Below are 123577 nucleotides of genomic sequence, written 5' to 3'. Positions count from 1 at the left end.
CTCTCGAGACAAATGAGAGAAAAAGAAATATTTTTAGAATATTCCCTTTTTCTCATCCCCATCCCACAAATCAAACGGAGCCTAATGGTTGAACCTTAGCAATCACAACGGTGGACCCTAAGCCACCAACTACTGTTAGGACTGTTTGAGAAATGCGCACAAAGAACTAGTACAAAGGAATTCGAATACAATGGTTGCATCCAAACAAAACAGTTGTAAGTCCTTAAAGTCCTAGCAACAAGAGTTCGGATCTTCTGCTCACACAAACTCTGTCCATGTCTACCCACATAACATCACAGCCACACATGGAGAACATTTCATCCTTCTACATAATAATATGCAGGGGAGATACAACTATCTCTAACCCAAAAGAGAGCTGAGGCCTCTCTGGTTCGTCCATTGGGAGATTGAATAGTAAAAGATGCATTGAAAATGAGGGTAAAATGACATTATAAAAAATACCAGCCATATCAAATGTCCTTAAGCATTTTGTTTGACAGTTGGGATCTGTTTGGCATAATGCTGTAAGCATGTTAAATAAGCACCTGTCCTTTGAAATACCCTCACTCCATCCTTGAAAAAGTGTTAATCCGGAATCAAATCCCGCAACCAGAGCACATTGGGAAAAAGGGATTTTGAAAAGTTATTACTGAAAAAAGAAAAAGATTAATTAAAACCCAATTTTGACATTTGTCAAAATTGTATCTACTACCAAGTCGGAAAATCGAATCCTGCCTGCACCCGAGTTGGAGATGGAGATGGGCTACCCCCAATTACAAGGAGCCGGAAGGGTGTGGACCTTCTATTTATGCTGTCTTTGTTTGACCGGTGTGGTTAAAACTCTCTCATCTACTCATCATCTCTTATAACGAGAAACGGCTAAGCAAAGGGCCAAAGACCAGGTCCAGGTCCAACGTCCAAAGTCTGTTCACACTAGTAACCAATGTTGTAATGGGACAAAAACTGGAATGCTCCATGGGTCCCGGTTTTGCCCATTATCCGGCAGTTATTAAAATAATATTAATTAATATTTAATATATTTATTTTTAATTTTTCTTCAAAAGGTTAATATTTACGTTCAAATATTAACATTATAAAATTTTAATGTTAAAATTAATTTAAATTATTAATATAAAATAATATTTATAAAATGTTAATATTATAAAAAATATAATCGAACAAACTAGAAAGCCCCTCCAATAGAAGTGATGTTTGAGAAGAGAGAATGAAAGTAGGGAATGACCCCATGAGCAGAGAGGAGCGATAGAAGTGATGTTCACTGGACCATCATCACCGTCACCGATTGGACAAGATGCCAAGTCTGGAACAACCCCCACATGAGGTTGAGTTATCCTAGCTCGAAAAGAGGAAAAGTGACGATCACTACCGCCGCCATCACCATCAACAACGGCGGTTGAAGCCAGAAACAGAGTTGCCGCCATCACCATCTCTTACTATACTTTTCTGTTTTTCCCCTTACTCCCACTACAACTAGACCAGAAAATAGAGTTATTCTCCCCTTGTACAAGAAGCTTCATCCAGGTCCTATTTAGCATTGATTCTTCAACTCAATCGAAGCACCCCTTATGCAAGATTCTTCATTCCGTTATGCTTGGGCTAAGCCCAATTCGACTATATACATATTGGCACATATATATATATAGATATGTATTCATATATATACATATATATTTTTATACATATTTACATACAATACAAGAAATACGAATTTTAGTGGCAGCTTTGGGGTGGCAAAAAAGGCAATTACTGTTAGAAATATTGGCTTTTAGCGGCAATCAATAAAAATTGCGGCAAAAGGTTTTTCACTTTTCCTTCCCCGCGCCTCTTCCTCTTCAGTTTTGTCTTTTTCCCACCCTCTCTGTATCCTCTAGGGCTGTTCATAAAAAGGCCCAACTCAACCAAACCGATCAATCCGGACCGATCCAACCCGAGTCGGTTGGATTTTCATCAGCACTGATCAGTTTCGAGTTATACAAATTCATAAACCAATGGTTCGGGTCGGTTTCGCTTTTCTTGTGTGAAAACTGAAACTAACCCGAACCGAACCGACTTAGTTCCTACTTAACTAAGTTGCCTCTATCCTAATTCCTAATTACAACCTAACCTAGTCTTCTAGTTCCTACTTAACTAAGTTGTCTATTTGTCTCTATCCTAGTTTCTACTTTCTATAGTCTTTTACACCAAATAGGCAATTACAATTAGAAATAAGTGTTCATTATTTACTTAAATTAGAACTTAGAAAGTTTCTTGATATATACAAATTTCAGCCTTCTTTCTATGAATCAGTTTGACTTTCTATTTTCTTGATAATTTATGTATTCTATTCTAATTCTAACTTGGTCCGCCCCCCTGCACCACACATGCACATGGGCCATGAGGGGCATGGATGAACTTAGTGCCGAAACTGACCCAAACCAATCCAACCAGACTCAAACCAACCAGGTCGGTTTTGCTTAGACTGGGTCGGTTTTGGTTTCCATCTCAGGTAACCCAACCAGGTCGGGTTGGTTGGAAAAGCCCCAATAAACCGACCCAACACAACCCGTGAACAGCCCTAATCTCCTCTCCTAGTCGACTCTCTCTCAGTCGTCTCTCTCTCTCTCTCTCTCTCTCTCTCTCTCTCTTTCTCTCTCTCTCAGTCACACATTGGGATTTGATTCAGATAAATCTCTCCCCCTCCCTTTTCCATTCTCTTCTCGCTCTCTTTTAGTCTTTCTCTTTCTTTCTCTCCCCTAAGGTTCAGAATCACAGGTCTGACCATGATTCTCTCTCCCTCTCTCTCTCTCTCTCTCCCCCCTCATGACCCAACAAGTCTAAACCATGGTTCAAAACCACCAGCCCGGGTTTCCTACTAACTCAATTCTACAATCCTCTCTATTAACCCAATAAAGCAATGCCACCTATACGTAAACGTGCTTTAGAATCCTAACTTGTGCAAATAATTAACAGTTGTTATTGCCCTTTCGTTAGACATCTTTTCCTAAAAAAATTCTTTTTCTTGTGAACGATTTCTTTGTAGTTCCTCTCACCCTCTCTTTTTTGGTGTTATTGGAATTTGTTATATTCACTAGAATGGATGACCTCAAGCATAAATTTCACTACACAACCATTGAACTAGAATCAACCAAGATGAATGAACAGGAGGTGATGAGAAAAATTGAGGAGTATGTAAAGCAGTTGCTTGATCTCCTGTAGCTTGCAATAAAGAGATGAAGCACAAGATCAGTTGCAGAAACTACTTAACAATGCCTTGCCATTAGGTCCAACTGAAATCTGCACTGTTTTCCCATGTGTTAGCCTAAGAGTCCTCGTTTGCAACCAAAGATGGCAAATTCAGGTGTTACTAAGTCTGATAGTTTCTCTAAAACATTCAATCACCACTCCCATGGTTCCTCCCCTGTTGATTCCTTCAATGATGCAATTTCATCATTTGAGTTCACAAACATGAACATTGCTGATTCAAGTAACACAGGCGTGCAACATCATCCCTTTGTCCAAGGATGTAACAGGTTAAGCCCCATGGATATGGTATCTGCTAGAAATAGTGTTATTGTGTCTAAAGGTTCAACAGAGGTGGATCGGGCTTCTCTGGTAATTGATAATCAGGTTAAGGGAAAGCAGCTTCCCCAAAAGGGGAGACTCTTGCATGCTGTAATAGAAGCAGGACTACTGCTTCAAACACTTATCGTGGCAGGTCCTCTTCCTCAGTGACGAAATCCTCCCCCTCTTCAGCCCTTAAATATCTCGCTTGTTTCCATTAAAGGGTGTGATCCTGAAACAATTAATCGGGCTCCAGATGCCATCCCAAATTACAATGTTCAAACTTCTTTCAGTTCTTCATCGGTGAATATAACAAATTCCGACAACACCAGAAAGGAAAGGGTGAGAGGAACTACAAAGAAATCATGCACAAGTAAAAGAGTATTTTAGGAAAAGATGTCTGACGGGAGAGCAATAACAACTGTTAACTATTTGCACAAGTTAGGATTCTAAAGCATGTTTAGGTATAAGTGACATTGTTTTATTGGGTTAGTAGAGAGGATTGTAGAATTGAGTTTGTAGGAAATCCGGACTGCAAAACCACATGACAGAACTCCTCTCTCTCTCTCCCAAATACTAGAGAAAGATCCCATTTAGTTCTCTAGTGGCAATTGATTGGTCAAGTCAGGTTTGTTGATTTTGTGTGAAAGATCAACCTAAACCGGACCCAATTATTAAATGCAAGGAAGAAAAGATCCAAATAGATTGCCCAGGCTATTCAGTTATCATCTATACAACAGCTTAGTGTTTGAAAGTTCTCTCTCTCTCTCTCATAAGATTCAGGGCCATGGTTCATGGTTTAGACCACTCCTCAACCACTCTCTCCATCCCTCACTAACCTGATTAGGTAAAACAAATTATAAACCATGGTTCTGAACCCTAAATAAACTATCTAGTTTGCTTAATTGAACCATCTTGAGAGACAAGTTACGAATTCCCATCTCACCATCTAGACCCACTCTCCTGCAACAATGTTTATTTAGCAAAATTAGTTAATGTGTTTAGACATATGAGCATACACACGCAATAAGAGTAATCAAAGACCACTCAACTTGGGAATAATAGACATCAACAATTGTATTTGGCAGTTGAGGTGTTGGAAGCTGCAACAAAGGTCTAACATGATGTTGACCTCTATGGGATAATGATCTACCCCTCTGGTATCATGCCCCACCTCTACATGTTGATGATCTACCCCCACCCACCGCTGTTTTGTTAGCTAATTGATAAATTAACCCATTTGACCCGTAAAAACCATCACTTAACCAGACCCAAAAAGGCCACTGGTTCCTGGTTTTTATGATCCAACCATTCAGTTTGAGTCAAGAAGTCTTACAACACTGCCCAGTAATTTTAAAATTTTTTATCTAACTTCACCCACCAATGGATCATTTTCTCGATTTTGTTTGGATCAATTACTTCTATATACCCTCACAATTTAAATGTACTTTAAACTTATTGGTGTGACCTGTCAAACTAGGAGAATATCCCTTAATTCCAGGGACAATTCTTATTTGTAGATAGTGATCCCTTAAGCCAAGTGATAATTCTTATCATAGTAGTTTGTGTATAACTAGGAAATGCGGAACAAGGCCTATATATATAAATTCATTCCTAGTAAAGAAAAAACAACAAGAAAAAGGAAGAATAAGATATTTCCTTCTACTCGAGTTATCATGGTATCAGAGCATATCGGTTCGTGACAAACTCACATTCCTGGCCATTGCGAATCTTGGTCGCACGGAGGCTGTTGGCCGCAACCAATCTTCGGTTGAAAACGCAGGTATCGTTGTTCTCTTCTTTGGTCAAAGGAGGTGCTCTACAGAATCTTGGTCGCCGGTGGTTGCTCTGCCAAATCTTGTGGTTTCTTCTTTACCTAGAACTGATGACTCCACCGTGATTGCCGGTGGTTGGCCACTGCTACTGCCACTGCAAGTCCTTGCTGAATGCAAACCGCCTGGTATGAAGTTCACAAATTCCTGCCTCTTCGCAATCTACCCTACAAGTCGGTCTCCGTTCTTTGTGTATGCAACGACTGAAGGTGTTGTTCTCTGACCCTCAGCATTAGTAGCAATTGTCAGCTTCCCACCTTCCATCGCCGCCACTACTGAGTTCGTCGTCCCAAGGAAAGCTGACTGTGGAATCCCCAAAGACGCATCGCTGCCATTAAATCCTTGACCGCTGCAACTCTCCCCCTCTGACTCCTCCTGATAGCGGCTTTGATCTGTTCGTAAGTTGCCTTCTTCTCGAGTCTTATGGTGAGATCCACCACGAAGACATCCACAGTTGGGACACGGAAAGCCATACCGGTCAACAGTTTCAGTTGGTAGAGGCCATGTGGAGGATCAAGTCAATTACATGGGAGTTGTAACCCCATTCGCTGTCATACCAAGAAACGAACTTAACAAAGTTATCATTCAGGGCAATTCCAGCCTTGGCAACGAAGATGCTTGACCTACTATCACCCGTGAAGTCGGTGGAAACCATGTCATCTTCCGTGTAACCCAAGATTCCCTTCAGCCTCTCCTTAGACTCTTCCCTCTTCTGCTCTGAGACGTCGTTAGCAAGGACACCTTTTCGCAGATACAACCATGCCCGATTTAGAAACCTCAGATTCGTCTAGGGAACAACGATCCAACCCTACCCCCACCGAATTGACTACCAGAATGGCTGAAATCCTGCACAGACCGACCTCGACTACAGAGACTCCCGCCGCTCAGATTGGCATCAAGTTGGATGGCACCAACTATGCTCTTTGGTCCCCAGTTGTTGAGATGTATATCTCTAGCAAAGACAAATTGGGATATATTAATGGCGAACTTCCCCAGCCTCCTCAGACTGACCCAACCTTTTGAAGATGGCATACGGACAACACTATTGTCAAGGGCTGGTTAATTAACTCCATGGGCGTATCCTTGATCGGTAACTTTATTCGATTCCCTACGACAAAGATGGTGTGGGATTCTATTGCTACTACTTACTTTGATGGCAGTGATACCTCACAAGTATACGATCTCCAATGCCATGTGACCTACTTGCGCCAATCTGGAGGGTCTCTTGAAAAGTATTATAATGATCTCTAAGGTTTGTGGCATGAAATTGATTTTTGCCATCCAAATCCAATGGAGTGTGTTATGGATATTCAACGTTACAATAATCTTCTTCAAGAAGAGAGAGTGTATATTTTTCTTGGATGGCCTTGATGACAGACTAGACAAGATTCGAGCAGATGTATTCCAAATGCATCCGTTTCCCACTATTGAACAAGCACACGCACATGTTCGTAGGGAAGCTATCTGACAGAGGGTCATGATCACCGGTAACAATATTGAGAGTCCAAGAGCTGTTTTGGCCTCTAAAGGTGTTAAAACTAGATAACCTACTTCATCTTCAACGGGCTCTCTGTCTTTGAGCAACGGAAAATCTGGTATGTCCTCTAAATCTCAAACATCTTTTGGTGGAACTAGGTGTTCTCATTGTGGTAACTCAAAGCATACCTGAGAGAATTGCTTCAAACTACATGGTTACCCTGACTGGTAGCATGAACTCCAAGCTCGGAAACGTCAAGACAAGGCTGAAACTAGTGGTAAGGCTACAACGGTTACAACAAAATCCCAACTTTCATTCACACCACCTGGTGAATTACCACAAGGAGATGTACACCTCTCAGATTCAAGTAACAATCTTCCCCACAACACTGTTGATAGCAATGCATGGATACTTGACTCGGGGACTACCGACCACATGACCTATGATGCTACTGATTTTTCAAAAACTTCACCACCAAGACGGACTACAATTGCTAATGCCAATGGGGCTATATCTCCAGTCACATGAGCAGGCACTGTGACGTTGTCACCTGCAATATCCTTAAAGAACATTATGCTTGTTCCCTCGCTCTCCCATAAATTACTATCTATTAGCCAGATTTTCATTGATCTAAATTGTGTTGTGCTCATCTATCCTACTTTTGTCTTCTTCAGGATATTCTCACCAAGGAGATAATTGGTAGTGGTACTAGGAGGGGGGGAGGGCTCTACTATATGGATGACCTTAGTACGGGTCAAGCACATCATGCACATCATCAAAGTAAACCAAAGAACAACAGATTTGGATCTGGCATCACCGGTTGGGACATCCATCATTCGGTTACATGAAACATTTATTTCCGAATTTATTTACAGATATGCAGCCTCGTGATTTTCAATGTAACACTTGCATCTTAGCTAAGAGTCATAGAATTATCTATCCTTTAAGTATGAACAAAAGTAAAGTTTCATTTGCTTTAATTCACTCTGATGTGTGGGGGCCATCCCCGGTAACTACGGTGTCTGGATTTCGTTGGTTTGTAATCTTTGTTGGTGACTGCACTCGCATGACATTGTTATATCTGCTAAAACATAAAGAGAAAGTGTTGACTGTATTTCAATCTTTCCAGATGATGGTGAAGATTCAGTTCATAGCAAAGATTCAGGTTCTCAGGTCTGATAATGGTGGGGAATACATGAATCAATGGTTCCAAGATTATTTCCGGATTCATGGACTACTTCATGAGACTTCATGTCCACAAACTCCGCAGCAAAATGGCATTGCTGAGAGAAAGAATCGGCACATACTCGAAACTGCTCATGCTTTGTTACTTGGAGCACATGTACCTAACCAACATTGGGTTGGTGCTATTGCTATTGTTGTGCACCTCCTTAACCGAATCCCATCACGAGTCTTACATTTTAAGACACCATTACAAGTTCTTTCATCACATGTCTCTCTGCCATCCGTGTTGATGATTCCACCTCAAGTTTTTGGCTATGTGACATTCGTGCATCTGCATAAAAATTAACGCACAAAACTGGATCCACGAGCAACTCGGTGCTTATTTTTGGGGTATGCGTTACATCAGAAAGGATACCGATGCTATGATCCAACCACCCAACGCACCTATGTTACCATGGATTTTACCTTTCTGGAATCTGAAACATTCTACTCTCCTTCCAAAACCAATTCTTCTCTTCAGGGGGTGAGTCAGAGTGAAAAACAGAATTGGTTTCTACCCGATTGGCTGAATAAGAGTGCTTCAACAGAAATGGTTGTCAATGAAGAACCTTCTACAATTGGCGAGACACCTACAGAGACAGCACCAAAAACATCTACATCGCCATTCCCAGCAGAAGAAATAGAGACCCCAACCTCCACAATACCTGAAGGCCCATCTCCTGAGAATATCCCTGAAGCACATGAGAACATTCTTGAGGTAAACTCTCCTACTACACCTTCAAGCTCTAACGATATGAATACTTATACTGGTTACACTTTACCTTTCAGGCATAATCATGGCAAACCGCCAAATAGATATTCTCCAGATATTGAGGATCGGAGGTCAAAGTATCCAATTGCCAATTATGTATCAACAACGAGACTCTCCAAACCTCTCAAAACATCTGTGCAAGAATTGTCCTCAAATCATATTCCCACCAGTGTTCAAGAAGCTTTGACAAACCTGAAATGGACTTAGGCCATACAGGAAGAAATGGAGGCACTACTGAAGAACAAAACATGGACTCTTGTTACCTTGCTCGAATGGAAAATACCTGTAGGGTGTAAGTGGGTATTTTCCATTAAATACAAGGTGGATGGATCGATGAGAGGTACAAAGCGAGGCTGGTCGCGAAAGGTTATACTCAGATACATAGCATAGATTATCAAGAGACCTTCTCACCAATGGCCAAGTTGAATACGGTTAGAGTTTTATTATCTCTTGCAACAAACCTTGATTGGCCACTGCACCAGTTCGACGTAAAGAACTCCTTCCTCCATGGTGATCTTGAAGATGAGGTATACATGGACTTCCCACTTGGTTATACAGCGAATTCCAAGACCAAAGTTGTGTGTATGCTACAGTGAGCACTATATGGACTGAAACAATCACCGTGGGCATGGTTTGGGCGGTTTAGTTTTGCGATGAAGAAATATGGCTTTCAACAAAGAAATTCAGACCATACACTATTTCTAAAGCACCAACGAGGGAAGGTAACAACCTTAATAATATATGTAGATGACATGATTATCACAGGGAATGATTCAGGAGAAATAGCAACACTTCAAAAACAATTAGCAACTGAGTTTGAAATGAAGAACTTGGGAGGGCTCAAATATTTTCTAGGAATTGAAGTTGCTAGATCAAGGAAATGTATATTTCTGTCTAAATGGAAATACACCTTAGATTTACTATCCGAAGTGGGACAGTTGGAGTGCAAGCTGGCAGACACACCAATTATTCAAACCCATAAACTTGGAGAATACCCAGACCAAGTACCTACTAATAAGGAGAGATTTCAAAGGTTGGTTGGTAAACTTATTTACCTCTCAACGTAGTGAGTCAGTTCATGCATTGCCCATGCGAAGATCACATGAATGTTGTAATGCGAATTCTTCGATACTTGAAGTCCTCTCTTGGAAAAGGACTTATGTTCTCAAAAAATAATCATCTAAAGATTGAGGGCTATACAGATGCAGATTGGGCTGGAAATATCTCGGATAGAAAATCCACCTCGGGGTACTTTACATTTGTCGGTGGGAATCTTGTCACATGAAGGAGTAAAAAACAAAAGGTGGCAGCCTTATCAAGTGCTGAAGCTGAGTTTCGGGGAATGGCTAAAGGGCTATGCGAGCTTCTCTGGCTTAGAAGATTAATGACTGAAATCGGTTTCCCCCCAACCTCTGAGATGGACCTATTCTGTGATAACAAGGTTGCCATAGATATCTCTCAGAATCCCGTCCAACATGATCGAACAAAGCATGTGGAGGTGGACTGGCATTTCATCAAACAAAATATCGAAAATAAAATCATTCGATTTCCTTTTGTTAAGTCTGAAGACCAGCTAGCGGATATACTTACAAAAGTTGTATCTAGTAAAAACTTCTACAGCTCACTTGGCAAGTTGGGCATCCAAGATTTATACGCACCAACATGAGGGAGAGTATTGCTGTGAGCTGTCAAACTAGGAGAATATCCCTTAATTCCAGGAACAATTCTTATATGTAGATAGTGATCCCTTAAGCCAAGGGATAATTCTTATCATAGTAGTTTGTGTATAACTAGGAAAGGCGAAACAAGGCTTGTATATATAAACACATTCCTTGTAAAGAAAAAACAACAAAAAGGTAAAAAACAAAAATAGCCTTAATTGTTTATTAAATTTTCAAACACCGCCCCACCCTCCTGTTCCTTGCACTTAAATCCTTATTCATCCGACTCTCATACTGCACGATCCACCTCTTTGTGACTCTTTCTCTCTTCTCTTCCGACCCAAATTCTTCCTGCTCAGGATTCCAATAATACAGATACTCCACCAGTCTCTGGACGAGAAGCACATCAACCACCGGTCCACCTAGCTAGGAGATGTTTACGCCAAAAATAATATTTTATTAAAAATATTACTTTTATTGATATTAGGGCACAAAAGTTGCCCTTATCTACTATAATCCCTACATATCCACATTCAAACAGTCACTGGAGCAAAGCATGTAAAACCAAGTGCAGGTCAATCCGAGTTGATATGTCGTGTCATTTGTTGTTTCTTTTTCTGTTACATCAACTCATCGGCGAAAGCACACACATAGGGGTGCTCGGCCTTTTTTAAACCGAACCAATAATACTGATTTTTGGAAAGCTGGTAACCAAAATTAAATCGAAATCTATTGGTTAACCATCGATTCGGTTTTATTTTTTATTTTTATAATATATATTATAAAAACATATATAAATATAATAAAAACTATATATATAATATTATATTTTAAATAATAAATAATATATTATATATTATAAATATATATTTATATATATAATTCATATTTATTAATTTATAATATATAAAAAATATTAAATATATAAAATATACATAAATATATATAAAATATATAGAAATATATGTATACCGGTCTATTCGGTTAACCGTCAATTTTCTATATTAGTTAACCAAAATCGAACATGTACCTTCGATTTTTTAAAACACCAAACCGACCGGTTCAATTAACCTATTTTTCGGTTTGGTTTTTCACTTTTTTTTCTTACCCCTACCATACATCACCTTCTTAGGGCTTACCAACTTATATGTTGTTTATTTTTAAGGTAAATTGTAAAGATCCCCCCTGCACTTTGTTTTGCGTCAAAGACCTCCCTGTACTCTGACCGTGAGGCAAAGACCCCCCTTGACCATTAAGTCAGATAACAAAATGTGTTAAATTACCAAAATACCCACTAAACTTCTTCTATTTTCTTTTTTTTTTTTTGCCCTTTTTCGTTTAAAACCTATTTAACCTATTGTTTTCCCTTGCTTCTCTTCTTTTCCCCTCCCTCACCGTCGGACAGAAGAAATCCATTTCTCATCTTCCATTTCTTCTCTTCTTTTTGTCTTCAATCTCATCTCTATAGCCATACTGACCACATGCTTTTTGCATAAAAGAAAGGAGGACAATGAACAGAGCGAGTGCAGCCAGTACTCCAACGATTATTGCCATTGTCTTTCCGATTTGGTCATCGGTGGAGGTATCTGTGGGCAGCCATAAAAAGCAAAAGTAGTAAGTGGAATTTTTCTACAATTAAGCAAGTCTACTTGATGCCTTTCTCTCTCATCCGTTGGTTTGTTGAGGTGCGATGATAAAGCCAAAAGAAAAAAACATCTTCATAGAGAAAAGGAAATGCACACACATACGTATCTTTAAGAAACACTATTTAATTATTTCGATATTTGGATGAAAGTGGAGGAGCTAATTACTGCCTGCCTTGAACTTTATAAAAGAATGTCAGTGGTAACTAATGGAGGAAGATTTAACCCGTGGTCTTACGACACGTGGAAGCAACCAAGAGTGACCTGGCAGAAGCGCTACCTCGGCATGACAGCAGGCCCACAACCCAAGCTCCCCCAAAGGGGAACCTACAACCCGAACTCCGAGACGAAGAGTCCCGAGCTCCCCAAGGAGGAACCCGAGCTCTCCCTTTGAGGCCCTGAGCCTTACAAAAAGCACAAAAGGCTATCCGAATTCAAGACTTCACCTCACACGCCACTTCGACTCCAAGTGTCTTGACTGAACAACTGTACCTAACACCTAGGAGACCCGTAAACGGAGGCGGCGCACCTGACTGATTAGGGGTCCAACACATGACAGCCGCCCCCCAACGGCCACCTGCCACTGCCATCTCAGACATGGCAGGGACGACCCTGACAAGGAACAGTGGAGGTTATGACACCCGAACTGGCAACTGGCAGTGGAGGTTATGATGCCCGAACTGGCAACTGGCAGTGGAGGTTATGACGCCCAAACTGGGCAGTGGAGGTTATGACACCCGAAATGACCCCCGATCTGGCCAAGAAAGTGACCCGATCTGGCAGAGGTAATGATACCCGAACTGACAGGGGTTTGGAAATAAGTATACAAGGTGACTATAAAGGCCCCCATCTCAGAGGGAAGAAGGTATGTGATTCTTGCACTTTCTGGTCTTGGAATTCCTCATTTCCCTTGCTTTCTGAAGAGCACTAACTTGAGCTTCAGAGTGTTCCAACCAGGCTCCTCTCCGAAAGTCTCCATTTTCTTCATTGTTTCAGGCACCTCCAATCTCGTCAGAAGCAAGATAAACGGCAGCTAGGACTGACTGGATTGCGCATCATCATTAACCCTTCAAACATAGTTCTCTAAGCTTTTTCTCTAGAAATGGCTGCTCTTGCTGAACATATATCCTTGGTAGTTGGTAGTTAGACTTAGTAGCTTAAGATTGTTGAATTATTTTAGTTCACTTCGTAGTGGATATGACCTTATTGATCATCAACCGAAGCTTAGCCGCTTCTACGTCTAGTGGTACTAATGTCTCTCTCTGTCTCTGTGAGATTTTTCTGAGATTTCTACTTAACACACTCACAAGCAAGAAAATACAAGGAAAAATGCAAAAAAAGTAATACGAAATTATGAATTGCACCTGAAGGGGAACCATAGTAGCCAGAGGCCCAGTATCGAGCATAGCACTGGGCCAAGTAGACATCGGCTGCTGATGCCGACCCGCATGCATTCTTCAGCTTCCCAACGGTTTCCGAAAGACATGAAGAACAATCGGCAGAACTCAAATCCCCCAAACACTGAGCAAAACCCTCCACAGACCCCAGGCTGCAAACTTGAAAACCATCTGCTCCCTGCAAGTCAGCAAGAACATCGTCCCTGCGCTTAAAGAACTCAACATCATTACTAGAATCGCGACTGCATTTTTTGTATACCAGTGTCATGTCGAGTTTCCCCAGGAAGTTGGCATTGTCGTATCTTAGAAAGCACCCTTCTAACTGTAAACTAGCTGCTATTGAGTAAGGGCACACCAAACTAATCTGGCTAACGGCGTTTTGGACACACCACGAACAGTCACTTGTCTTCAAATCGCCTCTGCATTGGTATAGCCCATAGACCGCTGCATCCGCCGGCATTGAGGTGCCATTTGCCACTGTAAAGCTGTTATAAGCAGACTGAGAGGCTGAGATTGCAATGGAAGACAGTAGGGAGTTGAGGTTGGCTTCAAAGGGTGAGCTGGGTTGGTATTTGTCTGGAGAGCAGCCCCCGTAGATGAAAGTATGAGGATTACCACTTCAGGATCCCATTCCCATATGGGGATTACTGCCGCTCCCATAGATGAAAGGATGAGCAGCCCTTGTAAGGTCGGGGAAGACGAACAGTATTTCTCATCCAAAATAGTCATTAGAAGGGTAGTATGGGGATTAAAAAATATTGCAATGGCCTTTTTGGACGGAAGGCTAATGGAAGAGGGTCTTTGTCTCAGGGTCATAGTATAAGGGGGGTCTTTGTCACAAAACAAAGTATAGGGGGGTCTTTGTAATTTATCCTTATTTTTATTTTCAAGCAAATCGTAAATTTGAAAGTGGAAAATGAATTTAAATCTGGAGAAGACTTGACTTCTCTCTTATTAATTACATAGGGTCCATTTGGTTCATAATTAGAATTGGAATTAGAATCAGAATAGGATTGGTCTATTTGATTTAGACAAGAATTGGAATCAAAATTGGGATATAAGGGAGGGAAGGGAATAACAACTCTCATGGGCATTCTATTTTTGGATTTTGAGAGGGGGAAAGTTAGTTAATGGGATTTTGATTACTATTGACCAAGAAACCCATTTTAGGTGGGTAAATAATTTTCCTAGATTTGAAGAAATTTACCAACATTTGAATAGGACAAAAATGCCACTTTTAATAATGTATTTATTTTTACTAAAATGATCATTGCCTTATTTACATGGAAAATAAAAGAACACAGATAAATTCACTTACCTGATAAATCTTTCTTGAAATACACTTACCGGGTAAATGCCAGGTAATTAACTTACCTAAAAGTGAACAAGGCATCAAATGAAAATGAAGGAATGCCATTCTAATAAAAACGGAAATCAGATTTTAATTCCACCCAACCAAACAGTTGAATTATGATTCTTATTCTCATAAAGCAAAGCAAAGAAAAGAAAAAAAAATGCCAATCCATTTGCTTCCACTGTTTCCCTTGATAGTAGTATACTGGGTTGTTGTTGTTTTCTTCCTGATCAGTGTTTTCTTCCTGGCTGCTTCCACAAAACATCACTTACCGAAGAAGAGTCACCTTTACTGGATGCTTTGTCGTTTCCCAACAACAACGTTCCTTGTACGATGGTAGCATTCTGCAGCTCATCGTCGTTGGACATTAAAATATCATTTAGCCAGTTAGGTTTATTACTGGATGGTTTATTGTTTTCCAATGACGGCGTTCCCTGTATGGTAGCATTCTGCGGCTTATCACTCCGACTTGTTGCGTTCTTCTTGAATACCTTGATATCATCCTTCAGCTTGTTGCAATTGCCCTTGCCCATGAAACACGTACGATTTGTCTGAGGACTGAGGATCTCTTCTACTTTTCTCCGGGTTCGCTGGTGATGGTGAATCCTTATCCCAGGTAAGAATATAATACTGGTGCTCTCCAAAGGTTTGCCGGAATATATCTTCTTCCACTCCTGATATTGGTCTTTATTGGATCATTTTGCATGCCGCTATCAAGCTATGGTTTGCTCCTTGGGAGTAGTGCAACTTTTTTGTTGATCTGTAGGGGCCGATCGCCTTTTTATCTGCTGGTGGCTTCTTAGATCTCTTACAGATGATTCCTTTAATTTGTCAAAACAATGAGAAAACTAACTGATCGATGATCAGAACCAAAAAAAAAAACTAGATTTAATGAACTTACATAAGTAGAGCCCTTCGTTGATTCCTAGCTTTAAGATCGATTGGGCATTTGAGACGAGTTTGTGGTCACCATTTTAAACCATGAGAGGGAGGAGTCTTGGGCTTTTGGCTACACAGTGATCAGTCCCAGTCGGTATAAATTAGTCCGGTGTCATGTCAACTTGCATATAAACTGAATCGAAATGACAATTTAATTTGCACTTCTTTAGAAAGCTTTTCAATTTGGTGGTTGGTGTTCCATCGTGACATCGTCATCAATTGTTTCTTGTTAATCAACACTATATTTTAAAGTTATCTAGACTTCGATAATTTATTAATGGCAATGGCTGGTCCATTGTCTTTTTCTGTTTTTTCATAAACGTCTGTTGACTTCTTCATGCATGCCGTCATAATGCCGCGTTTGGCCACTTTGGAGACCTGGGATTAAATCTTACAGATAATAAAAAATTAAAAAAAAAAACTATAACAATAAAATTAAACTAAATTAAAATTTTGTTGTATTGTAATTAAACTCTCCATCAGGGAATTACTGAATTAGAATTTTCTTGTTTGGCATTTGGGTGTGCAAATGGAATTTATGTAAATGAAGAAGCTCGGTCGCAATGGTACTAATACCATTCATCACCAAATATGGTTTTAAAAAACGCCAAACAAGTAAAAGCACATTTTTTCGTGTGGGCTGTCTGCTTTTTAGAAATTCGGCAGCCCACGTTTTGGTCCTTTCCCATTTTGTTGGATAAAAGTCTAATCATCAAAAGCCGCAACCCCGAAAATACATTGAAAGTCCATTTCAGGCTATTTTTGGGAAACTCCAAATAGAGTTTTTCACCTTTTTTCAACTCCTCTTCATGAGATAAAACATGCCTTAACCAAATAATCTTCAAGCTGTTAAGATCTTAATGTAAAAGCTCGCATCGTCTTTTTTCTGTCAGGTCTACCTGAATATCTTCTAAAAAAGGACTTGCCAAACGTGACCTTAGAAATGAGAAGCCGGAAGTGTGGTCCTTCTGTGCTTGTCTTTGTTTGGCCAGCTACAATTATAACTCTCATCTTTGATAATGAGAAACAACTTAAGAAATTAAGCAAGACTAGGTCCACATCCAGAGTATATCAACACTAGTAACTAAGGGTGAAAATGGGTCGATTCAGTTCGATTCCATGGAAAAACTTGGAACCTACCCTATAAGGGTCAGTTCTAAGTTTTTGGATCCAGAACCTTCCTTGTGAAGGTCAGTTCCAAGGTCTACCCACAGAACCTATTATTTGTTTACTTTTTCCCTTAAAAAATGCATATTCTTTAAAAACTTGAATTTTAATAAAGAATAATTCCTAGTCAGTACCTTGAACTTTAGGGGTTGTGTCAATTCAATCCCCAAACTTCAAAGTGTGTCTATGCCGTACCTCAAACTTTTAGAATGTGTCTTATAGGTCCTTATCATTAATAATCCATCAGTTAATTTGGAAATGTCAAGATTACCCATCAGGTGTCATCTAATTTTCTTTATCTACCACTTCCACATAAAATAATTTAAACTTGAAATCTTGATTCCAATAAACTATGTTGTTGTTCCACCTTGATTCCAAGAAATCTTGTTTTCCAGCTTGTAGAATGATAAATTACCAATAACCAACGATGAATCTGTGGTTAATGAAGTCAATTTCAAACACAAATAAATTCTAAAATAAGCAAAAAGAAACTAAGTTATACCATTGTGATGCAACATTAACAATCAACATAACCTTTCCCTTGTAAATGCTAAGATCAACATCATTTCCCCTTGCATCCTAGTTGATATAGGAAGGTTGTAGCAACTATTCAAGATGAATTTTAGAATATACAGGAAATTTTCATCAGCTACATAAAATTTAAAAAAATAATAAAGAATATACAAGAAACTGTAGCAATGGGGGTTTCAGCCATTGCTGGAATTTGGTCAATTCCCAACACTGCCGTTGATTTGTTCAAATCTGTTCCTGGCACTATCTTCAGTTCCTAAAACTATCATAGCAATGGTGCAGCTCTTCAGTCTCAAGGTTGAAGACAATAAACAATGTCTTCTTGCAAGGATAGTTTTGATGTTTTAAAAGTTTTAAGTGGCACATGTCATCACGTGATATAGAGAACTGATGGGTTGTTATTAGCAGGGACCTATTAGACACATTCTAAATGTTCAGGATACTGTGTAAACATATTCAGGATACTGCATAGACATGTTTTGAAGTTTGAGGACTGACTTGACACAACCCTTAAAGTTCAGGGTAGTGATCAGGAATTTTCCCTTTTAATAAGTATAATATATATAGTAAACTTATGTTATCTTCGTTGATTAAATTGAGTAAGTTAATATGTAGAATATATCATTATATGACTCAAAACTTATAATTAAAATTTAAATTTTGTAAACATTACCTTTTTCCAGATGTGACCAAACCTAACCATTAGGTAGCCCAATACTAACCCAACTCTAGGCCAGCCTGAACCCAGATTATGCATGCCTATGAACAAAATACAATATTCTTATTTGATGGTTTAAATAATTTATGCTAAATAGGTTTAGGACCATTTTATAATTACATTGAACCTAACAAGCCTGCCAGAACCCGACCGAGTGGACTGACCAACCCAAGTCTATTCCATCCTCCAAAGCCCAACTCAAGTGTCAAATTTTAGTTTAGACTGGGCCTCGATTGGGTAAATTGGAGTTGAACTTGGGTTCTCTTCGTATTCAGGCATTAGGCCCTAGTCTTCAAGTTGGGCTTGGATTGACCTTAACTGCCTAGTCTGCCTTTTCTCTATGATTGGATTAATTATTAAGGTACCTAACACAGGAGTGTGAGCCATTGTGAAAATGGTTACCTACCACCAGAGTGAAAACTGCCTGAAGTGAAGCCGCTGAGACATCGATTACAGAAGCATAGTCGTATGTTACAGTTCTAAATGGTTGAAGTGTTTGATTTAACACATTCCATCAATCTTAGGGCTTTGGCGTATTGGTTAAGTACACAACAAACTAACAATGTTCAGGATTATCAATATTGGGATTTGTTTGACAAGTTTAAAGATTAACAATGTTTTGAACATAAAGGGGCAAAATTGGTACTACAAACAAATAATGTGCATGTCATGTTAGCTATAAACAACTCTAAGCGTTTTGGGATTATTTTATGTCATGTGGAGCTAGTTTAGAAGAAGGCATATATAAGTAGTTTTTCAAACTGCAGGGTTATATATAAAGATTGGGCTGTGATGCTAAAAAGACATCATATCTGAAAAATTTGTGACCAATCAACCAGTATCATATTAACCAATTAGATGATATTTATCAAAATTCACAGGTGGGTTATGATTGGTCAAAGCCCTTCGCGTACTTTGTTTTTCCAGCATCATAGATTTTCCCTAATTAATCTTTTTTTTCATTTTCCAAACGAAGTTTATCCAGACAGAGGCACCACGATGGGGATCTGAATTTAAGAATAATGAACTAGGTAATCCTACCCCTATTTTCTTGTTCTCTTCTCCGATCGTTTTTTCTGATATTCAAAAGATCCATTAGGTGTCATACAACCAAACAAGAAAAGGACATTGAGTGTTAAATGGTTCAAGAGTAAAACTACAAAGAAAAAAAATCCCGTTCAGTGAATGGTTATACACTTGCACATGTTCCCGATGGTGTTTACCTGCGCTTTTTCCCCCTCTGCTTCTTCCCTCCTTTGTTCTTTCCAGACCGTTTTCTCTTTTTTCCTTCAGTGAAAACATCTGTCTGATTATCTCTGACTCTAGATGTAGCAGGCCGCAATAGATGCTTCACATCCAATACACCGTTCCTAAAATAGCCCTCACTTGACTTCAGCACCCTGTCCTCTGTCTTGCGCTTCTCTGCAGCTTTATTAGCATTTACATAATTATGTCCAAAGCGTCCAAGAACCATGCCCTGATACATGAACAAATTTCAGCACCACAGTTTTGAAATGATTATTACTTACTAGAGAACAAGAGACAATCTCATGAACCACATCAGTCACCTCTTGAAGCATTTTCTGTTCTCTTTCCTTTTGTTTCTTCATGGTCAATCTTGCTACACTTAGTGGTATTCTGTGTTTCTTTTGAGGCTGTGCCAACGAGAAAACTTAAATAAGACAATGCAATCGCATCGCAGACTTTGGCTATAGGTTTATAATGGCAGGAATGAATGGGAAATTGGAAATACACAAAATTGTCACCTTTCCACCCAACTGCTCAGCTACCCTCCGATTCTCCATTTGTTTCCTCTCTTTCCAGGTCATGTCAGAGGTAACTAAACCAATAAAAAGTTTCAAGTGAATATTTGAAAAAAAAAAAATAGAAAGGCATGCTGCTCTTTTGATAAGAGTAGTGAATGGCATACTGCTGAAGTATGTGCAATGTGACATTAGCATAAATAAATGAAGACGCAAGCATGATGCCCTTTTCCATTTATTTAATTGTAGACTAAATCAATGGTCAATCAAGTAAAGTTATTGAGGCAATGCCTAGGTGACAAGAATTTTCTTAGTTTATCTTTCTGGTGGTGGTGGTAGGGGAGGATCAACATATGCCTTGCCCTGTATTTCAAAATAAGTGTAATAATCATAGGCCTAGTGTAGCTAAACCATATCATATTGTATAAAATTTGGTAAAGGAGTGTAAAAGGGAATCCTAAAATACAAATTTTCAACTTATAAAGCCATAAAATGGGCTTTGCCTCATCTGTTCTTTCTTTTAATACTCTGTAATAAGTCCTCTCTATTTTTCTAACTGGCACCAGAATACGGGTAACCCTTCATTTTTTTTCCCTTTTCTCTGCAATTAAAATACTCCTTGACCCTCCTCTATTCACTTGCATTTAAAATAGAAAAGACTTTGTCCATGCTCGATTCTATCATGTTGGATCACTTTTTAATGTGTCTTGATAGTACCACCAACTAGGGAAACAAGTTAAAAGAAGACATATACATGGTTATCTAATGCTTTTCTTCATTTATATTTTAACACTTGATAAAAATAAAATAACTGCTTGCTGATAAAAAAATAGAATAAAATGACCACTGACAAGCAATAGTAAAATCTTGGGCTGACACGCATGAAAAAGTGGGTTCTAGTTGGATGGCATCTATTTCCATGTTAAAATGTCAGACAGAAAATCTGTATCAAATTAATCCATACAAAGTCCCCAAACAGTCCAAGTTCTAGAAAATTTTGTGCAAATTTCAATGCATCCTATTCGATGCCATAGGAAGACAAAAGTGACGAATTCTGTTTTCCTTTTTCTTTCTTCCTTGCAAAAGTGATGCCATAGGAAGACAGATTTAACCAAGTCAAAGCAGTGGAAGGCAAACTTAGGTATTACTCTTCTTTTGTTAGAAACTTTCTGATGTAATTCATATTTTTAAGGGTGGTGATTTAAGGTTCCCTTAGTGCCCAGAAGCAGTAGCTGCAGTAGGGGTGATCATTTCTAAATTCTAACCCAGCCAACAAATTTCCAGGCCTGGACCTGGGTTTCGTGTTCAGGGTTGGCCTGGGCCTACTGAACTATGGGTGTCATATGTGTGTATTAAGTGTGTTTTTGTGTTTATTAACTTCAGACCCTGTTTTGCTTGTAACAAATCCCTTTGGAATGTAAGACTAGTCATCAGTCCAGGTTCAGCTTGGTATCATGCGTTTCAAAATAAAAAAGGATGGATAGTATTCTTACTGCAGATCACTTGAAGAAAAGGGGATTCTAGATGGCAAGTATTGATTATATGTGAACAGAAAATGAAAACGACATCAAGCACTTCATATCTCTTATAGTGTGGCTGTAGTTAACATTTGAAGAAAAGTATAGAAATATTGAGAGGATGTGTGCTTATATTTCACCAATGATAGTCATCTGGGTGTTAATTCAACAGTAATTTTCAGAAGTCTCAAGAAATTATTTTGGGTCAAATTTCTGGTCTACTTTAAAGATGAGTCTGTTCTTGTTATTAGAAAGTTTTAGTAGGTGTTTTGGTTTCTTGTTTTTGCTTGGGTATGAAAAGCTTTGTACTGTCCATTTATGATGTCATTGTCTCCTTTTTGTTTTTTGATGAAGCCTTATCACCTTCCTCCTTTGAGGGACTCTTGCATTCTATTTTCTTCTTAATAACATTTGCTTTTGTTTTATTATCAAAAAAGGTAAGACCTTGACCTCAAACCATTAGTGCTGATAATCATGGTTGCATCCAATGAGTACTCATTGATATTGATATAAGGTTGCAAGGTGTCACTGTTATGCAATCTTTACCTGTACCAGTTCCCTTGGTTCATCAAGTTCAACTTAATGCTTTTGTCAATAGCAAGGCCTCCTCAACATGACTAATCTGAGGGATAACCAGAAGACATAATTCCTTTTTTTCCTTCATAGAGGTTATCTCCAGCCAAAAGACAACTTCCAATTTCCAAATGCTCCAATAAAATGGATCAAATGCTACTGCTATCAAAAACAGATAAAACAGTACTGGGACTAAAGTTAATGGGTCGCTAATTATTATGGAACAAATAGTTGAAAATAAACTTATAAATGTATCAAACAGAAACATGCAAGAAAGGAACTAGACAGGAACTAAAATAGAGAAGAAATAAATCAGGGACAAGGAAATGAAAGATTAATAAAAAATAAGGGCCATGACATAATATTTTCTATTGATAGGGATATGGTTTTTATGTCCACTTAGGGAGAGAAGACCACCTATCAATTAAATTACATAGGAATCTGAAATATTCATCATAAATGGATGAGATGGGCAAAATCATCTAATTAACAGCACACTCATATACTCTCAAATGACATTGAGCCACCAAACTCATGACACTCTCACCTAATAGAAAGTCACCTGACATCGCAGGGATCACCATGAGAGATTGCTTTTTTTTATCAGTATGAGAGGTTGCTTTTTTTTTATAGATAGTATGAGAGATTGCTTTTTAAGAAGGTGATGATTGCAAACTTGAAACAACTCTGTTCACAAATGAGACTTGCTATCATGCAGATCTAAAATCTAAATCTGTACAAGGATAAATTGCACAAGCATCTTGCAATTTCCCCAGCCGTAATTTGTTCCCTTTTTGGCAAGAAATTTATGACCAGAAAAGAAAAAAAGAGAAATACACAATCTGACACCATCCCCAAAGACATGCACCCAACAACCACTATCAGTAAAACTAAATATGGCTAGCAATGGTTCAGTTCAAGTCTGCCCAACCCGTTCACAGCCCTACTTAAACCTGAACCTTCACAATAAGAAGAGGATAAACCTTTAGGAACATTACCCACTTGAGCAATATGTGCAAGGATAAGTTCACCCTCCTCAAAGGAACATTACCACATACTCTTTCTTTGCCCAATGCCCACTTGAGCAACCTTAATGAGATTATCACTCCTCTTTCCTAAGGGAACCACTTAAGCCGCTGCCATCTCATCAGCAAAAGTGCTTCTCTTTCCCAGGGAATCTCTAGAATGTATAAGAAACTTTATTTCCTTCCTCAAATCTTGATTTGAACATTGATCTTTGAAGAAAATACATAGTCAACCTCATCTATTGACAATATGTCATCCTAGTCTTCTTTTCTCCTTTGATACCTCAGTTAACAACTCAAACTCCCCTCTTCTAGTGTATATATCTTCCAACTAGTGACAGATGCACTCAGGGCCCTCCAAAATAGGGGTGTTCATACCCATATTTATACAGTTATTGCTGTTATATGCCAAGAGTGGGATAGGGTGGGTTATTGCTATCCCAATTAGTCAAGTCATTACACAGCTATACCTATGTATCTTAATATTGTTAGTTAGAAATACAAGGACTTTTTGGTGGCAATACCTAACCTAATTAGAGCAAATGATGGATCCATCGATTCCTTGGTACATTTTGATGAGGGTGAAACCGTACCAGTTCCCTGCTGACAGTGATAGCTCAGATAGCAATGAGATCAGCAGGTCGGATCTGCAAGAAGAAACACGTCAGAGAGCCCGGGGGATGACTTAGGCGAGGAAACTCCAACGGTCAAGTTAGCACCAAGCTGACAAGGTAGAAAGAGAGCTAATGAGCAGGGAATCAGAGCAGAGTAAGTGCGCAAAAAAGTGAATGTACTTTTGAGGGTGAAGGTCACCCTTATATAGACCTCAAGGCCCGGTGTAGCATGCCCAACACGTTGGGAGATGCTAAGGTTTATCCGCCCATTGTTTACAGTGAACGCATGCACAACGTTGTGTTTGCCCTTATCTGGTTCCCCATGAAGCGAAGGGAACCGCTTGCCACTGCCATATGGGCTTCATGTCCGCATGCGTTTCAGAGGCATTAAGTGGTGTAGACAGATAAGGGAGAACGTGCCACATAGGTTGGAGTGATCCTACGGTCAGCGTGATCCCCTAGGTCGTGGGTTGCACAAGTCAGAGGGGTAGGTCGCGCTCATGGAATCCAATGGGCGTACACAATGTTTTAAAAGCGCAAGGCGCAAAAAAAGGCATAGGGGCCGATTGGTGCCCAAGGTGCAAGGCACAAGGCGAGGCACACACCTTTTTGAAGCAAGGCACAAAAATACAAAAAAAAAAGTCAAAATGCAAAAAAATACCAAAAATATTAAACACAATTAATAAAAAAATATAAACTTAAGTTTTAAAATAAATGTTTTAAAAAACCTACTATCTAAAATTAAAATACATAAACATAACATGTAAAGCATATTCAAATGAAAATTTAAAAATAAAATCAAACATATAAAATCAAATATATAATATATATTTTATATTTTTATATATAATTTATTATTTATTATATAAGTTACAATTATACAATAATATATAGTATATAATATATTAATAAAATAAACAATTTTTTCAAATTTATTATACTATTTTATTTAATTATTGTATATATAAGCAATTGTATACATCAAAATTCATTTAAAATTAAAATTTTAAGTCTTTTTCAAATTTTTTTTAAATAAATAACTTTGGCCGATGCACGGCCTAGCCTGACCCATGGGCCAGACCAGCCCGACTCGGGCCGTAGGCCATGCCGGGTCGACCCCCCAAAATATCCCAGGGGAGGGAAGCATGGCCTGTGGGCTGCACACAGGTTGTGCCATGCTGGCCCAGCACTCCCTGCTTTACACCTCTAGGCACACACCTAGGCACACTAAGCATGCGCCTTTTGAAAGGGTTGCGCCTAGGACCTAGGCAAGGCGCATATCCTAAAATGCGCCTCACCTGTGCGCCTAGGCTCATGCAACCTAAACAAGTCCTGACTTGTTTAGGTTGCATGAGCCGATCTGTTGAGGAGCGTCCAAGCAAGGTCATACCAGGTATGATGCCAAGGTGTCCTAAGGTGATTCTTGGCCACCATGTGGCAACTCGTGATTGGAGGGTCATTTTACCCCTCATCACATTTGTTTCTCATTTTCTTGTTCCCACTTCCATCAACTAATGGTACAACACTTAACATTGAATGCATCCATCCTCTTCCATCTATGAAAGGCTAACAAAGAACACCTCAATTCTCATGGTTAGTTCCTAACCCCTAAATTTTTTATAGTCTTTCTTTATTCTTAATATTTGAATTCTGGTTTCTCCCCCTCGTGATTCATCTATGATTCTAAAGGGAAAGCCACTCACCATTCATAGATGGAAGTGAGAAATGTAGAATTTGGCAATTTTGTAAGAATCATGCCTATATCGATTTGTTGAACAATGCTGCTAGAGTTATAATTGGGTTGACAAAAGAAAAAATTCAAGTGGCTGACAAAAGACATGGAAGTAAAAGTAAATTGGGTTAAGAGATGTGCAAACTCCTTTAGTTAGAGTTGAGGCACACGACCCATGCATAAAAAATCCAACCATAATTTTGTTAAATGCTTTGTTGCATTGAAGTGATTGAACATGTATGTTGTCTATGACCATATAAAATGGAACCCACTTCCACAAGAGGCTACAACATCATGTGGACCTCTTATCTTCTCTGTCCACTAAAAAAACCATGTGTAATGCTTGTGCCTTCTGCTTGTTTTTGAAACATAAACATGAGCATATGGATGCAAAAAATGAAAAAATAAAAATAAAAAATAAAAAAAACACCTGATAGGCTGATACTCATCCCAATAGGCCATCATTTAAATTGTAGAATCATAGTTCAACAGTCTAATTTTAAGATCATTAATTACAATCAGATGATGGAACAATAGCACGTTCACCCATCTCACCTTTTCTCTTTCCTTCTAGAATGAAAACCCCCTATTCTTTGATTTACCCCCTCATCCTTTTTTTTTCTTAGAAGAGGTAACTACAAATATATTAATTCACAAAAGAATAAGGGATATACTTGAGGGGATTTATAAGAATGCACAAGTAAGAACAAACACTCAGGCAGCCAATCCCTAATAAAATAGCAAGTTGGAAATCAGCTATGACCATATGGAGAACCCTACTAACCCCATATTTGGCTAAGCTGCCTGCTTTTGGAATTTCAATCTTTTGGTGTCCAACTAATCTGAACAGTTCTTCCAGTGGTTGATTCTCTTATTTCATTCAAGAGATGTGCTAGTCTCCAGGGTCCCCTTCCAACCATTAAGCTCCATCTTATTACATTGGCTGAATTACCTTCAATAGTTAAAGAGGGTAACTAGAAGAAAGAAGGTTGAGAAATCTACCTCTTAGAGCTTCAAAGGAATACTTGTTGCTGTCAAGGGCTATCCCTTTTTCTTTCTTCACATATGCCCCATGTTATTGCATGAATGATGACCTTGTAGACTAACCAACTCCAAGAAGAAATTCCAGAGTTGTCAGCATGATGCAGTCATGAAGATATGGCACTGGTTTAGGTATTTCCCTTTCAGAAGGTTGCAAGGATTTATGCTTCACCAAAAGGGCCTCCAATATGATGGAGATACTCCATGGAACAGTGGAGAACCAAACTCTTTTCTCTACAATAGCACTATCATTTCAGTTCCCTTTAATGGAAAGAAAGAAGGATTTTTCCATGAATAAGCCAGAAGAGAAATCCATCCTATCCCTGACAATTTTAAAAGATGACCTTTAACGCATCTTGTCATCTGTTTCATTGTTGTATTTGGGTAACTTAGATCTCCATTGCCTCTGTGGACATAATCCATGCTTCCAACAAAATGGAGTCCGAGATATTGCCACCTTACTCCATTCCATCATCCAAATAGCAACCACTGTAGCTTTCCCTCATTTGCTCGATCTCTCACAAAAACAACCTTTTTAGTTAATAATCACCATATTCTTCCACTATCAAGAGACCAATCCCTTGAACCACTAGCTTTGAGCCCATCTTTGCATCTCTTTTTTGCCTTTTACTCTACTACTCGGTTTAATCCATGCTATGCTCCTTTTAAGAACCCCATGATTAACTTCATAGTCTGCTAATTGCAACTAGAATAGTAGGAAATCAATTACTAATTTCAGATCCTTACTCCAAAATTCACTTCCCCCTCTTTCTATGCCCATAAGAACATTTGTTTTTCATTATTCTATGCAAAATCTAAATAAAAAAATAATATTTCATGAACAAACAGATAATTCTACTAATTTTAAATTGTGTAAATAAGTAAACAAATAAGAATATACATTTCTCTTCATAAAAGTTAGCAATTTTACTGAGTGCATACACACAAAAAAAGGAATATGGGTTGATTCAGTTATCTAAATCTGGAGAATATAAAACATTTACTGTACAAATGAAAAAGCAAAAAACACAGTAAAGAAACAGGGAATCAAGGAAGAAGGTAGTTTAGTACCCAAGTACTCGACGTCCTTCATTATCTGCCTAAAGTCTGGTCTTTGGTCCGCCGAATCCGTAGCAATTGAGGAGGAGGATCCTCCTTTAAATGTTGATTTCTTCCTCTTATTCATCTCCACCAGGTTCGATTTAACTGCCAAAGAAAACACAATAAATAAAGACAACAAAAATCAGAAGAGCACTAAACAATTAATAATGCGATACTACCAATCTTGAACTTCAAGAGAGAGCAAATCAGGGGGGAAAAACATCAAGAGAGAGAACAAGTGCTTGCAGCTACCTCAACTTCCAGTGTCCTCCAAAAATGAATGAAGGGCAGAAATGCGTCAGAAGTAAAGAGTAAGGAAGCGAGAAGAAAGCACTAAATGGAGGGCAGGAGGATTGACCGAACAAATCTGTTTCGACCTACTGATTATATGTCGAACCCAAGCTGGTATGTCCCACAGGAAAAAAAAAAAAAAAAACTACTTTTAGCGAGTTCACCCGCCCAAGAGAGAGAGAGAGAGAGGAGTGCAGTTAGGGGTGGCAAATGGGTAGGTTGGGTTGGGTTTAATACCAACCCACCCATATTGACACATCAACCCACTATGACCCATTATAAATCTTTAATTCCTTCAATTTTTTTTTTCTACCAAATACCACAAAACCAAGTTGGGCCAACCCGTATACCCAAAAAATCAATTTTAAGAGATTTTTGTTCTCATAACTGTCATGTTGCAAATACAGATTGGGTCAACCCGTATATCCAAAAAGGAATAATTTTAAGAGAAATGCATTGTTCTCATAACTGCCATGTGGCATATATGGGTTGTGTCAGCCAGTATACTCGGAGATCAATTTTAAGATAAACACATTGTTCTCATAACTGCCACATAGCAGATACGGGTCAGATCAAGCCGTATACCCCGGGAAAAAAAAACAATTTTAAGACTAAGAGAAATTCTTTGTTCTCATAACTATGATGTGGAATATATGGGTTGGGTCAACCCGTATACCCAAAATTTGCAAAAGAAAAAAAAACAATAATTTTTCAGAAATGCAGAAAATTTGCACAAAAAATGCAGGGATTTTGCAAAAATACAGAAAATTGCCGAGAATGCAGAAAAAATAAAGAAAAGTTACAAAAAATGCAAAAAAAATACTTAAAATTTGTAGAAAGAAAATTCAGAAATACGGATATTTTGCAGAAAATTACAAAACACCCAGAAATTTGGCAAAAATGAAAGTGCAAAATTTTGCAGAAATTACAGAAAATGTAAAAAATCCAGTAAATTGTAGAAAATCCAGAAATCCAGAAAATTACAGAAATTGAAGAAAATCCAAAAAATTGTAGAAAGTGCAGAAAATCCAAAAATTTGCAAAAATGGAGAAAAACATAGAAATTTTGTAAAAAAATCCAGAAAGGAAAATGCAATATATATATATATATATATATATATATATATATATATATATATATATATATAATGAAAAAAAAAAATCTTATTTTGTTATCTCTACCTGTAGAAGATACATTATTAGCTTTATAAACTTTATTATCCTACATTTCATCTTCTTTTTTGAATTTGGTTTTATATGGAAGCCTTCTATATTTCTAATTGAACCTTTTATGCTGGTAGAGGAGAAGAGCTAGGGTGTCATTTTTGCTAAACTCACATCCATCAGACACTTTTGTGCATTCCAATGTTGAATAGTCATTTGACTACAATTGATTGCTTTTCTTTGTCTAATTCTATAAACAGAAACATTTTCTTAATGATAGGGTGATAAATCATTCACCTATAGATATATTGCAAGACTAGAGGTATGGGAAACTATTCCTTGGAAGAAGCTTCAAGTTGGAGATTATATTTTTCTTTTTATGTTTCATTTTTTAGAATGATAATGGAAACTATTAATTAAAGAATAAGGCCATGAATAATAGAGACACATCTAAGATAAAACAGCTACAAGAGAAGCAAAGTACAATGATAAAGTAAGACTGAAATAATCTGTTCTACCTACCTTAAATTCAAGAGAAGCCCTCTTAATTCTTTGTCTTAGCTGAAGGATCTGCTAGAGTGTTAGCCAATCTAGGGTCTAGGAACCAAAAGATCTGGACTTTCTATGAAATGGCAAAGAATCAAGCATCCAACTAATTATGGTCTAGGAATTATCTTAACCTGACGGTATCCCAAAATGCCCATCAGCTTCAACATTAACAAGCTAGTATTTATATAGCATGAACCATGTTTCTGTATTATGTTAGATTTGAATACAAAGGAGAGCATTGCCACTGTGGTTTCTGAAGTCCCCCTCCCTCCCTCCTTCCCCTCCCTCTTAACAAGCTAATGACCTATTCCCACTATTACCCTCATAGCCATCTACCACAGGTGAATTACTTCCAGGAGAACCAATTGGAGAACCTAGATCAGATTTTGACATTTTTATCCAGTTGTCACACTGGCAAACAAATTCATTCCAAGTCATCTCCTGCTGTCGTAGTTGCTTAGTTAGGCCACCAAACCTGCACCACCGCATTATCCTTTTCACAATTCCTGGCATAGATTGCCACAGAACTAGCTTTTTGGATGATTTTCTAACAGCATTTGCTTTTCTTCTCTGCATGCACTTAGCATGTATACTACAAGTTGCCTTGATGAATTTACATACTGATTTTCTCTCCTTCTCTTATATGTACTCTTACTCCAGGATCATAAAAACAAAAAGATTATAGTGTGTGATGAGAAGATGAAGACCATATTTGGAGGGAGAGAGAATGGAGAGTTTCTTGATACCTCAAGGTTGATTAATCCTCATTTCCAATGTTCAGAGAACCGGACCAGGCATTGACCCGGCAAAGGCAGAGGTTCACGGGTTATAGGTCCGACTGGGTTCGAACTGTGCTGATGTAATAAATATATATATAATAAAAAAAAATCAAAAAAAAATACCGAATATGAAGGAAAATTAATCCAAAATAGAAATAAGTCAATAGCACTTCAAACCTTCAATTCAAAAATTATAATGCATACATGATAAAGTAAAACTGATTTTCAGCTATTGTAGTATTGCATTATCAGTATCACAAATCACAATTCTAAATTCAATTTCAATTTCCAGCTATTTGAAAGGGCTTAGACAATTAGGAAAGCTAACCTGCAAGACTGAACAACTAGTTGGAGACTCCACTTGGTGGAAAGTGAAAGTCTGAAGGAATGATCAAATTCCAAACCTGAAGCAAAAATCAAGTTGTAATTTCATGAGTAATTAAATAATGAAGTTCAATAATTAAAAAAAAAAAAAGCATTAAAATTTTAAAATTTAAGTGTAACTAAACTGTAAACTAGATAATCAGTAATGAACAAAGAAAAAGAAATGTTGCAGGTTCGGAATTTAGAGTTAGAGGTGGTGGTGGAGGAGGTGGAGGAGGAGGAGGAGGAGGAGGAGGAGAGGAACCAGCCCTCAGAGTTGGAGGGAGAGGGGCGCGGGGAACAGAGTCCACCGGCGGGAAGAAGAAGAAGAGAGAGAACCTATCGGCGGCGACGGTAATGGCGTCGGTGGAGCTGGAGGTGGTCAGGTCAGGTGGTATTAGGTTAGGTTTTGCCGTTTTGAACAATGGTTTTGAGGTTTTCGAATTTGGGATTCGATTGGATTTGGACCTAAGGTCCTGTTTGGCCCAATTTAACATTTTTTGTCTTTTTGTATTAAATATGAAAATGAAAAAAAAAAACAGCCGGTTATACAAAGCCAGGACCGGTTTTACGTTTCGCCGGTTGAACCGGCCAGGTGACCGATTATTCCCGTTTTTTTTACATACCAGTTTTGGGGGTATATCCGGACCAGCCAGGGGCTGGGTCACAGTTCACTGGCCGGTCTGGTCCGGTTTATAGAACATTGCTCATTTCCTCTAGTGGAGGTCCACTTTGAAGGGAGAGAAAATTCATAAAATGCTTATTACCAAAAACAAGTGTTTCATCTAGGTTGTGTTTGGCATGGTTTTTAAAACCGAACCGGTGACTGAACCAATCAGGGTTTTGGTTACCGTTCGACTCGAACGGCCAGCCCATTCTGACGAAAAAAATTAACAAATTAAAAAACGGTCAAAACTGTTCGAACGGTTCAAACAATTAACCGGCCGGTTCAACGGTTTGTTGACCAAAATCAACGGTTTTGGGGGAAAAAGCAATTTTGGAGGAAAACGAAACCGATCAGGTCAGGTGATCGGTTCCTGGTTTTTTCGGTCCAACCGTCCAGTCTGATCCGGTTTTGAAAACAATGGTGTTTGATACCATTGCCACTTCTATATGCAACATTTTAGGTTGGTCAATACTTTGAATTATCAATACAGCATTTGGTACCATAGAAGTCTCTTCAGGAAATGTCAAATTTGGTATTTCCACTATAAATGCCAACACCCAATTCAATGCCCATATTTTTTTTAGTGAAAGTGGTTATTTGATGGTGTGACAAAACAATTTTTCAAAAAAAAAGTTGTATTGACCAACCTAAAATACTGCAAGAACTGGCAATTGTACCAAACACAACCTTAATTATTAAGGTAGTTCTCTAGGTACACTATGAACATTAACAGCCATAGTTGCATTCTTAGTAAAGCTTTTTCTCTTGCTTCCTTAGCGAGTAGAAAGATGAATGCAAACTCTATTTAATAAACTACAAAGGTTTAGAATGACAATGTTTTAAACATTGTCAATCTACATAAGCTCATACAAACTAACCATTAAAGGCTTGTTGCTTGCAAATGATAACATTTTAATAAACTACTAAGGTTTAAAAATCAAAGCCAAAGATCATAGAGGATTGATTTAGAATCTGGAAATTTCAAAATAAGTTTAACTAAGAAAGAGTATAGGAGGTGTAAGGCTAGGTGTTGGAGCGGTCTCTTTGAAAGACGAAGAAAGGCCTTCGGTGTGGGGGGAAAGATGAAGGTCTTGAGATTAGGGATCTAGGAGAGTTTTTGGGATACTCAGGAGTATTGGGTAACAAATGCTTAGGATCGGATGAGTTTCAATACGAGGAGGATTCTTATTTATAGAGAGGATCTTGAGATCCTAAAAGGTAGGAGATGGGGATATTTAATTCGCTATCAATTATTGGATGCGCTACCAGGGTATCAACACGTGTCTCATAAGGATATTCTCAAGAATTGGCTTTCATTATCCTTGAAATCCCTCATTACTCATGTGCGCTACTACCTTTTTGTGTGCTATAACTAATCCTATGTGGTGTTGGTGACGTCACCGTTCGACGGTTGGCGCTTCGCCGATTCTACATGGCGGCTTACAAGGTCCTTTGCTGTTGTGGGTCCTCGTGCCTTTGGGCATATGCGGGCCTCGCCGTAGGCTTGGCCTGTGTCCGTTCTGACCCATCGTCATGAGTGGGCTCATAGGTTGTGAGATCATCGTACGCATTAACTGGCGTAGCTTCATCGCACACACAGGTGAGCTTGTGACCCTCGGATGGGTACGAATGTGGTTTCTTTAGGTTCGGGCGCTGACTAGATTCGGTGAAGCACGGGTTTATCACGGTATTGTGGTATCTGCTACCAGTTCATCGCAGGGGTGATGGCATGTTGCGGGTTCATCACAACATGGGGATTGATTGTGAATTGCTCGCATGTGCTTCTATGGTGTTAATCATGATGTTTGGATATCCGCTAAGGGTCTGAGTAAGTGGTACTTACCTACAAAGAGCATTTAGTATCAACAAGTTGTATATACAATGGTGTCAACAAGCATACATTGAAAAAACACCGGAAGGAAGAAAGAAAATTTGTTGATGATGTTGAAACACTGGCGACTAGCAATGTTGAAGCTTGTTTTGGCGATTTGAACAAATTCTAAACGAAGAGTAGAAGAAGAAAGATTTGAATAGACACCACGATGTTGATGATGGTGCTAGTGAGAAGCTTGTTTTGGTGACGTTGAAGCTGGTCGCCAGCGATGTTGCAACAAATGAACCTTGGCAGAGTGAAAATGAATCTATGTCAGAGAGTTTGAGAAGGAGAAAAACATTCTTGGTTACTTTCAAACCCTAAAACAGACATTCAATTCCTCAATTGATGCACCCTTGACCCAACCCACACCCTTCATCCTCACTGGGTACCCATGATCCAACTCCACTCTCACCATTTTCCCCTGACCCCAACCCATATTGACCGACCACCAACAAGGTGGATATTGGTGGGTTGGATGGGTCAAAATTGTTAGTCCTAGGTGCAAGGGATCATAAAAGTATGAAAAACTGAGACTAGTAATTCGAACCAAAAAATCTATTGGTTCCGTTTTGGTTTTCATTATGCAATTTTTTTATTTTTCGGTTTGGTTTTGGTTCACCTATTAAAAAACTGCAATTAAATAGATGGATATATATATATATATATAAATATAAAATATAAATACTTATAATATATTATATTGTAAATATACAATGGAATCAAGCAACTGGTATAACCAGTCAACAAGTAATTAATTGATTCGATTAATCAGTTCCAATTCGGTTTCAAATATATGGGCATGGTTTGGTCATGAGCACTCCAACAGAGAGAGAGAGAGAGGATTATATCAACCACTAACCAGAAACCAACCCAACACAATAATATATATAGTCATCAAACTTGCATTCAACATCAAACTTGCATTCAACCTAAGGTTCAAAATATCTTGTGTGCATCGGTACTTAAAATGGTATGATTTTATGTTTTTTTTTTCAAATTTTGATTTTTGAACCTATTTCTAATAATATTTTTCATTAAATAGAGGGTGTTCCTGAAATAGGCATATCGTCAAGTCATTGATAAGATATGATACATCTGATACAGGGCATCACACATATCGAAAATTTGAACCTTGATTCAACCTGATGCCAACCTGACCACAACGTTTCAATTGCATATTTAAGGAACTACTTCAAAGGCAATTGGAGACATTGGAGGAATTTCAAAGGCATACTCATGCCTCACTCCCACCTTGTGTGTAACGCAAAGAAGGTTGCATAAACTTGTTATCTATGCAAGGTACCTACCGATTAGTTGATAAAGCTTCCAGCTGATTGTAATGGAGACTTGTGATCGAATCTTGCCTTGTTATCTATGCAAGGTGCCTACCGGTTAGTTGATAAAGCTTTCAGTTGATTGTAACGGAGACTTGGGATCGAATCTTGTCTACACCTGGGTTGAGGGGTTTTGGGTTTGGTAGAAATGATCTTCCATCATTTCTTGATAAATAAAATGCAATTATGAGTAAAAAAGCTTCCTTTGAGTCATCTTATTAACCTTCTAGCTACCAATTTTATTTTCCAGTGAGAATGTTTTTGAGCCATATAATTGCTCTTAAGGTTGTGTTTGTATTTGATTTAAAAGAGAAGATAAGAAAAGTAAAAGAAATGAAGGAAAATCTGAACACAACCTAAAATTACATGGTGCATCATAGGCAAGTGCAAGTGGAATAACAACAACAGCAACAATACCAAGGTCCCGAATTGGCATTTTGCACTGCTTTATGTCTAGGCCTTTGGGCCAGGCCCATTTGAAATTTTGATAAAAGTTTTTCCCAAGCTCACCCAAGTTGCACGATTAGGATGGGATGTAGTATGAGTTTTATGCAATGAAAAAAAAACATATTCGTAGGGATGGAAATTTTCCCCATCCCTACCAAGTAGCCAACCTATCCGATCCAATAGGGTTGGAGATGTGGATTAATAGGGATCCCGACCAAGGTCAAGGTCAGGGATGGCCATTAATGGCATCCCTTATTTCCCCGATATATATATATATATATATATATATATAAGATATTATTTATATTTTAAAAATTTCCTTTAAGTAAAATATGTTTTTTAAAAAATATTGTTAATTAAAAATTTTGGGGATTCATGTCTCTATGGGAAACCCGTCTCAATTGGGGATTAGAGATGGAGGACAATTTTTAGCCCCAATATGGATTGGAGTTAGGGACGAGGAATGTGATCCCTGCCTTGAACCCACCACGTTGCCATTCCTAGATATTCATTGATGTGTCAACTAATTACAATAGAGAATATAAATATTGATTCGCATTGTTTGCAATGGTATTTGAGCAAAATGGGATCAACAAAACTTCATTTTCTGATTCCAAATGTGGTATAGTTTTTAAAACATCAGTACACGATCGTCATCAACATGCAATGGTGCAACTTTGTGTGCCTTATTCATATGAATTAATAGCTCAAGAGATGTGCATAGTAGATCGAGACTATAGTTGATAAGTTTAAGATGACTGGACCTCACATGGACTCTTCAATTGGCCATTGGAATCATTCACATTTATAAATGTAAGTATAGAATTGGCCCCTTATTCATATGAAACTTTTGTTTGGCTAAAATACCATAATTTTTGAATTTGGCCCCTCTCTAAATGTAAGTATAGAATTGTAATTTGAACAATTACTTTTACTCTCATTTAAATCCCTCTCATTTTAAGTCTCATTTTTAAGGTATTAATTTCCTTTAATATTTATTAAATCCTATGCTTGACTAAAATACCCCTATTTTTAAATTTGGCCTCTCTTTAATTGTGATGGCATAAGATTTGAACTATTACATTTTCCCTCATTCAACTTCCTCTCATTAAGTCTTGTATTTAGGGTATTATTCTCATTCTTTCATTGAATCATATTCTAATTAATCATATTAAAGAAAATAAGTCTGACAAAAAATAATTATTTTTTGGTGATAAAAATAAGATACAAATTTAAAACCAACCAAAAAATGGAGTTGTTTTCCTATTTGGTGAAGAATCAACAATTCAACATTTCGGGTCAAATATGTCAACCCTTGATATCATAATTAAATAATAATAACAATAATTAAAAAAATGAAAATACATCAAAGTATAAAAAATACAAAAAAATTGTAGAAAACATTTGGGCACATCTATAATGTCATATATTCATCATATTAGACAAAAATAAGTGTGACAAATAAGAATAAATTTTATAAATATAGGAATATAAAAGTATTAAAAAGTTTGGGAACATATTATTTGCCATCATCATAAAAAAAAATTACCATGTGCAAAGCACATGCACATTTATTGGTGGCCAAAAGTACCCATATACACTTGATCCTATGTTATCAAAAGAAGATGTCATCTTTTTGTATACTTAGGGGATGTTCGCCATGCCTTACATTTTAAAAACAGAAACAATCATCGCATCATCAAAACAATTAGGGATGTAATTTGGGTTGGCCTAAGTTAACATTTTACACAGTTTTGGGCTCGGCCTCCAAGCTAGGCCCATTCAAATTTTGACAAAATTCCAATCTGAGTATGCCCAAGTTGCACCCCTAAAAACAATAGGAGTGTTCCACAACATGATTCAAGGGCTGTCAATTAGGGGTGCAACTTAGGCGGGCTTAACCCGAACTCGACTCGGCCCAACTTGATTTTTTTCACAAGTTGGGTTGGATTTTTTGGGCCTTGAGTTGGGCCTGGGCTTGAAAAGTCAGGTTTTTATATTTTTTGGGTTGGGCTCGGGAGCTACCATTCAGTTTTGTGGAGCATGAGGGTTTTAAGAATTTTGTTAGATCTATTCAACCTAGATTTTAGATTGTCTCAAACCACTATAAGCAAGGATTGCATGAATTTATATATAAGTGAGAGAAAAATTGAAAGAAGAAATAACAAGTTCATCACGAGTATGTTTGACCATTGACCTTTAGACTTTTATCCAAAATCTTGGATATATGTGCCTCACTACTCATTATATTGATAAGGATTGGAAGTTGCAGAAAAAATTATTAATTTTCATGTTGTTCCAACTCCACACACCGATGAGGTCATTGCACATGCAATTGAGTTGTATTTGATATCTTGGGGTTTAGAAAAATTTGGAACTATAATAGTAGATGATGCATCTTCAAATGACATTGTAATTCAGACTTTGATAAGGAAATTTGGTAAGAAAAATGACCTCTTGTTAGATGATGAATTCTTTCATGTACGATGCGCGGTCCAAATTTTGAATCTCATTGTGAACAAAGGGTTAGATGAAATTCAAAATTCAATATGTCGTATTCGTGATAGTGTCAAGTATATTAGGAGTTCACCATCACGTTTGCAACAATTCAGAAAATGTGTGAAGGAGGAGAGAATAAAAAGTAAGAAATCAATTTGTTTGGATATTTGTACTCGATGGAACTTCACTTACTTTATGCTTGAAGCTTCTTTAGAGTTCCAAAAGGCATTTGAGTGCCTAGAAGAGTAAGATGTGTTTTTTTTTTTTAATTGGGACCTCCCATGGAAGAAGATTGGAAAAAGGGTATGAGCTTGTGTAGATTCTTAGAGACCTTTTATGATGCTACAAATCATTTGTTAGGGTCTAATTATGTTACAACTAGCTCTTATTTTCATGAAATTATTGGCATTAAACAATGTTTGAAGCAATATGGAAAAAGTGAAGATCTTTTATTGCATGAAATGGCCAAGCAAATGGAAGAAAATTTTGACAAATATTGGGGTGATATTGATAATATTAACATGTTTTTTTTTATCATTGTAGTGATTTTGGATCCTTGTAATAAGTTAGGTTATGTGTGGTTTTTCTATTTGCGAATTTATGAAGATGTTAACAAGGTGAATCAGATTATGGATAAAATTAAATGCACAATGGAAAAACTTTTTCAGCAATATAAAGACATGGATTCATCTTTTGTCTTAGCAATTGAACCTTCACAAGAAGTTTGTAATGGTAGAGTAGAGGGGTCTATTAAATCATCTAAATCTTTTAAGAGAGAATATCATATGAATGAAGAAATAGTTGTGAAATCAAAATTGGACCATTACTTAGAAGATGCACTAGAAGAAGAGAGCTCAAGTTTTGATATTTTGATTTGGTGGAAATTGAATAGCCACAAATATCATGTGCATTCTCAAATGGCAAAAGATACCTTAGCTATTCATGTATCAACCATTGCTTTTGAGTCTGCCTTTAGTGCAGGGGGTAGAGTGATTGACCAATTTCGTAGTTCATTAACACCAAAGATTGTTGAGTCTTTGATCTATACCCAAGATTGGTTAAGAGGTCCATCAAACCCAATTCAAATTGAGGAAAAACTAGAAGTTCTTGAGGAGATAGAGACAGGTACTTCGATTTCTACTTATTTGTTATATTCTCCTTTTGTTTTATTAATATAAACTTATAATCTAAATTTCCTTTTCCTTTTTACTAGCTTTGATAGATGAAATTGGTGCTTCATTCGGTTTGTTCTATTAATGTCTAATGTTACTACATAATGAGTGCTTGAGGTGATTAGAATTTTAAACACATATTGCTATATCCATCTAAATATTATTACTTCTTTACTAAATTTATAAGTTCATTAATTTGTTTTCAGGAACAAGAAGTTGAATGGATTTTGGAAGATCTTGGTCTATTGTTGGAGTTATTTTGAGATATATTAAACCTTGTAGCTAAAGAATTTTTAATGATCTTAGACTCTTTTATTGTTTTGTGGACTACTTAAAGGATTTTAAATTTGAATGGTTATATATTTTTACTTGGAAGTTAACTTTAAGGAAACTTATTACTTAATGGTTGTATGGCAATCCAAGTTTGGCCTAGGCTTTGGGCTGATTAATTTTTAGCTTGGGGCTTTGGGCTGATTAACCAATCCAAGTTTGGCTCGGGCTTGGGCCCAACCCAAGTGCTTAAAATTTTAGTGTGGGATGGGCTTGGTCTCAGGCTCATGTTTTAGGTCCAATTCTTAGCATTGGGCCTGCATTGAACTAAAACCCGGCCTAGCCCGCCCGACTTGCACCCCTATTGTCAATTGATCGGTTTTGAGTTGGACCTGTCCAAATCAAAATCAACTTGGATAGATTGGACAGGCCAATAAGATATATTGAATTGGACCAATCCAGACTTAAACAGTCCAAAGTATTTATTGGCACTTATATCAGATTTGGTCAAATTGAACCAATATTTGGTCCATTGATAGAAGATAAGAATATGGGTGTCAATAGATCAGATTTGGGTTGGAATCAATCAAAATTAAAACCAATTTGAACAAATTGAACGGTTGATAAATTAAATTGGAATGGTCTAAGATGGTCATTGGATTTTGGCTCTCCTACATGATTCATTTTGTAAGTGTTTGGCATAGAAGCTGTGAATATGACACTATTTTTTCAAAAAATGGTGTTGTATGTGTGTGAGCTTATTTTTTGTTTGAAATCGATGTTGTCAAGTAGGACGTTTTCTTGGAAAACAACACCGCCTTTTGTTTGGTACCTGTGTTCTATATCCGTTTTCAGTATTGGTACCCATTATCCAATGCTTCTATTGTATATATACTATCTTACATCCAACTTCATCAATACCGTCTCAATTATAAAATAGCATATAAAAAAGAAATTCATAAAATTATGAAGAAAATGGCAAAAAAATCAGAAAATTACAAACAACTCATGGAAAATTGCAAAGAAATGCATAAAACCACAAAAAATGCATAAATAGTAACTTGCATAAATTCATAAAATTACAATAAAATTGGTAGAAAACCAAAGTAAAAGATACATAAAAATAGTAAAATTCAGAAAATAATAAAAAATACATAAAATTGAAGGAACTTGCATGGAAATTCATAAACTATTATAGAAAAATTCTAGACAAATGGAAAAATATAGAAGAAAGCAGGAAAATCAGAAAATTGAATGATACAGTGCATTGTGATGCACTATATCAATTCAAAAATAACCCATGCCTTCCCGATTTCCAAGGCATGGGTCTGGGGCAATGTTTTTTTTGTTCTGGAAAAACAGAACCAAACATTTCACCATTTTCTAGGGCAACTCTTTTTCTGATGTGGCACTATTTTTTGGGGTAGCGACATCGATGCCAAACACCGCCTTTGTTTTTAGTTTTTAATGTTGTTTGACACCCCGTAATTTTACTATTATAACAGTTAATTTTTGTTAAAAAAAAAGATAAGACCAATACAACCAAGAGAAAATGTATGAAAGAAGTAAAATTTTTCGTTGTAAAGGTAAATGAAGCATTGTTGAATCCAGTACCAAGCCACGAAACATTTTGTGATTAGGTTTGAAGCAAACTTTTAAAGTCCAGCACGAAGCACCAGCACAGCCAAGAAAACATGTCTGAAAGAAAAAACAAGGAAAGAGAGAATATGAAAAGAAGATTAGTACCATGTAATTTGGGATATTAATATTTAGGATATTAAAACAATCAAAGTAAATATATGATAGTGAAAATTCCAGATTAGTACCATGTAATTTGGGTGTAGTGTTATTTTGGTCCCCAAACTTTGAAATGCAATAGTTTAGTATCCAAATTTTTAAAATGTGCTAATTTAGTATTTGCCATTAACCATCCATTAAGTGACATTTGAAAAGACAAAAATACCATTTGAGTGTCATCTAATTCTCTTTATCAACCATCTAAACATTGACAAAAAATGAAGTCCCAAATCCTTGCCTCTTTTGTCCAAGAAAGTTGGAGTCACCAGAATGCCCACGGAGATATAACCCCAACTTTCTTGAATAGAAGATGCAAGGATTTGAGACTGTTTATTTTTATTAACATGTAGATAGTTGATAAAGAAATTTAGAGGACACTCAAAGGGTATTTGTGTCTTTTCAAATGCCACTTAGTGGTTGGTTAACAAATTGGTACTGGATTGACACATTTTGAAAGTTCAGGTACTGAATTGTCGCGTTTTAAAGTTCGGGGACCAAAGTGGCACTAGGCCCAAAGTACAAAGTACTAATCGGGAATTTCCCCTATATGATATGACGTCTTCATGGTTGGTTGATATTTTAATCTAACATGCAATAGATATTAGTAAATGCATCATATTTGGTCTCTAAATTTTAGTCATATTTGGAAAACAATTTAGGTTTTAGTTATGGTAACCCAACCAAGGCCCGAAAATTTCGGACATTAAATTTTTAAATTCCTATACTTCATGTGAAATTTCAGATTTTTGTATAAAGCATATAAGATAAGTAAATACAAATATAACATTTTAGAATGAAAGAAATTTATCCAAAAAAAATCACTTGAAGTCTTGTTTTTTTTTTTTTAACTTCATTTTGGGGGTGTTGCCAAGTAACCAGATCTACTACCCATAAGATGCTACAACCACACATCTAAGGATATGTTTCATAATTGTATGTGGTCATCATTAATGGAGACTGAATCTGGCTTGATGTGTGGCTGTAGTCTCTTGTGGGTAGTGAATTTGGACAAGTTCACAATATGTATGATTTTGCTGATGTGGCAGTATTTGTTTTGAAAAAACAAAATCAATCGGAACAGGATCTATTCCTCACACTTGGGTGCCTCACATGCACATCCATCATGCATTGGGAACATCTCTCATGAATAATAATTTATAAGTACGGGCGATGTTCCCAATGCATAGTAGGATGTGTGTGTGAGGCGCCCTACATGAGGAGCAGATTCGGTGTCAAACATCCCCTTGGATTTTGGTTCTGAATTGTACAAATTATCGAAATTTAAAACCCTATTCAACAATTTGGCATACTCTTCTTGTCTTTTTTTACACAATTAGGATTTTAGATGTCTTCCTAATTAGAAACTAGTCTACATTAATAATCTAATTTGTCTTTTTTTCTTTTTCCTTTACGGGCCCAATATTGGGTGATGAGCAAAATCTATATGCTTTGATGGTGATAAGGAGATTACATTATTCGTATTAGGTTCAAAGTATCAATACATCCTGTGTATCGGCAAGGGCATATCGATACAAAAAAAAACAACCGGTTAAGGTCAAAAGAGTGGAGAATTCAGATAGATAAGTACATGATCCATATATCCGAATAAAAAAAAATCCTTTGGCAGAAAACAGGTTAGGTAGGTTGGAAGAGGAAGAATCAACCCTAACATGCGAAAAACGCCCAAGTTGGTATCCAGTGTTCTTTAGTCAGTTTTTTCTGGTGAACCAAATCAGGAAAATTAAATGGATTATAAGTTTTGACTATTGTCCGACCCAAACCCGGACGGCTGCTCATTCGGATTTTAGAGATCGGAACTCACCTCATTTATGGGTCGGGTCATGGATATCCAAGTCCTGACCAATCCCATGTCTTTCGTCTTTCGTGGTCTTCAGGAGATTTAAAAATGGAAAAAGAATCTGTCTGTACAAAGTTCAAACCGAAAAGAAAAAGAAATAGACTTTTGGAGTGGAAAGGGACAGAAAAAACTGCAGAGCAAAAAAGGAAAAAAAGAAAAGCAAAAATTGTTAGAAAAGGGACCCTTCAAATTCCAGTCCCGACTGCCCAATAAAAATGGGTAGCGACAATTGATACCCAGAAGGCCAGAACTCAGAAGTCCAGTCTCCAAGAGTCCAGACTCGTTTTCACATTATTTTAAGCAAAACTGCTAAACATCCCTGCTAGATTGTAGAACACTAGAATGTGGATAAACTAATGTGAAAAATAGGGTTCTTTGTTCTTACTTCTTACCCAATTGTAATCACTAATCAGTTGTGTATGGGTTTAGAGTGGGAACACTGATGGAAGGTATGTATTTGTTTATTTACTTTCCTTCCTTGTCTTGGTTTAGTTTAACTTTGAACAGCCACTTGTTGTAATATATTCCACTAGAAAAGTGGAAAGCTTGTTTTGAGAATGAATGTGGTGATTGACGCATGTTCTTTTTTTCGGCTGCTGTAGTTCCATATTGGGTTTTAGAACAAAATCTTCGTGGGGTTTTCTTGGATTCTTGTTCTTTTGTTCTGTGAGTCTGTGTCTGTCTGAAGTGAGTAGCTCCTTGGATGTAGAGGCCTATTACTTCAAGTGTTTTGATGGGTTTAAAAGGTCGATAACTTATGTTTTTTATTTTTTAGTGCTGGGGGAGGTCTGATCAGGTACATTTCTGTCTCTCTCTCTCTCTCTCTGTCTCTCTGTCTCTCTCTCTTTTCTTCGATTTTCCTTTTCTTTATTGTTATTGACATCTGTTTATGCTTTTTTATTGTAATGGCATGTAGAGTTATCTTTATTTTCTTCTCCTTCTTTTTCTCCCTTCTTTTCTCGTTTCCGGAATCCCCATAATGGCTTCCGATATCTGGGTATTTTGTTTGTAGTTCTGTTGGCTTCTTTTTCTTCTTCTTCTTCTTCTTCTTCTTCTTCTTCTTCTTCGTACCAACACTGGTTACCATATCCCTGGAACCTTTTAGTTATCAAGGTGTAAGTGGTTGTTCTGCAATTATCTCAGGTATTCTGGTAATCTTATCACCTGGGTACCTGGTGATTCAACATAATACCATGCAAAATACATTATGCAAGGGTCTGAGCTGTTTGGCAAACTTGGTCTGTGCCCTTCTTGATTTGTTTGCTTTCTCCCGAATCTGTACAGCGATCCTGAGGTGTCTGGTACATTTCCAATCTATCAACCAAGAAAAAAGAAAGTGTTCTAATTGTTAGTATTATTGATCTCTTTGTTTTGTTAAATTTCATTTTTCTTCCTCATTGCTACTTTTTTGTGGTTTTCTTGATCTAACGAACTCTTAAGCTTTACTTGTTAGCTCCTCCTCCATGGTGTTACTTTATAAGCTATTATTTTATTCTTCATTTGCCCTTTTGTTTCTTAGCTTCTTTTGTTACTTTGTTCTTTCTGTTGGCAAAGACTGTGTTACAGTTCTGTTCCTTTCACCCTTTTCTTTATTGTTTGATGGCAAACGTGGGATTACATTTTTGGTTTGATAATCTTTGTTAATGATCATGCAAACGACAGTTGAATTGCATGCAATTTTTTGGAACTTGTAAAAGATTAAATTTGATGAGATAGATATCCTGATAGTCATTTGGAAGATTGATAGGGTTAACCCTATAATCTTGTCTTCTTCTCCCTTCAAGCATCAAGATGGGTGCTGCTGGTTAGACTGTTGGAGGCATAGTCCTGTGTGTTTTTGCTGCTTCATTTGTTGAACCTTCAACTTTAGATTGTTCTTTCCTTAGTATAAATTGTTGGTTACCGAACTTCAAAATCACAGTAACTTATAGAAAGTTCACAATTAGTTGGTACTGGGTTAGGGAATTTCAAAAGTGCGGTAACTTATAAATGATTCACAATTAGTTGGCATCAAGTCCAATGGTCCATGTAATCAGAAAATATCATCACTCATTGTTACGACAGCGACTGTATAACATTTAGTGCAATTTATCTGGAAAAGTCTTATTCAACCTCTGTATTCTGGAATTTGTTTTGGTCAGTTTGTCAAAATTTGTTCTGGTAATTGATTCATCTTATCCTCTTGCCTAGTTAATTAAAATTATTATGTTCTTTGAGAGTTTGCAATGTATAATCATGGCAAATTGATTATACATTATGGCAACACAATTTTCAAACCATTTATCAAGAAGGAAAAAAAAATCATGGCAAACTGATGCCCTTCCATACTAATAAGACAAGCTATATCATAACCTAAAGCCTATAAGTTGGGAGGCTGGATTAACCAATAAAGTTGCCTCAATATATCAATTATAAGCACTTAGTTAATCTTTCTTTTTCCTTGTGGTTTTTTAGGTATCATGTTGTCTCTGTGGATAAGGTTAGGTTCTAAGAGGACTTATTTTATGGTGATCAAAAAATTTCCTGGACTCATCCTATTTCCATTTGAGGTCATCTTTTTGCTCCATTTTTTCACCTTTTATTCATTTGGTCTCTGTTGGAATCTCTGGTTCCACAAGGGTTTAAATGATCCTTAGAATAGCTAGCTTAGAATACTGCAGAGATGCTTTCATCTCTTTAGAGGGGTCTGACAGCGGGGTTCGTATTTTTAAGTCTTGTGATGTTTCCTTCATGCTTACATCTTATGCCTTCTAGATGGAGAGTTGATGAACTGCTTCTTCATCCATTACTCCAATATAAAGTGTGCCTTTTGATTTGGGATCACTTTTTTTTGCTATCTTTTGAATCATTTACTCCTTTCCTTAGGACATGCAGAACTTCCTTTTGGAATTTAAACCAATTACCCTTCAGTACTCAAGTTGGATCATGTGGATAACCCTCCTGCTTGGGAACAGAGAGATGGGAACCCTTCAGTACTCAAGTAGGGTCATGTGTAATCTGGTGGATATGGGAACAGAGAGATGCTTGGATATTTTCTCTGAAGTCAAGTTCACCAAGATGATGGGGTGATTGAGTTGATTGAGTGGTTTCCACTGGAGTTATATTGGATTCTGATATCAGATTCTTTCAAAGGCACGATTGTTGACTCTTTTCTTATTGAGTATCAGTCTATTGCTCACTTAACCATGAAATTTATTGCCCTTTGGTGATTCATCCAAGGTAGTGTTATTTAATTTTGATGGTTGCTCCTTGGGCTAGCAGAGGATATCTGAGATGAAGGAACATTTTGGAGATAGCAAATGTGTGGTGACAATCATTTTCTGGGCCAGAGAGGATTGTGATTCGGTGAGGGTTAAGTTGTCCTTCTCTATGGTCTTTGTCCATCTAGAACCTTGTACTGTTTGAACAGAGCAATTTGTCTATTTCTTGTGTGCACTTCTTTATTGATCATGTTTCATGAACCACACTTATTTTTTAGTTAATTTATCTATTTCTTTAAGAATGAAATGCAAGTGAAGAATGAGTTTGTGAAACTCTTTGGATTCCTTTGTGGGTCCCACCACGTCTGTAAGGCAAAGAAATCCAAGAGTAACATAAACTCATTGTTTGCTAAAATTTCTCTTTCTTCAATAACCAAAGTCATGCCCTCCTATTGATGCAGTGTTAATATGTCTATCCTTCTGTTATGTAAAACAGTGGTTTACACCAATGTTTGACTGGGTTGGGTGTATGAGGTGATGGTGCTTATTAATGACTTCATGGATTTTCTTCACTTCCCTTTGATCTTATCTTGGTTCTTATTGTTTGGCATAGGTGCTTATTGTTATTTTTTAGTTATCTGATGAACTTCAGTGTTGCTGATATTTAACTTTTAAAAAACCAACCAAGTTGCATTTATATCTTTTTTGGCAGTTGACAGGTTTGTTTCTAGAGCTCAAAATTTCAGTGAAGTTTAAGAAGGTTGTGGCTATTGTTCCTCCCTCTTTATTATTTGCCTTTTCTATTACTATCAGGTTTGTTTGAACTTAAAACTTTGTACATTAGTACCTTTCTATAATCCCTCTTTGCTGAATATCTGACTGTTACAATTTTGCAGTGGATAGAAAAATACCATTTTGAAGCTCTAGGTAGAAAACTTACTCGGCCAGATGATGCCTGAACAATGGCTAGGAGGCAGTATGGTTTTTCTCCTACTCGTCATGTTTTTCAATGCATCAGGTATTTCAGTGTGCCTACTTTGGATACATGCCTGCCCTTCTATCTTGGCAGAATCTTATTTATTTTTGATGATTAATAACAAAATTATTAATGTATAGTTACATGTGCAGAGATAAACAGAATACTATCTTCTATTACCCAAAACACGTCCTAACTATTGTGACAATCCTATGACAAAGAATCAGCAAAGCTGTTTGCTGACATGTGGACCCATGCACACAGTTCTCTTATCATTGCTTTACTCTCCTTAAGTATATCCTTCCAATGTTAAGTTCCCTTCTGTTGTTTGCCATCCACCCCACTACCATCTTTGAGTCCCCTTTCACTATTTGTGATGTTTAGCATCCTATGCAACCTTATTCCTTGTAATATTGCTAGCAGTTCTACTCTTGTTGAATTTCCATTACCTGTTGGCCTTGAGAAGATGGCTTTGATATGGTCATTGCAATCTCTAATCACTCCACTAATACCTGAAGGTCCTAGGTTCCCCAAACTGCAGCCATCAAAGTTTAGCTAATGATTGTTGATACAAGTGGGTCCGTTGAGTGGACCCTTTTGACTAGTTGAGGGCCGTAAGAGGAGAGAGAAAAATACATAGCCTATAGTAGATTTAAGGCTATAACATGCTTTGATTTAACTTTTAAGGTCAGCATGGAAACCAAGGCAAGTATTGGCATTATATAATGTACTAATGTAGATGATTCAGCTACCCTTGCCATCTTCTTAGGATGTCTTCCAATGGAAAGGCCACAAAAAGCTTTGCTAATGTCCCACATCCAGCAAGAGGGTTCCCAAAATTACTTATTTAAGCCTTGATTTGTCCATGCATATTTTGTTATTCCTTTTGTCTCAAATGGACCAAAGTGTAGCCACCCTAATACATCTCCATCTCCCTCTACTTGGATCTCTGGGGTGTCAAAGTCCTTGATCAATCTTAGTATGAGGATACAAACTAAAAATGAACTTCTATTATTTTCTTAATGATAGACTTGTTCCAGGTGAACCTTTTCTGAACATGCTACACTAGGCACAGCTTTGATAAAAATTGAGCTTGATCTGATAAGTTGTGTATTGCAAAGATTAAAACTGTCCACTGGTATTAGCTTTTTCCTATGAAGTTCTTGAGAATGCTTCCTTGGTTCTTTGTCTTTGTCGCATCTAACAAGAGTATGCTATTAAATCATGAGTCCTTTAAAGCTCCTGCTAAACTTCTTGAGCTATTTTAATGTAAGATTGCTTGTGTTTTACTCTATGCACCCACAGGGCTCTTTTATTCTTTTCATTCCATATGTACCATATAACTGGAGGTAGCAGAATTTCTTTATACATTTTATTCTTCAATTATTTGAAATCATTCACATATTTGCTAAGGGAACATCTCTGAAAAAAGATAATATCTGCCCAGACAATCAAGAAGAAAGCCAAAACTGGTTTTTTCCTTCTTAGAGAGAGTTTCTGAATTGTGTTCTATGAACTTTTTAGGTGCATTTGTGGGAATAAACATTGGCACAGCTGTCACAGACTTGCCATCAGCTGCAGATGTGGTGGCAATGCTTAAAGCTAATCAAATCACTCATGTTCGCCTCTATGATGCGGATGGTCACATTCTAAATGCCCTTGCAGGCACTGGTGTTGAAGTCATGGTGGGTGTGACGAATGAGGAGGTTCTGGGGATTGGAGAATCACCATCAGCAGCAGCAGCTTGGGTCAATAAGAATGTTGCATCTTACTTACCAGAAACCAATATCACGGCAATTGCTGTTGGTAGTGAGGTCCTGACTTCAATACCCAATGCTGCTCCTGTTCTAGTCCGAGCCATGAACTACCTTCACCATGCTCTTTTGGCTTCTAACCTCAATTTTCAGGTCAAAGTTTCAAGTCCCCAGTCAATGGACATGATCCCTAGGCCTTTTCCCCCTTCCACTGCCACCTTTAATTCCACATGGAACTCTACCATGTACCAGTTTCTCCAATTTTTGAAGAACACAGGATCATTTTACATGTTAAATGCCTACCCCTATTATGGTTACACCAGAGGAAATGGTATCTTTCCAATTGATTATGCACTTTTTCGGCCACTTTCTTTGACCAAACAGATTGTTGACCCAAACACCCTTTTCCAGTACCCCAGTATGTTTGAATCTATGGTTGATGCAACTTATTACTCCATGGGAGCTCTCAATTTTTCTGGGATTCCAATCATTGTGACAGAATCAGGTTGGCCATGGTTTGGTGGAGCCAATGAACCTGATGCAACTGCAGATAATGCACAGACCTACAACAACAACTTGATTCGTCGAGTGCTTAATGATTTGGGCCCCCCTAGCCAACCAACTATACCCATCAGGACATACGTCTATGAGCTATTCAATGAGGACAAAAGGCCTGGGTCTATATCTGAGAAAAACTGGGGTTTGTTTTTCACAAATGGAACATCTGTGTATCCTTTAAGCTTTGGTACTTCAGATCGCGTTGTGGGGAACTCTTCTGGGGTGGGGGTTTTCTGTGTGGCAAAACCGGATGCTGATTCAAGTTTATTGCAGTCCGGTCTAAATTGGGCTTGTGGGGAGGGACAAGCTAATTGCAGTGCCATTCAAGAGGGGCAGCCATGCTATGAACCTAACAATCTCCAGAGTCATGCTTCTTATGCTTACAATGATTATTTTCACAAAATGCAGAGTGCTGGGGCGACCTGTGATTTTGGTCGTACAGCCATAACTACCACTGTTGATCCCAGTAAGTTCCTGTGCCCTTATCTGATGCATTTCTTGGGGTCTTTATGTGGTAGTAAGTGGTTGATTTTTGTTACCATAAATTCTTCTCTATTGTTGAAGTAGGCGATTTTGCAGTAAAACAGATGTAGTTGGTATATTTACATAAAAAATATTATAATTTATTTTTAGAGAAAAGCTGTCTTTAACGTGATTCTTAAACATGCTTTTTTTATTGGCTCCAGAACTTTGTGTCTAGATGTGTCCCAACTGCCACACCTGTTTTGTGCTTGAATTCAGGAACAAGAGTGTCTTGGATTGCAACCCAACATCCTTGAGTTCAATCATGATCCAAGAATTTGGAACCCTTGTCCTCTCTTTCTCTCTCTGAGACGCATCATTAAGAGAGATCCACGTACAACTTTACAATTATTTGATAAACTTTTTTTAGCTTAAAAGTAACAAAATATATTTAATAAAATGTTCAATTTTATGCAAGTAATGCCTGCCTTTTCATTGTTCTTAAAAGATTTTCCTTCTTTCAGTACAATTAAATATTAAACTGTCCATTTTGAAGTTCCGTATCAAATGCAGTATGGTTTTCTGATTCTTTATGGGTTGTACCCTTTACAGGCCACAGTTCATGTGTTTTCATGGGAAGGTGAGTACTTATTTTTATCTTTAACTGATGTATTTTAGATTATTTTAGTCGTTTGTTGTTCACGGCTTCATATATTAGTCTGTTGTAACAGTTCCGGTTCAAATACAAGTGGGTTATTCACGCCTCCATCAGCATTTGGACCCACAGGCCTCATGGGGTCGAGCTCCATGCTTCAAGTTCCCAGGATAGTCTTTCTGATTCCGGCAATACTTGCTATAATTGGATTTTGAAGGGAAAATCTATTCAATTTTTGCATCAGCTTGTGCAGTTTAAGGCAGTGCTATTGAGGCTGCAGTCCTGTAAAGAGTTGAAGGAGATCAATTAGTTTGACAACGCCCAAGTTTCTCTTTTTCTTTTCATCCACTTGGTTCAATTTGTATACATTTTGAACCAGTTGGTAGGCTTTGTGATTTTTTTTTTCTTTGATGTTGAAAATTAATATTAGAAAGCAATCTCTTGATGACTGTGGATGTAGAAACCATGAATTCATGTAGTTGGTCATCCAAATTTATATTTATTGACAGATGTTGCTCATCAGTCATCAGAAAAAAGTAGTTTGGTCTCCCTAAATTCACTCAAAAGAAAAAAGAAAAAAAATTGCAGCCTGGTTAATATCTAGTTGGAAACTGGTAAACCTCCACAATGGCCACGGATTAAAATAACAAGGGTGTTTCACTGAACTGTTGAGGTTGAGGCATGTTTAAATAAACGCATCTTTAGAATGCAAAGGATATTATAGTTATTTGCAGCCTTAATACAAGAGGAATTTTAAGAAAAATGTCTCGTACAGCTCTTTGGACTAGTTGCCTCAGAGTGGAGACAAAATTGGCTATTAATTTGTGTTTGTCAATTCCACTATAAATCTCAAAAATACATTTTATGATGCTAAGACCCCGTTTGGTTTGCGTGAATAGGGGTCTGGAATCGGAATTGGAATTTAGAATGGGTTATTTTGATTTTAATTGTTTGGTTGGGTGGAATCAGAATTTCATTCCCATTTTCATCCTGCTGGAATGACATTCATTCAATCCCTTAGGAATGAAATTCTATTCCTTCTGATTCCAATTCCCATTCCCATTCCTGTCTGAACCAAAACAGAGTGGGAATGGATCATACCGATTCTGATTGTGAACCAAACGGACCATTTTGATAGTTTATGGAAAGTATAAACTATCCACGTACACTAGAGAAATGGTGGAATTTGGGTCATCAAATACGAGGCTTAGATGCTTAGACTGGGCAAATATTTAGTGGAATGCTTTGTTTTAAGATGGCTTCTCAAAACTCAAATGATGTGCTTGTTTGGGAGAGTTTTCGCGCAGCGGCTTGACCATGACCATTCAAGACCTTTTTCCAAAGCCTATAAGCCGGATATTACTTAATATCCATAGACTCGACTCGGAGAAGACGAGGAAGAAGTGATAAAACACTAATCGGACCCGAGCTCCTCGGTCGGCATTGGAGCAGCAGGGTTGGGAGGAGGAGTAGGAGGTCGGTCATGGCCGTCGACCAATACAGAAGGAGATAAAAGAATTCAACATGGACCCACCTACCGACTGTTCTGCTGGACCCAAAGGTGACAATCTCTATCAGTGGATCTCCACCTTTTCATTGGTCCTCCAGGCGGGTATCCCTTTATTTCTTTCTCCCAACTCAACTCCCCTCTCTCTCTCTCTCTCTCTCTCTCTCTCTCTCTCTCTCTCATACACACATATAAGCTCTCAAAGTTGGAAAACTCTCTTGGTGTTCAAAGAAATGGACGATTTTGAATTATGTTTTTTTTTTTTTGCTGCATTACATCTCCAAACAAAGTTCAGTTGCTAAGTTTGATTTTCTTGATAAATCTTCCATGTGGCTTCTCTGCTTCTTTCACTGATATAGGGCTTTCTGAAGGCAGGCGATTCTTTGCCTAGTTCACTATTTCTTCTTGATGCCATTGAACCTCTCTTTTCTGAGTAATCACGTATTCTAACGCCCTCCAGCTGCAATCTTCACTTGTTGCTCGAAGTCTGGAGTCTGCTGGTTGCTGCTTCTTTCCTACAAACTCGCTACTACTAAATAATTTAATCATTCCTGAACCTAGAGAATGTTCTGATTTATGCTTGTTTAATTTGACTAGAAGCTAAAGGAAGAGAGCGACGGAAGTGGATAGTGTAGTAATTCGGTCAATTAATTTCTCAGAAATGCTCCATGACATCCTTTTATCACCTTGTCCAATTAAATACCCACAAATGATAATTCAAAACTTGTATTTACGTGGAAATTATAATGATATAGCGAGGAGAAAACTGACAAAATGCTTCTAAATATTTTGGTCATGTATTTCTACTTGAACTTTAGTTTTTTTCTTGACCTGTTTTCCCCCTTATTATTTGCTATTTATTCTTGAGAGGGGGATAGACTTGAGAGCAGTTTCCTCTTATCCTTTTTTCTCTGAAAGTTGATTTATTTGAGACTGAAAATCTTATATGTTTTAATCATAATGGGCCTCGGATGTAGATGTTCTTGGTGAGGAATACCATCTTTGGTCATTACAGAACTTGTTAACCTTAATACCAGGTTTTCTTATACATATTTAATCAAATTTCAAAGCAAAGATTGCAAGTTTTTTAGCTACCTGAAATCGATGATGTGCCAAATTTATACAATATCCATCCATATTATGAAAGCAGTTAGTTTTAGGACTTTTGTTACCCTTGTGCATGTGGAAAAGAAGCAATTTATAGTTTTAATTGGTCATATAAAAGGAAGATTTTTCTATTATATATTTTTTCATCACTAACAATTTGAATTTTGTTAAGAATTTAAATAATACAATAAATATCATCACTCTATCAATATGAAGCAACCCTTTTTTGCATACAATGGAGCCTTCTGCTCTCCAATCCCATATCTATTTTCAAATTAGGCCCTGTCTACTGCAGGACTGCACAATCCCATATCTATTTTCAAATTAGGCCTTGTCTACTGCAAGACTGAAATATGTTTCTTCCCTGTCTGCCTCTTCTCTGGTGAGGGGAGTGATTAATCAAAGGAGTTTTCTGTTCTTCTGATCCAATTGAATGATGTATTCATAGAGTGGCCAAGAGACTAGCTTCTCTATGATGCCAGTATATTATCTCCCACCCTAATTTATCCACCCAACAATTTGGGAATCACCTTGAATCTCCAGCCTCGATGGATGAATAGAGGAGGTAAATCAAAACTTGTGTAGTAGTGATACAAATAGTGCTTTGATTGAATAGAGTGGGTGTTTAGTTAAAATGTATTTTATGCTTACTTTTATCCTGTATTTTAATGGAATAGAGTGGGTGTTTAGTTATGTTTTGACTTTGTATTTCAACATGCAAGTCTGAAGCTTAACATGAAGTTTCAATCATGCATTTATTTCAGGGGACAGGATAAAAAAATGTTGGCGCTATAGTGGATATGCTCATGATATCTTTTCTAGGTCCATGAGGTGCAAACATATTTCTTTGGTGAATTTACATATAAAGCCATTAGCATGATGCAAGAGGCATCTGTGTCACTCGAACCCTTGATTTTGTTGTTTCCTGGTAGTGTTGTTTATTTTGTCAACTGTACAAATTTTGTTTCAACAAAGCTCTAGGTTAAGAAGGAGATGCAAACCCTATACAAAGGAGTATGGTCTATCAAATAATCTACAAATTTGTGGAAGAATTTAATGATTTTTGTTATGAAGAAATATTGATCAAGCACAGTTTATAGTCTCTTTTTTGGGAGTTTATGTTTTGATAGATTCTTGAATGTGATTGTGGTCAAGTAACTAAAATGGATTGACCAAGTTTAATTGGTTTTATATGTGTAGTCTACTTAATTCATGATCTGTATGAAGCATTCCCCACTGTCTTTTTTATGCACCAATTTTTCCAGTTTTTCCAATGTCTTGGAAAAAGCCTCTTTATGTGCAGGGTAAGGATGCATACATCTGTCCCTCCCCAGACCCTACATTGGTGAGGTCCTCGTGCACTGAGCTTCCATTTGTTTTCCAGTTTTTACATTAGTTCTATATATATATATATATATATATATATATATGCAATAATATAATATTTTTATTATCAGTAATGTAATAATAATGTAGGCATGGTACAGTTCTTGGACTTGTTACTATTTCTTACAATCTCTGCATTTTCTAAGGCTTTCTTTCATTGCTGAATGAAAGTTTTCTGCTCTTTATTTTCATTTTGATGGCTCTGAGGGTATCTGCTTATTCATATGCACCATAAAAAGCAACTGAATGTATATAATAGTTACTGATCTATATGTGTGAAGTATTAATTTGAAATTCTGATTTTAGTTGCATGCAAGGTTTAAGAGATGACTTGGTGAGCATATTTTTCTTTTCAGTTCTTTTGCTATTTTTTGTAAGAATAACTAGAAACCTTGTAATGAAGTACATAATTTAAGCCAATTGGAAATACTTCTAATTTGATTTGGCTTCATTTTCTTATTTGTAGGCACACCATATCAGGGTGGGATATTTTTTCTGGACATTACATTTCCACATGATTATCCATTCAAACCACCCAAGGTATGCTTAGTAACATTCCAAAATATTGAACATCAGTTCAGAACATATCTCACAGTATCTTGTGTTCATGAAAAAATATTTTTCCTTGTCCTATGGTGATGCTATAAATCATAGTCTTCATATTAGAAGGCATGATATATCTCCTTAAGAACAGTAAGGGTGCAAGTAGGGTACACTACATTGGTCCCAGGGCGTATTCTGGTTTTAATGTATGCTCAACTTGAGACCACTCATGTTGCACTCTCTAATGAATTATAATCCATAATCTATGCTTTTCAGTGCAATATGATGGCAGTTGAAATTTTCTCTTATAGTTTCCATGTGAAGGGGTATTTTGTGGTTTGTAAGAGATCATCATCATTTCAATAAATGATCTACATGGGAGAAGGTTAGCTGATCCCAAATGGTTGGGGTTAAGGCTAAGTTGAGTTGCATGTATATGGGATAAGGCACATGATCAACTAGGTGGCCAATGCAATTGGATGGTTGCATGTAACCCGTGCATTCTTTTTTGTTTTGTAATGGTCATCTTCTCTCCATGCCCTGGCATGGTAAGTTCCAGAGAAAACCAAGGAAAAGTTCCAATTTGGGCTAGCTGCTCAAATCTGATCAGTGCTAGGGCAGGGCCTATAACCCTGTCTGTCTGGACTTAGTGGAGTGGCTTACTGATAACCCCATTAGCCCCTACCCCTCCCCCTTCCTTCAACCCCACCAAAAAATAAAAAAATAAAAGAAAGAAAGAAAGAAAGAAAGAAAGAAAGAAAGAAAAACAAAGATAGTGGATTCTATACAGTTAGGTGTATTGTGTATATAATACTTAGATTGCAGATTTAATATTGTTGCATATGGATCAATTTACATAGAGGTCACTTTGCTTCTCTAACTTAAGTGTTTCCCAGAAGATACCCATGTTTTGGACCATGGCTGTCTCATGCATGTTTTCCATTTTAGTTCCAGCTTATAATGCTTGGACTTTGGATTTACCTTATATTTTATATGGATACCTGAACCACTGTTTCTTAATAATCTAAATAATTACTAGAAAGTTTCCATGAATTTGCTGATAAACCACTAAGTAGGATATTTACCCAATTACCCTACATCCAAATACTTGACTGTGTGGCTAAGGATAGGTGAAATGTGGTAATAATCCTGATTAACTCTTGAATGAATAAATTAACAATTGAGTTGGTTTTTCATGAACTTACCTGTGTAGGGCTTGTGCAACTGTGCACCCTGCTTTCAGACCCCAATGAGCATGTTTAATGTGTATGGTAAGCAGCAGGGTGAGGGGGTGACTTTCCTCATTACAACCTTCATGTTTTCTAGGAAGGAATACTGCATAGTATATTAATGATTTTTCATCTACTGGTTCTTGTGTATGGTGTTGTTTTTTACTATTTTCTTTTCCTGTTTCTGTCCGTAGGTAGTATTCAAAACTAGGATCTACCACTGCAATGTTGGTGCTGAAGGAAACTTGACTTTGGGGATCTTGAAATATGGCTGAAGTCCTTCTCTAACCATCTCAAAGGTGCTACTTGCAATCAAATCAATATTCAGAAATCCGGACCCAAGTAAGTCTTTCCATGCTCTTTGTTGCCATAGTTTTTGTTTGACATGGTCTAGGAGGTATTTCTTTCTACTGAACCTCTGAAATCTCATCCTTGTAGATACACCTCTCGTGTCTGGCATTGCTCGCTTGTACTTGACTGACAGAACTAAACATGATGAAATAGCTGCAGAGTGGACAATGTGATTTGCTAGATAAAGTTTCATCAATTTGATTACAGAGCATTTAGAATTGCTGATGTCAATGTTATAAGCAAAAGGAGCCATAACCCAATAGTAAACCGTGAATACTAGATGTATTTTTTTTTTTATTTCTTGTAAATCCCAACTTTTCCCATCTGTTGATGATTCATTGGATAATTGTGGGATGACTCGATATATTTGGTATGTTTATGGCCAAAAGTATTCTTCCTTTGGATAATTGGATGTGATGATGATGATGATGTTTAAACAGGATATCAAAATACTCTTATCAATTTGTATCAGGATGGGACTCGGCATTTCCAATGTCTACCAGAAGGTATTCTTGTTTGGATCAGTGTTCTTCAATCACCGGAAGCATCACTCTGTCTCTTTGCTGCATTATATCTTGGATGACAAAACAGTGAAAGGGAAAAAAGTGAAAAGGGGAACAACCTGGTATATTAACAATACTATACAGGTATGATATCTGAAGGCTTGTTTCCTAGGATATCTACTTGGTGGGGTCTCTAAAATGTGGATATTATTCTCAGACCACCAGAAATACGGTTGTCACACCCTAAATATTGCTTATTTTAGGAGCCATCACTACCCATTTACGTCAAAACAATCAGTTGAGTCAAAATCCTGCACTGATGTAACGACCCACCCACCAGTTAATTGCGTAGTTTGAGATATGTGATTTGCAGTTCAAGGTCTCGTTGCTGTTGGGTTGAAATTTTACCTAACCACAAGAATATTGGTGGAGAGAGAAAGGTTACATTTACGAAATATGAGCCTTGAGAACAACTAACAAGTATTGAAGATAAATTCAAATTTTGGTGTTAATTTCTCTTCCCAACCATCAGATGAAATATGAGAGACTCTGGGCACCCAATGCTTCACAAAAAGATCAGATTTTGATGAATTAACTTAGTGGAAGATCTGAGATAATTTCATAGAGAAATAGTTGGTTGGGTTAGTGCAGAATCTGAGGAAATTTATAGTTGAGATCAATGTTCAAAATATCGACACGTATTGTTCCGAGACCCCTTCGCTATACCCCTATAATGGGTGTATCGGGGGTCTGACTGGTTCAGGGGGTGGAGGAGCCCTAAACCGCTCCCGCCCCCCCGAACTGGTTTCAGAAAAAACAATTTAAAAAAAGCAGTATTGATTTGCCCAATATGCCGGTTTGAACCTTGGTTGGTTGAGATTGTCATTCCAGTAGTTGAAGGTTTTGCCGAGGTTCAAGCAAAACTTACCCACCAAAAAGATAGAATGCAAGAGAAGTAAAGAAATTGGACGGTTGTGTTCAATGACATGAATCTTGGTATTTGGTTCCATAGCCTGCTCAATCAACTGGCTACTACTGCGCAAGGTTGATCCTCTTTTCAATTGTGGAGGAAATGAAAGAGACATTCTACCTCTCCACTTCTTAGGAAAACCTAGAACTTACTCTGATTATTCACTAAGAAAGTTCTGATGACCCCATGTTCCTTTCTAAGCAATCGGAGGTATCTTATCTTATCTTCCTTTCCTCCAAGCATGATAAGCAAGCAGGGAAGGTGCCTTGTTGCAAGCTTGTTTGACAATGGGAAGTGAGTCCAATCTGAATAAACGCCATTATGATCTTAGCATGTCCAAGAGAACCAGAAAACCAGTAAAGCTCGAAGGATCCAATCGACAGGCCATAACAATGCGTCATCCTGGAAAGTGGAATCATCCCACAACAGAAGTCGATGAAGAGAAGGACAATTATAAATCTCAAACAGAAAATTCTTCTTCAAGAGTTGTTGAGGAAAGGAAGAATGCCAAATGTTCTCCTACTCCAGGAGTTGATGGCAAGGAGGACACCACTGATCATAGAAGCGTCAAGGAGCTGATCAATGGTAATGGTGAGGGAGAAGTGAAGCGTGGTCAAGGTAGTCGTAGTAGTGGGAATTCACTTGGTCATCGTTTCACTTTCACAGAAGAAAAACAGCTCCAGTTGGTGACCAAACAGCAAGGAGAAGGTACGGAGGGAGTCAAAACAGGTGGGATGGTAAGTCGTTATGTTAAAGCCCTGAGCCACTTGATCAAGGTCAAGCGTGATCCCCATCTGGGTTCCCGGAAAAAGCATGTTCTCCGGCTAAAAATGTAGTTATTGGTTTATCTCTACTCTGGGTTGTTTGTGATTTTGTGTTTATCTCTACTCTATCCCCATCTCTATAGTTATTGGTTTCATTTATGTTTTTACTGTATCAGTATTTCCTGTATTCTGCATTTGGTGATCATGGATCTGTGCCATCTATTGCTTTCCTCTTGTATGAGGAAGGAGAGAGAGAAGAGAATTAATGGACATAAATAGAACAACTCTTTTGATTGTGGTCGATATTAATTCTAGGAACATAATTATTTCTATTAAAGCTGGTTCTAAAGATGAAACCAGATGATCATATAAATTTAAATATCATCATCATGTAGCCTTGTCCCAACTATACGGGGTTGGCTACATGAATCCTATTTTGCCATTCCCTAATGTTTAGTTAATAACTTTTTACTGCTTCAACCTATGTCCTTTTTGGCCCCTTCAACTTACAAAAAAATCACTTCTTACCGGTGCTGAAATGCATAACATTGCGAGAGAGTTCTCAATGGATTCAGACATTCAGTTAACAGAGAGGCAAGTTTTGTCATGAATGATTTGTTAATGTATTCAGTTGTTCACTCTTTCTTTCATCAGCTATTAGATTGGGAGATCACATCAGGGCGTACCCCACAGACACATTTCTTGTACTTGTCATTCAATACACGGTTGGGATGTGTTGTGAGGGACTTGTGGGTCGCTGGAGGTTTAAAACAAAACTGTTCCATACATTGCTAGGCAAATTCTTTTCTTTTTTGATAAAAGATTAGCAAGATGATAGCATTAATAAAAAATACAGTTATAAGATACAAAACAAAAGCAGTTAAGGTCTAATTAAGTCTTGGTTGGTCAGATCTGAAATTCACTCCAGTGAATACTGGACAAACAACCCAGACTCTACCCAGAAGCACCTGCGCTGCCGGCAGTATTATAAGATATATTTACATAGCCAAAAGAAATAGCAAATTCTTTTCCACGGTTTCCACCTCCTTTATAAGAGTACTAATATTGAAAAATCTGTTTGGTTGTGAAAAACTAAAATGACTAAGAAATGCTAGGTCCAATACACCAACACCAAACAATCGCCCTTGAAATAATTTATAACCTTTTATAACCGGACATTGCTCAGCGCCGAAACAACAAAATTAAAGCTTTTGATGTATTGATAGAGCCTCACCTTGGATTAGATGAAGTAACTTGTGGGTGGCGCCACAACAATACATCTAATACATATTCTACATTACTATCATTAGGGGTGTAAATGATCGAATTCGAATTGAATCAGACTATCCCAATTCAAATCCGATTATAAAATCTGATATCCGATGGATATTGAAAATTAATATTCGAATTCGAATTCGATTAAATATTTGAATATTTGATTCGATTTAAATCTAATCAATTAATTATTTTAGGTAATTAATAAATATATATATTAAATATTTTATTTATATAAAGTATATAAATTATTTATATAATTTAATTAATTTATATATAAATTGTATAAAACATTTACGCACGTTGCTTGGTTAGAGGGAATAGGACCCTGGAATCGGAATCCAAGGAATGTGATTACCATTCCGGTCCATTTATTTATTTTTGACAGAAAACACCCTAGTCGATTCCAACCCTTACTTCAATACACTTAAAAGAAGTACTTCTTTTAAGAATTGGGGTCACGCATGAAGTGGTTTTTAAGTAGTTAGGGCTGTTTGGTAAAAAAGTGGGGAAGATGTATTTTTTTTTAAAGAAGTATTTCTTTGAAAAAGTGACTTTAAGTTGACTTTTCTTTTAAGTATTTGAAGAATTACTTCTCCAAAATAATATGACGAACCAGCCCCTAACAATTTTTTATAATGACCAAAATATCCCCACGAGTTTATACCTCCCCCTTCTCCACTCATTCGAACCTCAACCCTAGCAACAATGGCGCACCGATTGGCAGGTCCATCGGCGACGATCAACGGTGAGGAACAGTGGCCGATAGACCTATCGTTTGGCCAATTCCCTTGTTCGAGCATAACACTAGGTCAAATCCTAATCTCTGTGTGCTCTACTCACTGCTTCTCTAATCTCTATTGATAATCGATGTTCTACTCAACTAGGTCAATCCTGACTCAGTTCTATCCGCCGTGACTTGTCTTTTTGCATGATGCAAAGCTATATTTGCAATGCGCCATGGTAGAAAACTATCTTCTGCTCTCCTCAGAACTTCATCCTAAATCCAAAACCTCTTCCTTGTGGCATCCGTCTCCAAAGCCCTCTTTGAGTCCGGCACTCGGAACCGCGATGGCGATTCCATACCACTCTACGAATCTCTTGTCCTCCAAGTTCTCTGAAGAAGCTCTCTCGATCTCTGGAAGAGGATCGATTTTTTTAGATGGGCTTCTCACAGGCCTGGCTACAAACACTCTTCTACGTTTACTCTCAAATCTTTTAGGTAGTCTGTCAAATTGGGCACCTCGACAAGCTCTGTCCTTTGTTGTCTTTGATGGAGGATGGTGTCATTGTTGATTCTGCGACTTTCAAGCTCTTTCTTGATGCTTTTATCCGATCATGTAGGTTTGATTCGGCTATTGGAATATTGGATCTCATGGAAAACAAGGAACTGGCTTGAATCCTCGCATTTATAACTGTTATTGTTGTGCTGCTTAGAAAAAACTAGTTGGGTTTTGCTCTTTCTATGTTTTACAAGCTTATTGAAGCTCTGAATGGCGACAATGGCATCGTTCTTGATGCACTCGCCTATAACGAATTGCTTGTTGCTCTGAGGAAAGCAGGCAAGAAGGCGGAATTCAAAAGGGCTTTTAGAAATTGAGATCTAAGGGGTTTGGATTGGATGCATGGGAGATGGGATTGGGCAGGTGGGATTGGTCTTCATAATCAAGGGAGGTGGGATTGGGCAGAGAGGCTCATGAAACATGTAAGGGATGTTACACTAGTGCCAAATGTTATCAAATGGAGGTATAATATGGAGGCTTCAATGCGAGACCCACAAAACAGACAAAATGATTTCACGCCAATGTTTCCATCTGAAGGTAGTATTAGTGAGATCATGAGTTTCATAGCTTCATTATCCAAGGATGCATATATTGATTCATAGATTGATTTTGAAAATGGGAGATCACAAAGTGAAGATGAAACTTCTTCTAGCATTGATCACTGGTCATCATCTCCTTATGTAGATCAACTTGCTAATGAAGTAAAGTCTACCAACTACTCTCGGTTGTTGTCAATGTCTAAGGGAAGACGGGTGCAAGAGAGAAGTAATGGTTCATTTGATATTGATATGATCAATACATTCCTGTAAGTTTTTTTGGCCAAGGGGAAGTTGAGCTTTGCGTGCAAGTTGTTTAAGATCTTCACTGAAATGGGTGTCAATCCTGCAAGTTACACAACACCTTAAAAGTATTTTCTAGAAGTATTTTGTGAAAATTGCGTCTTAAAAGTACTTTCTGGAAGTATTTTGTGAAAACTACACCTTAAAAGTATTTTCTAGAAGTATTTTGTGTAAATTGCACATCGAAAGTACTTTTTGGAAGTATTTTGTGTAAATTGGGACTTGAAAGTGCTTTCTAAAAGTATTGTGTAAACTACATCTTGAAAATACTTTCTGGAAGTATTTTGTGAAAACTATAATTTAAAAGTAATTTTTGAAAGTATTTTGTGAAAACTGCACCTTAAAAGTACTTTCTAGTACTATTTTGTTATTTATTAATATTATTCATTATTTGTTAATATTATTTATAATAATAATAATAATATATTATTATTATTATTATTATTATTGTTAATAGGATCCACATGACAGCCCACGTGGACTCTCAATTAAAATGTATAGTATAATATGTAGAGTATTTTATATATGTATGAGTGAAGTGAGGGCTAAAATTGTTATTTACATAAATATAAGCAGTTATGAGAAAATTAGCTTATCAAACATTCTCACCCCAATAATTAGTTAAAAACATAATAAGTGATTTGAAAAGTGGGTCAGCAAACAAATAAGTAGTTCTAAGAATAAATACTTCTTTTAACAATTACTTAATCATCAAACTAGGGTTAAAGTTTGAAGGCTGTGTAAGCAACTCCATCAACCTCCATACTACCCGTTGTGGCGCAACGACCTGTCTCTAATGAAGTAAGACAACCGTCAACCAACCCCATCTCTGGTGAGTTAAGACTGTCATCGACCATCCTTCGTCCTCTTCTTCTTTTTCTTCTTCCAAATCAGCCACCAGCCGCTGCCAATCCCATCTCTTCAATTTCTGGATTTCTGTAAATATCAGAAACCAGAAAATGGAAGCATGATGTATGAACACTATGTGAGAATGGAGTTAAGGAAGTCGATGGAGCAAAGAAATTCATCAAGGAAGAGAAGTTTCAGGTCACCGATCTCAGCGACACGTCTATGGAGTCTATCCCCAATCCGTCTCTGAAACTCGCCACTATCAGCAACCTAGATATTTCTGTTATCTACAAATTTTTATTAGCCTCTTGGTTTCTATTTTGCTTAGCTCTTGGAGTTCTATTTATCTCCACATATCAAATCTAAATGCAGTAAATTAGTCTCAGATCGTATGGCTTCGTTCTTCTACTTCTTCTGAAATTATTCTTTCCTCTTGGCTTCATACACTCTACAGGTCATCCAATAATATTATTTTATTTTTTTGTTGTATTTTAATGTAAATCCAAGCCTGTCTATAAACAGAAAATCTTCTAAGCATGCCTCTTCTTCGGTTATCTTGTTTTATTCATAAATTTAATTTATCTATTTTTTTCTGCAATGTTAACAGAGCATTCCAATCATTAAACAGTGAGACTGTTGAACATTGTCGTGTCAAGTGTTCACTCAAACCAGCTTAAAATCTCTTCCAAACTCGATTGGGTGTTTATCCAAGCTCCAAGATCTTGAATATCTCTAACAACCTTATCGAATCCCTACTTAAAACTTTCGAGAATTGTAGGTGGGTCCTTTCTTCTTCTTCTTCTTTCGGATTCGTCTGTTTCTTCGCCGATACCATTGAAGTTCTTTTAACAGGGTCAAAGTTGGAAATTTAAGCTGATTCCCATTCTAGATTCTGGTTGAACCAAACAATAATGGTCGGAATTTGATTCTGATTCCTGATTGAACAAAACAAATACTAGGAAGAGGTGATTCTGATTCCGATTCCTGGAGATACGGATTCCAATTCCAATCCTAGCCATGAAGCAAACAGATTTGAAATATTTTATATGTTATATATAAGAATTAAAAAAATAGGTCGAATTTGGATATTTATCGAATTGAATAAGGTCATATGCGAATCCAAATCCGATTAGGTATTCGATATGAATAGGATATCCGAATTCAACCAATTTAGGGGTGGATGTGAATCGAGCTTTTCATGAGCTATTCGAGCTTGGCTCGGCTCGGTCCAGACTGAGTTTCGGACCGAATTTGAGCCAAAGCACCAAGCTCGTTTACTAATTGAGCCGAACTTGAATATTATGCAATTCGATTCGTTAGGCTTGTGAGCCTATTTGAACCCTATATATGTATAGTTTTTATATTTATATATAATATTCATATATAATTATATAATTTATTGGTGTACACACACTCATATTGTGGTCCCTATTGTATTTTATATTTTCTTACTTTATCTAATGCTTGGGATGGGAGGGAAAGAAAAAACCGTTGATTGAATCTTGAAGACTTGAATTGCTGAACTCAAACTGGTTTGAGATGAAACTGCCAAACACGAAACTACAAGTCTGCAACTGTGAGAGATGAGTAGAGACTAGAGAGCAGGTGCGACTATGTGAGTGTGCAACAAGTGAAGACGCCGCCACTGAAGAGGACTGATTACCTACTATTTGCGACTCTGCGACCCCGGGCCTTCTTCTTCTTCTTCTTCTTATTTTGGATTTTCTTATGGATTCTACAGGGACTTTGTGATTTTGGTTCATCTTGCAAGTTGCAACCACGCCATTAAAAAGGTATTTGAAATTTGTAATTTTTAATTGAAGAATAATAACATTCATTTTGATTTTCTACAAGTCATTTTTTCATTAAAAAGTTGTCTCCCAAATCAAATTATAACATGCATGGCTACTTTTTCTTTTACTTTACTCTTGGTTAGGGTTATTTTGTTCTCTCATAAGCTGAAGTGACGAAAATGAATGGTTTTGGTCACTGATCAGAAACTTTGATATTTTTCTATTTTGGTTTCAATGTAAAATGTTTATGGAAAACAATCATAATAAGAGGTTGTAAACACTGAGCTCAGATTTGAGCTCAAATTCAAGCTTAGGTAGGCTCAAATTCGAGCTCGGATAGGCTTGGATTTGAGTTTGAATTCGAGCTCGAGCAGGCTTGGTTCATTTCGAGCTTGAGCCAAACCGAGCTCAAATATAAATGCTTTTTTTTAGTCGAATTTGAATTGATATTTCTAGTTCGAATCGAGCTGAAGCCCAAATTCGAGCTTGATGTTTTATTGTTGAGCTGAGCTCGAATAGTCAAATATTCGGCTCGGCTTGTATCCATCCCTAGAACAATTAGACATTCGAATTATCCGAATTCGATTCGATTATGTCGAATCTTGAATTTGAAATCGGATTTTTGAATACTATTGACACTCCTAACTATCATGCCAAAAGTAGTGTTTTCAACCTTTCATTGACCTGACTTGTTGAACTGTTTGAACCGTCACTTAGCCAGGATTTTGGATCTGGTTCAATCAAAACCTGTTAGGTGGTAAAAAATCATTGACTTGGTCAAGAACCGTGTGACCCATCTAGTTCAACCATTGACCCGTTCGACCTGGTCACCAGGTTGTGGGTTGCACACTTAATGCATGCAAACTTCTAGAGGCCATAACTTTGCACTCCGATGTTTGATTGGGTCTTTTTTTTTTTTTGAGTAGCTTTTTGAGACCTATGCGTTCCATAGGCGCTTGGCCCTGCTATTTTTGCAAAAAAAAAGCCCTTTTTGGCTTTAATTTCCAATTTTTAATATTTTATAAATAAAAAATTTAAAACTGAATTAAAAAAAATAAATATAACATATCTAAAACATAATTATGCATCATTTATTGATAAACTATATATTACAAACACATATATACACATGTGGGATGATTGAACCGGTGACCCATGACCTGAAGGCAAAAACAGTTCAAACTCGGGGTTGATTTTTAAAACATTGACCAAAAGCGAATTCCACCATGAAAGGCCCCCCTAGAAATGGCACCGAGACATGTGGAAGGCTAAAGCTGAAACAAAAAGAATGTTCTTTAACTAGTTTTAGGATTCTTAATTAAGTGAACTGGCTGAATATATTGGTTTGCCTTTTAGTGGTCTACTTAACTGCCTATTCACGGAAAGACAACCTAGCAAGTCTAACTCAGCCATTATCAAACAATAACAACTGAAGGGGCTATTGAACGACTTAAGACCTTAAGACTGTATTTGTTTGCGGTGTAAATACAAAACTGCATTGATGGAATTTAAGAACAAGGGATTGCTTCGACACGCGACAGGCGAGGGTAATATGGGTTGTTGGATCCCATGGTCGAGATGGGGCTTTGTTCCGATCACATGATCGCCATGTACAATCGGAATCCCAGACGTCGCTAGTACTTTTACACCGATGAAGAGACAAAAATGTTTTTACATTGAAAAATATTGATGCATTTTTTACATCGATTCTCGACGTAAAAGTCTGACACAAAGGTCATTTACATCGATATTCGTTATTATTTTATATTTTATCCAAACGGATGTAAAACTGAACTACAGTGTAAAATAACAACGAATCGGGATTTACACCACCTCCAAACGCAACCTAATGGATGAACAGCATTTGAATTAATTATTATATCCCAAGTGTCTTATTATAAGATTATTTTATTCATCAAAATACAAAAATAATAAATGATGGAATTGAATGGTAACAATTCATTCTCCTATTTCCCTTCACGTGCAACACTTTCGATCTGGTTTGTGAGGGTAATAAGGACGTGGTAGAGTCAATATAAATTATTAAATATCGAAATCAAAATTGTCTTTTGGTCCCATGGTCTAGTGGTCAGGACATTGGACTCTGAATCCAGTAACCCGAGTTCAAATCTCGGTGGGACCTTTACTTCTTTTTCATTTCCAATTTTTTTTTCTTCCATATCCGATCCAACTCCATGCCGATTCAGGCCTGGGCCGAACTTTGGTTGCTCAGTTGACCTCAGTGTCAGTGATCTAAGCCGTCAGATAAGGATATTTTATACGTATATGCATACATGATGGAATGATACAATCATTTCCAAAAACAACATCAACGGCTAAAAACAGCGTTCAAGCAGAAAAAAGGGCAAAAGAAAGTTGGAAACAACACGTCACACTGTGCCAACTACCAAGCTTTCATCAGATCTCCATCGTTCATTTGTACAGCCATCTGATCCAAATTCGCCTGAACTTCACTCGTCAATCGTCCATTCGTCACGCTCACCCATGTGGCTATGTACATTGTACACCATATTTGTCGGGTCCGGGTTCCAACCTCCGAATAGTGGAGCTTCCGGAACCGGAAGCTCCAACCCCAACTGCCAAGTACCGAATTATGGTTGCCTGCACCATCCACGTGGTCCTTCCTACCTACCCTCTCATTCTGTGCATATACTCTCTTTTGTAGTGTTTGTATATATTTTGGGCAAACGAGAGAGAGAGAGAGAGAGAGAGAGAGAGAGAGAGAGAGATGGCAAAAGGAAGACGAAATCTAGGCGAACTAGGAGTGGAGGAGATGATCAGAGCCGGTTTGTCGTTGGATGAAGCTCGAGCTTTCCACGAGGCTGTCAAAGGCGCAATTGGTCGAACAGGGGGAGGGTCGTCGCCTGACCCGAAGGAGCTATGGCGCCAGCTCTCAGAGGGACGGGTTCTCAAACCATCGCACCCACATGCTCTGCACCAGCTCGTCTATTACACCGTCTACTCCAACTGGGACGTCTCCACCCAAGGCCCTCCTCTTTACTGGTTTCCTTCTCCGTAAGTTCCCACACCCTTCTCTCTCTATCATTAACTACTACTTTGAAAACGGTTTGCCCTATCAATCACACCAGAGGAAAAGAACTTCAGAGGCCGTCTGATGATAGCTGAAGTTTCTGAACTGAACGAAGCAGCAGGATCATAGTTATCAACCTAATTCTAGCTTGAGCTCATTATTCACTAACAGCGCAATAAGTCATTTTAGCTGTAATCAAACGGCCCCGATCTGACTTTGATTTAGCTAACGTTATCCGGGCCGTAAAGCACTAAAGCTGGCCCTTAAGGGCACAGCTGAGAGCACCCGAGCAGTGTGCACAGCCCCCGCCTTTAACGGGCCAAGATGAGTGAGCTCCAAACGGAGCCTGGTCCTATATCAGAGACTATTAGGCCACGTTTGTTTGATGTAAAACTAAAACTCATCGACGGTAATGGCTAACGTCGTCCTGCCTCTCCTCTTGACACTGACATTCCTACACCCAAGAACCGCTATTGCCGCAGTCTCTTCTCCTGCGCTATTTTCACCTGAAATGCCGTTCACTCGGCAGCAGCTCAACAATATCGTCGAAGCTCTGATTGGCACCGGTGATTTTGGTAACTGGGCGGGAGTCCTCTCCACCACTGACCCTTCAACCTTCCCAATAACAGCAACCCTCTTCGTGCCCAGCGACGAAGCCCTCTCTCGCCTCCCCAGCTCTCTCCCTCCCGACTTCTATACACGAATGCTTCTCTACCACGTCGTGCCACAACAACTAAGCTTCTCAGACCTTCAACGCTTGATCATCGGGACACGGCTTTTAACACTCCTGTCCGGCGATTCGATTCTCGTCACCAACAACTCAAAATCGAATTACACTATCGACAACATCCGAATCACCCACCCTGACTTGTACGCCAATGGCGCAATCTCTGTTCACGGAATCCACTCGCTTCTCAACTACTCTGTCTACGGTGGCTCTGGGCTTTTCGAATACCAAGTACCAAGATCGCCACAAGAAAGTCCAGAACCGAGGAAGTCACCGGAAGTGTCTCCTCTGCATCATTTTCCGGTTGCAGAGAATCTGGGTCATCGTCATTCTGACGCACCGTGCTCGTGTACTGAATTTCCAATTATTCTGTCGGTTATCTGTGCTTCCTCTGTACTCAAGATTCTTAGGAACCCTCTTTCTCGTTGATGAATTAATGGGTTTTTTTCTGGGAGATGATGAAAAGAGCTAATCATTCGAAGAAAACCATCAGAGATAAAAGACAGATGAATCTTGAATGCTCAAGTTCTTTCTTGTCTGATCATCTTCGTCTCTGTTGTCTCTATATCTTGATGGTTTCTTTTTGTTTGTTCATTTTTTCTTGTTAGATTCTTTCTTCAGTATTTGGAAATTTCTATTGATTTTCTTTTGTTATTTTTCATGTAATCAAGCTTTTCGATTCAAGAAGGGAAAAAAAGTGAGTTCTTTCTTTTCTTTCTTTGTGTTCTCATCTGTTCAATTGATTGAACTGGAGTTAGTTTTCTCCTGTTGTTCGTAAGTGGAGAATTACTCCAAAATGGCGCGAAATATTAACGGCAATAGAAGTTGAGTTGGAAATTCACACCGATTTGGATTCCGATTTCCAAACAAATAATCTCATTGAATTTACACCTTGACAATAAAAAATGATCGGTGTAAATTTTCAAAATCTACCGGTCCCAATTTCCATCCGGTTCACATTTCCCATCGGTGTAAAACTGAATTTACACCTAAAACAAATGCAGCCTTAGGGGCATGGTTTTGAAAAGCGGACCGGACTGGACGGTTGGTCCATTTGACCCAAGAATGGTCATGGCTCTGGATTCGGTTTTGGACCCAAAAACCATTTTGACTGGGGTTCGGATTGGATGAGGTAGTTGGACCATTTGACCTGGGAACCCGTAGGTTAAAGTGGTTTTATTTTCGGGTCGGTTTTTAAAACCGACCAAACCAAACCAAAATTGGCGGTTTTGTTTGGTCTGACCTTAAAATGGTTTAGTTTGGTTTGAAAATTTCTCAAACTGTAATTTTCTCGTTTGGTCAGTTTTCTCTCTCTCTCTCTCTATATATATATATATTCATTTAATATTTCAATTTTTAATTTCTAATTTGATGCCCAAGAGTTGTTTATGTTTGAAAAAGTGTGAATGTAATTTATATAATAGTGATAGGTGGCACTTGTTAATTTCAATTTGATATTTGAATTATATTGGTTATTTATGCAAGTATGCAAATTTTTAATTGAGTTAAGCCCAATATAATGGTCGAAAACTTGTTAAAAATCGGACCAAACAGTGATAGAATGCTTTGGTACGAGAATTTCTCAATCCATAATTTATTTTATTGGTTTTGACTGGGGATTTTCTCCAAACCTAATCAAATGAGACTGTGAACACCCCTAGAGATTATTGACTGAATTTATCTATTAGACACCTGAGATAATGCCCGCCAACTGTGGTCCTTGACTTCTGATTATCTGAGTTACATGAGCCCGTTTGTTTTTCAGTAAATGGACGGGGGAAGTTAGTCAAAAGGTGTGTTTGCTTTTTGGTAAAGGTGGATCTCATGGTAAATGAAGTTTCCCCTGAGTATCTCTCAGATGGGTAAGTAATTTTTCCACCTTAGGGGGGAAGGATGTACTGAAGCTAGCTTGACAAAATTACCCATTAAACAGGTTTTTAAAACAAAAAGCTATAATGGTAAAAATGGTAACACAAAAAACTTACTTGGACAGAAAAATACAGTTAAATGCACTTACCTGCTAAGTGTTACCTGGGAAACACTTACCCAAAAACGAACATTGGCCAGAATATAATCTTTTTCTTGAAATGGTACAGGCCCTACAGGGGTTGTTATCTAATATTTTTATAGGTACTGCCAATTCTCATATTGGATATTTTGTCTTTTCGGCTTCAGTGCAAAACCTTGTATTTGCACTATACATATTTGTACTTGCACTCTTCCCAAACTGAGCCTTAAGGGGGAAAAATCCTTTGTCTCTTTGTCCAAATGATCTGACAGTGTTCATTATTTCAGGATGCAGTCCAAAAGCACAAATCTGGGGCGTATGATGGAAATTCATGGTCCAAAGTTGTTGGGGACATCATATAAAGATCCTATAACAAGCTTTAGCCTCTTTCAGAAGTTTTCAGTCCAACATCCAGAAGTAAGTTGGTCATTCAAAGACAAAGTTCTTATTTAATAACTCATAGTGGGAGCAAGTAGACCTTTAGGTGGGTAGGCTGGGGAAAGACCAAGTATCATGTTAATAATGAAGCTATAGGCCTATAGTTAACATTGTAGTTGAACAGCACAACACAGCCTTTTTGGTTTAGAATTGATAATTGTCAACAACTTTCAGGTCTACTGGTCTATTGTTCTGAAAGAGCTTTCTGTTATATTTCGTGAAGACCCAAAGTGTATTCTAGATACCACTGACAAATCAAAGCATGGGGGAACATGGTTATCAGGTTCAGTTTTAAATATTGCAGAATGTTGCTTGTTACCTACAGATTGTCCACGAAAACAGAATGACAGCATTGCTGTGGTATGGAGGAATGAAGGTTCTGATGATTCTCCTATTAACAGAATGACATTAAGAGAATTTCGAGAACAAGCAATGTATGATTTCCTTATCGTATAACTCTTTTGGTACTATTTTCATAGGCTGTCTTTTTGGAGATATCAGATGACAACAAATAAAATTGCTGACTTTTTTCGTACATGTCTTCTGTGTTGATGTGTTGCAACATTGTTCAATATTCACAGGATGGTGGCAAATGCTCTTGATACAATGTTTTCAAAAGGTGATGCAATTGCAATAGACATGCCAATGACAGTCACTGCAGTTATAATATACTTGGCAATTGTACTAGCAGGAATGGTGGTTGTATCAATAGCTGATAGCTTTGCAGCAAGGGAAATAGCAACACGCTTACGTGTGTCAAAAGCAAAGGGAATATTTACTCAGGTGATTTTCACTTTCTTCGAGCATCCAGAAAGTCAGATCATCTAAATTAAAGACTGCAACATATTTTGACTGCTATGCTGAAGAATTTTTTTCACTGATAGCATCATCTAAAAGGAGCATTTTAGCTTTCAACTAACCACACCCCATTTTTTATATTTCTTGGGTGTTAAATATTCAATATGTGCCATTAAAAGGCACCCTATATGCTAATTACTACTGTTTTAAGAAAGGCATGTTTTGTAGTTTTTGATGCATTTATGATTGATAAATGAAATTATCAGTAGGTTAAGTTATCAAACATATGTTACATGTTCAATGCCTTTACCTAGAACATTTTCCGCAATTTGACATGAAATAGACAATATAGTTCTTGTAAACCTCTGAGGTTATTTGTTTTTTCACCTAAACTAAATTGTCTTTTAGCATGAAACCATCAATGCACTCTCTCTCTCTCTCTCATGCATGCATGTGCACTCGCAACTTGCACACTTGCAAGCATATACAATAACACACATAAAGGTTTCTTCCTCAATATCAAAGAACTGTTCAACCTAAAATCTTAAGCTGTTAGATGAGGTCCCTGAATCGGTTTTTATTCTTTAACACACCACTAACATGAAAGCCTATTGGGATTGAAGCACGAACAAGCACAGGCCCACCCATACTTTGTACTGAACTTTACTTAAATATAATGGGGACAATGAGGACTGAAAACTAAACCATTTGGTCAAACAGGCTCTGATACCATATCAAAGAACCATTCAACCTAAATGCTTAAGCTGTTAGGTGAGGTCCCTGGACAGGTTTTTATTCTTTAACACTCCATGATACATCAGCGAAACCTGAAAAAATGGTAGGATCCATCGTATGAACGCCAAAAGGGTTGCTGAATGGGTGGGCGAATTTCAAAAATTTCCTACCTTTCTTCCAATTGGGAATCATATTCCTTGATTTGAGAATCAAAATTCAAGGATCCTACTTGAACCAAAACAAACCAGATTTGAACCAAAAGAGAAGGGAGGGATTATACCTGATCCGAAGAAGCAGTATCTCCCAACGTTGGTGTTCACGCCCAAAGAAGATCCCAAGATCAGCTTCCACTGAAGATGGCACAGTGATGATGAAGCCGAACCAGCAGTGTTCGTCCCACGAACCAGGTTCTTCTGAAGAACTTGATGGAAGACTGAGAGCACCACACGAACAATTAAGAACCTTTCTTGATATTCTCTAACTGAGAACTCGAACTGGCAGAAAAGGTGGCGGCGACTGCTAGAGGAGAATGCTAGAGAAGAAGGTGGCGAACTGCTATTTTCTTCTCTAGGGTTATCTGAGATCCTATCTCAAGAATGCAGAGAGTGTTTTGCTAAAACCCCTAGGGTTCGAATTCAAGTAATTCGAAAAATTAGGGTTTCCTCCACTTCTTGGTGATTAAGAAACCTCCTAATCATATTAGGAGTTGCCCTTATCCAAATCTGTATTTGGATTAGGAATCCTCTTAATCCTATCTGCAGATTAGATCGGTTTTTGGGCTTAACCTAATCTCAGATCCGCCCCTTTAAGTGACTGATCAAATCAGCCCAGATCGAAATGGGCTTTAGGCCCAATATGTATTAAGTGCTCAGTAGTCTTCCAAACTACTGCCCAGTTGGGCTTCTTTGTATGGTGTGGGACCCAAGCACTGATCTACACATCAGCCGCATGGGTTCGGCCCAGCCTCTGTTACAAGGCCTAGTTGAATTCACTAGAAAGCCCAGCGAACCCCTTGAGCCCATCACATGGACCCTATGGGCCCAACACTTACACTAAGTGGTCCCTGGGCCAAGCCATCTTATAAAAACACAGGGACTATGGGCAGATGCAAGATTAGCCCATCAAGTATTATCCTAAATGGCCTTACGCTTAACCTCTCAGCCCATAATGATCAAGCACTGCCTGATAAGAGAGGACCTCTCCCTCGGCTGCAAGGAACAATGTTGCACTCTCTATTCACATGGATCCCGGGAATTAAAACCATTTGCAAACATTTTGAAACCATATATATATATTTATATATCATATATATAAATTTTGCAAAACAAAATTCCAACGATCGAAATCAAATTCCGGCAGTTTGGTTTCCATCAGAGAGAGTGCATCCCCAATCATTACCTTTTTCCGACAAAGGGGCTGATCCCGTCACTATGATCACCCACTCAGATGAATTCTCAAACTGTCCCAACATACTCAAGTTTTGACCCCCGCTAAGGATCTCCCTGATTGGCATATCAAAGACAGCCCAATCCGACACTTAGTGCAGTACCATAATCGGGTCTAGGGGTCAGGTGTAACTTTCCAGTTTTGCCCATCAATCTCCATGGTCCAGGGCAATACTAGAAATCTGGTCCGGTTCAAGGGTTCAAGTAATCCTACACTACGTGTGCCTTGGGTCTCACCCTGGCGGCTGAGACAAGCCACCCCAACATTTGGCAGCACACCCGCGTCAGCCTTGGTAGGATAAATCTTCCTAGACTTATCCAACGGCTGTGAACATTTAAAGCCAACAGAAGTCTCATTAAATATCCAGTTTTAGGGTCTTACATAGAAGCTTACCACACAACATGAATCAAACATGTACTTTATTTATTTACACTAAATATCAAAAGTACATCAAAACTGATTGGAGCTAAGGGCATACAAAAACTGTCCAACAGTTCCCACTTGCACTTAGGTCCAATCTGGTACAAGCCGGAGTCCCATACTTTCCACGTGTTTCTCAAACACCTTCTGTGTGAGTGGCTTAGTTAATGGGTCTGCCACATTATTCGCTGATGCTACCTTCTGAATCAGGACGTCCCCTCTACCAACGATCTCCCACAGTACATGGTACTTCCTCTCGATGTGCTTTGATTTCGAGTGGGCCCGAGGCTCTTTAGCCTGGGTGATCACTCCATTGTTGTCACACAACAATGGGATGGGTGATGTGCTGGACCGAACCATTCCTAATTCGTGAACGAACTTCTTCATCCACATGGCTTCCTTGGCAGCTTCACTTGCGGCAATGTACTCGGCTTTGGTTGTGGAGTCTACCGTGGACCCCTGTTTGCTGCTTTTCTAACAAACAACACACGATCCCATCGTGAAAATATACCCAGATGTAGACTTTCTATCATCTGGATCCGACTGTATTGTAATGAACTACCATCGAATACCAGGCAAAACTCTTTTGTCCTTCGAAGGTATTTGAGTATGTTCTTCACAACAGTCCAATGCTCCTGCCCTGGGTTGGCCTGGAATCTGCTTACCATACTCACTGCCTGAGCAATGTCAGGGCGAGTGCACAGCATGGCATACATGATGCTCCCCACGGCTGAGGCATGGGGAACGTCTTTCATGCCCTCAATCTCCTTAGAAGTCTTGGGAGACATCTTCTTGGAGAGAGTGACTCCGTGCTTGAAAGGAACGTTTCCTTCTTGGAGTTCTCCATGCTGTACCTTTTGACTATTTTGTCAATGTAAGCAGCCTGGGATAATCCAATTATCCGCTTCGATCTATCTCTATAGAGTCGAAGACCCAGTATATAGGATTCTTCTCCAAGATCTTTCATGGAGAATTGCTCCGAAAGCCATACCTTGACTGAAGTCAACATTCCTACATCATTTCCAATGAGTAGGATATCGTCCACATACAACACCAAAAAGGTGACCTTATTCCCACTGGACTTCCTGTAAACACAGGGCTCATCCGGATTCTACTCAAAGTCAAACGATTTGATGGCAGAGTCAAAACGAATGTTCCAACTCCTAGAAGCCTGTTTAAGTCCATATATGGATCTATTAAGTTTACATACCATGTGTTCCTGACCAGCAACAATGAAGCCTTGCGGCTGCTGCATGTAGATATCTTCACTAAGATCTCCATTCAGGAATGCGGTTTCGACATCCATTTGCCAAATCTCGTAGTCATGGTATGCTACTACAGCTAGTAGGATCCTAATGGATTTAAGCATGGCCACGGGCGAAAAGGTTTCCTCATAGTCGATGCCTTCTTTCTGAGTATACCCTTTCGCCACCAAACGAGCTTTGTAGGTCTCAATCTTGCCATCTGGGCCCTTCTTCCTCTTATAGATCCATTTGCAACCAATTGCTTTTACCCCGGAGGGTGGATCTACTAGAGTCCAGACTCCATTGGCCTCCATCGAGTCTACCTCATCTCTCATGGCCTCCACCCACTTCTAGGATTCTATGTCCAATATAGCTTCCGTGTAAGTCACGGGATCCTCCTCACTAGTCAAGGCTTCCACCATACTATCCTGGTCATAACCGTAATAGACTGGTCGCCTGGATACCCGGGTGGATCTTCTAGGTTGGTCACTACCTGGAACTTGTGGGACATCTCCCACTGCTCCTGAGCTCTCCTCATCAAGAACTATTTCCTGACGATGGGTGTCCAGGATATAATCAGTCTCTAAGAACTAGGCATTTTGACTACAAAACACTTTTTGCTCACTCGGGTCATAGAAAAGATAGCCCACCGAATCCTTTGGGTAGCCTACAAATAGGCAACGGCTAGTCTTGGATTCCAACTTGTCTGCACTCGTTCTTTTAACGTGCGCAAGACAACCCCAAATCTTCAAGGGTCTGACACTTGGTTTCTTTCCGGTCCAAAGTTTGTATGGAGTTTTCAGAACTGATTTGGTTGGAACCCGATTCAGCACGTAGAGAGCAGCCTCTAATGCATATCCCCAAAAGGATGTGGGTAATTCCGAGCGTGTGAGAAGTGATCGGACCATGTCTAACAATGTCCTATTCCTCCTCTCTGAAACACCGTTAAGCTACGGTGTTGCAGGAGGAGCCAACTGTGATATTATCCCGTTGGCATTCAAGTAGTCCCTGAATTCGTTAGAGAGATACTCGCCACCTTGATTCGATCGAAGGGCCTTAATTTCTCTCCCTAACTGTTTATCGACTTTTTGTCTGAACTCCTTGAACTTTTCAAAGGATTCAGACTTCTGTCTCATCAGGTACATGTAACCATATCGTGAGTAATCATCGGTGAAGGTGATGAAATACACGTGTTGGTTACGAGTCCTAACACTCAGGGGACCACATGCATCAGTATGTATAAGGTCAAGTGTGCCTGTACATCTTTCAGGCTTATCGTTAAATGGTCGTTTTGTCATCTTGCCTCGGAGGCAAGGGTCACAAGTGGGAAGATCTTCTACGGTTTGAAAATCCAAATGACCATCCTTTACCAGTCTTGTGATTCGGTCAAAATCGATATGGCCAAGTCGGTAATGCCACAGGCACGTGGGACTAACTATATCACGAGTCCTTTTCTTGGGGATTTCGACCGACGTAGTTTTGGTTAAGTTAGCTTCTAGAGAAGGATGTAGAACATAGAGACCATTCTCTAGTTCCCCACATGCGATGAATTTATTATTCCGTTTGACAGTAATCACATTGCTAAAATAAACAGTATATCCATCAACACAGTTTAGAAACAGAAATCAAATTTCTTCTTAAGTTCTGTACATAAAGACAATCTTTAAGTACAAGAATTCATTCTCTAAAAACTAGTTCTACGGTTCCAATTGCTGCAGTTGCAACACTTGTAGTCGTTCCCAAGAAAAGCGTCACTTCCCCTTCACTCAGCCTTCTGCTTACTTTGAACCCTTACAGTGAATTACATGCATGAGTTGAAGCCCCAGAATCAACACACCAGGACACAAAAGTGACTAACAAATTAGTCTCAATGACACAAGTTTCGAAAGTACCTTTCTTAGATTCTAGGTAGGCAGGATAGTTCCTTTTCGAGTGCCCGGCCTGCTTGCAGAAGTGACAGGCATCGGATGCCTTGTCCTTCTTTTGTTTCTTAGACTTAGTGGCCTTTTTCTGGGGTTTCTTCTTTGCTCTCCTCTTCTTGCCAGATTTGCCAACTTCAACAAGCATGGCTATCGACTTATCCTTTCTGATCAGTTCCTCGGCCTGTTGCAACATATTGCTGAGCTCTTGAACGCTGACATTCAGCTTGTTCATATTGTAGTTCATTATGAACGAATTGATGAACGGAGGCAAGGAGTTAAGAATGGCGTCTATCTGTGTGACCAGATCTAGCCCGGACCTAAGGGCCTCCAGCTCGTTAATGTAACCCATCATCCGGAGACAATGGTCATGAACTTGTTGCCCCTTGGTCATCTGTGCGGTCATGAACTGCTTCAGGACCTTTTGGCGAGTAGAATGGTTCTGCTCTTCGTACATAGTTTTTAGACTATCCAATATGTCTTTGGAAAGTTCGATCTTATCGAACTGCCTCTGTATCGGATTATCCAAAGAGGATATGATATAGCAGCGGGCTAAGGAGTTTTTCTCCTCCCATTCTTGGTATTCCCTCCTGCAGGCTTCTGAAACTCTGCCTCCCGGATGATTCGGTGCAGGATTCTTTGCCACTTAATCTAGTTTCTCTGAAGTCAGGACCAGCATAAGGTTTCTGTACTAGTCAGCATAGCTTGGGCCCTTAAGTTTGTTGTCGTCAAGCAACTTAGCAGATTGTTCGTTTGCCATTTTGTGATAAAACAGCAAAACGTTAGTCCACAACCTTAGTTTGATTCATTTTACCTACATAGATATGGCTTTGAATATGGGAAATCACATAGGGTGCGTGGGGCCAACTGTTTCAGTTGCATAACTTAACCACCTTTCTGTGACGGATCATATCCACTCATCATATGAGTTACCCTTTGACCTCTGTCAGACAAGGTTCAGAGCCGTTTTTAGGTAAACCTTTCTGTCCAGTGAGAGCTCACCCATCATATTCAGGTTACGCCAAAGTACCATGAGAGAGTTCCCATTTTCTGGTGAAGCCCCTCCCACATCGGTCTATGACGCCCCTATCATCTTATGAAACACTCTGACAGATCCAACAACAAATGGATAGCCCAATTTTATGGTGTGTTTCCTCATTATTGAAGGACCCATCATCGTGCTAATGACGGAAGGCTTTTAGAGAGTCCATCATATGGATCTCCCTATCACGTGCACTCATATTTGCTGGAGGGAACAAAATTACGCCCTATTTAATTTAGGTCAAACCAGAGTGGCTCCCACTGACTTTCATAAAGTCAGATTTATGGTGTCCCACTTCGGCTAGGGTTTTCGCACGCGCCCCTTTTTAGGGTTGTGGGGCCCACCATGACAGGAAGGGGTCATCCAATGATCATAAGGGACACCATGGCAATGATGTGCATTCAGCCATAGTGTGCGCAAGAGCCACTAACGAATCATCATGGGCCAAGTGCTTATAGCCCATGGTCGCAACACATCAAACATCCACACATCACATGATATGGAAGAATTGATCCAATCAATTACTCACTGTAAAGCCCATTAAATAGCCCGTTTAAAAACCACAACATTAACAAGTAACATCATCTAGGTATATGGGCTGAATCGCAGTTAGCTGTACGGCCCATATAGCTTTTATGTAAACTGGGCTTTTGCAGTTTTGACCCCTTAAAAATGGGCTTTACAAGTTGGGCCGAATTGGTTCTTCCAATTAAAAATTGATTTCAGACTTGAAAGTGGGAAGAACAGGGCTGAGAACAGCCCCTTTCGAACCCTAGATTCGGTCCAAACAGCTTTGGTCCAATATGGTCCGAAATGGTCCAAAAACCAATCTTTAATTCAAGAAACAATTCAAGAAAGATCTGAAATTAATATTCTGATTTTAGACAAACACAAATCTGTTATGGACTGTTTGCACCACCTGCAAAACAGATGTGAGTAACCAAGGTTGCAGTTTCACAAATAGCAAAACACAGAGTGCGAAGTCAACATCTGCAAAACGCAGAAGGCGATATCACGATTTGCAAATCTCTAGCGCCGCCGCCTTCTCCAATCAAGAAAATAAAAAACAAAAATCATATTTCTATTAAATAATTACATTCTTGATTGAATCCTATACATTCAGTCTAGAAAAATAAAAAATATATATTTTACAGATCGAATAGAATAGAAACTACAAATAAAGATTGTGCAGACAATATGCGCCAATTCTGCACTTCGATCTCCAGGTATGAACAATCCATTAAATCAAGAAATAAATTAAGAACAGTTCTAAATAAATTTCAGATTTAACAAAATTAATTTCAGATCAATCGCCCACACCAAGAAACAATTTCTTGAAACAAAACTACAATCTGCGCAATATCCGGATAGAACAGCTTCTACCGAATTGCGCAGGTTCAGATCTGACCTTTTGGTTCAAGATTCGAACCTGTGGCTCTGATACCACTGAAAGAATGGTAGGATCCATCGTATGGACGCCAAAAGGGTTGCGGAATGGGTGGGCGAATTTCAAAAATTTCCTACCTTTCTTCCAATTGGGAATCATATTCCTTGATTTGAGAATCAAAATTCAAGGATCCTACTTGAACCAAAACAAACCAGATTTGAACCAAAAGAGAAGGGAGGGATTATACCTGATCCGGAGAAGCAGTATCTCCCAACGTTGGTGTTCACGCCCAAAGAAGATCTCAAGATCAGCTTCCACTGAAGATGGCACAGTGATGATGAAGCCGAACCAGCAGTGTTCGTCCCACGAACCAGGTTCTTCTGAAGAACTTGATGGAAGACTGAGAGCACCACACGAACATTTAAGAACCTTTCTTGATATTCTCTAACTGAGAACTCGAACTGGCAGAAAAGGTGGCGGCGACTGCTAGAGGAGAATGCTAGAGAAGAAGGTGGCGAACTGCTATTTTCTTCTCTAGGGTTATCTGAGATCCTATCTCAAGAATGCAGAGAGTGTTTTGCTAAAACCCCTAGGGTTTGAATTCAAGTAATTCGAAAAATTAGGGTTTCCTCCACTTCTTGGTGATTAAGAAACCTCCTAATCATATTAGGAGTTGCCCTTATCCAAATCTGTATTTGGATTAGGAATCCTCTTAATCCTATCTGCAGATTAGATCAGTTTTTGGGCTTAACCTAATCTCAGATCCGCCCCTTTAAGTGACTGATCAAATCAGCCCAGATCGAAATGGGCTTTAGGCCCAATATGTATTAAGTGCTCAGTAGTCTTCCAAACTGCTGCCCAGTTGGGCTTCTTTGTATGGCATGGGACCCAAGCACTGATCTACACATCAGCCGCATGGGTTCGGCCCAGCCTCTGTTACAAGGCCTAGCTGAATTCACTGGAAAGCCCAACAAACCCCTTGAGCCCATCACATGGACCCTATGGGCCCAACACTTACACTAAGTGGTCCCTAGGCCAAGCCATCTTATAAAAACACAGGGACTATGGGCAGATGCAAGATTAACCCATAAGGTATTATCCTAAATGGACTTACGCTTAACCTTTCAGCCCATAATGATCAAATACTGCCCGACAAGAGAGGACCTCTCCCTCGGCTGCAAGGAATAGTGCTGCACTCTCTATTCACATGGATCCTGGGAATTAAAACCATTTGCAAGCATTTTGAAACCATATATATATATATATATTCTATATATCATATATATAAATTTTGCAAAACAAAATTCTAACGATTGAAATCAACTGCCGGCAGTTTGGTTTCCATCAGAGAGAGTGCATTCCCGATCATTACCTTTGCCCGACAAAGGGGCTGATCCCGTCACTATGATCACCCACTCAGATGAATTCTCAGACTGTCCCAACATACCCATGTTTTGACCCCTGCTAAGGATCTCACTGATTGGCATATCAAAGACAACCCAATCCGACACTCAGTGCAGTACCATAATCGGGTCTAGGGATCAGGTGTAACTTTCCAATTTTACCCATCAATCTCCAAGGTCCAGGGCAATACTGGAAATCTGGTCCAGTTCAAGGGTTCAAGTAATCCTACACTACGTGTGCCTTGGGTCTCACCCTGGCGGCTGAGACAAGCCACCCCAACATTTGGCAATGGCAGCACACCAGCGTCAGCCTTGGCAGGATAAATCTCCCCAGACTTATCCAACGACTGTGAACATTTAAAACTAACACAAGTCTCATTAAGTGTTCAGTTTTAGGGTCTTACACAGAAGCTTACCATACAACATGAATCAAACATGTATTTTATTTATTTACACTAAATATCAGAAGTACATCAAAACTGATTAGAGCTAAGGACATACAAAAACTGTCCAACAAAACCTTCATTTCTTTGCTCTATATTTTGTTTCAACCAAAACTATATTTTGGTTTCTGTACTGTAACTGAATGTTTAGGGTAATTCATTCCCAATCAAACTCAGATGACACTCCGAAGAATTTGAATTGTTCTGAAGATAACAGAATTAGCACCTCCAATTCTATCATTTTCAGATTTTATTCAGCATACATTTTGGATCCAACGACAATCTGGAAAGTTGTAGAATCAGAGGCCCAATTTCCTCCACCCTATTGCATTTCTGCAATAACTGAAAGCATATCCATATTGATTGAAGTAACCACCTGATAGAAAATTATTAATTTTTCAACCATAGCCATGGAAGCTAGGAAAACATCACCATCTTTAAAATGTAGATATTTCTTTAGCCCTCAGCTTGAATATAGGCAACAATCATGGACACTAGGTTGCAACTATGCATAGTAAGTTGCAAAAGAAAAGGCCCAACCTTTGCATCTCCCCAAACTGGTGTTTCCTTTGCAAAGCAAATGGAGAGAGCTGTTTCTATCTTCTATTTTCATTCCTTTTTGTTGTAAATCTTTGGGAAAAAAATTTTGGTCTGTGGAATATGCCACTGCCAATTAGGGGGCTTTTCGACCCTACAAATTTCAGGTGGCCTAAGAGAAGAGGTAGAGTGTTACAGAAATGTGTAAGGGCTGCTTTAGTGTGGACAGTTTGGGAAGAAAGAACTAACAGGATTTTTAATGATGATAAAAGGGATGTAGCTACTGTTTGGGAATGTCTGATAATAAGGGCTATTAACTGAGCTAAAACTCTGGAGCTGTTCTCACTTTTATCCTTTGATGACATATGGAGAAGTTGGGAATCGGTGGCAAACTCCTCCTCAGCTAAGGACAAACCTGTAGTTGACTGGAAACCCCCAGAAGAAGGCTTCATAAAACTCAACTTTGACAGAGCAGCCTTGGCAATCCTGGACCTGGTATAGGGGGTGTGTTTAGGATTGAAGAGGGACAGATACTTGCCTTATAATCTGGCCCAAATGGTGTGGGGGATGCGGTTAGTGCAGAGATGCAAGCTGCTATACAGGGTGCACAAATTGCTAAAGAGTTGAACTTTGAGAGATTGATCATTGAAGGTGACTCTAAAGTGGTAACTGGGTGGCTAAAAGAACCAGAGACAACAGCTTGGTCTTTTAGGGGAGAGATAAGGAGATTTAAGTGGCTTACATCCAATCTCACATTGAGAGTTCAGTGGGAAAGGAGGTCGGCATATGGGCTGGCAGACTTACTAGCTAAGCAAGGGGTGAACAGGGATCACTTGTTCTGGGATCAATTTTAATTGTAATTGTAATTTTATTTTGATTTTCTGTGCTTTGGAAGGCAGCAACTTGTGCCTTCGGGAGAACTCTGGATTGTATCCACTTGTCAGTTTACTTTATTTTCATTCTAATAAAATTATTCATGATTCATCAAAAAAAAACTATGCATAGTAAGTTGATGGTTGCATCAACTTGCAGATATTTTGATTTATTTTAAAGTGCATTTAACTTTTTATTGGATAAGTTGTCCAAGTAAGGAAACAATTTGGTTCCCTTGCATAAATATTTTCACCATGTTATGTTATTGATAAATAGATAATTCTTGTTTAGTATGCACATCTACTGAAAATGAACTTCCTTTTGAAATTTCAACTGTCTCATATTAGTATCCAATTATCTTGGTCTTCATTTTCTGTAGGCATTATTAATTATGCCTAGCAAATATATCTATGATCCTGAAATTATTACTTGATATAGATTTTGTTTCATCACTCACCTATTCTTTGATATTCACTACTGAGCTTTAACATCTAATCATAACCAAGAATTTGCATTATGCATTTGAAATGTCTATACATGATTAGATTCATCAAAAAAAAATGTCTATACATGATTATTTATTTGTTCAGTTTTGTAAATAATTAATGTTTCCTTAAGCTGTGTATGATTTGATAGAAAATAACACTCTCCTATCAAACCAAATAGCCTTAAAATGTTGGTAGCAAAATTAGATGACCAGGCCATACTTATTTAACCATATTTCCATATGGAACAATTGTTTCTACCATGGGATTGTTTTGTAGTTTTACTCCGTTATTATGGTTCTAATTTCTTAAATGATGATCACAATTACCTTGTATGCAGGATTTTATAGTAAGAGGAGGAAGAAAATTTCCGTTGTACAGGTAAAGATTATTTTAGGACAATATAAACCGTATTACAATGTAGTTAAGCTTTTTTTAAGTTTTAATATACATCCATGTCTCTGTCCATGAATGGCTCTCCTTAGGTTACTCTATCATAGCTCTCCTTCACATACCTGCACTTTCATTTCTCATGAGGACCAGACATTGCAGAAATATTAAATATTTCACTTTCAGTTTTGTTCTTTTTATTATTGCAGCCGTGTTTTAGAAGCCAATCCATGCAAAGCTATTGTGGTACCTTCTATTGGAAATGATGTGGGAGTTCAATTAAGAAAGCATGATTTGCCATGGCAAGATTTTCTTTCTCGTGTTGCTCACCTTCCAAGGTACAATAATATCTTGGTATCTTACTGTTTTTTGCCCACTTCATATTTATCAGCCCTCACTTAACTCTCTCTCTTAATTCATATTTTCTTGCTAGTTAGTTCTTAAGTTATGTAGTGCTTAATTGATTATATTTGTGTTCCTTCTATTTTTAAAAGTCTTATATTGATCTATTGATTCAACAACCTAACTTTGCAGATCAGATTACTGTGTTCCATTTTATCAACCAATAGAATCTGTAACTAATATACTCTTTTCATCTGGAACCACAGGTATATGGATTCAGACCTCCATAGCTTTTTAATTACCTCTATAATGCCATTTTCTTAAAACTTCTCATATATCCATATCTCTGAGTTCTTACAGGAGATCCAAAAGCTATTCCATGGACGCAACTTTCTCCAATTCGAAGTGCAGCTGATGGATGGGCACACGTTAATATCCAACCTGGAGATGTTTACTGTTGGCCCACAAATCTAGGGTGGGTGATGGGGCCAATTTTACTATATTCGTGCTTTTTAACTGGTGCTACTCTAGCTCTGTATCATGGATCTCCTCTTAGCCGTGGATTTGGAAAATTTGTTCAGGTAATGACCACAAAAACCATTACTCCTATATTATTCACTTGGAAGACATTTGTTTCTTTTTTTTGGTCATTCCTTTGTTTTTCTTGTTACATTATATTCAGGATGCAGGAGTGACTCATTTGGGCACAGTACCAAGCATTGTTAAAGCCTGGAAGACTACACGTTGTATGGATGGTCTAGATTGGACAAATATAAAGTAATGTTGGCTTTGAACTTCATCTGTTAGTACGTGCACATAACCCTCCAAGTAGAGAACTTATTTGTGTTTCCATGCAGGTCATTTGCTTCAACTGGGGAAGCTTCCAATGTTGATGATGACTTATGGCTTTCTTCACGAGCTTTCTACAAGCCTGTTATTGAATGTTGTGGGGGTACAGAGCTTTCATCTTCATACATTCAAGGAAGTCCTCTGCAACCGCAAGCTTTTGGAGCATTCAGTACAGCTTCAATGACAACTGGTTTTGTCATTCTTGATGATCGAGGAGTTCCTTTGGTGAGAGTTATTATTCTGCCTAGTTCTTATTTGATTTTGTTAAGCATGTTCTATGTAAAAGCCTAAATCTATTACCTACATGACAGCCAAATGATCAACCTTGTGTGGGAGAAGTGGGATTGTTTCCTCTTTATATGGGAGCAACTGATAGATTACTCAATGCTGATCATGAGGATGTTTACTTCAAGGGAATGCCGATATATGAAGGATGGGTATGGCGTCCTACATGCAAGTCAACCATTCTGTTAAGAATTATTCATGTTGATTATTGACTTAAAGATTCTATGATTACATTGCAAGTGTTTTAAATGACAATATCTGTTTCCAGCATCTCAGAAGGCATGGTGATATAATTAAGAGAACAGTTGGAGGATATTTTGTTGTACAGGGCAGGGCTGATGACACCATGAATCTTGGTGGCATCAAGGTATTGTGCTTTCTGATATCTCTTTCAGCAATATGGTAGTAACAGATTTAAGTCCCAGAATGAACCTAAAGTTTCAATGTATTTCTTGATGTACAGACTAGTTCAGTTGAAATTGAGCGTGTCTGCGATAGAGCTGATGAAAATATATTGGAGACCGCTGCAGTAAGTGTGTCACCAGTAACTGGTGGACCAGAGCAATTGGTTATATTTGCAGTACTAAAGAAAGGATCTATCTGCAATGCTGACCAGTTGAAGATGAAATTCTCAAGAGCCATTCAGAGAGATCTCAATCCCCTGTTTAAGGTATTGCCTCTTGAAGTTTTTTTCTTGGATATTTGCTTTATTTATATATAGTTAACTTCTCCATGTTTTCTGACGTTAAACAGGTGAGCCTTGTTAAGATTGTGCCAGAGTTCCCTCGCACAGCATCAAACAAGTTACTGAGGAGGGTTCTGAGAGATCAAATAAAGCATCAACTTTCTATGCCAAGTAGACTTTAGAAGGCTGTTTAGTTCCATTGCCATTTATATTTAATAAACGCTTTGTACGGCATTTATTGTGGTACTGGTAAGGGAGGGGGGAAAGTTGGTCAATGGAATTTTGATTCCCGTTGACAAAAAATCCCATGTTCTTTTTTCAGATTTATGTGGAGACCAGGGAAAGTTTATTTTCCTTTCCTAGGTACCACTTACCCAGGTAAGTGATGCCCATCTCCTAGGTGGGTAAATAACTTTCTCACCTTAGAGGAAAGTTGTCAATACTGGAATAGGACAAAAATGCCCTTTGTAATAATGGATTTTTATGGCTAAAATGGTCATTGTCTTGTTTGTATGGGAAATAAAAGAACATGAGTAAATGTATTTACCCGGGTAAGTGTTTCTCGGGAAAGACTTACCTGGGTAAGTGCATTTACCGGATAAGTAACTTACCAAAAACCGAACAGGGCGTAAGACATTGCACTTGAATCCATTAGCTCAAGTTCAAATTTTGTTGGTTCCTCTTTTTTCTTTCGTTGTTTTCTTCCCCATATCCGATCCAACTCCATGTCGTGCAAAAGTCCCTAATGCTTGAATCTTTTTCACATCAGTGATTTAAACCGTTAGATAAGAATATTTTATATGTATGTGCGTACATGATGGTAGGATACAACCAATTCATAATACAACACACTTTAAAACACTAGGAATAAACGCTAAGAAAGGAGTCCAAATCTCCTGTCAACACAAACTCTGCCCACGTTTATCCACATAACATCGCAGTCAAATATGGAAAATATTTATTCTTTCTGCATGGTATTATGCAGGAGGAGATGTTCCCAATTTACAGGGGTAGTGTGTTGTGGGTAGACGTGAACAGAGTTCTCATGCACAGGTGATCCAGAATCCTAAGAAACAACAGCTTTGACCACATCTCCATCATTCATTACTAAAGGGCTGCAAATGGCATCCCATTATCTGAATTTGATCCATTTATAATTGGATCAAATATGAATTTATCCCTATTCAATTCGATATAATCCAATTCAATTTGATTTTATATATGTTCATATATACTTAAAATTTATATTATATCTATCATTGGAGGTTTTTTATAATCTATCATTGGAATTGATTGAATGTTGTATTTTTACTAAATTGTCATAGGTTCAAGTTTTATATATGTAATTTTTAATTCATTTTAATAATAACATACAATATTTTGATCACTTTTAGATATAATTCGATTTGAATTTGGTTGAGTGTTGTATTAATAATTGAACTTGGTTGAATACTATATTAATAATTTATTCATATAATTCAATTCGAATTCAAATATAAACAAATTAAATTTGGATCTAATTACATTTGTATTGCAAGAAAATCACATCTTCTGTCTATCATGCCTTAACAACCCCTAACTACTAATCCTTCCTAAACTTCAATCATGGCTCCCTATACAGGCATCATGCCTTAACCCCTAACTACCTTAAACATTTATTGGATATGCTGTTTGGTTGGATGTTTCAAGTAACACCCTATACAGGCATTTGCCACCTAAGCTTACAACAAACTTTTTCATTTTTGTGTGTTTGTTTGGGTGTTTCAAGCAACACCCTATAAACGATTTAGTGTGACACTGTTGCGCTATGTTGGAGTACCATCAAGTTCATCTAATGGTCCAGATTGTTATACATGTTTACAGTGGCTGAAATTGTGATCCAACGGTCGATTTTGCATGCAAATCACATTTAACGGCTCATAACATTTGATGAACACATCTATCCTATAAAATCTAATAAAAATATAGGTAATGCATACTTGCCTTTTACTTGGTCCATCAAATTTGACAAAGTGGGAAATATTATTTTGAACGTAAAGAGCCATTTATTAACAATGGTGACCACTCATAGTTATAGGAACCACTAGGAGAGATATAAATCAACAAAACCTATTTTCAAACCTACGTAATAGAGCTTTAATGCCCAAATAGTTGGGGAAATTCATCATGAAGTAGAACCAAATTAACCAATTGAAACCACTCAAACATGTACATAACTAATGCTATTACATTCTATCATTGAAACATCTGAATATTCACATAAATGTTCATAACAAGTGTATAAATCAGTTAGTACTTGACCTACGTTGTCATAAGAGTTTATACATATTTAAAAGTGCAAACGAAAGAGTATTGTTAGATAATTCACATTCAACACTTCAGAAATCTACTTCATAATCTTGAATATCAACATAATTACAACCATAACAAGCAACCAAAGCAATGTTACTATTGCTACGTTGTGGTTGCACATTAGATGATGAATTGTGCTGGCTTGGGCCAATCCTATGTGATATTGGGTATGTCCTGAGGTATTGGTCTTCCCATATAAAAGATCCTTTGTGATCCTCTCTCGTTGGATAATGGAAAAACTATCGCTAATTGTTTATTTTGGTCTTAGCCATGTGTGTAATGTCATTTCCCCCTTTTTGCATGATCACATTGACAAAAAAATTCCCTTCACCATTAGAAGGGAATTGTAATTGCATAATTAGATAATATAGTGCAATTAAATGACAATTTGAAATAGGGTAAATTTTTTAAACTACCCCTACTATTTAATTAATTAACAAACAATATCCTTACTATTTAACTATTGTCTTAAATCACTCCTACTTTTTTTGATAATTACCATCGTTTGTTAAATTGTAACAAAACATATGAGATGTACATTTTGCCTTTAAGTAAAAAACCCGTAGATTGTTGCTACAACTTCCGATCAGCGGTGTGGCGACTAGAAATAGTGTTTCTTCAACATTTTTTATTGTAAAAGTGCTATTCACACATTTTTTTACATTTTTTATTGTAGAAATAGTGTTTCTTCAACAAGTTGCTACCGCCACAGGTTAGAGTTGCGGCAGCGATGGCAGAACAGGGGAGGGAAGACTGAATCATCTTCACCATTTTTTTACATTCTCTCTCATTCCCTCTCACAGTGGTCACCTCCCACATCTCTTTCCCTACTCTTGTTTTATGTGACTGATCTGTATCACCTCCCCCCTTTCCTTTAGTCTCTCTCTCTCTTGTCTAGTTATTTTCTCTCTCTCTCTAATTTGGATTCTTGTAATAACTAGGCAGCTCTGGTGCTGATTTTGGAGAAAGCAAGGGCAAGTATCTTGGTCCAATCTTTTTGAAAATTCGAGAAGTCTTAATCAAGAAAGAGGTTCCATACTTCCATTCTCACAAAACAAAAATGGACTTGTAGAGAATGCAAAAATCTCAACGAGGCAAGCAAGGAAGGTCGGTAACTCCATAAATCCCACCGGCGGCATTCCAGCAATCCTTATTAATTCCCTATATTCTACAGAAATTGTTAAGAGGATATGACATACCTCAACCTGCAACTCAACAAACAACATAAAGCCTCAAAAGATAAAATTAATTACTAAATGCTACCAATTCGTAAAAAGAAAGCAAGAACATTGACCTCCATAGATGAGAAGCACCGTCCATTAAGATTGTTGAAGTTATCAACATTCTTCTGATCAACAAGCTTAATCAAGACGTTGTATTGGTCCTCCATCCCATCATTTCTGACAAGTAAATCAAGATTAAAAGAGAAGGTCGAGTGGCTGAATGCCTTCAATTCAATGCTGATGTTGAACAACCAAGAGAAAAGATTGTGCACCTCTACCTGATGAGAAGCGTCTCCATGACCCTATCGATGTAAGAACCACAGAAGCGGATAAAATCATCAGAAGACGAGTGATTTGGAACCGCAACAACGAAAGGCTCGATGGTGCTTTGAATGTCAGGGTTTGGTGAGAGGGAAGTTGAACGGCGGGAAACACTGTGAAAAAGGTGGATGATGCCTTGGCGTTCTTGAATGTTATGGTTAGGGTTTACGGAAGTAGAGTTGACGGGAGCTTGTTGGTATCCATAGAATGAATATGGATACTAAACATGGCGATCGATGGATTGGAATGGTTAGAAATGGTATCATTCTATTGGGGTCCAAGATTTTGATTACTACCATCTTTCACAAAGAAATGAAATGATAAAGGGCAAATTTTAAAAAAACTTCTGAAGGGGACAAGGGTAATATTGGATTTTAAAAAATATAAACATCGTGCAGTGTTATATGTTTATGGATTTTGACAGAATATTAATGAAGGCTAACAGGGATAGAGGTAGAACAGTAGGAATGGTTTAAGACAATAGTTAAATAGTAAGGATACAACTTGTCAATTATCTAAACAGTAAGGGTAATTTAAGAAACCTGCCATTTAAAATAAAAAATGTTTTATGTACATTGAACATAAATCACCTTGAACCATTTATAACACTAGTGTGTCATTTAGTATCTCTCCCACAACTCATTAGTAATCTGATATCGTAATGTATTAACCTATGAGTTGCTAATTGAACCACTTGTATGTTGGTGTCTTTGTGAAAAACGGTGGAGTAATGGGATTCTTCTTTAACTTGCATATTTCTCTGACAACTTTCTTTAGGTGTGCGTTGGTAGTCTATGTCGAATGTTGGAATCTCTTGGGCACCATAAATTCCTTCCATCTTGAATGACTAATAACATCTATTTAGGTTTTCAAGGTCATTTGGTATTTCCTTCCACACATAAGTGTGTCTAGGCAATGAGGAGGTGCAACAAGGTTGTCTACTTATGCTCGGTGCATATGTCTCTAATATAATGAGACTACAATGGTGTTGACTATTAACTCATCTAGTGATCATTTTTCTATTGAAAGAAAAGGGCATTTGTCTTTTATTACACTACGGATAATTGGACCAATTGTGAGTGAGGTTAGTTCAATTTTCTTAATAGAAAAACCCTTCCAAATTTAGGTTTCAAGGAATTTGGATTTCTTCCTCACAAAATCCATCACAACAGCCATTATGGCCATGCATTGAGAATCTCTCCCCATGAATAGAAACATATAAATATGCATGGCGATGGCAATGTTTTCAATACATAGCTGCAAGGGTTGTGAGGATGATGTGAGAACAGAATTCAAATTGCCTAAATAGCATCCTCATCAACACCTAAGCATTATCCAACTATACAGTATGAGCTAGTTACATGAATCTGTTTCCCCATGCCATCCTGCTTAATTGTCCTATCTTTTTGTTTTTTTAAATTATGAGCATTTAAATCATTCTATACTACTTTCACCCATGCCATTTTTGGTTTATCTACTCTTCTTGCTAACCCCTTCAAAAGTAACCAAACACTTTTTCTTACAGGTGTTGTGGTCTTCCATGGATATGACCGAATTATGGGTTCAACTATGTGGCCGAAAAGACATATACCAAATCAAAAAGCATCATATCCATGGTTACTAATCACGTGGATTTTCATCATAATTTATGATGGTTTTGATTGATCAAGGTTTTTTCGCTATAGTGTCTTTTTGGATATTATACTTTATCTCATTTTATCATCTATTAGAGTTATTAAATTTTCTTATAACTAATGATTATATCCATCTCAATATATACACTTCTATTCGTCAAACACTCTTTTATTATTATTATTATTATTATTATTGACAAATTTCTGACTATCCAACCCTCAGCTCTATACAATGGGCTAAATATAATGCTCTTAATTAACAAATTTTGTTTCTAATATATTGATGTTAATTAAAGCTAAATATAATGGGCCAACCCTTGAAGAAATGAGATTAATATTTTCTGAAAGTATGTACAAGTGGAAGAATCGGACCAACCCAACTCCAATCCCAATCTGAACCAACCTAGTATTCACCTTCAGGTTGGATTGGGTTGGGTTAAGGTTCGTTACAACCTGAACCAACCTAGTATTCACCTTCAGATTGGATTGGGTTGGGTTAAGGTTCATTACATCGTGTTGTATGTTGTGTTGGGGGGGGGGGGGGGGGGGTGTTCAAGTAATACCTTCGTTTTAGAGAATTAAAATGCCTCGTTTTTCACGATGATTTCTAAATCAAGCGATTAGGCGAACCAGATTCCACTGATTTCAACGATTCTGAAATCGAAATCGTTTCTGTTGGCCAATCCCAAGTTCAATTCATCCTTCTAAAGTCAGGAACTCTCTCCGATGAAATCCTCCAAGGGTAAAGTTGGATTAGAAGTTCTAAGTTCTAAACTTCTAACCCGGCCATGAAATTGTTTGTTGAAAGAAACTCTAGGAAACTGTAAATAGTTTTAATTAGTTATTAGCAGACATACATTGAAATATCATCAATATCTGAATCGTTCCATTGATCATCATGAGTGATGTTCTTGCTTCGACGTTCCACCACCATCGCCGAGGCTCAATCAACAACCTCTCGAGAGCACCATCTTCAATTCTACAAGAAAAGAAAGAAAGCTGAAGCTGAAGCTGAAGCGGAGATTGATTGATTGATGGAGGGGTTTCAGACTTTCAGTCTCTGCTGGTGCTAAGGTAGCTCCGGAAGGGAAGCCAGCCAGGTTGGAGGAGGTGGGGTTACAGTGCAGTAAAAGCAAAACTAGTCACGAATGGCGTGGTCGTGCCAGCAGAGTAAGATGGTGATGCAACGACGTAGGATGTAGAACCGCGTCCTCTGCTGCTTCCCCATCGTCATGCACCGCCTTCCCAATCTCCTCGAAGCCTTCCCTATGCTGCTGTTGCTGCTGATCGAAGAGGAAGAAGAAAAGCTCGAGCTTTGGAGATGGCCCATCATCTCTTTCATCACTTCCTGACGATCGATGTCTGTCTAATGTCTACAGCTGAGGATGAGGACGAGAATTGAGGAGTAGTGGTTGTGGTTCGGTCAGTGGATTGCTCTGTTCTTATTGTCTCTTTAATATAATAAGCGATTTTGTTGTTTCCGGTTCCGAATCGGAGTCTGGGACTGGTAGGAGTATGACAGGAGGCGGCAGACTTAAGTGGACTAGTGGTTTGTTTGGGTTTCTAGATTGTAGAAGTCCGTTTTTTTTTGGAATATTTCTAGAAGCCAGAAAACCGTTTTGTTTTTTTGTTGTTAGCATCTGTTGGCAGACCCTGAAATTTCTTCCCTGTTTGTCATCTATGGTGGGTCTCCTTACTAGTTATTACTTTTTGGTGGTCTAGAAGGTGTGTAATGTGTGTGAGAGAATAGAACAAAATTTAATTAATTAATTAATACAAAAAAACAAATATTCGGCTGGTCTAAGACATTTGGATTTGAATTTTTTTTTAAATTGAGTAATTTTATCTCACAAAAATTATCTAAATTTATGAAAAAATTTTATGCACAGTGGAACAATATGCCCTATATCTCGTATCTTTGCTCAACGATATGCCTAATTCAAGGTATTTTTAGCTCTTTTCTTGTTGATTTATAATAACATAAAATTGATTCTTGAAATTTTGTAAAAACACTAAAATTAAGAAATGCAAGTTCAGGGTATCAATACACCCACTTCAGGTTTATCGAGGTGTATCAATCCCTGTTTTAAAACTTGGAGGAGGAGTTTATAGTCAACCCAGGCCTAATGTCCCAGTCCAAGATCAAGCCTGATCTTCCCAATTCAAGTCCAACCTATACATTTATGCAAATATATGCATATATATATATAAATGTGATAGTTGGGCTGAATTTTGGTTAGAATAAGGTTATGTCGGGTTCAAGCTACCAAAGGGATAGATCCAGACCCGGTTTGAAAAATAAAAGATCCAAAATTTTGGGCCTGAGGACAAAAAATTCAAGTCTAACCCATGTAAAGTTTTAGGTTGGGTTGGTGTGAGCTCCAGTTGGGACCGCCCAAGTTGCACCCCTATTATTTTATCCTTTTATCTATATTTATTTCATATGATTCATTTCTCAAATACCTTTTATGGAAATTCTAGAATATTTCAAACATTTCAAAATACTATTTTTTTTTTTTAAGTTTTGGAAAGTTGGCTTTTGATGGCTTTAAGTGCTGAACTGAAATGCTTATCATTTTGTCTTTTAGTGCATAAGATTTTAAGGAGGTTATGGGCTCTTTAATAGATGAAAATGAAATTGGATAGATTTGTATCTTAGAAAAATTTATTATTTAATTATTTTAACAATTGAAACACAAAACTAATAAGACTTTCAGTTCAGCAACTTCAGCTGTTATCAAATGATCCGTTAGAATTCCTCTTGTATTGAAGAAATGATACTTTCAACAACAGCTCAGCTTACATGAGAGAATGATACACTATGAACCATCGATCTTAATGCTAGAATGAAGCCGGCCCTAAGTCCCTATCTTCTTAGTTGAGAAACCATTTCAAGATTTGCAAAGGCATTGGGCCAGCAACCAAATTTTGATAAATCATCGATTACATTCATTAGCAATGTTCATAGAAGAGGGGATCGCAGAGATGGAAAGTGCCAAATGTTGCCACTTAGCAAAACTTGGTTACATGACTTTAACAAATGAAAAGAACTTATTGGTAGAAGTCATAAGAACAAAATATATCAAGAATATGTTGGTTGGGAACTCAAACCGCCTTGGGCGAGTGTTAGCATCCAATTTTTGCTGAATCCCTTTATCAAACCTTTTTATACTTTATTTTGAGACTCCAAAACTTGAAGACATAACTAAATCAACCTAAGACTTACTGGAACATAAAATTTTCTATTTTCAATACCAGCTACATGTCAAACATACGACTAAAATAAATTAATAAATTTAACATTTGATTAATGAGAACATTAAGATCAATATCTAACACCACATCAACTTTAGTACTCTAATCAAACATAATCCCTAGACTCACAAAACTAGAACTTAGTTGCATGTTGAATTTCATAACCAAACTCTAAAAATCCACTATTTATTATACCAACTTTCTTTTCAACGGTCTCGATCTATGTAATATTCAGATATTGACCTCACAAAAATAAATCCAACACATTCAACCTCCAAATTCCACATCAAATCTATGACGATTAATCATAAAAATGTCAAGATTCCATTTTGATAATCTTGGATGAATAAACTTAAATAACCAAGATCAACAAAATTAGTTCTCAAATTTGGACCTTCCACCCGACTCCTTATCTTAGTTGATGCCACATGGCAAATTTCAATTCAAATTTTCTTTGTTTAACTGTTTGATCAACAGATATTTTAATTTGATGTTTATGATTAAAATACACAAGAAATTATAACTCAAGCAACCAAAACCCTCTCATTAAGTTCAAAATCCTCAAAATAACCCATCAAACCAATTCTAACATTAAATTCCTTCATTTCCTTCCAAAATAAATAAGATTTTGTTTTAAGCATTTCCATTGGTTGACGAGTCATAAGCTAAAACCTTAATTTGAACAAAATCTTTCAAACCACATCATCGATTAAAGATTCATAAATTCTGTTAGATTTAGGATATTCAAAAATGCCTACCCACCAAATTAATTTTAAGGATAATAGCATATGAGGGCAACTTTTGGGGTTTAATATCAATAAAAGTAATATTTTAAAAAATATCAAAAATAGGTTAACTTTTTCAAAATAATATCAATAAATGACAAAAACACTGTTCATCATCTTCTTCTTGTCATTTGTTCACCAGCGCCGCCGTCCGCTGCCGCCTGCCACCACCCGCCACCGTCACCCGTCCGTTGCCGCTGCCCACCTCCACCTCCACCTCCGCCTCCGGCAACGTTGCCGGAGGTGGGTGGAGACAGAGGTGGCAACGACGGCGTTGGGCAGAGGAATGACCACTAGCGCCGTTGCCGCCACCTTTGCCTTTGGCCACCTCCAACAATTTTGCCAGAGGCAGAGGCAGCGGCGGGCGGCAGTAAACAGCGGTGGCGAGCGGCGATGGATGATAACGCTGGTGAACAAATGACAAGAAGAAAATGATGAACAATGTTTTTGTCCTTTATTGATATTATTTTTAAAAAGTTAATCTATTTTTGAAAATATTACTTTTATTGATATTAAACCCCAAAAGTCGCCCTTATATGCTATTACCCCTTAATTTTATCCTAAGATTCTCTCATTTCATTTAATATCAAGCCAATATTCTATTTTAGCAAATCTCATTGGTTAGACCTTATCAACCATAAATATCTATCATCCAAACCTTCTTTGACCAATTAGACCTTACCACCAAGTATAGAGACCCAAAAAATCTAGTATGCCAAATATTATAACCTAATTCACTTATTTGATTGTTAAACAAGAAAGATTTCATTTTGATGCACCAAATTAAACCACCCTATCATTTGTCCAAACCTTAGACCTCAAGAGGGTGTATTCTAATGTCTTCTATATACTTGATCCTAGTAAACTTAAAAAACCTCAAAACCTAAATATATCCCCACTTAAAACTAAAAATATAGAATGACGTTTATGGTTAATTCAAAATTACATTTTATGCTATTGAAAGCTCCAAAGGTAAGCTTTTGGATATCAACAATCAAGGCTACATCCAAGGCCCCGTTCATTTACAAATTTCTCACCTATTCGAGTAAGTATACTTATTTAGGTAAATGTTTCCTAGGTAATACTTATTTGGGTAAGTTCACTTACTCATATTCTTTTGATTTCTAGGTAAGTAATATAATGACCGTTCGACCTATAAAAAGCTAATGTTAAAATAGACAAATTTATCCCGTTATATTTTATTTTATAAACTTTTCCCTAAGTAAGTTTTACCTATATAAATGAAGCTTTCTTTATTGTAGGGCCCATTACTTATTATGAAAAAAGAAACATTGTAAACAAATTTCCCCCCTTATTTATTGATAATGAATGAGGCCTAAAAGGCACATTTCTCAGCTTGTCTAAAAGGTACATCATCTCAGACCATGCCTTAAATTTGGTAATCTTTTCCTAAGATGCTATAATAACTTAGAGAGAGGGGGTACCTAACATCTTCCCTTTCATAATCCATTTGAATCCAATATCTCTTGGTAAAATGTATTTTTTATGAAAAAATAAATTACTTTTAATAAAATAATATCAAATTTCAAAGTTGAAATGATGGCCAATTTTCTCTAAAAAATGAGACTCTTTTTTCTTGAGTCAACCTTGAACTTCCTAGAACTCACAATGTGGAAATGTATCATGTGATTTATGGATTTCTAAAAAAAAAAAGGATTGTGCTAGGAGTTGGGGTTAGGAGAAAGTATTAACTTCTTGAAAGAGCCCTGGTTAAGCTCGGGGTCAATCATTGATAAGCTTCTTTAGGATGCAATAAAAGAGAATTAATTGAACTTTTTAGTTAGAGATTATAATAGATGCTAATTTGGGATTGTGCTACCTAAAATTGATAAATCAGAAATTGCCACATGACCCACATTAAAATTGATAAATCACTGAGGTATCAACCACAACAAGCTAGCTTAATAACAATGACACATTAATACCAAACTAATGACCATGTAGTGATGAAATAATGACTAAGTAATAAGGGATATATAAGGGCTTTAATGCGACTGTTAAGAGTGAGGAATCCAGACCCACCTCGGGAGCTGTTGCTCTCATGACCAAGGGCTCCTCCTTTATAAGTAAAGTATGCATCTCAAGGGTTCAATCTCTATACACACTCTCTACTCTTTGATACTCATTTCTCATCTTGTCATACCTTGTATATTTAGGTTATGTTTGGTTTGAAAGAAAAGATAAGGAAAGGAAGGGAAACCTTGTATAGGTATTTTTACCTTTTCTTTCATTTCCTTCCTTTCTCTACTCTCTCTTTTCTCCTGGCTGATTTCAGCATTGTAGGAATGTCTTATTCTCTAGATCATCTTCCCATTTTATCCTTGTTGTCGAACCCGAGAAGCAATAGATTGGATTCCTGAGCAAATAAGAGAGGAGATCAAGGCTATTCCAATTTCGAGAAGTTAGGTTGAAGATGAAATGAAATGGAAGTTTGATTCAAAAGAAAAATTCACCATTGAAGTCAGCATATTAGGCCTTGTTTCAAAATTGCAATTGTAATGTGGAGAAATTAAAAATTTTGAAGCCCATCCCCCCAAAAAACAAATTTTCTCTGTGATTTGTTTTGGAGGGAAAACTTTCAATAAGGTTATGTTTGGTTCGCTGTCAGTGGCCTCATTCTTTTAATTCTTTTAATTCGTTCCAACTCGAGTCCTCTCGACTTGAACTAACTGAACCCTCACCCCTCTCTCTCTCTCTCTCTTCTGAAGGTAAACCCTCGCCCCTCTCTCTATGCTGAGGTATCTGGATCTGTTGAAGTTTGTACAAGGTAAAACTAATCGACTCTTTCTCTCTCTGTACAAGGTAACCAAGGTAATATCTCTCTCTCTTCGTCTTCTTCTTTTTCTTTCTCGTCTTCTTCTTCTTCTTCTTAATCTGTTTCCCCCCTTTTAGGTTGATCACCAATATCATCCCTGTTAGCATCAAAACAAAGCAGCATCGATTAAGGTATTTGAAGTTTTGAACAATTTTTATCTCTTCATTATTTTCCTTATTGGTATTTTTGGTATTTGTGTGTTTGAATTATTATGGAATTTATACATTTTTTAAGTATAAATTGTTGCTGTTCTTTTTCTTATTGCTTTGCTGTTTTTTTTTTTTTTTTTTTAAGTATAAATTATCGAATTATTTTCCTTATTGCTTTGTTGTTATCGAAGTATAAATCCGACAGTCCGATTGAGGCATTTGATAAAGGCACCCAGATGGTAGGTAGCATTTGAATTAAAGCCTCTGTTAAGCTTCGCCAACTGAAGGGAGAGACCCTACATACTATCCTGCTTGTCTCTTTTGAGGATTAGAATTTGGGTTTTATCCATGCATCCATGGCTTAGTTAGTATGTAGGGGGCCACCCGATTGATATCTTGGTTGTATGGCTGTCAAAGTGTAGTTTATTTAATTATAAATACATATTTTGTGGATAATAAAGACAGTGAATGAGAAGCAGTGAGAAGGTTCCAGGTAGTTGTCTTGGTTTTTTCTTGTGTGTAATGTAGGATGGATATGGAATTTATGGATCATGGATCACGACAATTCCGTGAAGCAGAGGATCACTGAACCAGGGCGGAGCAGTCCCCACTCAAACCCTAAACCTAATACTTTGAACCCTCATTTGACAAATAACAGAAAGCTAGGCTGACCTTGCTGCACCATTAGCATGCGAACAACAGTCCTAGTCACCAAGGGAAAGAGATAGCCATAAGGAAATAAAGCTAAAAGATTGCTAGTCTGCATCAAAGTTTATATAATAAAATTCTTGTTTGGAAAAGGAGAATGATCTCACCTTAATTAAATCCTACCACTCATCACTGTAATCAGTATGGAACCAGTATGTTTCTTATGAGCCAAGAATATAATACAAATTAATTGTACATAGGATGACCTTGCATAACCTGATGTAATACAGATTATATTTCTATTTTTTCCAAAAAAGGCTTCAACCTGTAAGATTATTAAGGATTATTAGATATTTATAGGAAAATTTTTAGTATTTGACTCCATCTTCAGCAGTAATACGAAAGACATCCTTCCAGTCCCCAACTGGTGCATAAGTTAGTAGGGTGGGATAGGGGCCTAAATCCTAACCCACCCAAGCTCTGCCTATGTAATATTTACCATAGGCCTAAACCTCTAAATGCCCAAAGGAAGCCAAGTGACTGCAGAACAGCTCCTTATTGGACCACCTGATTGTGTTAACTAAATTTTTTTTTAACTAAAAGATGTCCTTTTTACCTAAATGCAAGACTAACTTGGATTCCTAGGGATCTAAATCACATAGCAGATGGTTTAGCCGAATAGGGTGTATTTCTGGAAGAACTTTATAGTGATAGAATCCCTCCTCTGTAAGCTTTGGGGTTCTACCCCTGCCATTCTTGCTTAAATGAAATTTGGGGATACCTGTACTGTTTAATAACTTTTACACTTTCAATCCTTGCAATGCTGCTGATACCTCCCTTATTGAGTCATGTGCTTGTGGCCAGCTGGTCCTGAAAATAACACTACTAGGATTATTTTAAACATCATACATTGGACTCATACATGTAACCTACAGGGATTACCAATAATACAGCGACCATCAAACTTGAGCTTTATAATATGATCCCTACTAAGATTACATTGGACTCATCCCGGATTTCTTGCTGTTGAGAGGCCAGTCACCTATTACCAAGTATAGTAATATATTTTGGAGTTGCTGTTGCCATTCCCCTTTTGTTGGCTAGTGTGAGAAAACAGGTTTGCGTCTGACAGCGGCCATTTTGTGTAAAAAATGCCAAAGGTTAGGACTGAATCCAGTCTTCCCCTCCCAAGACCCAAGATAGTTCGACCTACACTGGGTAATGGCCTTTTTATTCTAAACATCATACATGTAACCTACAACACAGTAAATTATCTATTGAAACATTAAATTCAAGGTAAATGTATCAAAACATAACAGTCTTCCCCAAGAGAGATATTCTCCTTTACATTTCAAAATTAATTGGAACTTAAGAATATATACTGCATCAAGAGAGATATTCTAGTTATAAAAGAACTATACAGTTTAACTTTTTGGCCATATTAAGTGGCACGTGTCTTACCTCAGACCAGATGCAGAAGTCCAAGCCATTACAGGTTTGTTCCCCTTTAGTTGGATTTGACTATCTGAACTTCAGTAATGAGAAGGCATTAACTTCTGAAAACTTTGAAAACCATTGTTCTGTGAAGCATTACAAGTGTTCAGACTTTGTTGATGTTAAGACTGCAAAGGATACGAATTTGAATATGGTGCTTCCAAGTGGCTTCAAAGATACAGTGGTTCCCTAGCGAGATCTTGTGATTATAGATGGAGAAAGGAAGCATGAAGATCCTTCAGCCGGCTTGCCTTGGTTTAGAGGAAAACCAACTTGCAATGACATGACCCCCAAAGCAAGGGGAAATTCAGGGAGAATGGGATTGGATTTCTTACAAGTCAATCATCAACACTTTTCTGACAAAGTTGAAGCTGGAAATGGCCCCGGTTTGCATTGTGTACATGATACCGAGCCTAAGAGTGTTAAGGTGGCTGACAGACTCAGTGATAAAAAGATCCTTGGTGTTCCCATTTTTGAAAAGCCATGTGCTTCCAACATTGTCCCCTGCCAAGATTAACCATTACCCATCTAATCTGTTCAAATTCATTTTAATTTTGATTGGTTTCAACCCAAACCTTGATCTGTCCAAATTGATTTTGTACTGGACAGGGTCCAATCCAAAACCAGTCCATTGACACCCTTACATATAAGAATACTCTTTCCGGGGGCTAACTTCTCTAATACTGATGAATCAGGAACCATGATCTCAAACGAAGCATGGGCCAGGTGTCTCTTTGATAATTCCAAAGGTTGGGGCTAGGCTTACATAGAGTTGATTGAAAGATGGGCCCAAAATGGGAAAGTACTGCCCTATAGCATGCGTTGTCAAAAAAGTTTTGACCCACAAAATTCTCAGGCTTTTGTCTTGATTTCTGTTAATAAATTTTCTTTTGGCCCACTAAACTCCAAAGTTTCTCTTCGTATCTCATAATATATTTGTTATGAAAAGCTGTATTGTCTTGATCTAAAATACATGATACCAAACCATGAGCATCAAAGGAGAGTTTCTCATGGTGATTGAATCCATATTGTTATCAAAAGCTGTATTTCTGTTAATAAATATTGAATAGACAGGTCTGCTTCCTCTACTGAAATGGTGTGTGATGCACTCTCAAAGGAGAGTTTCTCATGGTGATTGAATCCATATTTTCCCATAAAACCTAAGTTTTGCATCTCGAATTAATCAATAACTATAATATGAAATGGCTTTTCCTTTTTTTTTTTTTTTAATTTTGCATACAACTTACATGGAAAGAAACTTTATTATTCTAGTTTAGCAGAATAAGAACTGTAATGTTATGTAAAATTATCACAGAAATAAATGTTTTTTGTGTTATTTTCTCAAGTAGTTTTCACTTGTATATTTCCAGCTATTTTTGTTTTCTATCTGCTTTTGAAATTTAACATAATCCACCATGGCAGCATGACCGATTTACTATTTTTTTTTCTAAATACAGAAGGCTTTAGTTGTTTATAGTGCAATTTAATCTGCACCAATACAAATGCATGAGAGTGCAAATAAGAAAAACACAAATTCTGATCCATTTTTGCTTCAATTTTCACTTTGTTTTGTTTTAGGTTTTATTTTACTTCATTTGTGCTGCAAGTGAACAAGATAAGATGAAAATTAAAAGAATAATAAATCAGAATTTGCACTCCCTTTCTTTTGCTCTAATGCAAATAAAATTGCACTACTATAGGCAGACTAGACCAAAAGGAAACATTGCTAAACAAACAAAGAACCTGATAATATGTAACCTCTAAGAAAACAAATTAGGATTTGCTTCTCAATGAGAGGTTAGTACATTTTCTTCTCTCTCTTACAGGTCCAAATATTACTTGGTAGGGTTTAGTGGGTACATATGCAAGCCATGTGAGGTTTAGAATTCTATGAATCTATGCTTCTCATCCACTATTTGTGGCTTATGAATTTTCTAATATCTTAATATCTTACCAAGTTGTATGAATTTCGTGGGTCATTCATATAAGAAAATTGAAATGTTAAGTTTCTTTCAATTTTTTTTTTAAATAAATAGTTTTGGCCCAGTCTACAGAATGGCACGGGCCCGCACGGACTTGGGCTGTGGGACGTGCCAGGCCAACCCCCAAGTTATCCTGGGGGAGGGCGGCACGGCACAACCTGCACTTTATGTGGACCTGACACGGCACATTTTACACCTCTAACCCTTATATTATTATTTTGATTAATAAAAAAATGAATGCGAATGAAATTTGTAACCAAACAGGTTAAAATTTTACTCTCATTATTGTCGTAAAAAAAATCATTTTTGGGGAAAAAAGCATTTGGTTTGTAGCAATATTTTCTCATTTTTACTCATTTTTTTTCCATCTTAGAATATCATCTTGGGTAAGAATGAGAAAGAATGAGAGTTAAACCAAACATGGCCTAAATCTCTGCTTGAAGAAAGAGGTGTAGCAATTGATAAAGAATGTGTTGTTTGTGGATTGTTGATGAAACAATTCAAACTCTAACAGATGATGGCAGAATCATCTTGAGGAAAATAAAATTTACAAAGTCTGGCCTTTTACTAGGAAAATTTTGTTTTCTCACTATGGTATGTATGGAAGAACAAATGTAAAAAGAAAAATCATTAGTTTCGAGGGAACTATTAAAATTAAGTTTGATGCTTCTTCAAAAGTGAATGGTTTCTATTATTTGAAGGTGACTCCAAATTGATGATTGACGTATTCTTGAAAGAGATCAATCACCATGGAGTTGTAAAGCCCCTTAGTCGGAGAGTAGCAAAGACTAGTTAAAGTCAATCACAATCACATTGCTTACTCGTATTTGTGGAGAGAAAGAAATCAAGCAGCCAATTGGCCTGTTAGCAAGTTTGCATTAGATGGTGAATTTGGATTTAGTTTACAATTTCCCTTGGGCCTTATATATCCTATATATGTACCATGGATAAATGGGGTAGGGATGTTCTTCCTTCTTTTATTGATGTAATGAAAAAAATTAAAGGATACATGCTTTTGGAATCATCAAAATAAAACAAAAACAAATCTTGTAGTGTTGAAATTATGACTTATGGAACATGATACTGAATAACCAAATGAAAACATGTTTTTTAAAACAAAATGTATAATTTTCATTTCAACTTTTTTTTATACTTTTGTTTTGAGAAACAATCTATTTTCAAACCAAATGTTTTTTATGCTTGTAAAATTTTCTTAAAGCAATTAATTATAAGCCTCGATGTAAAACTAATATTTTCTCAAAGCAATTAATTATAAAATTTCACTCCCCCGTCTAAATAAACCTTTGCTTTTGAACTTTTCTCTGTGAAAAACAAAAGTATACTCCACTCCCTCGTCAAAACACAGACATTGCCTTAGGATATGATGCCAAAGCACCCATTCGAGCCCTATAATTCAGCATGCATATCAATCAAAAAGCTTCTAAACCCCAAAATACAAAGCCTATTCTACACACTCATACATACAAAAGCAAAAGAAAGTTCTTGAACTATTTTCACTAAATGGCTATTGATGATGGGCAAAACTGGCACACCAGTCATCTGATGCTACCTCAGGATCTAAAGGAACATCAAGTTGGGGTTCACTCGTCAATAGGACAGACTCGTGTCTTTTCCAAAGACATCCAGCCGAATTGAAGACAGTCCGAGAAAGGCCGACCAAGACTTCACTCCTCACCTCGGGCTACTCATACAGCCTAGGCACTCGATCAGTTCTCCGACCTCACAAAGCTGACCTGCTTCATCCGACTGTGGAATACTTTAGACCATTTAATGCCTCCGAGATCGTCGTAGGCATGCCACGCATCTCGGATGTGCTCTGATCACTCCCTGGAGCCTATAAAAGGTAGCCCTTCACCTCCGCAAGGTATGTTTTTTCAGGTACAAAACTTCTCATCTTGCTCTCTCTGCGCTGAGTCCATTTTCACCTTGCATGCCTCAGCACTAACTTGATAGTTGGAGCTTCCACGCTTGGGCTTACAACCCGGGCACCCTGACATTATCTCCTTTGCAGTCTTAAGTTAAGCATCCGCATTCACCTTTCTAGCTGGGACCCGGGCATATTGAGTGACATCAATATTAAAAAAAGCTTCTTAGAAAAGCCATTTTTTTGGCTAAATCTCATAAAACCAAAAAGTACCGCTGAAAACTCTCCCAAACAGTCATTAAAATTGGAATCCGGATTTGCTCCTCACGAAGTCCTTGCACCAACTTCACAGCACATCCCAAACATCTAATCTAACGTAATTGTATGTTGTTATTCAGAGTTTACATTCATGACCCACAATGCCTCACATGCACATCTCAGCATGTATTGGGAGCATCTCCCATAGTTGTACACTGGGATGTGCTGTGAGGTTAGTGTGTGGAGTAAATTTCAATTCCTTGAATTGAGTTGCAGCTGCGAGAGATGTAAGGTGTATGTAAAGACCAAATTTGTGATGAATAAATCCACTTTCAACCCCAAAACCCAAAGCCACAATTTTAGGAATTGGGATTTGTTATTATTCCAACTTCAAAGCACATCCCACCAAGCATTAAGAACATCTCTCCATGAATAATAATATATCCATACTTATATGCTTTTATTCATTGGAGTAGGCTGTAAGCTTTGAGTACCAATTATAAAGAGGAAACCCAAAATTTTAAAATTGAAAGCACGAAATCACCAAGTTTCCACGTGGGCCGCATCTTAATTTTGAATGTACACCCATTAATGTGTCTCTCCCTCCATAACAATATGGATGGGATGTGTACCGACTAAAATTGGTCTTATATCCGGCTTAACCCGGTTCAAAATCCGGTCCATTTGCAGCTCCCTTCTGCTACCCACCCTTAATTTATGAATTCCGAAATCTCAACGTCACACATAAAATTTAAAATCAATACTCACAGGCTCACAGTATCAATTGATTGCGATGACACAAACCTCTCGCTATCTACATTCAAAAACTAGTAGACAGGAAACTTAGAAAAAAAAAAAAAAAAAAAATCCACGTCGTGCAATTACAAATTTACTCTTGCTCGTTCAAATCTCCACGCAGCAACCTGATTGAACAAAGCCTGAAAACCCAGTAGGAACATCGATCTTTTCCAATTTACCATTCTGCCCTTCTTTCATCCCCACCAGGAAGACCCCCTGAGGTGCGCCCAGATACGCCGATCCGGTCACCAGAGTCTGCTCGCCCAACCCCACTGCGCACGCTCCGACACGAACGACTGATTCGGAGTCGGCCCAGCAAACCAACTCTTCCTCTTTGCCCACCCCAACGCACGCCCTCGGGCACCGACCTGCCGCCCACGCTCCCTCCACTCGCCGCCACTGATCCGTTTCCATTTCGTAACACTCAGCGCTTACCTCGAAAACCCCTTGGTTCTCCGTGCTGTAGCCGCTCACGACCCAGAACTCGTTCCCGATCACCACGCCTTCGCATTCGTCGCGTTCCTGCGTCATCTCACTTATCTCCTCCCATTCGTCCCGCCTCACGTCGTACACCCACGCCGACTTCAATGCGGTCTTATTCTCGTCGTGTCCGCCCGCGACAAAGATTCTCTCCTCCAACGCGCCGATGGCAAAGAACGACCTCTTCGAGGGCATGTCCTTGCCTCGTCTCCATTGCCCGGCTGTGAAATCGTAGATGAAAACGTCTTTCACTGGTTCCCACGTCGCCGGGTTCCATCCACCCATGAGGACGAGTTTCCCCTCCACGCTCGACAACTGGCAGAATAATGGGAGACCAAGTGGGTAGTCAGGGACTGGCTCGAGTCGTTCCCAAGTCCCACCGCTCGGGTTGAAGACGGAGACTCCGTAAGCCGGCGCTCCAACTGGTTTCCGCCCATCCACGGCGGTTTCGACCGGGAGTGACTGAATTAAGCAAGCCACCTTGTGGGTATTTCCCGATTGCTTTCTCTGGTAGTAGAATTCTCGGCTGTCGATCAACTCTCGCCATCGCCGGCAGACTCTTGCGGCAACTCGGTGTGCCTTGTAGGATAACCGAAACAAGCACTCGAGACCGATTTCTTCAGGTAGATTCGGAATCAGCTCCATCATTGCTTCACTCATTTTTTGATTTTTTCCCCTTTTGTGCCTACAGGTAGAGCTCTTTTTCTTATTTTTTTTCGCTCTTCACCCCTTTGCAGTTTGGGATTGGGGATTTCTTAACGAGGTATTTATACACACACTTGGGGATCAGTTCAGTGTTCGAGTGGCCACAGTTGTACTTTGCCACGTGGCACAACGGAAGAAGCTTTTTTCGCTAAACCGTTTTTGTTCCCGTTGAATGGAGTAACCATTTCAAGTATCGAGGTTACAAGGTTGAGAAATGAGAAATGTGAGTGGAGCTTCAGGTTGACTGGTTGTTTGAGAGGATAAGCGTTTCCAGGTCAGATGTCATGTGCTAGGCATCTCATGTGGGTCCTACACATTACGTGGTTTCCTCTGAATGACCAAGTTCATTTAATTGTGGCCAATTGGTTGGAGAGAGGAGAGAGGAGAGAGGAGAGGGGAGGGGGGGGGGTTAATGAGTTTGGAAATTCTTTGCAGCGTTATCCATCCTTGGCTCCAAGGTTGAACCGACCGTTGAACAGTGAAAGCAACGAAGGTCCCACCCGAACTGCAAAAAGGTCACGGAGTGGAGGCATTGAATTTGGCGCGGAGTCGAGGAGATGATGCCACCCAGCGAGGAAATTTGTGACCGACCCGATACATATTTGGGTCAATTGGGTGATGTTTCTTGGTTGTAGTTATGTCAGGACCTGAGACCTGAAGCTGTCCAAATTGATTTGTTTCTTTCCCTTTTACTATTATACACAGCCATGACTTTATTTTTCAACCCTCTGATTTGTTTTGATACAAATGGCAAGGAAGACAAAAGTTTTATGCACAAGGTGCTGTTTGTCAAATCATTTTAAGAATATATTCTATAGTCAAATAATCAAAAGCTGTAATGAACTTTTTGGTGAGTATGTTAATCTATTATGGTTTATTAGACTGTTAAATGAAATATTTTAGGTGTGAAAAGATGAAAAGCTTCATTTGAAGTACCCGATTTTCGGTCAGTTGGTCTTTTTAGCTTTTGTTTTTCAGGTCCTGATTGTTTGTCGGTATTTCGTAGGGCATAAGCTGTGTATCAATAGCGGTCTCTTCCGCCTGTTTCTCTCTTTACCCAAGTTATATCATACAAGAACGCTAGAACCAAACTTATTCGATCAACTTTTGATCGAAAAAATACTTGTTTAGACTTCAGATAAGCTCATTTGTCCTAGTAAGTGAAAACAGACAGGGTATCATTTCCAAATGAAAAAATATATATATATATATCAAATTATGGCATTCCAGATCTTTGAAAAACCTAAAAGATCGTGGAAAAAGATTTACCAAACACTCCCTTAGAAAAAGAAAAAAGTACAGCCGAAAATGATATACCCTGAAATTTGCTTTATCCATTTCATATAAAACAAACGGATCCTACAAAACCCGGTTCATAAACTCTTGAGAAACCTGGTTTGTTGTTTGGAACCTTCGGGGATTGAGGGAATTGGAGGCAATTATTGCTCCAACCCAATACATGGACGAAAGTAAAACCGGAGTCTAGGAGAGTGTAAACTAAAATCCTTCCAAGGGGCGGTGGGTGGCCATATTAGACAAACACGGATATGGATCGGGCCGGAGATTATGTGTGGTCCCACTCTATTTTTGGTGCCATTAGTTTCATATAAATACTGGAATTGAGGGCCAGCGGATTTGGATGGAAAGGTAGTAGAATTGAAGCAAATACATACATGAAAAAGACTTGATTGATTCATTATCCTTCCCTTTTTCCTTTTTCTAGATATAATATAGGGAAATTACATATACCATTCCTAGGCCTAAGTTCATTTCTCCAACAAAGTCAGAAGATTGAATGTTTTCAAAGTCTCAGTCTCTTCCTCACATCAACTATGCACAAGAGCGTGTGATTGCTTACCTTTACATTATAATATATTTTTGAATTATGATGTTACAAAATAATGTATTATATTTTTACTATTAGTTTTGGAAGAAAGATTCAAAATACATAAAATACATTTTAAATTCTGTTTATTAGAAGTTACGATCAAAACAAAGAGAACGTGTTAATTTCTACGAATACAAGGAAGCGATAGCCATTTATTCCGCAGAGCTGGACCATACATTAAATTTTTGACCGATTCTATTGAATTAGTCGTGGTCTGATCCTTCGATTTGCGTCAAGGCGAAAAATATAAAATTGATAAAACAACATTTTTTTTTTCCTTTTAATACCTGCCATTGATCTAAGTTTACTATGAATGCTTATTCATTATTTATTATGATAAATCATGCATGCTAATAGTTTATAACAATCTTTGTTTATTGGATCACATTTTGGTTATCAAGTCAGTTTATTTTAACAAGTAGCCTCTTTTCTTCCCTTTTTGGTGATGATGTGGCTCCCACTCTTCTAGAAGAAAAGATAACCTTATCAACAAGTAGTACTGTACAAGTAAATTATTGATGGCATGGAGTACCTTCTTCCAAACCATTCTTCTCTTGGGGAATTCCAAATGCCTCCAAGTTGGCATTTATTTTAAGCCAAACCACAAATTGACTTTGAGTGGAAAGAATTGACTCATTTGATATTATTTGTTTTCATTTCATTTTTTTTTTTTTTATTATAACTTTTGCTTCCCCCGAAAGCCTATGACCTATCAAAATTATTAAAGGTTTAGTTTGAGTTTGATTCTCCTGTGACCATCGAAACACGCTTCTCATATAACCACAAAGGCACAAATGGAAAACCAACGATCAAGGGGGTGAATTCAATGACTTGTCTTTTAATATATGAAAATAGTCAGTCATATAATAAGGTAATAGTTAGGCGTAGATAATTAAATAAACAAGCCACTCATTCGGCAGCTGATAACTTATTTAGGCTTAATTTGAAAACAGTAGTATAATCCAAATACATACAAAATAATAGAAAATATAAGGTTTTGCCTTCTACATATTTGTGCCTGTACTCCTTCCAAACTGAGTCTTATTCATTAAAAAACAAAGCAACAAGCTCATTCAGAACTGCCAGTTCAGTTGTTATCAAATGAATTCCCATATGAATTGTTGGTTACATGGTGACCTTATCACAGAGCCTGTAGTTATGTGGGTTTGATCACGCACCTCTATTTTGATGAAGAGATTGCAAGCTGGTAGGGCCACATGTCCTATTGCCCGAGTTGAAGAATTTTAATTACATTGGGCTGGGGTTAAGGTTCAAGCCCATTGAAAATTTGACAAATTTCCAATCCAACTTGAGAAGAAGAAAAACCCATTAGGATAAACATTCTCCTGAAATTATGGACCCAAATGGAGTGGGCCATAGTAGCCACTTACTGGTCAAACATGGATATGAATCAGAAGGGAAAATTAGGTCTAGACTCTAGTCGAGCTCAATTATTTTGGGGCCCTTGGTTTCATATTCCAGATTGACAGTGGAATTTAGTTAAAAGCGGATTTGAACCGGAAACCAGCGAAAGGGACATAAGATGAAAGAGAATTCGTTGATATATCCCTCTAAATTAACTGAATCATCAGCACCTCAAAGCGACCCACACAAAAGACTTCACTATTCCAATTATCAAGAGCCATGTTCTTAGTTAAGAAAGAGAAAGAAATTCAAACTTTAGCCGGACCAAAGCTGCATTTTGGACCAGATGAATTCTTCCATACAAGTATGATAGGTTATGCTAATATTTTGAGGATTATTTCTTTATTAAGGTCTTAATTGACATTTGTTGCTTTGTTTTGTTTTTAGTTTGGAGGGGCTATTGCTAGCTCTAATGGTAAAATCTTATGCTTACAAGAACAAGAATGTGGGTTTGAGTTTGAGAGCAGTCATCTTTGTGCAGAAAATGTCCAAGGCTAGGTTCATATCTTGTCCATCCCTCCCAAGACTGGAATCTAACATTGAGCAATTTCCCTTTTAGGTTCAATTCCCATGAAGATATCTTCAAGCCCTATTTGAATTTGATGGATAAGATTCAATTTGATTCTAAATATTAATTGATCAAATTGGGATCTTCGTAGGATGTAATATCTGTGCCAGCAAGTGGGTGATCACTGGGTAAAAATAATGAGTCGGGATGATGTGGCTAATTTGGACCAACAACTTCTCCTACAAAAAAAAAATGGTAAATTTCTGAAACTTCCCTTGAAGTTTAGCCCTTAACTTTTTGACATAGTTGCAAGTAGATCCATCTGGTAGAATCATCTAAAAACAGGTATGAAAATGTCCAAAATACCTATGTAGTTACTTTAAACAAAAAATGTTTATTTTCCAATTTTTCTTGAATCAGGGATGGAGCCAGGGGATGGCGGAGGGGAGCCATGCCCCCCCCCCCCTGCCTTCAAAATTCTCTTTAAATTTATTTAAGTTTCACTTGTATTTTAGCCCATTTACTCATGTTTCCTAACTTTTGCCCCCCCTATCCATGTTTTCTAGGTTTTGGACCCCTCAATAAAAAATTCTAGATTTGCCCCTGATATGAATGACTTTCACAAACCCTTCCAATGGCTTTTCTGAATTTGATTTATTTTCCAAATTTACCCTTCATATCAATCACTCAAAGGTACAACTGCATCTTTAAATTCTCTTTGATTTTATTGTTCATAGTCCGTATTGTTTTTTTTTTTTCCATAGAAACCAGCCTCAATGGCAAAATGTATGAGTATTTTGGACATTTCTATGCCTTCTTTTAGAAGATTCTACCAAAAAGGGTCTACTTGCAACTTTATCAAGGGAAGTAATTGCAATCACTAAACTTCAAGGGGTCTACGTGCCTGTCATATCTGAAAAAAATCTTTAAGTGTGAAGGAAGATCTTCAACTACATACCTTACATAACTCTCCTCCTTTATCCACGCCAAGGTTTAAAATTTTTATTTTTTATTTTATTACTATTTTTGAGTCAGATAAAAAAAATGATAGATTTGAAGTAGTGAGAAATCATAAATGATTTGAAGGCCCATTTTAATTATTCAGGATAATGCTTAAACTATAAATGGAATGGGCCATAGTAGCCACTTACTAGTCAAATATGGCAATTCCAAAATGGAGTGGGCCATAGTAAACACTTACTAGTAAAACATGGATATGGATCTCATAAGAGAATTTAGGTCCAGCTCAGCCCAGCTCAGCTCAATTATTATAGTCCCAACCGGATTTGAGCCGGAAGCCACCAAAAGACACCACATAAAAACGACTTCGTTGATTCATCTCACCCTCCAAATCAACCCAAATCACCTCAAAGAGACCCACACAAAAGACTGATATCCTATCCTATCCTATCTTTGTGTGGTATCAAGAAATTCAAACTTTAGTCAGACCAAAGCTGCATTTTGGGTCATAGGTCAATTCTTCCAATGAGTCAATTCTCTATGATATGATGATATTTTGAGTATGCTGGGGCAGTTTCACAGTCTCGAGGTGGGGTATCTCTTATAAAGTCCAAACTAGGGCTCTAATCGGGTTGGAGGCTGGTTAGATCTAACCTTATCCGAAATCTGATTAGGTCTAGGGGGCTTGAATCAGATTGTTTACATTATAACTTGATAAAAAAGAAAGAATTAAAAATTGGAAATTTTCCTATTTGGGCCTATTGTCATTTTGGTACTCGAATTTTAAAATGTGATAATTTAGTATCTAAATTTTTAAAATGTGACAATTTAGTATTTGTCGCTAACTAACTGTTAATTAATTGTTAAGTGGCATTTGAAAAAGATATAAATGCTTTTCAAGTGTTATTTAATTTTCTTTATCAATCATTTAAACATTGACAAAAAATTAACAGTCCCAAATCTTTACATTTTCCATTCAAGAAAGTTGAGGCCATGTTTGAGTGGGCATTCAGATGACCCCAACTTTCTTGAATAGAGAAGGCAATGATCCGAGACTGTTAATTTTTTGTTAATGTTTGGAAGGTTGATAAAGAAAATTAGATGACATGTTTTGAAAGTTCGGATACTGAATTATTACATTTTAAAGTTCGGGGACCAAAGTGGCAATAGGCTCAAAGTACAGGGTACTAATCGGAAATTTCCCTTAAAAAATTTTAAAATTTTTATTATTTTGTATGATATATATATATACCTTTAGGTTCCATGTAGTGCATAAAATTTGAATTGAAATACCATATATTATATGATTGATATTTACTTATACATGTGTATAACATGTGTTCTAGTATAAGAACACATGTTATACACATGTGTTATGTATGAAATTTGATGAAACCCAATAAAGGTGCAACTTGGGCGTACTTGAGTTGAGAAATTGTTAAATTTTGAATGAATCCGATAACAATTTCTTCAATTCAGTTTCCTGACTTTTACCCCTAGAACTCAAATAAGGTTGAATCTACATACGATTTGATTATGTAAACAGATCATCCAACCTAATTCTTTTAGGCCAACCCAAATTATTTCAGTTATAAATTGAACTCATTTACCTTTTCAATTAATAAAAGCCCCTCTAACCATCAAATCCTTTGCAGGTTTTTTTAACTATTCGTTTTTTGGATTTTGAGTGAGTGGAATATTCCTATTGATTAAGTTATCTATCTTCTTTTTTTTTTTTTTTTCATATTTATATGGGATTCATAGAAAATTTATTTTCCCAGGATAGGGGTGTTTATTGGTTTGTTCAATTCGATTTTAGGGTGTTTGGCCAACCGAATCAACCCGGTTGGGTTGGAGAGTTGGGTTACCTTAAACAAAACAACCATTTGTGAAATCTGGTCAACTCGGGTTGTATTGGTTTGGGTCGATTTTTGGTTTGATTGATAGGTTCAAAAGATTTAAACTTATAACATAAATTTAAAAATTAATTTTAACTTTACAATTTAATAGTATTATTAAAAATAAATTTACAATATAAAATATTTTAAACTAAGAAATATGTAAAATCCCCACTTCCCATATTAAAAAATTATATTTAAAATTTAAAATATAAATATATGTTTATGATTGAATTGGTTTGATTTTGGTCAGTTTACAAATGACCAAACCGAAACTGACCTAAACTAGTCGGGTTGAAAAATTAATGAACCAAAGTCAACTGAAAATATTAAAAAAACAATCAACTCGGGTTGAGTTGGTTGGTTTAGTCAATTTCATCAATTTGATGAACAATCCTATCCTTGGGTATCTCTCAAGTGGATAAGTAACTATCCCACCTTAGGGGAAATTTTGCCAACACTTGGATGCAAGGTTTTCAAACCGCCGTTGACCCGGACAGTTGGACCGTTCGGCCCGGGAACCATCTAGGCAATCAGTTCTGTTTTACCCCAAACCCGGTCTTTGGCCAAAATTCATTGAAAAGTCAACAATCTGTTGACCTAGGCGGTCGAACCATCAACCTGTTCAACGGTTTTGATCATTTTTTATTTTTTATTTTTATTTTTCAATTTGTTTGTCAAAATGGGCCATCCATTCAAACCAGACGGTTAGACCATTGACCCAGAAACCGGTGACTAGGATGATTCCGTTTTTCGGGTTGTTTTTTACAATGTTGCTTGGATGGGACAAAATTATTACCCATCTCCCAATCTCAAGTGGGTAAGTGACTTTTCCACATGGGGAAAGCTGCCAACACTTGGACGGGACAAAATTGACCCTTTTAATAATGACTTTTTTTATGGCTAAAATGACCATTGTCTTATTTATCTGGAAATAAAAAACATTGGTAAATGCACTTACCCTAGTAAATATTTCCTAGGAAGCACTTAACCTGAATAAGTGCATTTACCCAAATAAATAACTTCCCTAAAAACAAACAAGGCCTAAATGAATCATCCAAAGTTCCAATCCCATTATTGTGGAAGACTTTATTTAAACTCCATCTCCGAAGTTTGAGTCCCATTGAACTCTTCATCCTAAGAATTGTAGCAATGATAACAAGAAATGCATCTTAAAATGTGAATACAGATTTTGGATGTTGATGCCCAATTGCTCACTCGATTAGGAAATAGAGGTAGAGTACTTACAACTAGGGATGCAATCAAATTGGGCCACACCGAAGTCTTGTCTCAGTTGGACTAAAATACTCCTATACTCGATTATATATACTCACAAGCTTTGCTTTGGAATTGAATATTTTATTGTTAGAACTCGAGTTTAAAAAACTAATCAAATTAACTTACAAATACAAATCAGCTGCCCCACAAGATTGCCCCCCACAACATCCCACAACACATTCTGGTCATGTATTGGGAACATCTCTCGATAATATACCAGAAATGATGATCATATCTTCGGGAGATGTTCCCAATATGCGGCGGGGATGTGTTGTGAGACGTTGTGGGGGCAATCTTGTGGAGGGCTGATTTGATATCTTAACTTACCATGAGATACAAACTCGATTAACATCAAATTTGAATTGAGCCAAATCAAATTTGAACCTTGACCTTTCAATTAAAGCTGGATTTGATTGCACCCTATTTCTCAACCCATCTTTAAAGTAGGGGGAGGGACTTGAAAATCTAATAGCTATATAGGTAATCGTCATCAAAACTATTTGTGACTCTGCTACATGAATTCTGATGGTGCACGATATGGTCGCTCCTACCTAGATGCTAGCTCGGACATCGATTGTCTAATTGGCAGGTCGAACTGCAAGAAAAGAGGGATCAAAGAACCCGGGGTGGCTAACCCGGCGTGGTCACTCCGATGCTACTAGTATGCGAGTTGAAAGTTTGAGTGTATGAAAGTTAGTAAGCAAATAATCATGCATATGTGGGTCATAGGGGCTAGTGCCCTTATATAGATGAACTACTGTGGGTCTCATGAAACACCTCCGAGATCCTCGGCCCGTGCCATTAGGAGTCCGTTTCACCCTGGGAGGTGGATAATGCGCTAGTCAATGAGGCTTATCAGGTCCGTTTGGTACAGGCGGGATAAGAATAAGCCCTATGGTCGTGTGGCATGATACGAAGAGATCGGAGACAGCTGGCATGCTTCTAGAAGTTTGCTACATGTCACCTCAATTGGTCGGGCTATCCCGAGCTACTCGGTCCTCGCCGAGGTGCCCAGGAGACCCAAGGCGGCCTGTTTCATCGAAGTGACAGGGAATGCTGATATATTAGAAGATGTTGAGTCACAGTCTAACCAGCAGGTCACATCCACGTGTCCTCTATTTAGTTGGTTTGGCCAAATCACCCCTCATCAAATTCCATTGTGTTTAAAATCATATTCACTGTTGAGCTCTTAAATCATTTCTTACTATTTTAACCCAAATCCTTTTTGGTTATCCCTAACACTTAATTTTAACTTGCAAGAGATCACTATCTAGGTCGTTACTATTGAAAGTAATTTTTGGTACAACATCATCATCGGTTCATAATGTCATTCTAAACTACCTAACAACTTTAAGAAGTTAAATAGAAGTGCTAACTGCTAAGTATTCTCCATTAAAATATGACAAAACAAAACGATCGTGATCTATTGAAATATGACGAAAGAAAATGTGAAGAGCATCTTAAGCAAAAGAAAACACCAATTTTAAGTGGCCCAACAGGAGATAGCATTTGTGCCGCACAGAAGGCGCCCCACAACACATCCCAATCTTGTATTGTATTGGGAGCATCTCCCATTTACATCCCAATTTTGCACCCCCTTTGTAGATCATCCTGTTTGGGAACTTGGGCCCAATCACGGTGGCAAAGGACAAGGACTGACCAATCTGGTTCATGGATTCACAGTAAATTGAGATGTTCTATTTCATTTGTTCTGGAGCCTAATGTTACTTGCTAAGTATATATAGTATTATACTAGTAAGAACCCATGCGATGTACGGGATTTTTTAGAATTGCAAATTAGAGCTAATAGGCTTTTAAAGAACACTAGATACTTATAAACATCTTACTACAATATTTCATCACAGATATCCCTCATTTAACCCTTCATCATACTAAGATTTTAATTTGGGCTATCTCATTGGCCAAGATATTCATTTTATAAATGCCCTTGATCATACCATTTATGGACCAATCAAACCCCCACCAAATGATCCAAGAGACCAATACCTCTAGAGACCCCATTGTCAACACTTGATTTTTGCTTAATTTGCCATTGAAACACCAATTTACCCCGAACACCCAATCAGACCGTTCCAATCCTTCCAAAGTACCTAAAAATCCCCAAACACCGTCATCAAACCAAGGACATCCTAAAACATTTACCCCTAAAATTTCAACCCAAGGTTCCCCTTTATTTATTCTTTTATCAAACAAGATTCTCTTTCGAACCCTCTCGTTAGCCTGAAGCACCCACAACCCAAATCACCTTGATTCTAATGCCTTCGAATCAATTAGACCAAACAATTGAACCCTAGACACACCAAAAACATCTACCATAAATTTCTAACCTAAGATTCCCCCATTTGCCCCATCATTGAACAAATATTCCATTTTGAATGCTCTCGTTGACCCAAATTTATGTGATTTTGGCCCTCCAAAATTAATCAAATGCTTCCATAAGAACCTAGACACCCTAAAAACCCTTCCCACGAAAATTCAGCCGAAAATACCTTTGTTTGCCCCTCTATTACACCGAGATTCTATTTCAAAGCTTCGTATTAAGTAGATTAAGTCTTTTCCGAATCTTCTTGATCTCAGTACATTTGGGTCAATTTGACCCTACCAGTCAACCCATAATGCTCAAAAACACCAACCTACCAAATTTCAACAAAAAATTCCCTCATTTCCCCTCCGTCACACCAAGATTTTGTTTCAAAGTTAATAAATTAACTGAATCACTACTCCTCTAGATCTGACTAATCCAAGCGTATATAGGCCAATCTAACTCCACCAATCTATTTAAAAATACCCTAGTTTGTCCTCCATATAAAAAGATTTCATTTTGGCCAATCTTATTGGCCTGTACACACAAAACCATTGTATATACTCAAATCCATCTCCACCCTTCAATTTTTAACCTAAAATACCCATCGTTGTATTAGAAATTTGTTTTGGCCTCCTTAAACCCAAATTAACTAAAATACCCCCAAGCTTACCAAAACTATCAAAATACCTAAAACAAATAAATACCAGAATTAATTACGATCTTTATTTAATTAACAAACAATATTTATGAAAATATTATTAATTAATTAATGGATTTTTAATATAATTAATTAGTAATTCATTAATTAAAAATATTGTAACTAATTAAGGTATTTAATTAAATAAATACCATAATTTATTAATTAATATTGTTAAATAATCTATTGATAATACCAAGGTTCAAAAAATTGTTACGTATTAGTCGTTACATATCGTATCGGGCCCTTCGTGATACGACCCTATAGGGGTTATATCGGGTTAGGGCTTGGTTCAGAGGGTAGATAGGACTAACTGGCCCCTCTGAACCAAAATAAAAAAAAAAAAGTATAACTTAAAAAAAGGACAGACATTGGTCGATACGCCGAGTATCGGCATAAGGGAGAAGGGAGTGATGAGGTGGCTTCATGAGGGAGAAAGACTAAAATGAAGAGTGTGAGTGTTCTCGATTGAGATAAGGGAAAGCTCACGCCATGATGTGCCATGTTTCTATATATATATATATATATATTTGAAAATATACTTATCACAAAAAAACAACAAATAATAATTTTTTAGTATATATAAATATATAATAAATATAGATTAAGATTTTAAAATTATTATTAATAAATATCAATTTTCTGAAAGTTATTTTCCAGAATTATTAAATGATATAAGTGAAATAGTGTTTTTATTATTAGTACATTAATAATTGCAATTATTAATTTATTTTTTAATATCTATTAAAAACTTTTTTTTGAAAGTTATTACCTATTTTTGTTATTTGAAAGCTTCAATACCTCTAAATTATTTAATCTTTTTTTATTATTTAAGTAATATTTAAAAAAAAATAAATTATTTATATTTTATATTCTTATTACCAAATATTATTAAATATATTATAATTATTTTTGTGTTTTGATAAAATTTTTAAGTTCTTTTACATAATTTCTGTATTTAATCGATGTTATTAATTTTTACATAATATTTAAAATATGATTTAGTTATTAATTTTTAATATCTAAAATATGTAAAATTAGTTATTTACAATATTTTTCATCTATTTAAATGATATTACTATTTATTTATTTGAATATTACTTATTTATTGAATTCCATAATTCATAAAATTATAAATTATACTATTATTACATAATTTTGCTATTAAACTTCTAAAATATAAAATTATTATTAATTCAACTATTATGAAATCTATTATAACAATTTTTTACTTTTAATAAATTTTTTAAGTTTATTACATAATTTCGTTATTTTAACTATTTAAAATTTTGTTATTTTAACTTTTTAAAATTTAATTATTTAAAATTTATTACATAATTTCGTTATTTAAAAATTTTCATTATTTAAATTTATTTATTTTAAAGTTATTACATAATATTAATATTAAGAACTTTCTTTATATAATATTTTAATTTTTTATTTATAATATTTAGTTATTGAAAATTTTAAATAATATTTTTTAATTTCAAATTTTTATTATTTGAATAATATTTAAATCGAATAATTCATAAAATTATAATTTATATTGTTAGTATACAATTTTGTTATGAATTTCATAAATATATAAAAATTTTAATAATATGAATATTATTAAATCTATGTTATTTTTTTGTGTTTATAATAAATATTTTAAAGTTATTACATAATTTTTTTATAATATTTAAATAATTTTGAAGTTTTTTAATTCAAACTTTCTTTTGATAGATATAGATGAAAAGTGGGTGAACGGATAAATAGGAATTCAAGATAATTTAGGAGATAAATAGGATTTATTAGGAGAAAATGGGGGATAGTGGTGCCATTTGGTTAGATTAGATTAAAATTTGGTAAAGAGAGATTTTAGGAATAGTTTTAGGAAGGGATATCAAAAGGGATAAACATAGAGGAAAGAGGGGTGGGCCAAGCATGATGAGGTGTCATTATGAGAGAGGGAGAAGCGAGTGATGAGGTGGCTTCATGAGAGAGCAAGGAAGGCTAAGATGAGAGGTGCTGAGAGTTCTCCGTTGGGGTAATGGAGAAAGCTCAGGCCATGATGTAGCTCGAGGTGTCCATGGTTTAGTTAACCAAATTCTGGCCCCTTTTTATAAACCGAACCGGTACTAACGGTTTTTTCATTTTGCCAAACTGAAATCGAAATGGTACCACTGGCTAACCAGTCTACTAGTTTCGGTTTTTGATCGGTTCGGTTCTTCGGTTCTTTGGTTTTTTGATTTTTTATATTTATAATATATATTATATAAATATATGTATAATATTATATTATAAATAATAAATGATATATAATATATTATAAATATTTAAAAAATATATAATATATTTATAAATAGATCATTATAAATATAATATAAGTATATATTTATATATAATGAATATACATTTATATAAAATAGATAGAAAATATGTGACATATATTAAAAATATTTATAAAATATACATATAAATATATATACCGGTTGGTTCGATTAACCGTCGGTTTTTTAAAGGTTAACCAAAAAACGAACCAGTCCTTCAATTTTCAAAAAATTTGAACCAAAACCGAACCGACCGGTTCGGTAAACCGCGTTTTGCGGTTCGGTTTCGATTCAGTTTTTTGGTTTTTCGGTTTTTCATGGACACCCCTAGATGTGGCATCATTCTACTTTAGTATATAGTAGCGATTTTGTTAAGAAAAAGTTAAACATAGAAATACATAGGAGTATATAATTGTTTTATATTTTAACTTTTTAATAACCAATCCATCAAACTTAACCCGAGTTGGTCAGTTTTCTAAGTATTTCAAATCGACTTTGGTTTATCAATTTTTAATTCAACCATATTAGGTCATTTTTTATTTGGCCATTTGTAAACCGACTCGATCATAGATATATATTAATATTTTATATTTTAAATATAATTTTTTAATACGAGAAAGTGGGAAAATTCCCATATTTCTTAGTCTAAAATATTTTATATCATAAATTTATTTTTTTAATAAAACCACAGTAATTTATTAAATTTTAATTTAATTTTTAATTTTAAATATTTTGAACAAACAAACTAAACCTAAAACCTGAGTTTTCGGGCTTTCACTAATGGTCAATCGGTTTCGAGTGACAAACTGAAAATATATTAAGTTAGTCAATAAATAGTGTAATTTCAAGTAATAGTTTAATCTATAATAAATATTAATCAATAAATTACAAAAAATACATAATTACTAAAAATAATTTTATAAAAAATACAATAAAATTGATAAATTAAATTTCAAAAGTTAAATAATGGTTGTTTAATATCCAATAATTATTGACAATTTACTATTAAATAACAAAACAAAAATATATTTATAAATAATTATCGAAAAATATTTGTCAAAAATAAAATAAAAATATTTTTTGTATATATATAAATAAATATTGAATATACACTATTCTTGTAAAATTATTACTAATAACTATTATTTTATTAATTTATTTTTTATATTTATTAATTGATATAAGTGAAATTATTTATTTACAATATTATTTAGTATTTAAATAATATTGTTATATGAAATTTTAAAATATTAATTATTTATTGAATTTAATAATCCGTAAAAGTAGAATTAGTAATATTATTACATAATTTGCCATTAATTTTGTAAAATATTTAATTATTATTAATATTAATATTATGAAATACATTATGATTATTTTCTACTTTTAAGAATTTTTTATTTATAATATAATTTCGTTATTTTAACTTTTAAAATTTAGTCATGTTAAATATTTCATTATTTAAAAGTTTAAATAATATGTAAAATATTTAAAAATATTGATTGTTTGAATTTTATTTATTTTAATGTTATTATGTAATATTAAATATTTTATTATATAATTATTTAGGCATTTTTAATATTTTGTTATTTAATATATTTAGTTATTGAAATATTGTAATATTGTTTTATTTTTTAATGTTAAATTTTTATTATTTGAACAACATATGTATTGAATAATTTGTAAAATTATAATTTATATTGTTACTACTTAATTTCAAGATGAATTTTGTAAAAATATAGAACTATTAATAATATGAATATTATTAAATCTGTTATAATTATTTTTTTTATTTTGAGTAAATATTCTAAATTTAGTACATAATTTCGTTATAATATTTAAATAATTTTGAAAAATTTAATTAAAACTTTATTTAGATAGATGTAGATAAAAAGTGGGGGAGAGTATAAACAAGAATTAGACCAAGTTGGTCGGTTTCTAGTATTTTAGGTTGGCTTTGGTTAAAAAAATCCCCAATTCGATCAAGTTGGATCAATTCCACTTTAGCCATTTGTAAACCGACTAAAATCGAACAACATAACCGTGGATATATATTAATATTTTATATTTTAAATATAATTTTTAATATGAAAAAGTGGGAATTTTCCCATATTTCTTAGTCTAAAAAGTTTTATATCATAAATCTAATTTTTAAATTTATTATTTAATAATCACACTGTAATTTTTAAAATTAAATTAAATTTTTAAGTTCAAATCTTTTGAACAAACTGACCAGAACAAAAAATCGACCCAAACCAATAGAACTTGAGTGGGTCGGTTCTCACAAAAGGTTATTGAGTTTCTGCTAACCAACTCCCCAACCTGACTAGATCAATTTGGTTGACCAATTACCCTATGATCACACTGAGCCAAGTCATGAACACTCATAATTTCAGCTAAATTGATAGTCTTATTTCTAATAAATAATAATAGTTTAATCTCCAATAATTATTAAAAATTTATAGCAAAAATACATAATTATTGAAAATATATATAATGAAAACTACAAAAATTACAAAAATACAATAAGTACTAAAAATATATTAACTTAGTCAATAAATAGTATAATCTCAAATGATAGTTTAATCTCTACCAAATATTAACCAATAACTTATAACATAAACACAATAAATACAATAAGTACAATAAATTCAATTTAAAATTTTCAACAATAGTAATTTAATCTCCAATAATTATTGAAAATTTTCTATTAAATAACTAAACAAAATAAATTTATACATACTTTTTGAAAATACATTTATCACAAAAGACAATAAATATTAATTTTAGTATATATAATTATATAATAAATATAGATTAAGTTTAAAATTATTATTAATAAATATTATTTTTTTGAAAGTTATTTTCTTGAATTATGACTTTATATAATTGAAATTAATTATTTACAATATTATGTAAAAATGTTAACTTATTATTAATTTCAATATTATGTTATAATTATTTTTCTACTTTTTAGATCTTTTTAAATTTATTACATAATTTATGTATTTTAACTATTTAAAATCTAGTTATGTTAAATATTTTTTTATTTAAATACTTAAATAATATGTAAAATAGTTAAGTTTTAAAATATTAATCGTTTATTGAATTTAATTATCCATAAAATCATAATTTATACTATGATTACATAATTTCATTATTAAATTTGTACTATATTAAATTATTATTAATTTAACTATTATGTTATATTTATTTTTCTACTTTGAATAAATTTTTAAATTTTTTTACATAATTTCGTTA

At 36.9% G+C, this 123577-nt stretch overlaps 5 protein-coding genes, 1 long non-coding RNA gene, 1 other non-coding gene and 3 pseudogenes across 17 annotated transcripts; 6 read left to right on the top strand and 4 right to left on the bottom strand.

Moving 5' to 3' along the window:
• Positions 1-11946: 11946 nt before the first annotated feature.
• On the bottom strand, positions 11947-15186 carry LOC148872881 (plasmodesmata-located protein 8 pseudogene; annotated as a pseudogene).
• A 4102-nt stretch (positions 15187-19288) lies between these two features.
• Positions 19289-31191, bottom strand: LOC148872880 (axoneme-associated protein MST101(2) protein). Of its 2 annotated transcripts, XM_088968098.1 has the most exons (7): positions 31127-31191; positions 30753-30828; positions 30392-30499; positions 27613-27747; positions 20043-20116; positions 19845-19931; positions 19289-19753 (listed from the first exon to the last, which is right to left on the bottom strand). In XM_088968098.1, the coding sequence occupies exons 4-7, from the start codon at positions 27725-27727 to the stop codon at positions 19496-19498; spliced, it is 534 nt and encodes a 177-aa protein (XP_088824224.1). In that variant the 5' UTR covers positions 27728-27747; positions 30392-30499; positions 30753-30828; positions 31127-31191; the 3' UTR covers positions 19289-19495. The 2 variants fall into 2 exon arrangements, with proteins under 2 accessions (XP_088824224.1, XP_088824223.1); XM_088968097.1 differs by lacking the exon at positions 30392-30499.
• An 11585-nt stretch (positions 31192-42776) lies between these two features.
• Positions 42777-50778, top strand: LOC148872879 (glucan endo-1,3-beta-glucosidase 4-like). 9 transcript variants are annotated; one of them, XM_088969763.1, is made up of 7 exons: positions 43205-43503; positions 43851-44008; positions 46620-46720; positions 46804-46925; positions 48408-49661; positions 50270-50297; positions 50389-50778. In XM_088969763.1, exons 4-7 carry the CDS (start codon positions 46856-46858, stop codon positions 50525-50527), a joined length of 1491 nt encoding a protein of 496 aa, XP_088825889.1. In that variant the 5' UTR covers positions 43205-43503; positions 43851-44008; positions 46620-46720; positions 46804-46855; the 3' UTR covers positions 50528-50778. The 9 variants fall into 9 exon arrangements, with proteins under 9 accessions (XP_088825888.1, XP_088825892.1, XP_088825891.1 ...); XM_088969764.1 differs by having other exon boundaries at positions 43272-43503; positions 43851-44054; XM_088969762.1 differs by lacking the exons at positions 43205-43503; positions 43851-44008 and adding an exon at positions 42777-43156.
• Positions 50779-51567: 789 nt separating this feature from the next.
• LOC148872878 (constitutive photomorphogenesis protein 10-like) lies at positions 51568-56954 on the top strand (annotated as a pseudogene). The gene is made up of 5 exons (XR_016107289.1): positions 51568-51597; positions 51786-51924; positions 54779-54852; positions 56279-56426; positions 56523-56954. The product of XR_016107289.1 is annotated as a constitutive photomorphogenesis protein 10-like (transcript).
• Positions 56955-60900: 3946 nt separating this feature from the next.
• On the top strand, positions 60901-62135 carry LOC148872877 (pentatricopeptide repeat-containing protein At4g01570-like; annotated as a pseudogene).
• A 4647-nt stretch (positions 62136-66782) lies between these two features.
• Positions 66783-66854, top strand: TRNAQ-CUG (transfer RNA glutamine (anticodon CUG)). The gene has a single exon. It is a non-coding gene; the product is annotated as a tRNA-Gln (tRNA).
• A 557-nt stretch (positions 66855-67411) lies between these two features.
• AAE18 (acyl-activating enzyme 18) lies at positions 67412-86712 on the top strand. The gene is made up of 14 exons (XM_088969757.1): positions 67412-67747; positions 70786-70915; positions 71111-71370; positions 71518-71719; positions 84009-84049; positions 84268-84396; positions 84593-84666; positions 84761-84981; positions 85083-85177; positions 85258-85474; positions 85561-85686; positions 85803-85901; positions 85998-86204; positions 86288-86712. The coding sequence occupies exons 1-14, from the start codon at positions 67461-67463 to the stop codon at positions 86399-86401; spliced, it is 2202 nt and encodes a 733-aa protein (XP_088825883.1). The 5' UTR covers positions 67412-67460; the 3' UTR covers positions 86402-86712.
• A 2816-nt stretch (positions 86713-89528) lies between these two features.
• LOC148872874 (BRAP2 RING ZnF UBP domain-containing protein 1-like) lies at positions 89529-90521 on the bottom strand. The gene is made up of 3 exons (XM_088972256.1): positions 90073-90521; positions 89866-89971; positions 89529-89776 (listed from the first exon to the last, which is right to left on the bottom strand). Exons 1-3 carry the CDS (start codon positions 90090-90092, stop codon positions 89591-89593), a joined length of 312 nt encoding a protein of 103 aa, XP_088828382.1. The 5' UTR covers positions 90093-90521; the 3' UTR covers positions 89529-89590.
• Positions 90522-98425: 7904 nt separating this feature from the next.
• On the top strand, positions 98426-102010 carry LOC148872873 (uncharacterized). Its single transcript, XR_016106471.1, has 3 exons — positions 98426-98621; positions 98703-98756; positions 101011-102010. It is a non-coding gene; the product is annotated as an uncharacterized LOC148872873 (long non-coding RNA).
• Positions 102011-105791: 3781 nt separating this feature from the next.
• LOC148872872 (F-box/kelch-repeat protein At1g15670-like) lies at positions 105792-107790 on the bottom strand. The gene has a single exon (XM_088967252.1). It carries the CDS (start codon positions 106977-106979, stop codon positions 105945-105947), a length of 1035 nt encoding a protein of 344 aa, XP_088823378.1. The 5' UTR covers positions 106980-107790; the 3' UTR covers positions 105792-105944.
• Positions 107791-123577: the final 15787 nt, after the last annotated feature.

This window comes from Nelumbo lutea, chromosome 2, assembly GCF_056320005.1.
Source record: "Nelumbo lutea isolate HS-2025 chromosome 2, American lotus-T2T, whole genome shotgun sequence".
Classification (NCBI taxonomy): domain Eukaryota; kingdom Viridiplantae; phylum Streptophyta; class Magnoliopsida; order Proteales; family Nelumbonaceae; genus Nelumbo; species Nelumbo lutea.
The sequence above is the reverse complement of the archived record's forward strand: the minus strand, read 5'-3'. Positions and strand labels throughout refer to the sequence as shown.

Excerpts from the sequence above, each read along its gene's own strand:
- LOC148872880 (XM_088968098.1), bottom strand. The coding sequence starts at position 27,727 with ATGAATAAGAGGAAGAAATCAACATTTAAAGGAGGATCCTCCTCCTCA. Across the intron at positions 20,117-27,612 it reads GAAGGACGTCGAGTACTTGG|TTACCTCTGACATGACCTGG; the intron begins GTACTAAACTAC and ends TTATTGGTTTAG. Across the intron at positions 19,932-20,042 it reads CTGAGCAGTTGGGTGGAAAG|CCTCAAAAGAAACACAGAAT; the intron begins GTGACAATTTTG and ends TCGTTGGCACAG.
- AAE18 (XM_088969757.1), top strand. The coding sequence starts at position 67,461 with ATGGCAAAAGGAAGACGAAATCTAGGCGAACTAGGAGTGGAGGAGATG. Across the intron at positions 85,178-85,257 it reads CTAGATTGGACAAATATAAA|GTCATTTGCTTCAACTGGGG; the intron begins GTAATGTTGGCT and ends GTTTCCATGCAG. Across the intron at positions 85,475-85,560 it reads ATGATCGAGGAGTTCCTTTG|CCAAATGATCAACCTTGTGT; the intron begins GTGAGAGTTATT and ends CCTACATGACAG.
- LOC148872874 (XM_088972256.1), bottom strand. The coding sequence starts at position 90,092 with ATGGAGACGCTTCTCATCAG. Across the intron at positions 89,972-90,072 it reads ATGGAGACGCTTCTCATCAG|AAATGATGGGATGGAGGACC; the intron begins GTAGAGGTGCAC and ends TTTACTTGTCAG. Across the intron at positions 89,777-89,865 it reads GGTGCTTCTCATCTATGGAG|GTTGAGGTATGTCATATCCT; the intron begins GTCAATGTTCTT and ends GTTGAGTTGCAG.
- LOC148872872 (XM_088967252.1), bottom strand. The coding sequence starts at position 106,979 with ATGAGTGAAGCAATGATGGAGCTGATTCCGAATCTACCTGAAGAAATC.
- LOC148872879 (XM_088969762.1), top strand. The coding sequence starts at position 46,856 with ATGATGCCTGAACAATGGCTAGGAGGCAGTATGGTTTTTCTCCTACTC. Across the intron at positions 49,662-50,269 it reads AACTACCACTGTTGATCCCA|GCCACAGTTCATGTGTTTTC; the intron begins GTAAGTTCCTGT and ends TACCCTTTACAG. Across the intron at positions 50,298-50,388 it reads TCATGTGTTTTCATGGGAAG|TTCCGGTTCAAATACAAGTG; the intron begins GTGAGTACTTAT and ends CTGTTGTAACAG.